Source organism: Phaethon aethereus (assembly GCF_964289735.1).
Source record: "Phaethon aethereus genome assembly, chromosome: 16".
Classification (NCBI taxonomy): domain Eukaryota; kingdom Metazoa; phylum Chordata; class Aves; order Phaethontiformes; family Phaethontidae; genus Phaethon; species Phaethon aethereus.
The window spans coordinates 8,832,560-8,976,738 of record NC_138592.1 but is presented as its reverse complement, the minus strand read 5'-3'; the positions used below and the strand labels follow the sequence as shown (position 1 = coordinate 8,976,738).

The 144,179-nt window shown below is 38.7% G+C and overlaps 2 protein-coding genes across 2 annotated transcripts; one reads left to right on the top strand and one right to left on the bottom strand.

Moving 5' to 3' along the window:
• The first annotated feature begins 43,658 nt into the window (after nt 1–43,658).
• Nucleotides 43,659–87,869, top strand: PTPN1 (protein tyrosine phosphatase non-receptor type 1). Its single transcript, XM_082007047.1, has 9 exons — nt 43,659–44,018; nt 73,038–73,128; nt 74,933–75,033; nt 77,044–77,142; nt 79,823–79,960; nt 81,675–81,884; nt 82,597–82,758; nt 83,389–83,624; nt 86,299–87,869. Exons 1-9 carry the CDS (start codon nt 43,956–43,958, stop codon nt 86,504–86,506), a joined length of 1,308 nt encoding a protein of 435 aa, XP_081863173.1. The 5' UTR covers nt 43,659–43,955; the 3' UTR covers nt 86,507–87,869.
• A 4,002-nt stretch (nt 87,870–91,871) lies between these two features.
• On the bottom strand, nt 91,872–124,168 carry RIPOR3 (RIPOR family member 3; the record flags this gene model as incomplete). Its single annotated transcript, XM_082007435.1, has 21 exons — nt 91,872–91,972; nt 93,078–93,168; nt 93,561–93,644; nt 93,904–94,106; nt 95,276–95,434; nt 95,605–95,766; nt 96,990–97,098; nt 97,856–97,988; nt 99,726–99,865; nt 101,014–101,598; nt 102,595–102,724; nt 109,688–109,833; nt 111,931–112,056; nt 112,732–112,775; nt 113,185–113,248; nt 113,873–114,022; nt 114,765–114,818; nt 114,950–114,973; nt 115,732–115,810; nt 119,992–120,138; nt 124,068–124,168. 21 exons carry the CDS (start codon nt 124,166–124,168, stop codon nt 91,872–91,874), a joined length of 2,832 nt encoding a protein of 943 aa, XP_081863561.1.
• Between the last annotated feature and the right edge of the window lie 20,011 nt (nt 124,169–144,179).

The following is a 144,179-nucleotide window of genomic DNA, read 5'->3' as shown; positions in this document are numbered from 1 at the left end:
ATACAAATAATATGGAATAGATAGATACATAAAGAAAACCGTAAGTCTCCATAGTTTCTACTTTCATTCCACTCTTCAAAGGTAAGTCATTTGTCAAACAGCTTCATAATGGTTATAGTCTATTTGAGGTTTTTTTGATCTGAATCAGCTGTAAGGTTCAGGCAAAACAGGTATAATGAATCTGTGGTTTCATTTGGTATTATCAACTGCTTGTCAGCACATAAAACTCACAAGCCAACAAATGTCATTTATTTACCTAAGAGGTGGCCTCCAGAGGGTGACATCAACACATTGTACACACTCAGGTAGCTACATTAAGGTGAAACTATGTCTTTGTGGTTATCTTTGGTGGAAGCTGACTCCTAGTATCACAAGCCTACATTGTCTCTCTCTAGTACGATGTTTCTGTGTTGATATTGATGATTTCAGATTTTATCCCATGTAAACATTTGGCTTCTGAACAGATGTAGCCTCAAGATTTACAATTTTACATCAAAACAATGCAAATTTGAAAGGTTTCTGCATTGGTTTTACATGGCTTCACCATTTTGTTTTATTTTCTTCAGGTTTTCATAAAGAATCCTTAACCCCAGTATATGAAAATGCAGCCAGATAAACAGCTGGAAGTCAGTATTAGCCATCACAAATTAAGGAAACAGAAATATTTGTAAACACATGTAAGCAGTCTTGAAAATCCATCTCAGATCATCTATATATCTCATATATCAGTCTATCCTGGATAATGAAATAAACACTTTACAAAAAGTCTGTTAGCCAATCTACCAACAAGAACAAACCAAACAAACATAAACGCACACATAGAAGGCAAAAGACAGCTAAAAGGTTTTAATTTGACAGGATTAGCAATTAATTTAAGTTGATTGTCTTTCTATGTGGAGCCACTTTTACCTTGATTCACCTTGCTTTGACATTTTTGGTTCCATCCCCAAATTGTTTCTAGACTTTGAAAACTTGTTTTGTAAGTAAAATATATTAATGTTAAATGACATTATGAGCTTCTAGCTGTTTGTGAAGTACTTGCAAACAAGCTTTTGATATTGAGTCTCCAAAACCAAGAATACTCATCTCTGAACCTTATTGAATTAATTTATAATTTATTCATTTATAACATCTGAAGAGTTTATATTTTCCCAGACCAAGTATCCTGGCTTGCTTTACTAACAGCTTGTGCTGCCCTTTGACTACTGAGTGTAATGCAATGCAGCTTCCCTGTATCTCTTTCTAAAGAAGAGAAAGTCCACATTCACCAAGACATTTTTGATGGCTATCTTTTTATCACTAATGATGAAGAGTAACCATGAAAACAGACTTAATTATTGGGAAGACTCATTTCCTGCAATAAGTTATCACAGAGCCTGTAAATGTGGTATACACTGTAGATGTAGTATTGTTGTCCTCTAAGACTGAAACAGCTGAGTATCACTCAAATCTGGAAGGTTATGCACATTACAGGATGAAAGATTCTTTCAGGATGCAGAAATAATCCATCAATTCAATATAGTTGCCAACTGAATCAGGTGACTAATGCTTGATTCATTGTGCATTTGATATGGATTAACACACACAAACAGAAAATGAGAGTTTGACTTCCTTGTCAGCTGTAACTGTCTTTATTTTTCAAGCTTGCCATAGCACTTGAAAAAGGTGCTAGGCAGATCAGAGCCTTCCACTCACTCTTGGCACAGGACAAGATGTAATACATTACATCAATCTGCACAACTGGACTGCAGTTAGAGGAACCTCTTCTAGATGTTTCTGAACGTACTAGCAGGTCAAAAGGGCATACTGAAGTTACTTAACCTGATCTACTAGATAAAATAATTTTTTTTATTTCTTTGAGTTAATTCCTTCATCAGTAACTGCAACTGAGATTGAATATATCTATTTTAGAAAAATATTTCTAGAACTGTGTAGGCAAAAAAATCTAATAAAATGCTTTGTAATTTTTTGAACTGTTAAAAATGTTTCTTATTCCTCATTGAATGTCTGACTTCAGATCCCGATATTGATTCAATATTTTGTATCATATCTTACAGTGAGGGGCCCTAAATCAGATTTGATCTGGTTTTGGAGATGTGAAATAAATAAAGCTCTCTGAATTTCTCCTTTAGGAAACTTTAGTCCTTTTCTTCGCTCTTTCTGAACTCTCTGATTTTTTTCAATCTAGAGCTAAAATAAGAATGCTGATTTTATAATACAAACACATTTAGCCTCTAGGAAAAGAAATGAGACCAACTGTTTCATTCCTGTAGGCTACAAAAGAGCTGTTCAATGAAGACTACCATTTAAGGAATAATTGCCAGTTGGATTAGAACTGATATGCTGTAGCTGTCTAGTCCATTATCAAGACTACTGAGTCTGTTCTGCAGCAGACATTTTACATTTACTCTGTGAAAATCTCTTCCCTCCTAAAACTCACTTTGGAAAATTCTTATTTATGAACTGAAACAACTGAAATTGGAATAGACAAGTTTGCAAGATGACCATAAAACTGCCTTTAATTAAGAAAATGGTTGAACACCAAATCAAGGGCATAATCTTTGCATCTGAAATAGACAAGCAAAACAATTTTAAAGCCACATGCCTCTTATGACAGATAAGCATTTCACTAGAAAGAGCAATCTAGTGTTTCCTTCCTTTGTTCTAATTTCAAACCAGAGCAACACTAAAAAAACCCACCTGACACAGCTCCTCCACTGAGGTCATTATCAGAGCCTGTACCTAGTTTCTGACTTGAAAGGATGTCACATATGTACTCCCTAGAGAACAGGAAACTGCGTGAATGCTTCTTGTGGTTTTGAGTTTCAGATCACATTATTGGTAATATAGCAAAGACATGTTGCCTTTACATTGTTTGTTTTTTTCCAGTCAATGTCCTATTTTCTACAACAGGGCAACTAAACAGTTTTATAGAATTTCTGCACTGCAGTCAGAGACACAATTACAACATGAATTAGCAATAGCAATGGGAAAGTAGAGGCATGAAATTCAACACAACTCATCATTTGCATACATCCACAAGGTTCCCAATGTGCTTAGACAATCTTTTGTAAAGTTCATGCTGCCATTCCATCGTTGCTATAGTTTGAAAGTAGCTTAACCATGCCTGTACATGTTGCATTCGTGCCTCTGATTTAGTGTAGACATACCCCTAGGGCTTGTTTGAATTAGGATCTCAGTTATTATAGCCGAGTAAAGTCCAAGCACCTAGTGTAGATGTCACCTAAAACCATGCCGTGCTGGCTTGAATTGCTGCAGTTATCCTGATACAACTCTACCTGCTTGTAAAATTGGGGTCCAGTAACAGACCATGTTGGACTTAGTGACTGCTAAAGCAGATTGCAGTGTGGTCTGAGCAGAGACCAAGATTAAGCCAGCAAAAGATAACTGGTTACAATGGGAGTTTGTTTGGAATGTGAACCATCGTCTCAATGCTGACAAACTGCTTGGATTTTTTTTTTGCTAGAAATAACTGCAGGCAATATATTTGGCACCAGATTACTACTCTGCATTTTCTCATTTTCAGAATAAAATTTCACAAGTACATCACCATCACATCCTTCCCTCTTTCCTCATAATTTAGTGAAAGAACCCTCACTAGTCCTGCCATGGTCATCTCATTAACTTTGTCATTTATGATGCCTTCATGAGCCATGGCACATGTTCAGATATCCTGCAACACATAAAGCAATTCTCCCTCTAGAGTGGCAGCCTCCAACAGAGAAGAAAATGCAGAGCATCAGAGTCTGGCAATGCTCCACATTGGAGACTGCACACAAATCAGTGAATAATGGACACTATTCAGAACCTGATCTGTAGACAGCAAACTTAGAACACATACCCTGCTTGAATAGGGGTGGGAATTCTTTGCAAATAACTAAGAAAAAGCCAAACCAGTTTAAAAGAAGACAGAAAATACAACAAGAAAAACACCAGTTAAGCACAGAGGTACTAACTTCCTAACTGTTGGAACCACATTCTAAAATTTTGATGGGGCTGAGAACTGCACACTTCTCTCGCCTCATAGTTACTCATTTCTCTACACTAAGACCCCACTCCTATATTATCCTTTATTGCTACCTCCCTAAATCACATATTCCTACCTTTTCAATTCCATACTCCCTATGTCTGAAGACAATTCCCTTCTCACAAAGAAAGTAGGAATTCTCAAGCTGTGAAGCACACAGTGTATCTGAAAGCCACCACTTCCGTTAGTGGTTTAGGAACTTCCTAGTTAATGTGCCTCAGCTAACATGCAGTTAAGCTTTTTCCCATGTCCGTAAATTCCATTTCACTATATATTGCTGCAGTTAGCTTATGAATTCTGGACAGGGTCTTTACATATCTAAGTGGAGCATGCAAGCTGAACATACCTCTAGTATTTAAGTCGTCATAGTCCTGACGCCACAATTGTCTGCACATTTAGGACAGCATATTCAGTGGGATATCCTGAATATCCCTTCACAGCTATGTTATCAAATGAAGCTCCCTTCCTCATCATATGAACTTACATACCACCATCACCCTGAAATAATCAAGGATTGAACCCCTACAGAAATTCACTCAATGTGGTGTTTGGACAAATGGTGGTTGGCCATGTTTAAGTACTAATAGCTCAGATAAAAGTACTGATCTTAGAGCTACCATGGGTTTGTCTTACTTGATTATCTTAGTTATTTCTATGTCAGGATAAACCAGAGTCTAAAGAAAAGGCATTGATTCATCTTTTCAATAAAAGGTAAGTTGATCTCAGATATAAGTCTTTTCAGTAGAATCTCACACTTGTATGAATTTTAGACACATCATCATTCACGCTGCGTAATCCTGCGTGCAGTAACTAGGAGGCTGCACTTCTGTGCACTAGCAGCCCTCATTTCTCTCCAGTCCTTGGCCACTCATTCTCCCACACACATTACATGTCTGAGAATGCAAACACCTGTTCGACTGTGCAGTGAACAGGAGCGGTAAAGTGATCTAACCTTAAAAAGTGGTTTTTTTCAGTATTTTATTTAAGCTGGATCACTTTCTCTGATCTTTCCAAAATTCAGCATCGTGTGCATCTGTGATGGCACGAGCAATTTTATCATGATCTGCACTGTGCAGGGGCAAAGGGAAGACTGTGGCTGAAGACAAATATCCAAAACTGCTGGCAAAGTCTCCATCTCATGAAACCACACCCTTGTTGTATTCACGGTCAGAAAATGTAGGATGAGTCCATGTTTTTCACCAACAGCCCTAGCTCAGTCCATGGTTAGCCCTTTGGCAGTAACGCTTCTTAAGAATTCGCCAGCCTTCCCGTCTTGTTCCCAGCTGCTTATCTCTATCTCCGTGCTGCCCCTGCCTTGTGCTGGCACAACTGCTGGTGCAGGCAAGAGAAGAAATGGGCAATGGAGCAGTTACTGATCAGGGGCACCATTCCCTGAAGTGACTCTTGCAGCGGCTGGGAACATCAGAAGGGTAGGAACAAGTGACCAGGGCAGGGAAAAGGAATAGAATACAGTGCTTTCTGAAGCTAACAGTGCTGCCAAAATGTTGTTCATGATCACTGTACCTCCAGAGTAATAAGAGAGCAAAAAGCAACTGAGGCCAAGTTTTCAGGAGCAGCTGAGGATCTATTCATTACAGAAATGTAATGAAATGTATTCTATTCATTACAGAAATGACTATTCACCACAGAAAGAACTCTGTTCAACAGACAGTATAGTTGATTTTTCATCACAGAGTTCTTGATCCTCCTTACAGGTGGCAAAGCAACAAAAGTACTGCCAGAGGTAAAATGAAGCATAAACCAGCTTCCTGGAACAAAACACTGTTTAATATACAATCCTTATGCAAAGGTCTCCAGCTAACTACACTGAGTTACATCCAGGACTGTTCTGGATTCTGTGTTTCAGGGAATTGAAATGGAGGTTAATTCTCCCCTACCTGCCAGCTGCAAATTCAGTGTAACTGAGGATATAGCCCCTTGACCTCTCTCTGGTTTAGTCCCAGAACACTGCCATTGCCAGCTAATGACCCTGAGCTATGTATTTAGAAGAGGAGCTGGAGCACTCTGTAGAACATTCCTATGAATCACATAACCCCAAAAGAATGTGGTTTTACAATCTTTTTTACCAGTGGGGGAAGAATTTACTGGCACCAAAACTTGAATCCAGATGTTTTCATCAGGCACAATTTTATTTTTCTTTGCATTCAGTCATGACATTGAATACTGCTTACAGTTGCATTAAATTAATGCAGAGGCAACATTCCTTACACATTTTCATTTACTTCGCAATATGCACTTACTTAGTTCCAGCAACACAACAATTCACTCTGGCACCATTTCAGCTTAATCGTTTAAAAAGACTAAAATTTAGCTAATGGTATATTTACAGGAAAGTAATTTTTCCGTCATTCTCCCTTTACGTAAGCCCCGCTGGTGACAACATACAGAGGCACATAAATGTGCCTACACACAGAGAGATTTATAAACTGAATAGCCATTTAAAACTCAACAAAAAAAGAATTCTTGTTCCAAAATCCAGCAGATTGCCAGACTTAAGCAGATCTGACATACCATAAAAAGTGACAGTCAGTGGGATTACCCCTACAAAGTTAAACACATAAACTGTGGCCTGCAAGTTCAGTCCTGAGAGAATAAACTTCAATTTTAATTTCCAAATGGATCTGGACTAGTAACATTCCATAGCAAATCTTCTCAGGAACCCTTACTGAATAGGCATAAAATGACCCACTGAAAGACATTTAATGACCAAAGCAAATTAATTCACAAGTGCTGGGAAAAATACATGCAAATATTTCGTAGTTTTGGTTCAGCTAATAAGAAGTCAGTTGATATCTAACTAAGCTTTTTCATTTGTTTTTCTCATAGAACAGCAGAAAATTGTGTTTCATTTCAAGTGCTTTTATGAAATGTAAACACAATGAAGACAGCCAACAACACAAAGCTACCTAACCTTCTGCAGAAAGCAGAGTTTACCCTCTCAAAACTGTATTTTAACCACAAGGTCATATTGTATGTTGGCACTGCAGTAAGACCTTTTGCTGCAGTTTTCCTGTACTATGCGAAATATTAAACTGGCACTCAGAGAGAGAAAAACTAAAAAATTATTTTTTATTGAAGAGCATGAATATTAATGGGAGTTGGATACATCATTCATTTATCCATCTCTCACTGTTTCTATATTGGCAAGTCATGTGGTGCAACAGAAGCAAGTCAGTTGAGTGGGACCATTTAACAGAAATTATTGGAATGGAGGACCCAGCAGTCACACTGCATGTGTGTCAGTTGACTTGGGACTAACTCTAGGGTCTTCTCATGAACAGAATTCCCATTTAGAGTTGGCGTTGCCCACAGTTCTGTTTCATCTGAAAGAAACCCAGTATATGCAGCGTAAGACCACCCCATAACAGCACCCAGGCTGCACGGGGAAACAGTTAGGAGACTCACTTTGAAAGCAGACTCCTCATCCTGTCCCAAATATCAATATACATGCATCCTTTTAATTTTACAGCATAAAGAAAAATCATACACCATGAAGAACATAAGATATCTAAGATCTGGAAGTAAAGCAACTGACCACGTATTACATATGGGAACAAAGAAACTTTGCAAGAAAGTCACCTATAATAAAAATTATGTGAATTGTAGCTGTTGTTTTTCATGGATTCTTGCCAATGTTTATTTTCTATGAAAAGGTGTTTTTTTCCAGTGGGTACTTATCCACAGATTAACTGCACCTTCTTGGACATTTTACGTAAGTTGTCACGCAGCAGGATAATAGCTGGAAGGTAAGCAGCATAACTGGAACAGATGGCAATGTGAGCCAATAAAGTGAAGAAACAGAGAATAAATTAAAAGCAACCTTCATTTTAGAAAGCTGATAACTTGTCCATCTCTCATTTGAATTACTGAGCTTGACTTTGAGTATAGTATGATCCCGATTTTAGATAAATGCTGAAGAAGGAAGTTACGGAGCCGGTAACTGCTGCACCAATATTTTGGGGCATTCTGTAGAAGATATAACTAGTATAAATGCAGTATTGTTTGTACAGTGATCTAAATCTACCTTCTTTTCTCAAAGATCCTGAGAACGTATAAATTGTTCTGATGGCTTCCAAACAAGTTGCAACTATTTTTTTATGAGACAGAAAAAATAGACCTTAATAAATCTAGTGTTTATGCAGAAAATAACTTCCCTGTATTTCAATCTGTACCCTGTCTGATTTCAGAACCAGTCTGTGCTTGTGCTAAATGCACTGAGTGCTAATAAAAACTGTCTTGGATTAGATATAGGACTCTTTATTCAGCATTCCAAATGGAAACATTCAGATGACTGAACAGTTCATGTAGCACTTTGATTTGATTCAGAAACATTGTTTCCATTGCAAGCATTTATGAACTGGCAAAAACCCTCCATCCCAGGACTGTACAATAATGTTTTTATTGCTGTTTCATCCATGCCAGCAAAAAATATCCCATAAACACAAATATTCACAATGTATAGTACAACTGGAAGCTTCGTTATTTGATATGTGCTCAGTTGCATCATGGTGTACTTTCCACCACATTAGGATGCCTAATGTATTTGCTGTATTTGCTGTAGTGGGCAGGGAGAGCTAAGTCAATTTTCTTGAATTTAGTCTAAAACTACCTTTGAATTTTGCATAAATGCAGACTTTCCGCACTATTTTTTTCTTTTTTGGTGCTTATTGTAGCATCACTTCTGCTTGCAGATTTTGAACACCTCTGTAGGCAATCTTAACATTTCATGGCAATTTTCCAAGCAATCTATAAGGCCCATTTGTCTCTCATTTATTATTAAATACGGGTGGCTTCAAATTAGCAATTGAAGCTATACATGTAGAAATCCAGTACAAGTGAAGAGAAAATAAGTCCTCAAATTTTTTAACTGTTTGTAAACTAAGGAATTTCTAAAACATGTAGTTTAGAGCAGAAATATTTGTGCAAATTAAAACTGTACTCTGGTGAGTTTGGAATGCGAAACCATCCCAGTTCATGGCTTAATGGGACAGGACAAGACAACAAAGTGTATACTAAAACAGACACTGCTCTGTACGTTAGGCATCTGATAGTCAGACATTAGTCTGCTTATATAGTAAACTAAAAGAGATTTTGAAGAGGACAGTATAGGCCATCTTCTTTTTCAAATGACTGTAAAGTTGACCTGGCTTCTAATTGTGTGTGTACAGAATGGATGCCCTCTATAGTATAGATTACACATCCATTAAGGATTTCAAATGTGAAGCAATGAGTGCAGAAAATGGAGAAAACAGTTGCCTAAAGATCAGATTTTGCTTTGTCTTGAATTTAGATGATCAATGCAGTCGGCACAAATAGCCTGCGGGAGATCAGGACTAGTTGAGTCCATGCACATAGAGGAGTAGAGTGGCAGTTTCCTCCACCGTCTTTCCAGAGAAGACAGGGACGAGGGCAATCATGGCATGACAATCCCTGCGTGCAGCCTACAGAACCACTTCTACAGAACAAGTCACATCACGAGGGCGGCAAACTGCATTCCCAGCAGGTCATGAGAAAAGGTGACAGAATTCTGCATTTTTCCAAAAGGCATCACACTGCTTACCTCCCTTGTATAGCCAAGCTTTTCCTCTTCTCTGAAACATCTTGCTATTAGTCTGGCAGCACTCAGCAACACTGGAACTGATCCTTCTTAATCTGATTTACATTTTCCTAATAATTCCTGGTCTTCAAGTACATCACTTCCTACATGCAATGACGAAATCACGCAATGTTATGCAATGCTATGGCCATGAATAGAGGCTCAGAATAATAATTATAAATTTCACTGTGTTAATCTGACCTACTATTTCCTCTTTGTTAGATTCTCTAGACCAGTTTAGTATAGAATACTACAACTGATAATGTCTACCAGGTCACAGCTGTAACAAATATTTCCATCAATTCTATATTGTTAGGAAATGAACATGTTTTTAGCTTGTAAAGATTTTTTGGTAAGGTAATGCATCTCCCTTTTCCTCTTCCAAAGTGTCTAAGAAAACTTCCTCATTTTCTACTTTGGTGATTTTGGAGGAAAACATCTTCCAGATCAATGTACTTAGCTAAGCATGTATCAAAGATTCTCTATGAGTTTTGTGTATGGGTGGCAGATCCAGCACCTTCCTAAGTATATAGAAAAATTTAACCACAACTTTTCCATCATCATATGAACACTTTATGTTCATATGTTTGTCAGCTACTGTGAGGTAGAAAAGCTAGAGATGGCTTTCTGCTCCTCAGAATAAGGGGAAGGTGGTAGTCTTGCATACATGTAAAAGAACCCTTGCAGTGGAAGCATGTGTTTTAGTGCCCTGAAATACCATTTCTGTTTATTGTTATTTGTGTATTTCAACATGCCACACAGCAAGCAGTCACAGCAAACTCGATTACGCAAAAACCTCCAAAGAAACATTACCATCAGAGACCGAACTTGAAAAGGAAGCAGTGCTGAAAATTGCTCAAAGAGCTCTTTAGCAGATGTGCTGTCAAGGCAGTAGTAACCTACATAGTGACTCAGTTGCTACGCTGCCATCAAAGCATATTACACTACTTAACAAGTTTTTGTCTGCAACCTCAAAAATATCATGGCCAGAAAGACTGGGAAATGGAGGCTCAGCCTCACAACAAGATTCATGAGGAATACACATCAGAGTTGACTTTAGATTTTGTAAACCACTAATTCTCAGTATTTCTTCCAAGCTCCAGTACAGGTCTGTGGTTCACCAATGCACACAAACCATCATCAAATGAACCACATCGGTGTATGCACTGGTAGCTAAGTATCATGGGCATTCAGGTTATGGAAGGACACTGTAACTATATTTCTGAGGAGTGAGGCTTTGAAGTTGGTATTCTTTTTAAAATAAATCTCAACTTGGTCCAAAAGAAGATATAATTTTGGCTGGCAGGAAAGAGGTAATATATTATCCCTGAGATATCTTTAAGAAAATTTGAGCATCTAAGCAAAAAAAGTACAGGCCAGATAAGACTTAGCTTTTAATGTGAAATCAGCTAAAAGGAAATGGTAGAGAAAAACAAAAAGAGAACTGCTGAACACTGTCAGTGAAGTCCCAAAATGATAGCAGGAAAATTAAAAAACTCTCCTCACCTTCCCTAGCTGGGTCACAGAAAGTGCAGCTGTCCCTGATACCTTGAAAATGGGCACACTAACTGGTACTGAACACTTGGTATAGGCAACATTGGACACAGGTACAAGGAAACAACCTTTTTTCACCAAGTGACTAACAGGCACCACAAACTGAAATAAACTTACCACTTCCCTAAGTTATCCTATGTTCTGAGAGTGCAGCACATATAAATAGTTATTAGTGACTTGTGCAATTATTTTTGATTAAATATATAGAGTATAGCAGTAACACAAACATCAGAAAATCATAGTTAACACCTCAATACCACTCTACAACCTTACAAAAACTCTTCTACAAATTAACTCTAAAATGCAAAATAGTGGGGATTGTTCACTTCAACACAGTGCTGTTCTCAGAAGAAAGTAGTGAATCATGTATTTACAAAGCAACTGCATCTGCTTTTGGAGTTAGAAAAAAAATGTTCAACATATAATATTAGAACACACTAGCTCCTCCTCTTTTCTTTGATGGAGAAATTTATCTTTGACATGTTCTGTGATGAAAGTACATTAGTATGATCAATATTCCTGAAATTACATTGTGGCTTTGCAACCATCCATTGGTACAAGATCAAGTAGGCAGCCAAAGTACTCTGATATATTCTGAGTAAAGTAGGTTTAGCTAAAATGCCTTAGGGAACGAGCTTCACACTGCTCCTTCTATAGGCTATTGAAAGAAGTAAACTACATTTCCCATAACCTCTGCTCACCCAATCCAGCCGGCCCCGCTGTTTTGGGATTGTGCAGTGAAACCCATATGCCTGCTGTTTGCCACAACAGCAAAATGTAAAAATACTTCTTCCAGAGTTCAGGTGTGTTCCTGCCCTTTTCATAGGTGTGAGGCAAGCCTCAGAGTTGCAGCAAGATTTCAAAATGCCACAAGTGGTTTAGTTCAGTCTCCTTTTTTATTGAAATCTTGACACTCCAAAGCAACTAAAAGTATCCCACAGCTTAGGCAGGAATATTCTGAATAGTTAAAGTTATGATGGCTCACTTTATCATGCATATCTATAACTACTACTACTGCTCTCATCCATTACTGTCAAATAGCTCAGCATTTTAGCAGTACACTGACTTCCTAAAGCTTTGAGTTACACAGTGCAGTGAACCAACTCATCCTGTTTCAAGCAAGAGGTTGAACAAGTTTAGAAAATAAAGGTCCCTTCCAACCAGTATCTTAGTTCCTTAAATAAACACAAGATTGATAACTTGAAGTCAAGACAAAAAAAATTCATGTATCAATAAAAAATAACATTGGTGTATCAATATAGGAAAACAAAATTGGGTGGGAAATAAGCATGCAGCCTTATTTTAGTAAAACCTGAACACAGTCTAAAAACACGTGGTCTAAAATATTGCCAAATGCCATCTGTCCTGAGATGGATCTGCATTTTTAACTATTTCAAGGCTAGCTAGGTTGCGAGTCCTATAAATATTACACAGATTACCATAATTATATGTTGGTATTTCAACACTGTCAGTGGATAAGCTTACACTTTGCACCAAACCGCAAAGAACCCAGCTGCTCTTCACTGCATTGAAAACCTTTACCATGCTTTTTAGAACCCTGTACTTGGGGCTCAGTCAAATCTTCTCAACATAGCACTATGCTCATTATCATCCTACTTCTTAAACACTCCCTCCCTCTCAACCCCCACCCTTTTTTTATCTTCCCACAAGCTACACACCTGTATAACTCTTTAAGATAGGAAAGCAAAGTAAACAACCTCATAGCATCGTGACTGAACTGTCAGGGTACAGTATGTACAGCACTTGCCAGATCTGACAGTTGACAGTACTTATTTTGGACACATTTGCTGATAAGGACGAATGAGTTTGTACATTTCCTCAAAAACTCCACGTTCCATTAATAAGCACCTGAGAGGAATGACTGGTCTAGCAATAACCATGACACCCCATTCCACTCCTCAACTTCTTGAAGTACATATTCTAGAGAAGGTACATATTCTAGAGAACCATCTAGATATCCCATCAAGATCACACGAATGCTTTGCTTGGATATCTTTGCCGCATTTTCTGGCTTAATGCAGTTGAGCTTTTCATCTTAAAGCAACGTCTGTCATCAGAAGGGGTTGAGAGGTTGTAGCACATTACAAGCATATGGTTTAAGCCTCATGTGTATATTAAGGTCTCATGCATATATAAAATTATTTCACATTTTTAACCACTTCAGGGGCAGATATTTTGTTTTCATGACATAATTAATATTAAAAGGTAGTAGTTTGAATTGCAATCCCTTCTTTTATGTCCTCTGTTTCTTCTTAGGCTTTCACAGTGCTACATGAAAGGAACTTTGATCTCAGACAAATCAGAAACTTCCAAAAGTGAGATGTAAGCAGAGTTTGAAAGTGGTATTCAACAATACCAGTATCAAAAATCTACATAGAAAAAAAAAACTTTTCCCATGTGACAGTTTTCCATTACAATTCCTATCTGTGGACAATGTTATTACATTGATGTGAACTTTGTATCACTGGAGATGTTTGTATTAAAAAAAATAAATAATAATGGAACAATTAAGAAACGGAGAGAAGGCAGTGGGTAATAATAAAGTACACCATTGGGTGGCAGAGTCAAACAGATGTGAAGTCTAGAAAATGTAATTTTTCTCTTTGATCTTCCTGTGTGTCCAATACAGACTGTAGAAATAACATAAATGGTGAAAAGATATGCCAAAGACTGTTAAGAGAAACATAAACAGCAATAGTTTATTCAAAATTATTCATTAATTCAGTGGTAGTCAGGAATAATCTTGAGATTTTTCACATCACAAGTTGGTGACATCCCTTCAACCAAACCTGGCTTCTCCAGACACATTTTTGGTTTGGACACATTTTTGTATTGAGGTAAGTTTTTGCATTGTCCTTGTCCACTTAAGTCCTGCTGATCCTCAGGGTCTCTTCAATGCAGTCAATCTTTACCCAAGGACATTTTTCTGACATAATTTTTTTAACAAATACATGTTTTATTACATCCAAAAAGTTACATACAAACACATACCTGTTTACAACACAAAACTTATAGGTACTAACCTATGAACTGACTTGCCTTGTTTGACAGGACAAAATCTCAAGAGTTTACCCTTGACTTCTGCAGCAGCAGGAGTGGGTATAAGACATACAGGCCTCAAAGATAGGAATTGTTCCTTATCTCATTTATCTTCTCATTATCCACAAAATTTACATTTTTCAGTAGAGATTGTTAAAGCAAGACACTGATAATTAAATGCTTCAGGTTTTCATAGGACCTGCCCGGTTAAGTTTTGTACAGTTTGTTTGAGCATGTAAGTATGTGAGGTTCATCTGGTGATAAGAAATGAATGTTAAACTGAACGATCAAGGAAGGAAAGAATTATAGTTTGGGCAAGAGAAGGTGAAACAAGGACGTGGTGACAGAATCCAGGGCAGAGAAACTAAATTGCTTCTGATGTTGCACTCCTTGGACTCTAACTGGGTCCTTGCAGAACATGGAGTCACTGGGATCTAGCTCATTTCACTGTACTGTTGTAGAATTCTAGCATCGCAGGGAGACTAAGAAATTATATCTAATCCTGACGTGAAGGTGTCTAAAGAGAATATTCTGACAAAAGGCACATATAGAGTAATCTATCAAACAGAACAAAACAAGAGTTCAGCCTCCTTTACGTTAAGGCCCCTTTATCCAATTTCATTTCTGTAGAACCTTGCCTTGGAATAGTATAAAAGAATTGCTTCTCTTTATGCTGTGTTGACACATGAAAGGAAACCTTTCTGGACAATGTTGTTGTAAGTAATTCAGCCCTCTTTGAAATTAGTGGTAAATGAAGTTTTATCTCTCTCCCTCCAGGAGCTTTCTCTAATGCTGATTAGCTTACCTGTTGCCCTATTTAAGATTCAGCTTGCTTATAAGTTATAACACAGAATATTCACCAAGCAGACATCAGTGAAGACAAAGGTAGGACACTCAATCTTTTGAAAATGCCAGCCTCAACTTCTATGGGGATTTTGCTACTTTTATAAGAGATATTTTGAAGTATCTCTTATAAAGAGATACTTTTGAAAAACAGAAATAATGGTACATATTCACACTTGTAAAGACTTGGTCAAACTGAAAGTGAGCAGCACAAGGATAAATAATATCATTATTATCTTTTACAAGTATAAATTATGAAACAATGTTGAGTTAACAAAGAAATCTCGATCAGCTACCTCTCTTAATACGTTTCAAACACTTGCATTTCTTCTTTTCCAAGCTCTGCATTCTCTGAAGGACATTATAATTTATTGTCTCAAACCATATTTGGTATTTAGTGCCTGCAGAAGCTTGTGAAAAAAAGATCTGTTTGTTACATGAAAATGAAAACATGTTGTGGTTTCACCTCAATTTTGTTCCTTCTCCCCCACTTCTGAAGAGAAGAGACAATTTTAAGAAGCAGGAAAAGTAAACAAATAAGATATACCAAAATATACAAACAAAAATACAAACAAAACCAACTCAAAAGTTAGGAAAAACCTGGAACATCTGCCTGGGGTGAAGTATGCAAAAAGTGGTGATTTGTTCAAGAGCAGAATTCTGGCATTTTTCTTTAGCTTCAAGTAAATAAATAAAAGAAAGAAAAGTCTTTTCATTTGATTGTTTTACAGGCCCTGGGGCTATGTACATTGGATACTGTTTGCAACTGTTTTCATTTAGGGATGAGTGAAGTGGTTCGGTTAAAACATGAGCAGTTCTGAACCTCTGCAGTGAATAAAACAGAATATTTCTGGGGAGGTTCAAGGAAGTCCACTTAACTGTCATTATTTACCTTTCTGTACTTATGTGTTGTGACACTGTCTGGATTCAACAGTGCCACCATATAAGCTAGTCTTATTATATTGTGCTTAATTCTGCTGATCAAAACAGTTTGAATTGGTTGGGCTAGCAGCATGGAAATTTTGGGGAACTAAACCGAAATAAAATGTGCAGTTTTGAGGCCCATCCATTACAAAGTTCCCACGCCCACTACTGTGCCCTTTACTTCTGTGGGAAAAAAGGAGCTGTTGCAATTTCTAAGAAAAAGAACACTGGAGCATTAAAGCTTCAGGCTAGGTCTACACTACAGACCTCTGGAGGCATATATCATGTAGGTGAGAGGTATGAAGTGGTGCATGACGTGCTACGAGAAACCCATAATGTAGAAACAAATCAGTAAAAAAGCACTTCACTGGTATGAGTCGTCTTTCTCTCAAGGATAGTTACATTATATTACGTTTCACTGCACTGCTTTAGTACAAAGTACCAGCGCTGCCACAATTACGGTAGAAGCACCTTTGGCTCTATGGTCGATCGGTATTTCTTCCCTGTTAAATGCCTCTTATTGGAGGCATAGGTAAGTGACATCTTACTGCTTTGAAGCCAGGTATCTCAGCAAGCTACAATCAGTGGAACATTCTCTCTGTTCTGTAATCCATCTGTGATAGCTGTTCCCCACATCATGATACAAGCTCATTGCATCCCTGTCCACTCAAAATGAGGTGCAAAAAAGGCCTCAAAGCTACAATGTCAAAACTCTTAGAAAATTACAGACACGCTAACAGACAGAACTGACTGCAAGCCCTCCTATGGATCCCAGCTTCACCAGCTCAACAAGTTCTTCTGGTTCCACTGAATTTGACCTGAGAGATTGGCTGACACCCCAAGTGCTGTTAAGGGCATGATGCCATAGATATCCCAGTCAGATTTGTCACTGATCTTATAAACTGGCATTTTTTCACTGACAATATCCTCAGAGAGGATATACTGACAAATTTTGCTTTGTTTGCTGCTGGTTTCTTCAGAAAAGGATGGAAGCCACTGCTACTGTTCACATTATTTCATATGCTGAGGTATGCATTGTCCTGGACTGTTTGCTACTCCAGCCTTTTATCTGTGTCCAATTCTGCACTAACTTTGCTTATTCGAAAGGTTAAAAGACTAATTCTCTTCAAACTGTATTGAACAGAATTGTCTCAGAGATTGTATCATACTGCATGTGAAGAGATTACTCACCTCTGAAAGAGCTCTCAGCCTCAGATATTTATGGTACACCTTTTATAGTACATACAATTATATCCAACAAAGCTGGAGGTTAATTGGTGATGGCAAAGTTATATGCAAGACTCAATGAAATAATCATGCTGGGTCAAGAAAGAAAAGCAATTTGTGCCAGTCCTACTTCATAATTTTCAAAACAAGATGCAGAAGAAAATAGTATCACCATCTGCTTGAGGGATTGTCAATAATTGTCATTATTGTCCTCTTCATTATGATGTTTTTATTACCCAAATTAGAAAAAAAGATCATCACAAAATGTATTCTTCCTCCATTGTCCAAACCAGACTAATCAGATGGATACTGTAGAGCATAACCATGGTTTTTAGATGCTTTCATTTAAACCCATAGTTTTTCAGCTCAATGCTGCAAATGCTTATGTATGTACTTAACTCTAATACGAATAATCCCACTGATTTCAAAAGCATAGTCAAAGTAATAATTGTAAGCACATACGTAAATACTTGCAGCATTAGGCCTGAACGAGTGAATTTAGTCATTTATGCGGAACAATGTTTTTTATGTATCTTTGGATTCATCTGACATGAAAAATGTATTTGTTGCTTTACACAATACTCAGGAAGTAATGCTTTCACTAAGATGCATGAATCCTTTCAAAGAAACAAGTAAACACATCCAAGAATCCAGGTATTTTTCTACAACAGGTTATTGTGCATCTTTTGCATGACAAAATAGTTATAACTGTTATAACTGTTTCCTACCAAGTGGAAGATTTAAAAGTGTGCCTTTATATTCATGCAAGAGTAGCAGCAATTAGCAAAATTAATTAAAAAATGTGAATTTCTTTTAATCTGTTTTACAATGTCTTTTAGTTATGAAACAGTAAAACATTTATTATCATAATATCATATGAGTGCACAGATTGGTTAATTTAAAGGTTGGGATGCTTAGTACTGTTCTTTACCATGTCTTATAAAAGAGCCCTGAGTACTATTAGACAGTTCTTAATTCATCAGTTACTGCCTTTATACATCAGAAGGCTGTTGTGGACCCCATCTGGTTTATCATGCCATTGTTCCCACTTTGGCAGCTCTTGGACCACTGATCCTTCACATAATTCATCAGTGTATCTTCCATATGTGTATCGGTTTATTCCTTATGAATTCAAGAGCATGCACTGTTGTGCTGCCAAATCTGTGCATTAGTTAACTTTTGTGGTTGCTCTAAACATTCAATTTATTCTTTCTGTACATCCAGTTGTTGAAGAATTCTGTGTAATTAAAATGAAGGTAAGTATGTACAGTATTGGCATAGAAAGGTTATTCTTAACATGTTAACTTGGTCATTAGAAAGGACATGGAAACTGACTACAATAACTAAAACTTCATACAATGACAGGTCCTGAAAGAAGCTGGCTGAAGTCACCTGTTCCATTTCAATATAGTTGCAAGAGGACTGAAATCCTCTAAATAAACACTTTCACATATTCTAGGACTCTGACTGAGTAAGCCTTCCCTAAATGTCCATAGTCCAACTGACCTCCACAGATGTTTTCTTCATATCTGATTCCATAACCTTATTATAAATTTCAAAATATTGTCTATTTTGTTGCTAGTTCTTTATCTTGGTGCTCATCATAACAAATAGATTACCCCACTTCATTACTGCTTCTTTATGCCATGCAGAGTGGGTAGAATTTTTTTAAGTATCCAAATAGTTTGAAGTTAAATTAAGTTTTATTTCTCTTAGAATTTTTTTTTTCATAATATTAACCATAATATTGGTTTGCTTCCTTTTTTCTGAACTAAGTAAAGGAAAAATTGAGTGTGCTTGTTTCTACAATGCTGCATAAACACTCCTAAGTGGAGAATACACTGTTAGTGCCACCAACACAGCCAGCAATCTGCAGCACCATGAAGAGGGAATCGACTCCAGCTTAGCCTAGACAAGAGGCAGCTTTGGGGGACTATCCAATAGCTGAGAAGAGATAATGGAGAATCCAGAGCAAGGCTCTTTATTGAGGTGCACAGTGGGAGGAGGCAGGGGTCGAAACTGAAACGGGAGCTTCTGAATGGATATACAGAAAACCTTTCCCACTGAAAGAGTAATTAAGCACTGGAACAGGTTGTTCAGAGAGGTTAGCAAACTGGTCTAAATTCAGTGCTGATTCTGCTTTGAGCAGGAACTGAGCTAGAGAATTCCCCAGGTCCCTTCCAACCTGAGCAATTCTATGATTCAATGACTGTCTGCATGATAGAGGGTGGGGTTAAGACTTCAGAGACCAAATAAAAATCCTTCAGCTGTCTCTCTATTGTAGCTCATAGTGCCTAAGAACTACATTGAACCAGGATCTGCACATGCTGCCATCAAGAAGGGAACTATTGTGACATGGGTTTAGCTACATTTCATTCTTTGGGACTAAGTGATACAAATAGATCATCTACCACTGAACAAATTATAAATGAGAAAAGAAATGCTACAAAGTTTCCTTATTATTCCTCCTCCTGGAAGGACTCAGACATCAGGAAATCATAAAAATGGACTGGCAGTAAATTGAACGTAAGCCTTCAGTTGAGAGAGACAATTTACAAGAGGATTTTCATAAAAATCAGCAAAAATTCGGCTAAATTTTATCAGCATTTTGGGATTACTGAATTTACAGCAGTGAATTCTGATTTGAATTGTAATTTTGATCCCTCAGTTTTGCAAATGTATAAATAAGTGTATTGACATGCAGAGTTAAGGATATGTTATTTTTCAAAGAAATATATACTACAGGAGCTCACAGAAATTTTTATAATTTGGAATTTGTCTTCTCTTTCAGTTTCTGAACACTAGATAGTAACTATTCCAGGCACAGGGTTCTTTCTCTTACTATATTTAGAATTTAGCATCCACTATGTATCGAATCACATCTTCCTTCCTTCATGGTTCTATTGATTATAACGGGTGCTGAACTTGAATTTTATCACAGTATTTTTCCTGAGTTGCTGTATGTATTGTGAACCCTCTTGTTCTGTTAAGAAACACTGATAAATTTTCATTAGCCAGTTGACTGAATATTACGTGAAGATTCCTGGCTCCGAAAGAGGCAACTACAATGCGAATTGAAAATCCCACTCATTCATTCACTCCTTCCCAGCAGCATTCCTTGGCCTGGAGCCAGATACCATTTGACGTCATGGCTCTAACCAGGAACATAATGTGCTGGCACAGGGACAAAAGTTTTACTATGGAAAAAACCAGCAACAAGTAGAAACCTATCACAGTAGCTGGGGAGAGTGAGTTAAAAGAATGAGAACAAATCAGCAGAAAATTAAATGAACTATGACAGGCCTAGTATTTTGCTTTTGTTTTTCTGCACAGCATCTTCTTAAGTTAATACTCAAAAGTACTAAACTTACTAACACAAACAGCACACACCATGAAGAGATGTCCTTAAATCCTTATTACTTTCCATTCTACTTTTTGTAGCACGTGCTGAAGCATTACAAAAGGTCCATTCTTTCATGTTTTTTACTTTAAATTATTTGAATCAAAATAAACCAAAGATTTTTTTTGGCCTGCAATAGCTAGTTTTGTATAAAGAAATCTCAGTTCTATTTGAGTTAAATATTAAACAGGTCTTTAAGTAGAGACTGAAAAAGTCTGCAGTGTTAATATGCAAAATCCAGAAAGCAGTTTAAGGACAGAAAAACAATCTTTCCAGTCTCTTCATAGCCACAATTAAGGTGCTGGGGAAAAACTGAAGGCTAAGAAGTTTCCAAAATATTGCAAAGCAGAGAAAAAAGTAAAAAAGATAATAAAATACAAAAAAAGACTATGACATAATTCGATAGCAACAAGTAAGATTGGTGTTGCTGATATGAATTTAGAATGCCAGACTGACAACCACCAAACCACAACTGCTGGGGAACAGTAAAGGTTTCCCACTCTGGCACTCCTGGATCTTGAGGGTCTGCTGAGAGAGTTCAGACCCAAGCTCACACTGGAGATTGGAAGAAGGTGCTCCAATTCAAAGTTCCTTTTTAAGAGCTGTGATCCCTGTGCGTCATGGTCATCTCACTGGAGTGAGATGCCCGTCACTTACACTCCATTGCTGAATAGCCACTGACAAGCAGCCTGATTTTTGGGAAGTACCTTTACATCCCTATAATTCAGATTAACTAAAAATGGGATTAATGTTACTGACTTCCCTTACAAAACACTTCAAGAGTTATTGCTAAAAATTCTCTGCAAGAACTAAAATAGTGCTTGTTGTAGTGCTAGATTGTTTTCATAACATTTCATGAAGGTAAAGAGAAACTAGACTGAGGCTTAACAAGCCTCACGCATTACACAGTAAATGTCACGTTAAAATTTCTGTCGCTACTAGATTTAAACCTGTGACCTACAGACAAGACTCTGATTCAGATCCTGTCATGTGACATTGTCTTTTGTGAAAAGTCCAACAAGAACACCATCAATCTGTGGCAAAACCGAGGATCTGTGCTGCTGAGGATGTCCCTCATAGAAAGTACCTCCCATCGGTTTCTCCTTATTGATTCTAGGTAGAGAAATTTCAGGGGTAAGACTGGCTGAAAAGTAGGGAGCAAAGAGATCTGATGTACTACAAAAATATTCAGTGGATATTAAAAACTTGTGAAACTAAACTGCACCAATAATCAAACTGACCAATGAAACCTAGCAGAATTTTATTCTAGAGAGAATTCACAGTCCCTGTTCCCGAGCTGTATGTTTTACACTCATTGCTGACTATGTTTTGTTTCCCTCACAACATTTAATTCCATACATTACAAAAACGCTTTCCAATCACTCCACACCATTAATTTTATTTAACAAAATTTAGTTTTGTTCATTTCTAACCCCATAGTTTATATGTGCAGATCTACTTTCTAAGTGCTTCTAACTTTATTAAGCAACTGATTTAAAATGTGTCTTCAGAAGGTTTCTGTGTAGAATATTTGTGCAGTTCAAAAGCAGGTATCTGATTCATCGAATTCACTGCTGTAGAAGAGAACATTTGGAAATAGGACCTAAATGTGCTAAGTATGTCTGATGTAGACTGCTATTAATTTACAATTTGTTTTAATAAATGTGTACCCGGAGAACTTCGAGGACATCAAGAATATAATGCAGGCTTGTACATTTTTTTAGAAAATTGAGTGCTCATTCTCAAAATCATTCTAAAAAGCACCTTAGAAAAAAATAAATTGGTGCTGTATTTAAATGAGTGTTCCAGAATCTTCCACAGAATTACACAGAATGGATAATTAGCTGAGCAGTCCCAAAGACTGATGAGCTGATGATATGGAACTAGGGCCTTCATGAAAACTTTAATAGCACCAAAGTCTTAAGTCCTCGATTCTTTTGAGAGTTCCAGTCACTGATATCCACAGTTGTATCATTCAAGCCGTTGACTTCTAGAAGTTTATAGGAGAAATTTCCTCAATTATCTATAAATCTTACAGTAGTCTAACATGGAATTAATTTTGGAAAACAGAATTTTTATTTGGCAGTTATTTAAAATTTAATCCTGAAGAAAATCTTCTTCTGAAGATGTCCATCACATTCCTGTTTGAGTTCTTGGGCTCTTCACAGAAAACACTGAGTTTCAATTACCTTGGAATTTGTGGCTGCCCAGCAAACACCACCAGACAGCTCTCTATATTTCAGTGCCTCTTCAAGGACTATATTCCTGTTCAATTCAAAACAGGAAGAACATCTTGGGAAACGAGCTATGTACATCCTTCAGCGGTTTGAAGCTAAACTAGAATCATGCACAGTACATTGCACATACATTCCAGAAGCGAATTTCACCAATTCCTTTTGGCCTAGGTCACGACCATCAGACTCACAGCATTAGTAAGAGGAGTATTCAAATCCCTGTTTAGCTGAATATACGCAGTCATTAGAGACATATGAAGTGGAAAAAGTTCACAAACATCGTGTTTTGTTGAAATCTGGAACTACTTAGGCTGAAATTAGACAAATATGGACAATAGCATACCCACTCTGCATGGAAAGAATGCCCTGCCCAAAGTATGGATATCTGTTCCATGGAGAGTTTCAACTGGGGTGCCAGCATCTAATAAATCTCTCATAAATCTTGGTTTTCTCATTATCTCTGTAACCTGCTAATTAGCAGTAGCAATATAGGCATATTTAACTATGCCAACTGATACAATTGAGTACTGTTAAAATACCATCCTATCTGGTCACGGGGACAGCCTCTCTGATGTGAGCTATAAGCTACACCTAGCCACTTCTATAAATATATTAATTAAAGTGAATTTTTGTCAAGTCATATTATCACTGAGCAATTAATTCTGGCTTCAGAAATGTCAGTTTGAGTTAAAAACCCACAAACCCACCTGGGCATTGTTTATGTACCTAAGTTTCAGTATGTGTTAGACTGCCCTAGAGGCACTCTGGAAATCTGCACCTTCTCTGACCATAGGCAAACAGATAGCCACACAGGATCACCCAGGGGTTAACTCTTCCAGTTGCTCAACTGTTAAGCACCACAGTGCTTCGCATCTTCAGTGTTCTCCCCCTAGTTACCAAAGAGCTGATCATGTTGCCTGACATGGAAAAAAATATTTCTTATCAATTTTACATTATTTCATGGAGACAAAATTAAAGGTAGTTGTGAAACACGAGCTTCCTAACCTAATGACATTTAAACCATAATCAAAACATTCTTTTTCCATCCCCTTTGTGATGGATGTTTTTCCATCCCCCTTCTTCTTAGTGACTGCTCTTAGTTTGAGCACTAAGACTGTGTTTTCAAAGTAGCCACAGATTAATCTCTTAATTTGTAATATTCTGCTAGCTTCACATCTCACTAGGCCACTTCTATTTGACCAAAGTTTCATTACTGAGCATTTACCATTGTTCGGGCAATAGTACTGTACTTCTCCCATGCCTGGCTTTACATTGATATAAGCTGCTTCACAGGAGTGAAAAAATAAAACTAATAATTTACAAAATTTATTCAACATTTTCCACAATCCTCTGGACTTTTAAGCTCTAGTGCAAAATTCGGACTTCGCCTCAGCTGGATTTTGCCTGACAACAGTCTGGATTTTCTCTAATCCCTAAAAAAATGCTCTATTGCAAAAACAATTGGTTGGATTCCGCTTATGAAATCATTATTTTGACAAGTTCTATGATATTTGGAATAACTTATTTAATGGATTTTCTCTTTTTCATTATTTACTTGGGATCAATGGCGTATGTGCAGAATGTGCAAACCTAAACAAAAACAAGCCCAAATCATCTTATTGTCCAAACACATATTTTCTGGTTTTGGGTGTACACAGCCCCATCTATTGTAACCAATGATACAGTGCCAGAATTTCAAGCCATTAGGTGGGTCACGCATCCCATGGCATTGTTCATCTAGGTAACAAATGTAAGACTAACCTGATATGTGCATATCCTGAAGAAGGAAGAGTGAAACCAAGAGGCATGGTAAGAAGCCACTGTATTTAAACTATTATTCAAACTACTTATGGCTGGACAGGAAAAAAATATCTGAGAAAAATCCTTAAGTATCAGTATTTAGCTGCATTCCGGACTGGAACAAACTGAAGACCTTCCAATTTTTTTCCAAGAGGATAACATAAGGACATAACCTTGTACACGCAGCCAAATTTCAAACAGCCATTTCGTTAAGGCAGTTCTCTGAGACATAGGAGACAAAAGTTAAAGTGCCTGTTGTGAGTGACAGCACTAACCACTGGACTTCTTGATTTTCCAAAATGAGAGAGTCTCTCACATTCTCTTACTGTGACTAGATATTCCATTCTGGACCTTAGAGGTTTTTTTTTTTAAAGTACAACATGTCCACAAGAGTTTTCTCTTCTAACAAAACAGCATTTTTAGACAGAGAACAACAATTTAGACAAAGAATGTTTTGCTAAAAAATTCTCAACCAGTACTCAATTTTTCCTCTTATAAGCTTAGTTATATATGTCTATTTCAGTTAAGGAAAATAAAACCTTCAACTACAGATTTTTGTGATTCACTGAAATATTGCACAGTGGAACTTATTTCATAGGTCTGCATGTTTCTTCACTCAAAAATAGTCCAATTTTCTGTGAAGACACTGCCTTTTCCAGCACTTAAAACTACACTCTGGCAGCAGAGATTTTTCATCTCATAAAACAAGATGTTCTAATATTTGAAAATGCTTTGCTGTAGCAAAAATGAAGTCCCTTGTTTCATCTTAAACATTCTTTGCAAAAAAAAAAAAGCTAAAATGACCTTGAAACCAACTGTAAAAGCTACCCTAAAATTTTATTTAAGAAATGAATATTTGATCTGATTTTGCTGACTCTGAAAGCCATGCACAGTCATACAAAGACATTTCAAAAGAAATTTTGTTTCTTTGCTTCCCTTCTGGAGTTCTTGGCAGTTTTATTAGAACAAATGAATAACTGGTGTAAGGAAATAATTGTCAAAGTCTCCTAACCTGTAATAAGAGCTGTTTCATTTTCATCAAAACCAGCAGCAAACTGCCAGAAATGGGAGTGCATTATGGGGGCAAAGAATAAGTAATTTTGAATTTATTGTCAAGAAGAAAGGTGGAAATTCATACTATTGACTTGTGCACAGTCAACTAGATAGCTAAATGGGAATTTAGCTGTCCTTACTTAATCCACTGTCCACACAAAGTGGCAGTATCCTTGCAACACAATCCAATGCACCTAGCTCTAAATCGCCATCATCTTCTATTTACTATACAGGTAGTTAAAAGCTGAGTATGTATTTGGAATGTAAGATATGCCTACAATTAGGGAATATGAATGCTATTCTAGTCCATCATGTAAAAGCACAGACTGATTAAAAAAAAAGCAAGCAAACTAGTTGCCTTTCTTAGTTAAGAAACTAAATACTAAAAAAACCTCTGTTATCAAAAAAGCAAGAACATTTATAAACAATAATGTGAACAAAAGACTTCATAGAGAGTTTATACTGAATACTTGTATCTTAGAAACAATTTCTCATTGTATTGAGAAATTACCACAGCTTCTATTTCATTAGTTCTTGATATTTGTCAATTTTCTTTTATGCTGGAAGAAATAAACATATTTGCAAGATCTTATGCACACATACACATATATATATAACAGAACCGACAACCAAATCTTCACCAAATTTAAACCTTTATCAATGGAGTTCTATAAATTGATCAAAACATAGTTTATAGGTAATAAATTTCTGCACTACATCATCTGAATTTCAATTTGTCAATAAACTAACTCTTTGCACAAAAACCAGACACAGGTGCTACATCAATCAAATGCTCACTATCTATAGGTGACAAAGAACATCTTCATTTTTTGTTTTGATCAACAAGTGGCCAGCTAACACCATCATTTGATTCTTCCTTGTTTGCTTGTTTGCTTAATGTAATCCACATGAGCCCAAACTTCTGTAGCAAAGTACACATTCAGTGGACCTAATTAAGTACTGTTCCCTTCTTCACCCTTTCATTCTCTTCCTTTGGGAAATTAGAATTCTTCTTTTCTTGCTGTTATTCTTTAACAGCTCAATTCTTACTACATACTTAAATCAGGATTAACACTACCGGAATTGATTTAGTTAGATAGCGTAAAAACCCTGTGAGAAAAACGCACAATGAACCCCTTTTTTTCTATCTTGTCAGGTGTGAACCAATATTGTGTAAATCACAACATTACAGCTGCTGGTATGGAATATGCAACAAGAAAACCCAGCAAATACTGCATAGCAGCTTAAGACATTGAAGTCTTTAAACAAGATCTAACATGAACAACCAACAACATACAATTTATTGATTATAACTCAGAACAGGACAGGCCCCAGTGGCAATTGCTTTCTATATTAAGCATTAGAAGGCAGCCCATGAGATACCTACTGCAGAGCTGAGAGTTTGCATCTCTGTCCCCATTGCCTAAAGGATCAACATCAGTTCTCCCAGTAATTTCCCTATGCGTAAAGCTTTGGAGAAAGAATTGGAATTGATCCAGCAAAATGTACTATACTATATACAAGCCCCACAAAATGTAAACCAGAAAATTGTAGCTCTGCAGTGATACCAGAGACTTCCAGATGGTAGGAAGCAGAAATGATGTCTGTATACACATACAGAAAATTTAAGACTTTAAAACTATCATAGTTTTGGTTAATCCTGGATCGTTTAATGTGCATTTCAAATTTCAAAGCGATAATAACCTGTGCTCCTCTGGAGTTCCTGTCTCAGTTGTTAGATTCCTGCAAATAATGCAACTAAAATAAACCTTGCAGCTGCATGCAGACGACTACTCCCTCCTTTCACTTAAGTAACCACAAGTAGTTCAGAAGTTCGTGTGGACTGCGACTATGCACTGTCTTTTATTAAGCTCCTTAATGGGTCCTGCCATTTAATTTCCTATTAAAGGTCTACTCCTTTAGTAGGAGTAAAGGATTGCATTCCTACAAGAATGCAATCAAGATGACTAAAAAGGACTAGACTCTAGACCTCCAAAATTTAACAGCAGGCCCTACCTTTAACCTTCACAGTGATTTAATCTAACACATTTTACTACAGAATTGGCACAGACTAAAAATGACTTCATGGTCAGTAACTACAGCTCAGCACACAGACAACAATTTATGAGACATGGTGATTCTTGACTGCTCTGGGTGATGTGGCTACATCTTAACTGTCATGTATTTTGTGCCTTTACAGCATCTGAAGTAAAAAGAGATGCCACAGAGAGCTGTGAGAAACATTCATTATCAAACGTTTAGGAATTTGAGGGTTGTTGGATAAGAAATACTTAAAAGAAACATTCACAACTATTCAGATTTATATTTGTGCCAGATTTTTGTCCCAGGTATTTCTGGGTTTTACTAAGTTAGTATTCATCATCAATAAAAGATTAGATTCAGAAGAATCTGATTAGAATTTTAACTGCTTGATTCTTTGGGTAGAGAACAGATAAATCTTCCCATCTTGTTTCTTATTTACTAAATACTTTATTAGCTGTGATGTTTAACAGTACTGTACAGTATCTTAATACGTAACAGAGGAACATGGCAGATGAGGAAAAAATTGGGGTATGTATTCCACATTACATTCTAAATAGACAAACTAATTTTCAGAATTTTGACTAATTTTGCAAACCTGCTAGGCACATCATTAAGTCTGAGTATATATCATACAGTCAAATATTTTGCTGAATCTGGTCTTGCATATGAAATTGAAATTAGTAGCAAATGAAAAATTTTCAGAAGGAAACAACTTAAAACCAGAAAACCCAAGTCTTTGCAATGTACTTAGTATTTGACTTCTTATATTTAAGTTTTCAAATAACATGCCAAAGAGTAGGATCTAAATTTAAATCCCAAGTAGCCATACTTCTTCTAATTCTGCTATTTAATTTCAGATTTTAAAATTAAAGCTCTCTTCAGTACATCAACCTTTTTTCCGGTTCCTGATTAAACTACAAGGGTGCTAAACACAAATCACAGGATACATGGAATCTGATCAACATTTCTGGACTATGCATCTAGGTAACAAGAATTATTTCAAAGACATCAAAACTGGATAATATTTTAAGGTCTTTTTACTTGTTTTACCATTTAGTTCCCAGCTGGAATCTTAATTTCAGATACACCACACAAGATCTGCAAAGACATTGTACATAGTTATGCTCTGATTTTCAAAAGCATTAATACTTATGAGCCTGAATCTTTAATTTGCAAACAAATTCCTGGTATGTTCATGTCACACAAAGGGTACGTACACTTCTATGCACTTGTGACAGGGCACTAGCACCTCAACCAGAAATGATATTGCTGAATCATGGCAGAGATGTGATGCAATCAGAAATGGGGCAGGAAGGCAGAGCTTATTGTAATTTTGCTACACCTAAGTTATATTATTTAGAGCTGTGAAATAACACATCTGCAGAAGTGTGCTGCACCATGTTCCTGTGTCAGTCTGTCATCTCTACCATTCATATCAGCACCTGGTACAGACATGTCTTTTAAACTTCTTCCTTAATAGCTTCTGAAAATGTTATCCCAAGCTAGAGATGTGCACAACTTACTGCGTATCACTACTGCAAACAGCAGTGATAATTACACACGCAATTTCAGAACTTTTCCTACATTTGTGCCTGTTAAAAATGTTTAAAAGTATCATAGTAAGACAGCCATTTGACAAAGAAGGAAAGTGAAACAACAAGCAATGCAGAATATATCCTTCTAGATTAAATATGCCTGTCTCTATTGATGGAAGTTTTACTTCTGCTACAATGCAAAGTTAAAAGAAGTCATCTTAATACAAGATCATTCAGACATATCTAATACATATTATCCTTTTGGGAGCAGATACTCCATGGATAAAGGTGGTTTGTGTTTTTTTTAAGAACCTTAGATACATATTAGTTTTGGTTGTCATGCAGACCTGCTCTCTTGAGAGGTTACTGTGACCCATTCATACTGATCTACATGCAGATAGGAGTGAAATGTTGACATTTTGTAAGCACTTCTGTGTTTTCACAGACAATATTTTTCACAGGAGCCAGAATAAATTGGTTTGGTTAAATTTCCTCCTATTTTATCAGTTACAGAAGAGAGATTCATCCCTGCTGGAAGGGTTTTCTTTATAAATACGGAGACCTTGTGATTTAATCCTTTAGCAAGGGCACTCAAAAATGATTCATATGTGGTATACTTGCTGCCTGATGCCACAGAGAAAGTAACTGATTTTTAAAGAATCCAAACACACAAATGTAAGCTCAAAATGCATATAAAACTGTTCCTTCATCATTCTGACTACACATGCAGCTGGCACAACTGTGCTCACATTCTACATCTACTGCAGGTATTTACTAATGTCCATATGTGCACATGGCAGATAATACAGTAACATTCAGCTTCCTAATGTGTTTTCAAACCAGTCTCATGGACATTTTACATAGGCATTTGGATACCCAAAGATTCTGCTCCAAAATGTGTAAAATGTAAAAGTAGCATATGAAAATAATTTTGGAATATCACTTAGCATTACTGGTATATAAAAATACATAATCCTTCAAGATATACAGGCTAATGCTTCCACTCACTTTAGCAATGGAAAAAAACTCTTTTGAAGATGTCTTCTGCAAGAATAGAGCTACAAGTAGAACTAGAAATAAAGACATAGGTTTGTCACTGGGTGAAAATATCTAATAATGAAGGTACTATAGCACTGGAATAGAATGTCTGACAATATTAGAGAAATCTTCATCCATTTAGGCCTATTTAGGTTTCTCTGAATGCTTTCACTCCCTGCTCCAACACATTTTGTGCCCTTAGTATTCTTCTTCCCAGCTGATTTCTCAGTGGCGCTCACATCAATGGGGAGAAAGAGATACCCCCATAACAGATATTATAACAGAAGATCAATGCTGTAAGGTCCTGAGCTGAGAATGAAAGATGTGCCTGGGAGATGGTAATGAGAGGCAAAAGAGTGGAAATTAATTGCTTAGTCCTACCTTTATCTCAAACTCCTTGATACAACCTGCACCCTGTTCCCAGCAACTCTGTCAATATATTCTCCTCCCCTCCACTCCCAATGTACTATGTAGAGTTCAGCTTGAGAATCTCATAGACAAATATTTGGCAGAAACAGCCTCATAGCTGATCCTTAATTTTACCTCTCAATACCTGTTCCAATCAAGCTTTAATACTATTCCTCTCTCATGAAGTATAAAGCCAAATTGTGGCTAGTCAGTTTGTATAGAATATATTGGAAAATTCACAAGCTGCAAGCTTTGCCCCAACCCTAGTTTTCACAGGATATGTGAAGAAGCAGAATGTGGGCAAGACACTGTCATAATTCTGCAATAAAAATGACATATGGATTATTTACACTCCTAAATAAGAACAGAAGCAGATCTGTCTGCTGCTAGACAGACCATAGGCAGAATATATAGCAACGTTTTAATTCTGTAACAGCACTTCAATTTCTCTCTCTTATATACTTGAAACAAATTCAAATACCAGATTAAAATTCCTTCTTGAATCCCCACTCATTCCATTGAAAACTTGTTCAAGAAAATGCATTTCTGTATGCTACCCAATACAATTCACACAACAGGGAAGTAGTAAAGCATAGACTTGCACCTTACCCTTTTTTCTTAATCACAGAGCAGATTACACATAACAAAAGGGACAGGGCTGCATCATAAAAGATGATGCCAAACAATTTATACTCTGCACCGATATTACAGAGTTAGGAGGAATTACATCGCAATTACATCTCAAGGCAGCAAGCTGTTCCAAGAGCATTAGCTCATGTAGCTTTTATAAGCTAGTAAATTCAATAAATAAGGTGTTAACAGACTGAAAGAGAATTTTACAGATTAAATACTACCATTTCCATTTAAATACAGGGTAAAGTTAGCTTGATGGTTGGGCTGAGAATACCTGATTCAAGTGGGGAGGGCTGAGGCACAGACCAGATACCTAATCTCTCAAGCATCAGACAGATCTGGATGAAAGCAACATCAGGTACCTCTTCTCAGACAGCAAGACAGGGGGGAAGTTCACAAAATGTTCCTGAAATACTAAGGATTTTGTTGTGTCTGGACCAGCATAACAGTGCATACTGTGAGGGTTCACAGGATTTCAGGCACTTTGGAGTACTGCACAGTCAGCAAAGCTTTTCTTTTTTTTTTTTTTTTCTTTTTAACATTTTAAAATATTAACAGACAAAGACCTGAAAATTCAGTTTCTGTTTTATACATTTCAGAAGGCATTTTTCAGCCTTTATAGAATCAGATAACTAGCATACAGTAATGACAAAGCAGTTCTCTAATTTATACCAACTATTGTTTCATTTACCTGTTCAGGTCAGATAGAATACTGGCCCCTGGACACAGGCCAGCAGCTCTTTAACACCACAATTATGTATTGTGCAATTTCATTGTCATTTGAGAAAACAGCATATACTTCCAAGAGGATTTCAGAAGAGTCAACGTAGGTTAAAACATTCCCTCCCCAATCCTACCACCTTGTCCATTCTCCACCCCAACACCTCCTCCTGCACACGCACAACTTCTCCCTTCTGTTTATTTTTGGTTTTAAACACTCTAAGCAAAAATTGACTTTGGCTGCTCTTCCTGAACTCTGAAGTGTTTGAACAGATAAGATTTAGGTAATATGTTAGAAGAAAGTTTCATAGGTCCCTTTTCTCCTGGCAGGTAGTCACCAAGGCCAACCATGCAGTGAGGTTTCTTTCCCCTGCAGCAGTACTTTTTTGACTTGTCTGCTTATCAAACTAGGCCAGATTTGAAATTTTGACTATATTTGACTTGGAAAAACTGTTTCAGCTGAAAGATACTTGTTTACATACAGGGCTGGGGAAATACAATGTGTAAATCCACCTACTGTCATCCCAAATGTGGTGTTAGTTACTCAAGCAGTTTTATTGAGCCCTTCTTGGACTAAGTGAAAAGCAGTTGATCTGAGCTCCTCTTCCTCTATCAGAAATAGATCAAGAGTGATAAAACTCACATACTACAAAAGAAATAAGATACGCCTCCAGAAATAACTGCTCTTTAGAGGACAATATGAAAATAGTCACACTCGTTTCAATGAAACGCTGGTTAAAATGGACATACTCTTATTTTCCTATCACTATTTTTTCTACTTAGAGGCTTACCTGAAACTAGAAGGCTCTCATTCTACCCCTTGGTAAAAAGAATTTCAAGGCACTCTTTCCACATAAGGTATTTTCTGTTACTACAGTGATCTTACTTGGGGGTGGGAGTGTTTGTCATAAATACTAAGCTGAACATTGAGCGGTGCTCAGAACTGTTTATCTGTGCTTTTCAGAGCCCATACTAAGTCTGTGTACCACCAGGAGATGGCATATGGAAGTAGCTCCAAACAATCATTTAAAATATGACCTTATCTTAATTTAAAATACAATTTATTCTGAATCACTGAAATCATAGATTTAGTTCTGGTGTCTCAAGATCAAGTCTTTAGTGGCAATATTGGCTTATGGTATTGATACCTGTCTTCTGTAATCTTCCTGCCTCAGCACCAATGTATTCCGTTGTTCTAGAAAAATCCTTTAATATAGCCATGTGGTTCATTATACTGGAGATCTAATCTTGCTTAAAACTAACCTAGAAGAAAACTCAGTTTGTTGTGTTTTTTTGAAGTAGATATGTTCCCAGCTCCATTTCCAAGTGCAGCTGCATAAATAGTTGGGCTGGCACAATTGAAGGGGTGGTATACCACAGAAACCAGCAGCAGGTGGCAAAGGAGGTGAGGCTAGGTCAATACTGCTGCCTAACACTTTGCCTTTGGGTACATAGCCTCAAGTCTAGTCAGCAGTTCCTGTATATAGTTCACTTAGCTTCAAACTAAGTGTGTGGGTAGCAAGGAACTCAGAATAGACTGCAAAACCCTACAGGAAACTCAAGTGAATTTGCAACAGGCTTGCTTGCACTGAATGCCATGCTATGGTCATTGCGATACCAATGACATAACTGTCTCAATATTAAACTAACGGTATATCAATAACTCAAATTTAAGTTACTGCGTCTTTGCATATGTAAAAACAGCAGCCACAACTTCGAATGAATTGCAGACATTCCCTTGAACCTGAGGTGAAAAATATTTATGCTTGCAAGACTACTGGTCTGCAGACTTAAGCACTCACCCATTCTGCAGCCCTAGGACACACAGGTGAAGGTGATTCCAAACTCAGGTATGCCATATCTGTTGTAAAGAAAAAGGATTATTTAAAGAAAGGGTTGCTGAAAACATTCTCTCATTAATATAAAACACTGCATAAAGCATGAAACAGTGAGTGAAAGCCTTGGGGTAAAATACACTATAATCACAAAACATACCCACAGAATCACAGAATCACAGAATCACTAGGTTGGAAAGGACCTTTAAGATCATCAAGTCCAACCATTAATCCAGAACCACCATGTCCCCTAAACCATGTCCTGAAGCGCCACATCCACACGTTTTTTGAACACTTCCAGGGATGGCGACTCCACCACCTCCCTGGGCAGCCTGTTGCAATGCCTGACCACCCTCTCACATTTTTTATGACAGTAGAGAACACACAGTACCTGAGTCCCATATGACAGAATCAACTGCATTTTGAAATCTTTAGAAAACTAAGCAACCTGGAAAGATTTCAACATAGACTTCCTAAAATCTAATGCTGCGAAACTAAAGCCAGCTCTGCAACTGTAATTTTATTTTATTAACATTACATTAGCCATAAAAAAGTCTTTCCAGTAACTATTTCCCTCTTAGTTGCTGCTTGACCTAAAATTCTTATGAGGAGTAAAATTATTCAGGGCTGTGATTACTATGAGCAGTAAGGACTACAGTGCCATCCAATGGCAAGATGGTCTTTAGCAGCTATGACTTACAAATTTCTACCTTTAGCTGCTTCTGCCACAGCATGACATTAACCTAAAACACATTCTACAAAACCCATGAAGGATGAAAAAGATCAGAAGCAGCAAAAGTTGCACATGCACGCATGTATGCTGTACACTTCCCCCATAGGCACATTTCGTCACACTATCACTGATGGCTGAAACTTCAATGTACAAATAATAGGTAGATATCCCTTCTTTCCTTTTCACACAGAATTCCGACAGATTAGAGGCTTGTTTAGTGTAAACTGATGTACTTGGCAAAAAAAAGTTATTCTTACTCTCTTTTAACAGAGGTAGTAAGCAGAGTTTTTGTTATCCTGGTCCTGCTATGAGGCTGACCTCCTGTTACAATGTACAGCAGGTCAGGTTATCCAATCCTAGAGGAGAACTTCTGTTTCCTAATAGCTAAAGAATAAGCCTGACAGCTAACATAGCAACTATGTCATGAGCAACATAGATTGCCATTTCATATAGCAGATATTGCTTATTTGCAACTTTCTTCATCAAGTTGCTTTGAACTATGGAGAATGAAGAGAAGGTATGAAATGGATGCTTAAATTTGGACAAGCACCTTCCTTGAAGGAAGTGGAATAAGCAACAAGATCCAACCCTTTCTTTTGGATTCTCACTTTTTTACAAGTGCCAGATTCTAATGGACAATTTACCAACTAAAAACTCTGGATCAGAGTATATTGGAATGAAAAAGCAATGTGCCTCAAGTTACACAGGCTGGAATTATTTTGGGGAGAGATTGCCTTCCTCCCTAAAGTGCAAGAAGGGTTATGTCCTGAGATCACAGAACATTTTCAGTTACCTAATCCTCCATTATTATAAGGATCTAAGTCACTAGTAATGATTTTAATGTCTTCTGTTTTTTTCCTGCAATGCTTTCCAGATTTTGCAACTTTCAGTATTTTGTAAGGTAGATCGCAAATTTCATACAGGCTGTTAGGAAATGTTTTGCTGCTCTGGATCTGTGTGGTGAGTACAATTTGTGGACTAAGTATCTATTAAATGGTTGCATACATTTGTAGGGCACAGGTCTCTATGATCAAAGCGGCCCTTTTCAGCCCATATTCTTGACTGGAATATATTTAAGACCTTCAGTTCTGCTGGGATACACATGCAAAAGCGTGGAGCCTGACAAGTCCATTTCAGCATTAGGGTAAACAGGCATTGTCCCCTTTGACTTCAACTGAAATTATAAATTCAGAGATTAATTTACCCTCTTTACATTGCAAGCCAGGACTGGCAACGTCATGAAAACAGACCTCGTCGTAAAAATTCTAATCCAGACATCCATATTACCTATTCTATCCCAATTATCAGTGGATTGTGATATAAGATTTTTTAAAAAATTTGTACTGCTTCCTATCAAGAAGGACGTAGTTCAGAAGCCACTGAAAAAAATCTTTCAAAACAAGCCAAACTATGCAAGGGTCAGTTTTCCCTGCAGAAGCATATTAGACTGAAATATTTTGCCAGCGGAAAAGTGCATCTTCACAATGAAGAATGGAAAGGAACTATGTAAAAAGTTAAATGACTCAACTCTTAATAACTCTCCATTGACACTCATAGCAAAGTTTTCAAAAATACACTAACAGTTTTAAGACCCCATACTGAAGGAAAATAAAACAGAACTTTAATTATTACTTGATCAAATGCGTCAAGGATGGTCTTTTAATCCTCTTTCATGCAGAGCCTAATTTAGAAAGGGCCAGTCTATGCATGAGACCCTGTAGCATTGCTGCAACAATAATTTTGTGCTAAATTTTATATTTTTCATTAAATGAAATATGATGGTCATATTTTCCATACAGAAGACAGCAATTGCTCTTGGACTTGTTTTGGAGCTGAGAAATCAGTAGTTACGACATGCAGCCTTCTGCAAGTACATCTGCCCAAAGTTTAGATGCCACATCTACTCAGATTCGAAATTTCAGCCTCGTCCTTGAAGAATCAGAGGCACTGCAACAAGTAATGCAGCATATTGATATAATTATCATTATAGAAACCAGTTCATTTCAAAGAGGAAGACATTTGTTTCATTACATGAGAAGCTCTGCTCCTACCCAACTGTCTACAGTAATGCTTCCAAAAGGAGATGTCAATGGCGTAAAAAGTATTTCTGTAACTTCATACAGTATTAACTACGGAAAAGAGTGACACCAAGCGGTTACTTTTAACGATGCAGACATTTCTTGCCACTTGTAATTTTCTCTCTCAACAGCCTCTTTATTAGAGATCATTTTGGAGCCCAGTTAAATTACTCAGGTTTGAGAAGCAATCAAAGTCAGTAACTAAGTCAGCCTAACTCAGCAGTGAGTTAGGCTGACGTAAGGTGCTACTGAGCTCCATGTCAGTCTGTGACTCATGTTACAACATGCTGAAGTTATCCCTCTGAAACTCAAGATGAGGCTGACCTCCTGTTACAATGTACAGACACCCTTGATGGCAAATTTAGCACAAACATGTGACATACGAGGTATAAACACAGTGACCGTCTTCAGCTCTGAAAACATAGGTGCGAGACGTTGCAGGTAAAGCACTTCAGCCGGTAGATGGCGCCATCCAAAACGTTACCACAACCGTGACGTCACTTCCCTGACCCGCCCTGTGAGAGGGTGACTCTCGCACCCCAGAAAATCGGCTTTGCTTTTAAATCCAGTTTTGATCTTGACTATGCCATCATAAATATATTTTTTCTATTTGCATCTCATTTTCATCACGATTAGCCATCCTCATTTTCCACTCTGCAGCTCCTTTTGTTCCTGATCCAGCTGAATTCTTATGTCAGGTTGAGCCCAATCATCATGTAACATCGTCGAGTTCCTGTAAAGCTCCCCATGAGGCCACCTCTACACACCAACTAAAGTGAAACCAACCCCGGGTGGCTGCTACTGCTCTCTAGCTGATTAGGCAACGAAGGGTCTAGCAAACCAGGCCACTTCCATGTTGGCCCCCCTTTCCTAGCCATCCATGGAGATGCTGATTCTCTCTGTAGGATTGGGCATCTGAAGGGCACCATTCTTCTCCATAGCTGTGCTCTTCTCCTTCCACTGAGGACTTTGTTTTGCATTGCACTGTATCTATCACCTAAGATGCTTCATTGCAGCAGAACTTCAGTGATGTGCAGCATTTAGGGTTTAAGGCCATCTCTCATAATCTTAATCCTGAAGTGCTTTGGAGCAAGGATTTTTGATATCAGTATATCACATGAAATTTTCTGTTGCACACTGACAAACTGCAGTTTGGTTTCTTGCACTCTTGTACTCCCACTATACTTCAGCACAAAGTCCAGCCCCTAGAGCATCATCTGTTCTCATGAGCAGACAAGGTGAAGTGGACCACTTACTTCACATAGATCAGAACTATCAGGAGGAATTACTCTGCAATAAAGTGATGTCACATCTCCTAACAAGTTTCAGAAAGAAGCTATCCTCGTTAAAAAGATGTCAAGCATTCTCCCCAAGAGTTTCAATGTTAGAGCCGTAATAAAGAATTCTTTCTTCCCTATAGTTTAACACACTTGTGTATGAATATTTTAATGTCTCTTTCTCTAGCTACAAATGAACACAGAAAGAACAAGCCAAGATCAGGAATCATTTTTCTGGAGTGCTGCAGATCCAAGGTGGATATATACAACTAGATCTCTCGTTAGATGTATAGACACATATCCTTAAAACCTTTTATACTCATATTCTCATCTCTTGATCTGAAGGAGCTGTTAGGAAATATAACTTGAAGCATCTTTGCTTCTAAATGCCAAAGATATTAGTCACTGCAGAAACAGATACTCATCCTGCTTCCTGTTCTTTCAGAAACAGCAAAATTCTAAGTAGTTCCCATATGAGTTACAGATCATGGGGAGCTTCACTGTCCATTAAGACAGATAACTTCAGGATCCTCCATCCTTTTCTTGTTGGGGACTGACTTAGTACTGCAGGGTAAGTACATCAGCAGGAATTCCAGAAGAAATACTGATCCTCTCCCTACCATCCTATTCTGTATGGTTTTCTGGGAATTTAGCACCAACCAAAAATGCAAAAACTTTTTAGCTTTTTTTTTTTTAACCTGAGATTCATTGATTAATTCAACTTTTCTATTGTCCCTCTCTGTGGTGTGATTTTGGTAAGAGTTTATTTCACTATACTCTTCCCAGCAAATGCTTGTTCTTTTATCTTGGCATGAAGAGACAGGCATCAGGAAAGCCAGATACAAGAAAAGGATTCCTTTGCTTTGAGAAGGATAGAGAGGATACAGGGTTACAAGCCAGACTGAAGCTCGACACTCTGATTCTACTGCTGTTCAAGTCACAATAGCCAAGTCATTTCATTGCATCTTCTCTAGTAAACTGTGAATGGTTTCTGACACCAGCATCCTGTTACAGTGTCCCTGTGCAGTGCCTAGTACAATATGAATCCTTTGCTAGATTGCAAGGGCTCTTAGGTCACCAGCCTAAAACTTGGAGTCTAAAATTCTCTACCTGAACTCTTAGCATGCACAAAATTTCCTCAGTTTTGACACAATTGTGTAAATCAGCATTTCTCTTTAGTCTCAGCCCCCAGCTCACAAATAGGTTCTCCACACTTACGTTCCTTGAGAAACCTGGTCCTGAAGACATACTCAAAGCACCAGTAGACCACATTCTGAAAACAAAGGAAGGAGCTGTGGATGGGAATCACCTTCCAACTAATACCTCAGTGGTTAAATCTTTTACTACACCAGGATGTGGCAGACCTGCATTCAGCTCTTGCCTCTGCCCTAGAGAAACACATCTTTCATATATTAGCAGTGCCCTAACCATGAGGTCATGGAGTCTAGTGTGGAGATCTTTCAGCCTCCCTTACATATGTGAAACTGTTTTGCATAGACACTCACCACCAGCAGGACTGGTGGTGAATCTGACTGTCCTTTCTGATGAGTTGCCTAAGACTTGGGCTATAGTAATTTTGTCCTTAACCCATATTCATTACATTTTCTCTCTTTCTATTAAAAAAAGCAATCTGGTTTGTGCATCTCATTCCCGAAGATGGCTCAGACCTGTGAATTCAGAGATACATACTCTCCTGAACCCTTGACTCAGATGCCTAAGCCTTTCAGAAATATATGAACCAAAATATTTAATAGTTTCCTATTTCTGCTACTTCTCATTGTAGTCTCTCATCCTGAGTCTCCACTAAGCATGCTATCTTTTTTAAGTTCCGTTCTTAACCACTTTCCTCTTCAGGGAGCTTTAAAGTTAGGTGAGCCTGAATATTAATTTATGTACGTAACCTTAGTATTAAAAAATTACAAGCCAATGTACATTTTTACCACAGAAATCATACCAAGTTAAGATATACCATGCTTGATCCTGATCTTGCATACAGTACTATAAATCAAGAATAATTTTATCACATTAAAACCGATGTTAACATCAGAACAAAATCAGAAGCAAAACTGTCTATTTACACTATAGGACAATGTCCAATTGCACTGGATTTTGCTCATGAACTTACATGTACTTCAAAGTAACCAAGGTATAACATGCAAATCATTAGGGCCTTGTGTGATATAGTATTAGTGAGAGGAAAATGAAAACAGAACTGAAGTTTACTCAGCAATAATCCTGAATGCTTAACTACAACAAAGGAGAAAACCAGAAGAAGGAATGGCTAAGATGTAACACCAAAAGGACATACTGAAGGATCCACGTCTGACCTCTGTTTCACATAGATTATATTTCTGCTAAATAGAGATACAAATATGTACAGTGCAATAGCATTGTGTAGAATGTGAATGACAAGCTTCCCAGTTGTAGACTGGACATGCAGCCTGCTAGAACTGGCTTAATGTAACTATAAAGTTGCATTCAAAAACCAAACAGTGAAGGAACAACATGTATCATATTTGCAGACACTTTAATGGAGATTTATGACATTGGCTGTTTTAAACTAGGTCATGTCAAAATGCTGAATATTGTTAGCAGAAAGGCAAATTAAATACTTTAACATGATTAGACTGCTTAAGTCATTTTATGGGTTTCAAATTAATTAAAAGTAATAGAGTTAGTTTCACTGTTCTGCTAATGTTATTTTTAAACTCAAGGCCAGGCTGTTGCATTGTTTTCTGGGTAGCTGGAGCCTAGTGTATATTAGAAGACAAAAATTACTACAGACCCCTACAACTGATACAAAGAAAAAGGTGGGGTGCTCTCTCCTACTTAGCAGGAGGAATTCCAGAACTCTCACTCCAGAATGCACTTGGTGGTTCCATATGCGCCCTTTACGTTGCTGTAGCACCACAAAGTGTCAAAGACATGAAGCTTATTATTTGACATAAACTAGTATCTAACTGCATATTGTAAGGGTCTCGGTTTTTTAGCTTTAGATGTCATTGCATTGCTGAAATTATACGTAAAAACAAAGCCAGAAGAATTCAATAGCATATGCACCAATTAGCTGTGCTTTTCTGAAACAGGAGTTGCAATGTGTATCACTGCTGCAAATTGCTTCTTACTTCTTTTATAAAGGCATATATAGGTAAAAGCAAATATTTCTAATTTAGTCTATCCCCTCCAAAATTTCCAGTTATTTAATAAAATCACTCGTTGAACCAGACCAACACATTTTAAAATGTTACTGGCCACACATATTGCAACTGTGATAGACAGAGATTTATGAAGAAATGTAAGATACACCTGCAATTTTTATAATCTCTTCTAGATTACACTGTGAAATCTTCAGCTGAATATCAATTTGTTCAGGGCAACATACGAGTTTTTGTCATTCAAGGCAATTATTTCTGTGACAACAGTTCACACTTAGCAGAATATATTGCTGATGAATCATTGACTGAAGGACTTTTACTGATTTTATTTATTACGCCCATTCAGGTGACATAAGCATAAAAGAGTGTATGCTATCTTCCTTTATAAAAATGCTTATGCACTGCAGTAATTCAGTTGCATTTAGCTGTAGCATCAGAAGCTTTGACCTCTCCTTGGTAAGATCAGGTTTATGCCTGCATAAAAAATGGCCATCCACAGGAACTGTGCTTTAGTGACATTATAAAGATTCATCTCTCAGTACAGAATCAATGAAACACAACAAGACTCCCCACATACGTTCATAATTCGTGACCCTGAAATAACAGGGAAAAGGAAAAGCAGCAAAGTTGTTAAATTTGTCTTTAAGTCCCCAGGTCCAGTAGGTTAAAAATTCACCACCTGGACTCAAGATAAGGATACCACCTCAGAGCAGCCAGATTGGGAGAGAAGATGCAGTCCCCCATCCACTGCTTTTAGGAATATGGAAACAGGTCTCAATAATGGAAACCCTTTCATTCCTGGTTCCAAAAATCAGGTGAAGAGAAAGCCCATGCTGTAAGAAAGGTAAAAAATCTTTTTAATACTATCTGCTAATGCCTCTTTGCTACATGCAGCAGCTGACTAAAGTTTGATTGTTTATCTAGGTTGTTGTTTATTCTATTGAGACACATTCCACAGCTTGCCTTTACTGTGAGTATTACTATTAACCCTCCCCCAAAATTCTGGGCCCCTCAGCTCACATCTCTGACTAGTCCTCTCAGAGAACATCCATTTGCACTTACGTAGCCTAATAAGCAAGTCTCAAACAGGGTGGCATTCTGGGGCTGAACACTGAACACTGAAAGGGAGCCTCTTCCAAAGACTGCACAGTAGAATGATTAGGAAAAGCAACGGAAAAGCATCCTCTAGCAGAACACCTAAGTGGTGCAAGGGCTGCAGCTAAAAGCATGAAATACTTCTGCCTTCCATGACATTGATACATCTTGCCTGTTGAGAACTCTACCACTCTTGCTGCCTTCAATCCATACTGTGCTTAGGGTATTTATAATCAAATTCACTCATGAAAAATGTTGATCCTACAAAAACACTCTCACAACCTTATTTTGGGTCAGTGTTTGTGCTCCAGGGATACCAGGCACACCAGGCCTGCACCAGCCCTCAGAAGCAGTAGTATGCTCTAAAAGCCCAAGAAACAGTAATCTAACGAACAGAAGCTAGCTGACAGGAGCAAAATTCCTCGCGTTGGGAAAAAAGTGTGCTCTAGTATTCTACATGGGATAACTACGTCCACGTTTGGAACGTCTGCTCTTGAAGCTCAGGAAGAAAGACACTGGCTCTCCAATACGACATATGTACGCTAAAACTTAATTTAGCATTGCTTTATGAGAAAGGCAGGATAGAATGACATATGTTTACCTCTTGGGATGGGACTATAGCACCTTGATAGTAACGGCCATTTCAGAGCAGTAGGCCAAGAGCCGAGGACAGATGATTAAACTCCATTTGGAGCTTGTCACACTACACATTCCTCTAAATCAAAGGGTATGGGACAACCAAGAGAAATAAATTTCCTTCAGGAGACTGTGTGAGAGTGAAAAATAAACCCTCCATCTTCTGACTACACTGAGAGAAAATACAGTTTTCTTCCCCACCTCTGAAGTGGGGATGCACATACATCCAAGTACTCTGCACTGCCACAGCAGGCACCTGCCGCCAGACTGCCGTTTGCCCTATAGCCCTTCCTCTGCAATCAGATGGCCGCTTGAGAATGTTTACAAAATTTCTGACCCTCTTGCCGCAGGCGAAGAGCGTGAAAACACGATTCAAGCACTCCCTCACAGCTCAGAAACCAGCAGACGCTAGCCTGGGGGCTGAAGAGCGACAACCAATGGCTCCGTCCGCCGTTTCCCCAGCCAGATCCCGCTGCCGAGCACAGGCCGGGACTCCCCGCTGCCACCTCCAACCTGCGGCCCCTCAGCCCTACCGGGGCCGCCCTACCTGTCACTGCGGCCCCGGGCGGGACGGCTGGGGTGGCGGCGCGGATGCTGAGGGGCAGAAGGCGCCCGAGCCCGCCCCGTTTGCCGCCGAGAGCAGCTCTCCGCCGGACCGTCGCCTCAGGAGCCCGAGGGGACGGCAGCACCCCGCGCCCGTGGCGGGGGGGCGAGGCGCTGCCTCCCCTGCCTGAGGTGGCCCCCACGCGCCCCTTCCTCCCCCCTCCCCGGACGCTCGCGCCCGCAGCGACCGTTACAGCCCGCCGGCGCCGCGCGCTACCCGCGCGCCCACTCTCCCACCGCCCCGGACGTCGCGTCGGCGGGGCGGGCTGCGTAGTTCCGGCGGGGAGAAGGGAGGGGTGACAGGCAGAGCAGGCAGCCGCGGCCTCGGGAGCAGCGGGAGCGGGAGCTGCCGGAGTGGCGGGCGGGAGCGGCGCCGGGGGGCCAGGCCTGGCGCGGTGCCCCCACCATGGAGATCGAGAAGGAGTTCCACCGGCTCGACCAGGCCGCCAGCTGGGCCGCCATCTACCAGGTGAGGGGCAGCCGCCGGCCCGACTCTGCCCGCAGCCCCGGCGCTGAAGGCGGGGAGCGCTCCTTCCCTCACCCTCTCTCTGCTGCCGCCTGGTTCTGCTTCCCCCCAGCCCCGCGGCGTGTGTGTGCCGCAGCTGCTGAGGGCCCAGCGCGGGTAGCGCTGGTGTCCGCCGCCCCTCTCTCTAGGTCGGAGCTTTCCCTTCCCCCTGCCCTCCCGCAGCAAGCCGCGGGCTGGCCCGCCGCTCCGCTGTGCCCCCCTTCCCCTTTCGCCCGGCGCTGACGGAGCAGAGGGAGGTCCCGCTCTCCCCCCGGAGCGCAAAGCCCCCTTCGGGTCCTTCTCCTCGGACTCGCCCGGGCTGGGGGAGCCGGGCGCCGCCACCCCCCGCGGCGGCACCGCCGTGCCCCGGGGACCCCGCTCCGCGGCGGGGCGGGGGCCTCCTGCGTGCCGCCCTGCCTTTGCGGGCCTACCCGGGGTAGCGGGGGCAGCACCTCGCTCTGCGCAGCCAGCCTGGAAGGAGCTTCCTCTGCGGGATCCCTCAGCCAGGCTCTTGTTCTCGATCCAGATTCCGCTTGGAGCTGAGCACGCACATGAAGTCTCAGTAACCTTTTAAAACTGCCCCTTTCCTAACCTTGAGGGATTAAGTCTGAGGATCGTATTTGTCTTTTTTTTTTTTTTTTTTTACAGAAAAACAATGATGGGCAGCATTGCATGCACCTAGCTTTTCAGCCACTTTAATAATAGAACAGAGCCTGAAAACAGCTTGTTAGTAATACTTGTACAGTTATCTGGTGCTATTTTTTATTATTTCTTTTACTGCATTTAAATTTTTTGTGACATTTTAAAAGCCTGGACGGCAAACGTGAATGCTTGTAAGAATATTTCCCAGCTGGATCCAGCTTCGCAGATACAAGCAACAGAAATTAGGGCTTTTCTCTTTAAAAAGTTATTTGTGCATTTATCCAAAATGAAATTTAGTAGAAGGTGAAGTACGTGAGCAGTTGGGCGGATGCATTCAGTCAGATCAGGAAGCATTACTGTAAAATCCATTTGAATGTTTAAGCTGGTATATTGCATAAACTGATGAGTTTTAAGTTCATATTTGCAACATAGAAGTTGGGCTTTGCTTCCCTTTCACTATGAATTTCTCTGGCAATAGCCATCTAAAAGAAGAAGGTGAGTTTTATAGAAGTGAAATAGATGAACTCCATTTTCAGAATCACAGCAGGCAAGTTTTAAAAGTGGTAGTTTGCAGGGTGAACATCTCCAGTTGTTTGGTAATTGGATTATAAGCATGAAATTTTCAGTGTGCTTTTCAGAAGGTCCATTTTTTGTTAGAGTATTTCATTTCCTGCACAGTTTCAGTGCTTGCTAACTCTATCAGTTGAAAGTCATGTGCGTATATGACGTTATGTTTTTGCTAAACTCTTCTTGATGATTTTGTATGTTGCAGGCTTAGTGCTCAGGAAATGATTTTAATATAGCTCTGTAATGGAGGTGGTATATTTCTACAGTTACATTTCACTTCTGTAATTAAATTGTATCAGGAGAATGAGGGACTGTGGCATATTTTCAATGTGGGATCAGCATTCAGTGATATTCTTGTCCTACATTCTGTGAATGATGTGACTCAGTGGCCTGCTCAGACTGTGGCACAGCGTGAGGTTTGATTGAGGACTAAAATTCAACTTAAAAAAAAAACACTAAAGTGATTCTTTGATTTGCATCCAACTATTGACAAGCACAAGAGGTGGGGTTTTTGCTTGTGTGTTTTTTTTTTCTTAGGATTGATTAGTAAGTATGTGCATCTATTTCATGTAACTCAGTTTCTCAACTTCGCCCTGCTTTTAAATGTCAGCTGTTGAAAGTGACGTCTTGGCAGATCACGTACATCTGGAAGAACAATGTACTTCATTATAATCCATGTTTTTGATGTCTGGGCTGTGGCATTAACAATGCAGTTTTACTACAAGTACTGAGCTTTGCCTGAAGAATGGAGTAAGTAGAATAATGAATGTTATTGGTGCAGAAAAAAGTGTTCCCTGAAATTAATTGTACCACAGGCTTCTACAATCTAGGTGTTACGATTGTAACTGCTAAAAATCCAAAACTGTTCACCACTATTCAGAGTGAAGCACAATGCAGTATACTAACAGTCACTTCCTCTTGTTTCTTGTCTAAATCTGTTATCTGGAGATACAGAACTTCACAGCATCTAGGGGAGGAATTATGAACACTACGGGGAGGTGAAGCTAATTGTAAGGATGGCTACAAGGAGAGTTGTCTGGGTGCCATGTGATTTTTGAAGGGTTAAAATTGTCACTTTTTTTTTTTTTTGGATGAGGGGAAGCTATGTTCAGCTATGATAATGGTACAGTTGTGAAAGAAGACAATTTAGATTTTTTTTTTTTAAGTATACATAATCACAGGATGGAGACAAAAACATCTTGGAATGAAGACCTTGTGTAGGTAGTGATTTTGTGACAGTCATGTCTTGGGCACTGCATCTGTAGTGGAACTATTCTCTGCTGTAGCTGGTCAAAACAAGGTGAACACTGATGAAGCTCTCCCTGTTTTGTAGGTTTTTGTTTTTTGGTTTTTGGGTTTTTTTCAATACCCAGTACTGTCCCTTACTTTCATCCTGATTTACTTGCTACAAGAGCTGTGAGCCATGAGATCCTGTAAAGGTTGTTCAGAGACCCAGTCGATAAAAGGGACTGGTCTGGTTCTGGCCTTTGCTTGTACTGCGGAGAAACATACTTTGAAGATAACTAGTAAAATGAGACCTGATCTAAGCTTAAGAAACGCCCATTCAAATGAAAGTCCTCTTCCATAAAACAGTAAGGTAAAGGAAAATGGACAGCAGATTAAATGTGAGCTTTGCAATGTGATACTGCAGTAAAGGTATGCAACAGAAAACAAATGCTTAAGGGTAAGTGAATGATACGCACCCTGCATAAATATCATTAGAAGTATCAATAGGAATGAAAAGCATTCACTCCAGAGATGTCACAACAAAAAAGCAATAGCCCAAAGCTAAGAAAAGCATGGTTTAGGCTTGCTGTTAAGAGCAGGGGAGAAAAAGATAATATGTCCAGAATATCAAAGGAACATTGAATTTTCATTTGTTCACAGGGAGTGCAATATCTGATTTTAAATAGTAATTTTATATGCAGAAGTCTTACAGAATTGTAGGGGGTATTTTAGTTCCTAACTTCTTGCACATGGTGATAGAATGAGATAGTATCTTAAAAACACAACCCTCAAATACAGGTAGAGTTGCTTCTTGTGTTTGTATAAACTAGATGTGTTGACTTTAGTATGTTGGCTAATGATATTAACTTTGATGTGCTTATCAGTAAGAGTAAAAATACTTCTGAATTATTTACTGATCTAGCATTCAACTAGAGATCCCATACAATATGGATGGAGGCAGAGCTGACACTTGGTTTTACAGAAACATCTGAGGGGACAGATGATACAGTTTTCCATGTGAAGGTAGCAAAATTAAACTAAAATGTGCACTCTTGTTCTAATTTTTATAGTCAGTAAAATATAAAGAAAGAAAGAACTTTTATAGTCAGTAAAATATAAAGTAAGAAAGAACTGGGTATAGTCTAGATTTTTAAACATGTTTGCAAGTAAGTGTACTGAAAACAGAACTAACTGTACTGCTGTGTGTGTTCTGGAATGCTGAAGTGTGGTTAGTTTGGTTTGAGGCCTGTAAGAGACACATAACTGTTCTCAGTTTCTTTATTAATTTTTCAGGGTATTTTAAACTAATATTAATGTCAATGTTACTGTTTTTTTTCCGGACCTCTCTAAGCGAAACTAAACTTAACTCTCTAAACTAAAATACTACAAATTACAAAAGTTAATAAGCTTTACTCAGATTATGGGAGGAAGATAGAAAGCTATCATGGACATTTTGGATACCTCTCTATCAAGACAGAAAAAACATGGGAAGCTTTTTATGTATTCACTATCTCTGGAAAAATATTTGTAGAATACGTAGATAGATTTTAATGTTGAAAGTAAACTGTGAAATGGTTGACCCTGTAGACTTGTAATAGTGTGGTTGTGTTGTGTATTTAAAGTAAATGAACAGGAAGTTCTACTGGTGTTTTTGATTTATAAGCTGCAGTGAGAGTTCAGACTCTATACTGCTGCAGTCTGTAGGCATTTGGGTTACTCTTTTGCTCTGGTGCTAAAAAACTTTAAACTTCTTTGCAGCACATAAATTGTGGCATGAGCATGACTTATTATAAATGCATCTTTGTGCTTTATTCTGCCAGTTCTTGCTACTTGAAAATGCAGGTCTCTGCATGCACTCCTTGCCACTTTTTAATTCACATTATGTTGATTCATTTGAGGCTTAGCTTAATTGGCTCTGGTTATGGAAAGCTAGTTTAGAACTGATAGTTGCAGGGAGTTTCTTTTTTCTTTCCTTCAGCACAGCTAAAGATACTCCATGTTTTCCAGGGCTGTACAGCCACTGAATCTTGCTACAAGTGTGGGAGAGGCTAACGATGATGAAGTAGCTAAGTCTCAGTGGCTTGCAAAGTCAGTATCCTCTCCATGAAAACCAGAGTTTACATTCAGTTGCAAGTGATAGTTATGTTTTGTGCTACTGAGAATGTTTCAGGGCACTCTGCTGCATTGGTTAGTTATACTACTAGCTTTTTCAAATCAAGACCAATTGTATCTACTGATGGCAAATCTGAGATTGTGCCAGTCTCATTGTATGGAGCTGCTGAGCCGGTTAGATTTGCTTGTTTTTCAGAGTTTAAAATCTAATTACTTGAATACAAATCTTCTGCTATAGCATTGCTGTAAGTAGAACATTGAAAAATGGAGCCTGTTAGGGCTTACTGTTAAGAGGATATAATTTGCTAAAAGTCTAGAAATCCTACAATGTGCAGACAGTGCTACACCTGCTTCTGAGCCCCTTCAGAAGGTTTTTATGGTTTTGGTGTGTTCTTCCACATGTTACTTATTCCTCTTTCTTTCTGTGTGCTGTAGGGGTACATATATAGAAGGAAACAGACAGTTAAGGAGAATGCCAAATGATGTAAAATTTAAAGTAGCAATAGCCCTTGTAAGTAGAGAATAAAATGTGGTAGTGGTAGACCAAGTATTCTTGAAACTAAAATAACTTACTAAATATTCTGGGTAGGTTTGAATTAACAGTTCATTCCATATAAACATTAAAATGAAATCTTTTCTTGTAATACTTGCTTTGCAGATGGACTTTTTCCAAGGGTTCTTTTTAGCTGAGACTTTCTAAGCTGTGGTTTACACTGAAATATCACTGCTACTTTTTTGTAAACATATGAATTCTCAGGTTTTAGATCAATGTCACTAGCATGACATAATAATCTATTTGGATTGTGAATTTAACCTTATTAAATGTCTGAGGATACTACCTGATTCCTTAAAATTCAGAATTCATGTATGATTCAAAGTGTACATCCTTTAATTAAAAGACAGTGGAGGAGGAAAGAGAGTTTACAAACAAAAGGAAAAAAGATCTATACAAAGGGGTAAAAGCTTGAAGTCATGCTATTGCTTGTACTCCAGTGAATGTGAGAATTGGGCGGGTTGTTTCAGTCACCAGATATGCCACTGAATTTGTTTTCCCATAGTCAAATAAACTAGTTTTTTCTTTAGTCTCACCATATGCAAAATGAGATTTATATTCAGTAAAGTGTTAGTGAACTTTTTTTTAAACACAAAATTACTTTTATGCCTTTTGTAACACAGAAGGGAAAGAACTAAAAACATGCATACAGTATCAGTATTCTGTTATTGATAATATATTAAGTAGTTTTCTAGGAGGGTTTTGGGTTTTGTGTGTTTGTGTTTTTTTTAAGTACCCGCAAATTAGGTTAGCACTGTGTGACAGAATGCTCAGCTCCTTTAAGGCTTCAGGCAATTCAACATCATGGGAGGATTTTCTCCTGTGACCATCGTCTTTCTTGCAATTTAGTTCTCTGTTAAAACAGAGACCTGCTGTCCAGCAGTGGAAGGGACAACTTCTCTGTATAGAGTGAAAGTTTTTCAAAATGTGAGTTGAGTGGAGGCTTACTGACAACAAATTGATAAAGTTTTGAAAATTTAGTATTGTGCCATAAAGCTAACAAATTAACAAAACAAACAAAAAAACCCCAACCACTTAGCTGGAGTGGCTAGTTCGAATGTTCCTGTGTGTAGGATTTTGTATTAAAGTTTACTTAATTTTGCTTATTTCTGGAATACTGATTTGGAAAAAGGTTAGTATGAACTGAGATACAAGACGAACATTAGAGAATTGCCTAAGGTTTTCTATCATCTTCGGTGCTGGTCTGAAGTACTGTCAGTGTGAAGACATTTTACAGAATTACATTAATTTAAAACGTTGTTATTTTTAAATATTCAACTAGACTAGAATGTTTGTATCTGCACCTCTGTAGAAGTGTGTATAATATCACTGTCAGAGGAAGGTGCAGCCCTAGTGAATGATGTGTGCATTTTTTCCAAAAAGAAGCTAGTTTATGAAAATGTAGAAACAGATTCTCTGCAATGTTCAGAATTAATAATATAAACTTGATCTGATCTGTAAGCTTGGATGTTTATAGCACTTGCCATTGAGGTTTGGTTTGTTGTGGTTTTTTTTTTTTTTTTTTAGTCGTTGGTCAACTTGTTTCATGTTGATTTGCACAAGAAACATTTTTTTGTTTATCTTTCTGGTGCCAGTAGACAAGCCCTTGCTGGTTTGGCTGGGAGAGGCACTATGACACTGCATCAAAATGCCTTTGTGTGTTCACTTTGTGGATCATGTAGTACAAATGCCAATTCATTTTCTACCAAACCCTGTGAATTTAGATGTGCTTTTTCTCTCACCCACGCAAAACACAGCTAAGATTCAACAACTTGCCTGTCATAGTATACTAAGAAAAAGTAAGAGAAGTGATTCTTGGAAATTCATATGATTCTGCTAATAGTGATAGCTGCTCTAATTTCAAATTGTGTTTGTGCTTTCTACATATAAGAAGAAAGGTTCATAGGACAGCAATGAAAAATCTGATGTCCTTCTTGGGAATGAAAATGAGCTAGTATAATACGAAACTTTTGGAAAGGTTTTTAATTTTTTTCTTATTTCTAATTCTGTAGGTTCTGTTTCCATATGCTTTCACCTTGCACAATACTTTATCCTAAAATATGGACTGATAAACACATTATTTCGATAAGTTACTGGTTTTGCATTCATAAGTAGTAGGGTAATGAGTTGGTAAAGGGCAACTACTTGTGGAAGCAACATAAATACAGCCAGCTTACTTGAGACATCTGTGTTTTTAACCATTGTAGCTAGAGTATTTGTATTTTTCAACTAAAAATATTTATCATCAACACTAAGTCAGATGTGATTCCTCCCAAATTGTGTGTGTATGTGGTTTTTGTTTTGGTTTGCTGTTTCTTTTCTGGTATCTTTTGTTTTTAACATCTGCTCTCTTTCTGTCTCCTACCTGTCCTTGTTGGCATGATAAATTATACTATACTTTTAAGCAGATTTTTTTTTGGTATCACTGATGTAGAACATGTACCTTATTTATTTGCAGATTTGTTAACCTCTGGAATGAAAAAATATTTGTACAGTCCTGCTTCCTAGTTGGGCATATGTTTCATGAAAGAAAGCAGAGAGATAAAAAAACCTTTCCACTGAATCCAGCATTAATCTCATATTGGATTTACTTAAGTAGCATACTGATACATTAAAGGCCTGTTTCAGAGGCCTGTTCCATTGTTAGGGACTGAAACTGGATTTCTACTTTGTATGTAGGCTCTCTGGTTTCCTTCTGTGTTAGGATCCAGGCCTTTAAGTAGTTCCATAGTTGTCTCAGCTCTTGGTTGTTGTGGATGCTTTGGGAACACATAGTTCAAGGGGTAAAAAGTCACATTTAGGACTGAGGGCGAAGAGATCAATGATGAGGAAGATTTACTTGTCTCACCAACTGTTAAGAGATTGTTGAATCAGATTTGAATCATATGGTACAATCTTTTTCCTGTACTTAGAAGAAGGTTAAAACAGTGTAGGAAATAAAACAACAACAGGCTTTGCATTCTGCTAGTATATGCAATTACAGAAAAACTTCCATGCTGTACCAGTGGCAAGTGTAGAGGTATGCAGATCTTGCTGCAAGCAGAGAGGAAACTGTCCTTTGTGGGAAGAAAGCTCACTATACTTTTGGACTAAAATAATTGCTTGTTAAAAATGCTACTAAATAGTAGTATTTTGAACTTAAAGTAGCTGTTCTATTTGTGATCTTTCAGGTGCTTTTTGTTGTATCTCAAGTTCCCAGAATTTTATGCTGCTTCTGTGAAGTGCTTGATTCATCAAGTACTTGATGCTGTGAGCTGTTCTACAAAAGACACTCTGTTTCTCAGATTCTTTATATTTATTTGGAAGAAGAACAAGTGTGCTACACATAAAGAGGAATGTTCTCATAACCTTCTTTCCTTGTGCACATTTGAATGAGAATTGCTTGTTTATATCATTTCTAATCCCACAGTAACAGGTTACAGTAGCATAAACAATGTGACCTTTTAATGTGATCGCAGGAAGTAAAATGTGAAATCTATTTTTAAAATGCATCTTTGACTAAGGAAGAGTATACTTCCTTTTTCTGACAGGAAAAATAACCCATACTAGTTCAGAAGATCTCAATTCCATTATACTGCCTGCTTTTTCCACTGTCTTCTGTACAGTCATTGCAGCTGCATGAAGCAGGACTAAAACTGCCATCCTTGTGTAGAATTGAATGTCCTTGCTCTGCATTGTGCAGGCATAAATGACTAAAGATGGGGGCTATTGGAAAAACAGAACTCTGACACGAGCAACAGGTTTTAGTAAGAGGAACTTCTTTTGGAAAGAAGGAGAGGGTGGGTCATTGGAGCAAGAACTGGAAAAATGCTATGTAGCTTATTAAACAGCCAAAATACATATACACGTATTTTAGAAATTTTCTGAATACTTCCAGAAATGGAAGAAAAATGGAGAGAGTTTTAACCAGCAAAGGATGGGGGAGTGGACAGCTACCCAACTCTAGAAAATGTTTTTGTTTATTCCCTTTACAGTTTAAATAAACTAGAAAGCAACATTGTCACTTGTTTCTTAAACTTCTGACAATGGAGAATTTTCACATTAAAACACAGTTGCTACCTAGAACTGTGCAGGGCCCAGCAAGAATCTTGTTTCAACTTGTACAGTGTTTTCATTCCCAGTAGTGATATCTTCTCAGGATTGTCCTGAAGTGTTTCACGACTTGTACTGTTTCAAAACTAATACAGTAAATATGTGAAGGACAATATGTTGTGAACCAACAAACCCATCCTTTTTATCCTTGCATATTACAACATTAGCTGTTGGTTGAATTGGTAGTGTACTGAAAAATGCAGTATCGAGTTGCGGGGGTTGGTTGTGTGCTTTGCCAGTGAGCAATATTACATGGCTGGCTCAGTAATAATTTCCCATTAGATAGCAATTGCTTTCAGTTCTTCTGCAATAATCACTCTGATAACTGACACCTATTAACAGGCAGATAAACTATGGAAGAGCGTGTCGCAGTCTGGCTCTGGTAGAGGCAAGCAGAGGCAGCGGCGGGTGGTGAGCACAGGTGGTTGCAGCTTGGGGAAAGGGAGGGTCTAAGCAACCTGAAGTTCAAAACCCCGAGGTGGTCAGCTGTCCTCTGGAGGCAGGCTCAGGAATAGGGTTGTTTTTGGGGGGTACCGCAAGGTTCTGGAGGTTATTTGTTCTGCCTCCATCAGGCTTGTCTTGTTTCCAGTAGAGGTGAAAGACTGGAACAGGAGGTTGAAAATATGTAAAATCTTTACAGCTGCTAAGTTACTGGATTTATTAGCTGACATGAGAGCATTAGTGGAGAGGTCTAATCTTACAAGCCTTTTTAAAGCTTGTCAAGACACAGGCAGAGGCAGAAAGACTTCATGGAAACTACTGACTTATGCCTTATTTGTCATTGATTTCTTGTTTATAATTTGTGTAAAGCTTACCATTCAGAACCTCCATTAGGAGCAAGTCTATTATGCTAGGCTTTGCTCGATTGCTTTATACAGACCAGTGTACAGGCTATTTTTCTGTGACTGACAGCAGGAAATTCCTTATTTGCTGTTGTGTCTGCTAAATTCTCTACCACATGAAGTGGGGATTGGGGATTTTGTGTGGTAAAACTGTTATGCGCTTATTATCTTTTTAAGAGTAGCTAAATAACTTAATATTGCTACCTAGTTAGGAGCGAGCACTCAGACATTTGTTGTTTTCATGTAATAATGTCTACATCTTTAGGGTTTTCTTGTACTAAAGTCTCTGCTAATAATGTGTTCTCCATATAAAACTATCTCTCTACATGCAAAATTCTATCTTGGAATACTTAGAGAAAAATAATCCGATATTCTAGTAAAAATGCTTTGCCCTCGGCACTATTGATGTAAGAGGAGGCATTTGTGTGTGATTCTCATAGCCAATAACCGTTATTTGTGGATCAGAGCTCAGAAGCCTTCAGTGTAACAGTCTTTCGGGGGGCAGGGGAGTAGAAAGGGATATGATAGAGGTGAAGGGGTTTTTAATGATGTTTGGAAGTTACTGCGTTTTATACTTTTTTTTTTTTCCCCTGTAAGTGTTCCAGATATGTGCTAAGACTGCAAATGAGGGTTTGAGGTAGCCACCAAATTATAAAGCATTTTTAGTCAAGACTGATAACTAGCTCCGGCTGGCAGGAAGTGGAACGTGATGAGCAAGAGCCCAGTGGAGCTGTGGGATGTGCTGCATTGGGTACAGCACTGTGTCTGGGCTGTGAAATAGGAGTATTGGGAAGTAACAGGAGTTGTGCATTTCCAGAGGGGATGCTGTCATTATAGATGTAGAAGTTATGATAGTTCCTTGGCTTTGCTAAATCACTTGGTGTTCTTGGAGCAAATTGCTTTAAACTAGCAGTACTAGTAGATGCATGAAGTGGCAAAACTGTTTATCACATCTGACCCATGCAACTTACTTTCACTCACAAATCTGTTTCATTAGCATAGGGAGGATTAGATGGTCCTTTGAAGGCCTAACTTTTTGAGTTTTGCAGTCTTTTTCATGTACTGGAGTACTGAGTGCTAATCTGTGCTGCGTTAGGATGTCTCTGAAAGCTTATCTTGGTTATGTGATGTGGCTGTTTAACACTGGCATTTGTTTGTTAAACTCTCAGTTGCTTTCAGATGGGGAGAAGATGACCTGCACAGCTGGAGGTGAAAGTGCTCTATCATTGCAATGATAGTTAAAACAATCTCTAGTAACACAGGATGGGTTTTGTCCGTGTCTTAAAGTATTGCTTTGCAACTTGGAGAAATAATAAAATATAGAATAAATTTTAGCATTTAAGGTATGGCTGCTTTTGGGTTAAGGGAATGGTTGTATCTTTCCACAGGAGGTTCTCAGGCTTGTTGGCCATAGGTAGATTTTCTTACATTGTCTCTTCTGAAGATACACTTTTATTCACCTTTGCTGTGTGAGAACTAAGTGCTAACACACACTAGAAACTATGCTTATTGCAAGTAACATGTAATATCAATATCCAGCGTGACTAAAGGCCTAATATGCACTATAAATACCAATAATTTGTGTGTGAAGGGCAGCTAGTAAAGCAAAGTGCTCAGAAACATACCTCGGATCTATGTAGCTTAACTTCTGTGAATGTCAGTTCAGTAAATGTTACAGCTCTGCTGTCAGCATTTAAGGGTTGGGTTTCTCTTTCCAAAAAACTATTGATTTTTCTCTTTTTTTTTCTTTTCTTAGAACAGTTTACTACTCTGGAAGTAGTTGCATAAACATCCAACTTTAAGTGCAGCTTCTTCTGTTAAACCTTGGTGTAGAGCAGAGCTGCCCAGCCATTCTGTCCTGGGACCATGTAAAGGCTGGACAATCTGTTCTGTCCCCGCATCAACCAACACGCTTGTGCATTTGTCATGTGGCCCATTCAGCCCGCACGTGACCTGACAGTCATATAGTCAGGTGAAGAAATGTGTAGGCTTGTGTTTGTGGGGGTGGGGGAAATGGCATCGGTGTTTGAGTTATCCCCAAAACCTTGGTGTATAGATTGTGAGCTGATCATCTCAGGTTTAGAAAGCTGTAAGCTTTAATATTAAACCAGCTTAGTTTAGGTTGGTTTCCTAAACACATATTAGACAGTCATGTGAGAAAGCAGGAGTATCCTAATTCTGCTTTATCTAACATCTGTTTTCAGCAGTACTGTTTGTTCTCAGCAGGTTTTTGTGTGCATTGCAGTAGCTTGGCAACCTGTAGGTTGCACCATTCAATTAATTCAGTATGCTTTTTATCATCACTAAAATTTTCCCTTCCAAATTTGAATATTGTAAGTACAGTGAAGTGGGCATTCTATAGCAGCAACAGCCATGTTAAACAGATCCTAACTGAAACAAACTGTTCATGCGAATCTGTAATCCAGTGTGTTTCTTCAAATTTCAGTCTTTAATGAAATTAATTTAAGAAAGGATACATGTAACTTCTTTCTGGGAATGGTAGTTAAGCAGTTACAGCTACTTAAAGTTTCCAAATACAGATTTGGGCAGTATGCTGAAGTGTGACTATTTCCTGATTCAGTTGTAGGTGCAAAGCTTGAGTTTGGCTTTTCTCTGCATGTAGAGGCATGAACATGGTTTGTGCAATCCTGTTAATTGTACATTCTCTTTAAACTTGAATCTCATTATGTTAGAAATGTTAAAAAGCTTTTGGTAATAGTGTAATGAGTATGCTTTGGCAGAATAAATCTTTAGTTCTGTTGCCTGTGTTCTTAGTAATGGCCAACAGAGTGAAGCATTCTTATGCCATAAATTAGAACTTGCTGGGATTTTGTTATACCCAAATTTGTAGGGAAGAAACAGAATACGAGAGGAAAATCCACTTACATTATGGAGCTGGTAGCTGTTTTAACATACGGTTCATCATGTTGAATGAACAGGGTTTCTTGATACTAAATAAATCTAGTAATCCCCCTCACACTCTTAACTTAAAAAGTACAACTCAGGAAAGCCAGTAAAACAATGTATGGTACAAACATCTTCAAAGAAATGAAGTTTACCACTAAAAAAGATGTAGATAACTTTTTTCTTTTTTCTTTTTTTAAATGGGTAATGCAAAGTTCACAACTTCCTATTTAACAATTCCTGCCACTTCCTTTCTTGTGTGTTTTAGTACTTCCTCTACATACAAGCTCATAACTTTGAGAATTTTGATGGAATTAGTAGAAAATTGGAAATATGGCTGTTGCCTGTCCCATAGTATTCTAAATAATACTGACATGGTCTGAATATGTGCTACATCATAGCCATGATGTGACTATTTCCTTAACATTTGCTAATATATTAGAAAGTTTTATTTAGCTTTTAGATTATTGAAGTACCCAATGCGAATGAAATAATTTATGCAGTGACACCTCTTCACAAAAAAAAAAAAAAAAATTGCTTTAAACTCTGCAGTTGCTCAGTGTTTCAAATTAATGAACAGTGTTTACTGCGTTAGAACTGAGTCCTTTCTTTTTCATATTAAACATTTACTGGTATTGCTTTGCTTGTTCTTTTAAAGGTTTTAACATGGATTTTTATGTTACGGTAGTTTTTCATAGCTGTCTCTAGAAAAAGTAGATTTAAAAATATGCTTTCACCAATAGAAATATACTACAAGAAATTATTCTCTTACCTTTCCTGTTTATAAAAATAAAAATAACTGACATAGGCCATCATGGTTTTGGTTTATATGTATTAAATATGACTTATTTTGTGAGTGTCCATTTTAAACACACTGTGATAATGCATGTTGCTCCTCATCTCTCATTCTTCATCACTGATATACCTGTTTCTTCAGAGCAAGAATCTAGTACAGGTAGAGCCACCTATGTTTTAATTTTAAAATCTGACCTTTAATTCATATTCAGGCATGCTCAACATTGGCTTACCGCTGTCTGCCATGTAAATTCAATGATATTTTGACTGTTGGTGGGACAGTCAGCATTTTGAAAGTCTCACCAATGTAACATATTCAGAAGATTATGTAGCAGAAACTTGGGCTGTGTGGCCAAGATATATTATGAAACGTACAGTTTGGCTAAAAACGCCCCCCCTTTAATTACTAATGCATTTCTTCCGTCATCTGAACAAAAATGGCTCCAAAATACCAAACCTCCACGCGACTCTTTCTAACACAGAGGGCTCACAAAAAACCTTCATGGCAGTTCCGGTGTGTTGTGTTTGAGAAGTGTGTTCAAGTCTGTGTCATGCTTCTGCTGCTGAACAGATACAGGAGCTGTGTGAACACTTTTGTGTATTGATCACTGAAACTAGAGTTCAGAGCTCTTTAAACAAGGAGTACATGTTCATAAGCAAGCAGCTATGAACTGGACCTTTTTTTTTTCCTTTCAAGACAGGCTCTTCTGAATGCTCCAGGTAGAGAGGAGATTGCCTTTACCTTATCAAATAGGAATATATGCCTTTATAAATGAAACATTACAGAAAAAATAGTGGTAAGTCTCTAAAGTCTGAATAATCTGTTGCTGTTGCATTTGATATGGTTACACTATTGTGCTGTGAAGGCTAATTTAGTGGGTTTCTGAGAGGGAAATAACCTTTGGAACTCTTATAATATGCAAACTAATTAGAGGTTACAGTGAACACAGCTGTTTCTGCCAAGCTGACTAAGCTAGGAATTCAAATTACTATTTTTAGCCAGCTTATAATGTCTCTAGTTCTCAATGGTACCCATATTATTACTTTTTAAAATTATATTAATGTGTATTTATCACACTGGCAAACTAGATACAATGAACGTTTTAGTGCAACCAATTTGTTACTTTTTAAAGCAAACTGTGAATATACAGACACAACAGAACACTTCAGGTGGCATGGGAGCTGTGTTACACTAAAATCATGAATTAAAACTGAAAGCTTCCTCAGAGGAAGGCGCATGAGCCCTGGAATGAAGTAATTGTTGTTTTCAGTAAGTGGTTTACGTATAGCCTGTCTAGCATACATATTCCCCCTTTTCTTACTCTCCAAGAAAGTTACCTTTCTCCGTTATACAAGAATTTCTTGCATGCTGCTATTTGCATTCAGAATGCTTTTCTATTGATCCTTGATATATGATCGTGGTACAGATCCTGTAAAAATTACTATAAATTCTATCCTGAAATCTAAAAATCATTGCAGTTAACTGTACTTCTGCAGACTATGACATAATTGCACTAATAAAAATTTGGAAAACAATGCTGGTGGAGCTTGTGTAAAGTGTTTGCAGTTCTATGAGATGTTGTCAAGATATTACATTCTGAACTAGTTTCTTTTTTCTAGTAAGCTTTATTTGGTACTTTCTTCAAAGATTACTGGATGAGCAAAAAGCATTCCTCAAAATCTGTGTGTACTGAATAGACATACTTCATGCATAAATTTGTTGCTTTAAAAAAAAAACAGTCTAATTTTAACATAACATATGGCAAGCTGGTGTCTAGAACTGCTTTGACTGTACTTTCTAAAGGCACGTATAACTAGTTTAACTTGAGATAAGAATTAGGTCTTAGAAAAACTATTTTAATTCCTATTTGTTTCTGTTAAAACCAATAGCTTGCTTACTCTGTTCTTTAAACTACAGTTGATAAGATCTGAGTTTAGGTTTAGCCAGCATTGGGTGTAGAAAATGATGCTTGCAAATCAATCCTGTTTTCACTTCTGTTATTCATGAGACTTTCAGACCAACTCAAATGAAGAAAATAAAAACTAGGCAAGCTCCAGAAGTTCTGATTCCTAAGTAATAATACTTTTGTTTCTGGGTTTGTGTCATCATGGAAAATAGGCCACTTACAATTAATCTAGAAGTGCTTTTGTATTTAGAAACACTTTCTCACCAAAAACATAAAGGAAATGCATGATTTCCAGGCCTGGCTCCCATGGTTCTGAATGATGTCCACTTCAAATGACAATTGTTTTTTCTATAGTGCTAATGATGGGGTAGGGGAGCTATCTAAAACTTTCTTCCCATGCCTCTAGGGACGAGGGAAGACAAAAGCATTCCTACAAGAGACTAAAAAAGTTGCTCAGAGAAATAGCCACCCTTCTGAAAGGAGAAATATATAGTTGTTCCAACACAGCTGTCAACCCAAGAGCATTACAGCGAAGTAGTTGGATTCCTAAAATGGTAGTGAGAAACATTGACTCCTAAGTTAGAAACCTAGTGAGTTTGAGCATTGCGGATGAAAACTAATCTGTTTGGAGAACACAAGTAGCATCCATAATAGCAAACAAGAGGTGTCTTCTGACTGTCTTCAGTGGATGACTTCCTTAACTGGTGCACTTGCACTACTCTTGAGGAAGGACACAACTGGCTATTGGGAACAAATAGGGTAGATCAAAATCCCTAGTCTAGCATAAGGTCAGTCTTTCTCATTGAAGCCCTTTAATGTTTTAGCTGCCCAAGTTGACATAAATGTTTATTTTTATGTGGAATAAAATCCCAGCTGGAATGTAATGCCAGCAACAACAACAAACTTGACATTAGGTCATCCAAAGGACAATAGCAGTAATGTGAAAAAATGTATGATATTTTCCTTTGTAAGTCCTAGAGGGATATTTTTTGTAGCTTTAAGTCTCTAATGAACTTGCAAAGGATTATGTGTGTGCGTATTCTTACATTACAGCCTATCTTTCCCTTTGCATGCAAATTCTAACGTTGTGTTAAAAGCGTAACAAAAATGAAATTATGATAAATCTTGGAGTGTATGAAGTCTCCTGCTTTCCCTATTACTTGTTGCATTGACTGTGGTTTCTAGGAGGTATTGTAAGGTGCCAAGTCAAGTTGCTGAATTTGTAAAGAGCTAGGTAAGTAAATATGAGAAGAACTCTGGAGCTCTTTAAAAACTCAGATTTCCTGTTTTCAGGCACATCTACTGCTGTGAGACCTCTTTGATGCTGGTGAATTTTTGCTTTTGATCAAATTGTGTCTGTGTAGCTGTCTCTCATTCCACGTAGTTTTTAATACTAATTTTGAGCACACACCAAAATTTCCTGAGGTCATCTTACTTCCTGTTCTCAAATAGTATTTTTAAGTTGTCTTTGGTCATCATTATTAATAACTGGGTGACCACCACTTTTAATGCAGATATGTCACCATTCAGGAAAGAGATATATGTTTTTTTCTGTTTGAACCTCATCATCCATTTCCAACAGAAACTAGTGCTGCAGAACAAGCTGAAAACTGTAAAAAGCATGTTCCAATCTGCTGAATCCAGGGTTAAAAATCCCTGTAATCTTATTCAGAGAACCAGATGCCTTCCAGGGAATTGTCCTTGTGCTAAATATATGGGTGTAAAATCAAATGGTCCAGAACACCCCCCCCCCAACTTTACCAGTAGGAGACTGTTCAATAAAAACTTTTCTTTCTCTGACTTCTTAGGATTAGAACTATAAAATACCCCAAAGCTTGGCAAATAAATTTTTTATCTCTACTGGATAGGCAAAATGATGGATTTAGGAGAAGTGATGACTTTGTAGTACATGGCAAATTTTACCCACATCACTAGTGTTGCTAAGATCTTGTGTATTTTGTAGATACTTTACATGTTCCGCAGAGTAATTTCATGGCCTTCCTCCTAACTAAAATCCCTGATGCTTCATGGATGCTACCTAATTAAGTTTCAATTAGGTAGATAAGGGAAAGCTAATTAGTTGGTGAGGTTGTGTTCCCAGCTTATTTGTAGTTGCTGTTTTGGGACTGCTTTATAAACACCTTGTCATTTTCATTAAGATCCTTTTCCAGGACAGGCCTCTGGTTTAGTACTGGGCTCATACTTCGTGCTGTCAACTTCTGCTCTCTGGCTTCATGGCAAAATTGCCTTTCTCTGGGGAAGGGAACATCATACCAATTGGAATGTCTGGGGAATCACCCTTTGGATACTGATTGTGTTATGCTTTCATGGATAATTTCATAAACACGTCAGGAAAGTGCTGTATGAGCTGCTTCTGTGGGCCATGTTCTGAAAATGTACCTTGTGGTGGAACTGCATCTTTTAAACTTAAAGCACTGGCTTGCTAAAATGTTGTTCTAACGCTGACTTTGTTTTTCTCTGGTAACTTCTAGTTGTGGTGTGTGCTAGACAATTAGATCTCTATTTCACATAGGTATCTTAATTTGAAAATGACCTTGACAAAATTAAGGTCCCTTGGGAATTGTAGCCTGTCCTTTTCTCTTTGACAATTCTGTTTTTTTAAGAAATTCTGCATATTATTGATGAACATATATTGCTGCAGATAGGGAGTACTGGACTTGACTAGTCTACTGTTAGTGTGACCAATATTTTTAAGATACCAGTTAGTAATCTAGATGTGTTTAACTCATGTCATCTACAAAAGGATTAAAAAATAATGCTATGATAATTCTGCAATTTTCTAAGTTTAAACTGCTGACAAGACAAATGCACAAATGTTGGTATTTCTTTAAAAAAAAAAAATAACATTTGTAATCTTATTTTGTTTCTTTAAAATATTTGTCCTGTGCAAAATGACTGCGGTGTTTGTCTACTAAGCAGCTAAAGTGCTGTGCTGTTTGTTTGGCTTTTAGTCAACATACTTTCCAGGAAAAGGTGAAAGGACACAAATACCACAGACAAGTTTCATTTGTAGTTCAGTGAATGTGAAGTATATGTTCTAATCTAAAATGAAGTCTCTTTTGGCAAAAAAAAAACCAAACAAGCAGCTTAAGGCTTAGTAGGAAGACTCAAACTTCAGCTCCTCAGATATGAGTGGCTGCTTGCTTTCAAACTTGGCAAGTGTTATATTACTTATTAAGACCACAGAACTTGTTCTGTGTTTGGATGTTTGGGTCTTCTGGTAATTGCAGTCATTCTGTTACAGTGCATTAGATGAGCATGTTAATAGTCTCTTCAGCTGATTTAAAGGGCCTTAAGCAGTGACAGTAGATCCAATACTAAGTAACTGCCTGGAATCTGTCCTTGGGCAGAAGATTATATTATCCTTCTATATTGGTATAATACCTAGTACCTTAGGAGCATCTCAGATTCCTTGTTAACAGTAGTAATAAAAATGCCAGACGTTCTGAAAATTTATATTCTTTTTAGTGGGCAGTATGCCAGCATGTCCAACTAAATAGAAGAACAGGATGTGTTCAGAACCAAAAGTCTTGGGGCAGACATATTCATTGGTGTCAAAAATGGGAGATAAGGAAAAAGAATCCATGAAGATCTCTTCAGCTTTTAACTGATAAGACCTTGAATCTGTTGCCTGATGAGGGAACTCAGGTGGTGGTAATGATGGAAGTGGGTCTAATTGCAGAATGCCAGTTGGATCCAAAATATTTCATTGCTGTCAATTCAGACGCCAGGCCAAGTTTAAATTCTGAAACAATGATTCAGTTAAAGGATCTCTTATGTATCTTTTTTTAAAACATGTAAGTCTCAAATACATGACAAGAAGCTAGCAACTGTAGTTTCATTAGGAAAGACATTTAAAAACACTCAAGCCACCCCACCAAACAAACAAAACTACAACCCATAAACCCACAGGTGCCTGTTGTATTTATCAAAGTTAAGGAGACAGTTTGCTAGAGTGGACACCTGGAGGAGGGAGGAAAAGACAACTTCTGATGGGATCTGGTAACGAATTTCATTGCTTACTACTGTTGTCATACAGCTGACAGGAATTAGGAGTATAATTATTACCAAGTTTTTGTCTCTGCTCCAGAGCATATGCTCTGATGCTCTCTACCTGTATGGATCAAATCACACATGCCTTCTGTGTGATGGGAGAGGATGGTAAGTTATTAAATGGAATATGTGCCTGTGTTCATTTACAGGAACATTCTTCTGCTTTGAGATTTTAAAAGTGCTTGTTTCAGTGTGCTGAAATCAATTTACAGGAAGTTGAGCTCGACTGATCCAATTTCTGCATATTGATTTTTGCCCAGAGTGAAACTTCTGATATTAACAAAGCATGAGTGATTTTTTTTTTTTTTTCTGTTCAGACATCACTTGATATGACTGAAAATAATAAAGCCTTTTTTCTTATTCTTGAAGGTTTTTTTTTTTTTTTAAAGGTGAGATTTAAATCTGTATAAGAACAATTCTGGGTAATTCCTGTAATGGTCATGAAGTTTACAACTGGTTTGTGCTTATCTAGAACAAGAATTCTCACTGTTTTCCTATCTTTATTTCAGTACCTTTTCTTCTGAAGATAAATTAGCCACTGCCTGGTAAAAAAATGTGTTTTCAGGGCTCCAAGAATAAGCTATCCATATGTCAGTCATTACAGGTAAAGAACCACCACCTGATGATAGGTCCTGAAACAGAGTGAAAAACTTAAAGGATAATGCTTCAGTTTATTCCTTCTGTCTGTTTGATTCTCTTCTGTTAAGACTTGGGGATTTCATCCATCAAATTACCTGATTAAATTCAGAGCAAAATCTAGATTTTAGTTTGCTGATTGTAACTAAAGATGAAGTGGGTTTTCATAGCTTGATCAAATGCCTGTTACATAAAAAATACCTTACCCTTCTATCAAAGGGTTTTTGGATAAAACTGTTACAGATTAAACCATGTCAACATGGCATTGCCTTCTATCTTTTAGTAAATAGGACTCTGGTTACTGAGAGATATAGTGTCAATTGGCTGCTGTTAGACAGCTGTTAGGAAGTTTTTAATCTCAGTTTTACTGTGGATTTTTACAAACGAAATTATAAGCCAGTTATTAAATTTTTTAAAAAGTTGGAAATTCGTACATGAGTACAAATGCTACTAGTGGTAACTAGTAACTAGCCAGCTGGTATTAACTGTGCAAGCCAGGCTAATTAGCTTTCATCTAAAGTCTTCTGCACTTGTTCTCGCACAATCCTTGAAATTGTTTAAACAAAAGATTGTCTAAAACCTTTTAAAAAGAATAGGTTTTCTTTTTCTGTGCAGAACACTGGACTCTATAAATGACTTGGGCTTTGTGGATTTGTACGTTGAACTTCTAATACAGAACTTCAGTGTTCAGTGTATGTTAATTGGTGTTAATACACTAGTGTTCAAATTGCAATGTTAACTGGAGCTGCTTTCTGAGACTCGTATAAATGAATTTACATATTTGAAAGTCTAGCACATGTTTGAAAATAGTTGCATAATTTTGAGGGAATTGAGGGGGGAAAATACATAGCTGTTTGATGATATAAAAAAAAAAAACCCCACAAAAAAACCCAAAATAAAAACCCAAACCAAACCCAACTGATTAAAAAAGCATTTTAAAATATTAATGACTAATGACAGTGAAAGTGAACAGTGTACCCCTACAAATGATGAAACAGTGAGTAAGGAGTGATGTTGATGCAGATAGCTTGAAATTCACTGTATCAATTTCCTTGCTGGAAAAGGAGCACTCAGAAGCAACAGAGTCTTACATTTTATCATCTAATTTCTATATTTAATTTTTAATCAAATGAGCTCATTTATCTTAACATTAAATTGTGATAATGGATTATGGAGGAATTTGGGGCAATAGTGCAGTCTTGCTTTCTTAACATAACTGAGGTTATCGACACTGTATGTAGTATTTCTGAAAGACAGTAGAGGATTCTGGGTGAGTATAAATAAAAAGTCATTCCATGGTTCCTATTTCATGAAGTCAGAGATCCCCTTGAGAAACTGTAAACTATCTACAGTGGTTCCAAGGGCATCTCATGTCCTTTTCTTTCCAGTTTGCAACTTGTGATTTGCAGCTTGTCTAAACTCTAGAAAATATCTTGTTTATGCACACGGTGATCTGGTTTTGCTGTGAAAAGGTGTGAGAAGAAACTTTTCTTATCCCTCCCTCACCACCTTCTAGTACTTAGAGATTTTATGTCTGTCTTCCTCCCCTCTCGCCCTCCCTGAAGCCTACAAAGTCTACATATATGGTCTTTACCTCACTGGGTTTTTCAGTTGCTTTTTGTGTGTTTGTGTGTGTGTTTTGTGGTGGTAGGTCTGTAAAAGCTATAATGCTATTAGGTGGCTTGTGGGATGTCAGAATGAAAATATTAGGTAACTAGGAAAGGAGGACTCTATATCCACAATTGTCAGTTTATGAAGCCTGGAATACCCTACAGGCCAGAAATTACACATTTTTAAACTCGGACAAAACCCATACTGCAAACAAATTAAGGTCTGGATTTGCCACACAGACTAAATTCCTTTACGAGTTTTGTAGATATCTGGGCTGTCAGATGCATCAGTCTATGTGAGATGAGGTTAAACCAAAGCTCTCTCTATCTGGACACCTCTAATGTTTGGGCAAATCAAGATCTGGATCTCATCTCCGTGATTATTTTTCTTGTAGGAGAAGAGTAACTGAGTTAGAACCTCTTGACACTTTAATGAGACTGTGGTTTATTTCCTGGCACTGACTTTGATGATACAGATAGCAAAGCTTTTCTTTTGCACAACAGCTGTCAAGAAAAAGCCATTTCATCTTCTCAAAAGTCTCTGTCCTTCCAATAATGTCTAAGATGCACTTCTGGAGCAGATTGAATATCTGTGAGGGGGGGAAAAAAAAAAAGGGATGGACGTGAAGAAGGGAACTTCAGTTGTTTCTTACACTGACCCTCCATTCAGTTGTTTCCTGTTTTGGCAGTGAGTACATGGCTACAAAACAGCAGAAGTAGAGTGTTCCTGCCAGCTACTCTGAACTTCTGCTGTTATTGGGTCATAAATTTCAAGGAAAAACTGTATTTTGAACTTACTGAAACTTGAGAAGTCTCATGTAATTCTCTAACCTAATATTAGAGTTTAGATCTTTGATCACCCTGGCTCTGTTGCAACTCAAAAACATCAGAATTGAAAAATCAGTTTTTACTCATTGCAGATAATTACGTTGAAACAATACGAGACTGTGAACAGCTGAGTTCTGCAGAATTGCAATGATTTATTCTACAGCAGTGTCTCCCTTTTGACAACATGCAAAATAAATATAATACTATTATTACTTGGAAATAACACAAGTCTATGACCTTGTCCCTTCTGAAAGTACCTACTCAAGTTGTCAGAACAGTTCAGGTGCAAGTGTTTAATTGAGCATTTACAGTGTTTGGTTATCTGCCATGGTGAAGTGGGTACAATAAAGTATTGTGGGGTTTACTTTCGTAATTCTTAAATTTCACAGTTAGACATGTTGAAAATGGTCGCTGGTGAGAAACAAACTATAATATTTGCTAGCTGCAATAAAAATGGGCCCAGAAGAAATAAGGATGCTTTCCCATGTGCTGATATGATTTAATAATACTATCATGCCCAGTTTACATTCTCCTGGGGGGTTATTTCCGTGCCTGCAACCAGCTGACTAGTGTCAGAAACACTGCTTATGCTGCATTGCTACAACCTGTTCCAGATTGCCCACATAGTGCTGAATTAGCAAGGGGCTTTCTAGGAAAACCATGTTGCAAGTATGTGATTTTTAATTTTTTTTACATTTTTTTTTAACCTTGCATAACAGTGTTGTTGAACTTTTAAACAAGCCTGTCCCTTTCTCTCTCTCTCTCTCTCCCCGACCCCCCTCCCCCCCCCCCCCCCCCGCCCCTTGCTGCTTGACCTCAGGAAGAAGGTGGATGTCAGTCTCTTCTCCCAAGTAACAAGCAATAGGACAAGAGGAAATGGCCTCAAGTTGCGCCAGGGGAGGTTTACATTGGATATTAGGAAAAATTTCTTCACTGAAAGGGTTGTCGAGCATTGGAACAGGCTGCCCAGGGAAGTGGTGGAGGTATTTAAAAGACATATAGATGTGGCGCTTAGGGACATGGTTTAGTGGTGGACTTGGCAGCATTAGGTTAATGGTTGGACTTGGTGATATTAAAGGTCTTTTCCAACCTAGATGATACTATGATTCTAAGAAAGTTGGCATACTAGCTGACTAGCTTTTTTTGAGGGAGATTAATAAGGAAATCAATACTACCATATTTTACTTGAAAGCAAAACTGAGACACTAGATAAAATGTTTTAAAGCGTATTAAAGTCTACCTTTATTTCATTTATCTGGCTAAAATTCTGCAGCTTATTGTTAAGATTAATGTTGTATGATGCAATTTTCTATTAATTTACCAGATCTTTAGATGACCTTATTGTTACCTAGAAGTTACATCCTCATTTCTTGTCCCTGTCCTAATATCCTGATACAAAGTTTAATGTAGGATAAGAAATCCAGTTGTCCTTGTCAAAGTGGGTTGAATGAACAGTTGATCTATGTATGTTTTATATCTTAGCAAGGTTCTTCTGTTGAGGAGTGAGTTCACTGCTTCTCAGTGCCTCCATTTGCTTCCTTACACACTGAATCTGAAGACCTTTTTCCCTTTGTGTAAAGTAGCTGTTTAATTGTGGATCCCTTAGTACTACCTGTTTTTCTTGTGGTCTTCTGTACAGGTCTTTGCCACGTCATGTAATTGTAGGGGTATTTTCATTCTGAAATCAGCCTGTGATGACATCTCAGAGAACAGCAGCTTTCACTTGACTGTATTATAATTTTTTTTTAACACCTTTTACAGCAGTGCCATAATGTCTTTCAGTGCTAGCTTTAAGAGGAAACATTCTTTTTTTTTTTTTTTAGCTCTTAAGCTAAAATTACTTTTTAATTTAAGTCTTTATATACTTCTTGTGAATTGCTTTCCTTAGTGTAACTGCCTCAGTAGATAGATTACTGTGCACTTCTGTAGCCCATGATAAGATCCTGGCAATTGCTGCTTCCCGTAGGAACTGAACTGTTAAAATGACAGTATATCATTATCTCTTAGGCTGAGCTACTCCAGAGTTTATGGTGTAATAAAATAGTGTGATCAAATTGAGGCCTGCTGCAAAGTTTCCCGGGAGCCTTTCTGTTGAATCTGAAGGCCTTTAGACTGGACATTTAGTTTCTCTTCTGGAAATACTGACATGCAAATCTATGCAATATTGCAATGTACTTGAATGACTGATGTTGTGAACACTTCTTCATGTGATCTTACCTGATATTTACTTGAAGATTTGGGGACGTATCTTCTCTTTCTTAATCTCACGTTGGTGTCTGAATAAGATGGGGAGAGTATAGTCAAATGTGCTGTTGTGCTAGGAGTTTACATATGGCAACTGTAGTGTAGTGCAGAGTACCAGCAGCTGGGACGAGTAGAACAGTTTGCAGAAAATACTTGTTGAGCAAAGGGGGTATTGACAGACCTAGAACTCCAGAGTAGTTACAGGTTAGGAGGCTGAATTGAGGGTAATTTTTTGAAGGCTGGGAGGAATGGAAAGAAAGTGCTGTGGGCTACAGAGTGAATGTTAGGTTTCTGGCAGGGGGAAAGGAGGAATGGGCAGGCATTCTGGTGCAGAAGGCTTTGGGACAAGGGGCTGAGAGCCACCATGACCACCTCTTCCTGATGAGCATCTCTAGGACTCTGGAACTAAGACTGTGTTCATGGAACTGATCACTATTGTCTGAACAACACAGCCATCTGCCCTTGCATTCTCTGTCCTTCGTGGCAGGAAATGTGATGCTGTCAGGCCAAGTGGAACCCATTCAAGCAACTGAGAGCAACCTTCTCCTGTAAAGACTAAAGAACTTCTTCCAGTCACTACTTACAAATTAACAGCTACAAGTACTTTCCATTTGAAGAACAGCGCTTCAGCAGACTTCCTCTTTCCACCCCTGAAGTTTTTTGGGGTATTTGCGCAGGGAACAGGACTTAAAACCAGGAGATGAGTGGCGTGGAATGACTCATGCTCAGAAACAGAAGCATTTGACTTTGGAATACTGACTGCAGTTCTAGCCTTTCCTCTTTAATGTTGCATGACCTTTTAAATGAAATGTTGAGCTTCGTTTTTAAATGACAGGATCTCTGCAGTGTGACTATGATTCAAAAAGGTGTTTTGTAACTTCATCAATCTCTCTGTTGATCCATTAACTTCAGTTCTTGTGACATCACTGGCTTCAAGTTCCTCATAGTATAGTAATTCCATGCTGTGAATGAGTCTGCTTTCTCCAGCATGGAGATCCTGTAGTGACTATGATTGACATATTCTGAAACTGTCCTGACACCAGTGAGCATCAGTAGTTATGTGACTCTGCAATAACCAGTAACAGAAGTTTTTGAGGAATGTACAAGAAAGCCTATAACATGGCCATTTTATGTAACTTGTCACTAGGTTGTTTCTCTCCAGTAACTTTCTCTATTGAAGGCTATCTGATTTCCACTAAAGTCAGCATCATATCCTGGAAGTGATCTTAGATTTTTAATATTTTTTTTTTTTTCACTTTAGATGTTATAGCAACTGCTGTAGCCAATAAAAAAAAAAAACACCCAACCCACCAAAACCAAAAAAAACCAACGAAACAGCACCAAGAAAACAACCAAAACTCCAAACCACTTTTATCCCATATTGCTGAGAAGAGTATGCCCCATCTTTTCAGGCATGGATTTGACTGCTGAGGTCAAGGCATGCATGCCCTCCAGTATTTTCTGTTTTACTGATGTTCATTACATTCAGAAATGAAGTCCTATATGCTAGTTGGATTTTCATGAGAGGCAGCAGCTTGCCTGTTGCCATATCTAGGTCCCTCATTTTATTACCACCCCACCCCATTTTTTTTTCCCTGTTTGTTGTAGTGTGCTTCAGAAATATATTACACTTTTTAAATTGTCTGTGTTTCTGGAATGTACATGGGTAACTTCTTTCTTTTCATTTTCTCTTTGCCTATCGGAGTTACGCATCTCCTAGAACGCCCTTATTCTTTCAGTACCTTTTGGCATCGTAGCATCTTTAAAAAGATCTAATATTTGATAGCGAGGTAGTAGCCAGCTGTCTATTCCCTGGACAATAAATTACTAGTTTCAGATCCTTAAATACGTGATGTTGGTATTTGAATCTGTGGAACTCTCTGAGGCTGGGAGTAGTGTGTATGTGCACATACACATGTTTGCTTAGGTATAATATTTTTATATTAGAATGCCTTTGTATCATTCCATTTCTGTAATGAAGTATTTAACCCGTTTCCTTTTTTAAAAGAGGGGACAGTTCTTTTCAGTTTTGTTAATGCCATGAAAGGAAACAGTGTAGATTAGTGCTGCTGCTAATTTAACCCAGTATTTACAGAAAAAATGCCTAAGGGTCTTTTGGTTCGGTTTGCATTTTGCTGGTTGTATAATATGAATCCTAAGTGGTGGGGTGGCTGTATTGTTTTTTGGTTTGGGTTTTTTTTAACACTTAAAATAACACATGTAGGCTCTGTGGGAAATGTGCTTAGAGATCTAGAAAGCCATTTTTCTGAGTTCCCTGGTTTTGTCTCTTGTTAATCCTGTACAGAAGAAAAATAAACCTCTGCAAAACACAAAGTCACCAACCTAGTGTCAGAGACAAATTTATGAAAACCACCATTTTAGCTGCCTCATGTTTGAGATATTAGACTGTGGCAGTCAAGATCATATTCTCCAGACTGCATTCTTCATAAGCAGAAATACTGGCAGCCATGTGTTAAGTTATAAGAAGGTAACAGCTGATGTCAGGGCTTATTTCAGTGAGGAGCCATTTCAGAATACTGTACTAATTTTGAGCAGGTATATGTAAAATAGAACTATTCCCTTGACATGTAGCATTCAGTGTATAAATTTATACATATCTGAATAGAAAAAGATGAACAAGTAATAAGCTGCAGTAGCTAGCCTTAAAGCCTTAAAGTAGAGAAAAACCTTCAGCATTGTACATGGTTCTTTATGAAAAACTGAGAGGAACAGAAAACCTGTTTAGGTTGGCCTGCATTTTAGGGAATAGATTTTTGAGCTGGAATAAAATCCTCCTCTGATGTTGGAAAGCTACCACAATCTGAGCCAGAGCCTGAGATAATTTGAACCTATTAATAGAGGAGTGCAACAGCACTTTTTGTGCAAGTGATCTATATATCACAAGCAGCCATCCAAATGCACTAACTTTATGTGTGCAGAAACGTGTTCTCTGGTCACACTGGGTGTGGATCAACACCATGCTTAAATATATCTGTATCTAGACAGATAATTTGTTTTTCATGATGATTTTTAGTGGCCTCTGGGCTAGGTTAATTTGTTCCTTTCATGTATGTGCACAATGTCTGTCTTAGGATTTCTTAAACTTACTATACTATTGAAATACCAGTTCTATAGTAAATACATTCCTTCCATTTTCATTAATTTCAGTTAAATCTAACAGCTTCACCCTGAAGTTCCTAGTACTATAATTTTTAAGAGTTGCATATTTATACGGTATTTATTTACAGTGTAAAGTTCTGTTTCTCCAAACTGGGACTAGTGTCCAAGGACAGTAGAATTCTTTTTATTACAAATTTTGAAATTGTCTCAGATAGCTGAGCTATTATATGCATCTGAAAACCAAAACTGATAGAAACTCTAATTATATAGGGGATTGTTGAGATTATATAGATGTTTTAATGGAGCATGTGAATTGCATACAAATAACTTTCACCATTTGCAGATCCGTGGCATCTTGCTGATAACTCAAGATAAAGATGTATCTTAGACAAGTCACCACTTCATGTGTGTGTTTGATGCCAAGGGGGGTAGGCAGGGGTTTTTTTCTTATCACAGTGAACGTTTTCTAATTGCTACTGAGTCAGAAGTACAATTGATATTTTCACTGATAGTGGAAACAATTGCTTAAAGCAGTTCATATGAAAGTGCTTTGGGGCAGAGACCCTGCTCTATCAGGATTGTAAAGGCATAATGTCTGGTAAATGTTCTGCTACTTTATTATGCAGCTAATAATATTTTAACACACAAATTATGTTAGTTTTGTTTTCTGATAAATTTAACCTACATTCTTAATTTGAAGCCCAAAGTGCTTTCTGTCCCGAACTCCCACACATGAAGATGTGAAGTGAAATGGCTATTTGTCTTAAAATAGCTAATGGTATGAAGATATTAAATGCATTCATGTCTAAGACTTTCTTTTTTTGTTTCAGGACATCAGGCATGAAGCCAGTGATTTTCCATGTAAAGTGGCCAAACATCCCAGAAACAAAAATAGAAATAGGTACAGAGATGTCAGCCCCTGTAAGTACAGTTTCTTTTCCATTGTTTGTAACAGACTGTTAACCTCTAATGACTTCTTCTATCAGCTACATGTTCTTTGTACGAACAAGATTTCTATTAGATGGATATGCATCCAAGACAATTCTTTTTGTTAATATATTTATTTATGAGATAGATGTCACAGGATGCCATTATATCCATAGGATTATACTAGAGCAGCATACAGTAGATTCCGTATTTGTGGGCAGAAATCTGAAGGAGGGAACTTGCTTTACCTTTGAATTCTTACATTAGAGAAGAATGGTGGCTGAAATAGCATTAATAAAATTGCAAGTATCCTTTCTATTGCAGTATACTTAGTAGAGCATTCTTCTAGTCAATATAGCATAACTGCCCCTGTTGGGAGATGGAGTAGAGTTTTGCATAGAACACATTACTGCTAGAAAAAAATCTAAGCTAATCAGCTAATTGAAACAGAGAAAAGGGGATGTTTGCAAAGGTGGTAATACTAGTATGAGACCTATGTTTCTGAAATTATCATCTTTACATATTCTGGTGAATTCTGGTGGGAAGTGCATCTTTAGGCACATGTCCTGTACAAGGCATGGCTCAGTTTGGTGTTGCAGCCTGTCTTTCCATGCACAATCCCATGTTCAAAGACAGTAACATTCAGACTTGTCTATGCCTGGCATGCTGTACTTTTGGGGTGCAAGAGAGACTGCAATGACAAAAACACACAGAGTGCAGAGAAGTACAGTACTGTAGTTAAATGGTCGGCAAATAATACTTGATGTATGAGACACTAAAGAAAGTTCACAGCTGGTTTGCTGAACTGCCTTCTGTGAGCTAAATGACAATGCCTGTTCTGGGACGACTTTCCCTCTTCCAGGGTGCAGCACTGCTGCCTGTTTGAAATGCAAAGTTTCGGTAGGCTCTGTCACTGGGCAAATGTCTATCTTTTGTTCAAAGACAAGAGTATTACTGTATATCGGAAAACTTTTATACTTGGTGCTTAAAAGTTCCTGAAGTCTTTGAGGCAATCGACTAGGAAGAGCAATGTTGCACATAGTTTGCTTTACTAAGCAGTTCTAATGTTTGGGGTTGTGAGTAACAAGTGGTTCCTTTTTGCCTTTAGATAATACTGCTTCCAATCTGTTTGGCTTTCTTGCAAAATGTGGGAACTCTTGTGTGTGGGTTTTTTTGTTGGTGGTTTGGTGGTTTTTTTTTAACCCTGAATAGACCAAGCTGAGACTAACAAAAGAGTAATGAAACTGCATGTGCTGTAATTCTTGAATTTTGATCATTCTTTCTGTAAATCAAGGTGTGGTTGGGTTGGGAACAGTAACTAAATGTCTAGAAGAAGAATAAGAAGCCGCTGTTCTGTTCATCCAATATATGTTTATGGAAACCTTTAACAACCTTGAACAAGATGGGTTTGAAAGTTTAAGCTGCAAAAGATAAGCAGTTATGTAATTAGATTTATTTAAAAACAGTAACTCGATAGCTGTACAAATATGTCAGTGTGATCTGGTTTGCAAATACTGTTGTGATTACTTCAAATGCAAATACTTCCATTCTTGCAGTGTATTCGTGGAAGATGGAGTGCAACTTATGTTCACTGCTCTGCTGTAGTGCTGTTCTTGTAGTACCTATATTGTATTTCCAGAGTTACAAGCACCAGTGAACACTTCTGTGCTACCTGTGATTAAGCTCTTTTCATTCTTCAGGACAACTCAGCTTTTTTGATCCTAACATCTGATGAGGTTGTGCATAGATTGTGCTGTGTTGTATATACATTAACCAGTGTTTTCTAATTATACTGCAGTTGATCACAGTCGAATTAAGCTAAACCAAGGTGACAATGACTATATCAATGCTAGTTTGATAAAAATGGAAGAGGCCCAAAGGAGCTACATCCTTACCCAGGTAATTGCTGTCAGTGTATAATAAAAATCATATGGTGATTGGAGTTGTTTTTCATAGGTTTTCTTTAGCTTATTATGTATGCTTTCTTCATTGTAAAGCTAGTTAAGTGTATATAAACATCTGTGTCTGTGTATAAACATATACATAGAACAATTTTATAGAAGTACTACATATTTCTTCCTGCTTCCTGTCAGCACTGACTGACTTTTTGTAGCGTAATTTGGACACTTTGTATATCTGACTTTAGACCCCTCTGGGCTAGAAGCTAACATTCTTCTAGCAAGCTGCTTGTTGGCTCGTGACAAGTAACATTTACATGTGGGTGAAATAAATCACACTTCTCCTATGTGGAAGGCCAGCACAAAGGCTTAAGACCATTGCAGTCTTCAGTTGCCTGATAAATTCTCTGAACAGAGGTGAACATCACTTAGTGGGAGGGCTTCACATTTACAGAACTATATGTATGAACTTCAGGATGTTCAAAACCTATTTGAAATAACATACTTAACACACAAATATCCATTATATTTAATGTTGAGTGGGGCAGATGTTAACTGAAACATATTAGGGAATTTCTTACACCTGACCTTCTGTTTCAAATAAGCAGTATGTTCCACCACGTATTTCTTGTTAAACATCCTTCTGAAAGTGGTGTTACTGTAGTATTTACAAATAATGTACCTTCTAATAACATGGCTTCCAAAAGGTCTAAATTGGGCAATGCTGATGCTTCCACCTTTAATGTGAGAGGAAAGCTATGAATACAGATTTTAGTGATGGGAATATGGGGGGCAGGAGGGAAGTGGCTGTTTTTCACTGAATCTGTGAATTCCACACCTAATTTAAATTTAAGAAATTTAAAAATACCCAGATACCTTGTTGTCTTATTCTAAGAGCTAGCAACTGTGCCAGAATTCTTGTTTGTCCTAAATGTTCAGTACCCTGGAGACTGTCCTGGTCTCTAATCTTGACTTTTTTTTTTACCCCTTCCTTCCACACTTTAGATAAAGGTAGACTGGGATTAATATTTTCAAGTGGCAGCTCTTCCTTCCTGTTTCTGGAGAATAAAGATACATATTCTAAACAAGAAGTGGACAGTACAGTGTTCAATATGAAAGTGATTCTGTCCACACAGCTCTTATTCCACTTATTCACAAGAGGTTGATCATAGGGCAGAACAGATAGACCTGTATGTGGAATAGTCAAATGTGCAGCTAACTGGTATTAGTTATCTATTCTGATCCAGAATCTAGTGGCTTTGAATGGCTTGCTTTAAATCCGGTAATTCTTTCTGAGAACCCTGGCTTGCTGTTTTGTTTGAGCAAAGTGATGGATAGAAAATACGAGAGGCACAATGATGCTGGTTTGTGTTGTGCAAAATTCAGAGCAATGGTTTGGGAGTATAAAATAGCAAAGAAACATAGCACCAGCAGTTGCAAGGAAACCTACTTTGTGAGTAGATAGTAGTCTTTAAAAGGAGTTACCATTTTGTTCAGTCCCAAAGCAGATCCATGAAGATTTTGGAAAACCATGTAATTTGTTACTGATCTCTCATTGTTTCAGTCCTTTGAATGTTCACGTCCATGCAGTCTAGTAATTTTGAAGTATTACATGTAACAATGATGTATTGCAGAATAGTTCAGCATAGGCGTTAATTCTGCTGTTAGTCAATGAGGTTTTATTTCTCCATTATATGTATACCTTTCCTAAGAAAATTTCTCAGCATTTTTCACTCTGAGTTCTTTTCTCACAAATGAGACTATTTCTCTCTTCCTGTTATGTATGGGGAGGGAAGATTAACCATGTTTTCATGGGTAAATTCATAGTGGGGAAAATGGAACTGTAAAAAAAAAAGCTGTATCACTGTGTGTTTTTTTTTTTTACAGTTTGAAATGAGAAGTTGCTTGTTACTTGTCTAATTTATTGCCTAGTGCAGTAACTTCTACTGGGGACCATTGCACTGACATTAACAGAAAATAATGCTTATTCCTGGGGATTCTGTCTCTGCAGGGACCTTTGCCAAATACTTGTGGTCACTTTTGGGAGATGGTTTGGGAACAGAAAAGCCGTGGTGTTGTCATGTTGAACAGGGTGATGGAAAAGGGATCCGTAAGTACTTAACTGGTTCTAGCTGTGTGTTCATTGCGTGTTTATGTTTTTTCTTAACAAGCAAGCAAAAACCCACAAAAACAAACAAACCCCACCCCCCTGAAGAACGGGGGTGGGAAGGTGGAGAGATGATGGCCATCAGTAATTTTATCTAAGAAATTATGCCTAGAATTGAGTACCCGTTGAACTGATCTTAGTGCAGTCAGAAAATTTTTCAGTTTGTAATTGTAATTTTTCATTTCTTCTGAACTTGGCTGAAATAAGGCATGAACACTTTCCACACAAGTGAATATTTGGTCTCTACTCCTTACCTAGGTATCTGAATGTAAATCTTTCCAGTGTACACAGATTGCACCTCTGAAAGGTCATTTACTCAAGTGTTCGTTCACAAGCATTATTGAAACCATTTTGTAGTAGTTAGAGGCACTTTGACTCCAAGTTTCCTTCATGCAGTAAGAGCTCTGATTATTAAATGTATCTTCTAGACATAGTGTTTCTCCACCAGTACTTCTCCTGATATCTCTCTCAAGCAATAGTCTTCTGGGTGATGTGGAACCAGCTGTTAAGCCAGTGCTTTACTTGCTAGAAGTGCAGTGGGCTAAGTTGTGCCCAGACCTTTTAAGGAGTTTACATTAGACAAGACAGGCAGAAAATGAAGGGAAACAATAGACAAACAATTGGGGTTATTTTAAGTTATTTCTTCTGACACATGGAGTAGCTGCTGTCTTGAGAAGAAAATGCCTCAGCCTTTCTGATGGTGGAGAAGACGGGAACCATCAGGCATGGTTTCCATGCATGGGTCAGACTTCTGCCTCTCTGCTAATTCCAGAGCTGCCATCTTTAAGGTGGACTTGGCAGCTGTGCAAATTTGAGACAAAAGCAATTTTAAAGACTGATAGAAATGCACAGTTTAAAGTTGAATGTTACAGTGTAGTCAGCATAAAGGCACTTTGGAGAAGGGATAGCGGGTATGTCGAGTATCCACCAGTGATAACTGCGTGGTACATTCTTTTGCACAGTCAGGAAATAATTCCCAATAATCAGGAAAATTCTTGTGCAGTGAGTTGTGTTTTAATAAACTGCAGTCTTGATTTTTGAGTTTTTGGCTTTTCTTGTAGTGCAAGTGAAATGTAATCTTCATAAGCGATGCAGTAGCCATATTTTTCAATAGTTTCTTCCTTTCCAACCTTTCCCGCTCATTTCTGCACTGCCTGTAGTTTTGAACAAAATGAATTGCTGTGATCCCTTAGGGCAGGCTGTTTAACACTTCTCAGCAAACAGCAGTGGGAGACCCAGAGTGGAGCACAAGAAAATACCGTTTGCAGACACATTTGGTGGCGAATTTGGACACAAAGCCAGTTGCTGTCAGAGAATTATAACTGCATTCTACACTCCGATAAGCTAGAGGATGTATTTTCAATAAAAAATAGAATTAGTTGGGGCAAAACTAGTGTTAGTCTACCTAGGAATAAAATACTGAAGGGTTTTCTTATTTATTAAAATTCTGTCGGAAATTGCCCTAGACTTGGGAATGCTGTTCTTTTTTTCATAGTTCTTCCACTTCAATTTTAAAGCTGTGTTATTTGCCCTTTAATAAAAGAGACATTAGACATGTTCAAGAATCCATTCTTATTGCATGTTTAGGTGTGGGCAAATCGTGGTCATAATCCCGTTACAGAGGAGGAGTGCTTAGTGGCAGAAGTAGCAGACCAGTTCTCCCAGTCACAATATCCTTAGGTTTAACTGTCAGAAACTTGGCTGCAGACTTTCCTATTTGTGTTGCTGATGAGTTTCTTTAGTTTCAGTTTTTTACTGCATGCTGCAAGATGTGCTACTTTTCTGTGTGGTTGACTCATTTAAGGTCCTAGCATGTAGCAGTCTCTGCAAAACTGAGCTCTTGGGGAAACTTTACTGAGAAAATTGAAGTTCAGTCAGAAGTAAGTAATGGGAATATTTCCTGAATGCAGGTTTTGTGTTTGGCACTTTACTTTTAAACTGTGCCATGTAAAATCAAAATGATCTCACTGCTATTTTTATTTTTGTGGTGAGTGAATGGAGTAACCCCAAATCCCATCTGATGTTACACTTCCAAATTAGCAATGTTGTAATTCTCTGTATGTAGTTTATTCCTGGAATTCATACTACTTCTTCACAGTATGTTCTGCTCTTGTTAACATCTATCTCTTCTTTTGCAATATAAATATTTGACATGAGGATAATAAATAAAATGCAGAGTAGACTAAAATTCAGATTTTGGCAGAGTGTTGTGAGAGCTTTTATACTTAGCCAGTTACTAGATTTTTTTTGTTGGTTTGTTCTGATACAAGCTAAAGTAAATAATGGCTTTGATTCTGATTAGATTCCATAGCTTCACACCCTTTCAGCTTACACGTAGAAGAACGAGAACTCTACCTAATTAAACCTTAGGTATTTTCATGAGTTCTGTTAGGGTCAAAACAATTTGATGTATTTTGATAGAAAAATGATAGAAAAGATTCAGTGAAGATGTGGTTCTGCAATATAAAGGAATACTGGTACTCTTCACACTAGAATTGGTCCTCCTTATAATAAAAGCAGATGGAGAAATGGTCTCCTAAGAAAATGTTGTATTTAAGGATGTCTATTCCTTCCCTTTTACACAAACTTGAATGACATATAAATGTCTCCTATTTGTTTTTAGGTAAAGTGTGCACAATACTGGCCACGGAAGGAGGAGAAAGAAATGTTTTTTGAAGATACAAACTTGAAACTAACATTGATATCTGAAGATATAAAATCATATTACACAGTACGACAGCTAGAATTGGAAAACCTTACAGTAAGTACAGAAACTAGTACCAATCAGATTCTTCAGTCTCTCTGAGGTGAGATTCACCTACTCAACAACAAGATCTTGAAAAAGATGGTCATGAGTTATAGCAGATTTTATTCTGGAATTGGTGATTATGCGTGAGATTGTCCTTCAGCCTCTAGTTTGTGTGTTGTGGAAATGAAACTCTTAAATATTCATGGAACATACCTGGGGAAACTACAGTCATTTTCATGTCTTGGCCATATACTGAGTGAGAAGGTGAGTTTGTCACTACCTTTCAGAGAACCCTTTATAAAATCACTTAGTGTTCCAGTGCTTTTGTGTTATAGTTGAAATAATTGCTCTTCCTGTCACTTAAGCTGCCTGTTTGCCTGTGTCTAAGGTTTATTTTTAGGTTTTGGCTTAAATCTTCAGGTTTTGCATTGATGGACTTCATCAGAAAGCAGGAACTGTGTTAGCCTCTGGTCCTGCGATGAGCTGTATGGAGCCCTGTACAAGGATCAGGCCACTAGCATTAAGAAAAATAACTCTTCTTTTTATTTTTTCTTTTTTCCTTTTTTCCTTTTGGACAATACCAAAATAAAAGTATACATGCTGTATCCCACCCTTCCTCTCCTCTTCAGCACTGCCCTGTATTAGAGCAGTGAGAGCTAATCTAAAGCTCCTTGGGGAGACTGGCTAAGGAAGAACACCATTAACTTTCACTGAATGCAGGTCACTGAAGATAATGTTGAGGTCCTCAATGGTGCTGAGCTAGGTGTGTATGTGCTAGCCTGAGTTCTGTTCTGTCCTCATACTGCTCACTACTGGAAGACACAGTTATTCTTTGCTCATCTGTTAGCATCTTGAATGCTTCATCCTGCCAGGAAACATGAGACAGCAGATAAGAATTTGACTAAAGTATGCCTGAGTAAGAATTTAGTTGATGTAGTTTGTGGTGTGTTTTAACTGTGCTAACTGCTGTAGACATGTTTGATGGTTGCAGTTCAGTATTCTAGCAGGATGTGAGCACCAGTAGTTTAGTAGTCTTGGAAGGAAGTTTTCAGTTTGGGAGCAAGCCTGTAAAGGAACAGCTGTGATAGTGTAAGAGCCTTGTCTGCAGAAAGTGTAAAGGGCTTCTGTAACTTGAGGTACTTCATTTTGAGACATCTTCAAATGATACTCTGCCATTAGACATTGGAATGCAGTAGCGCCAGCTATCTTGTGGCACTACAAGCATTTGAACTGTACTGAAAAAACTAAACCATGTTATGAATAAGTAAATTTACTTATCCAGTTTCCTTCACTCTAAACGGACACCTTCACAACAAGATATAATTATTTGTAATAAGTTTCTTAGCTGTGCAACTATAAAAGCTCCCTCAGACTGGTGGAACTCTGTCATTTGAATTTAAGTCAGCTGTTCTAAAGATGTAGTGGAAACGGTGTAGTCTGAGTAGCATACAAAGCTGAGCAGGCACATGCCTCCATTCCATTTAAGTCAGAGTTATTTTCAAAGGAAGTAGCTAAAATTTTTCCAAAGGCATAAATTTGAAATTGACCTAAAGGTAAAAATGTCTGATGTCTAAAGCTGTGTGTCTAAATATATAAGGGACTATTTGCTAGGAAAAGGAACATGGAATTATGTTTGCTGATGAGAACATGCTGTAGGCAACTGTGCTTTGAATACTTCTGACTCGTGTATCCAAACTAAAAGACCTCCTAAATATTGTTTTTACAGACACAGGAAACTAGAGAGATTCTTCACTTTCACTATACTACATGGCCTGACTTCGGCGTCCCAGAGTCACCTGCTTCATTTCTCAATTTCCTCTTCAAAGTGAGAGAGTCTGGCTCACTTAACCCTGAGCATGGACCTGTTGTGGTGCACTGCAGTGCGGGAATCGGGAGATCAGGAACTTTTTGTTTGGTTGATACGTGTCTTCTACTGGTAAGAACTACTTATTGTAGATGATACGCTATTTCTGTAGAGTTATTTTGAGGAATGATTTGGTGTAGGCTTACAAAGAGCTGTGCTATGTTCTGCAAAGTATTGTTCATGCTATTTCCTATTATCGTACTCATATTCTGGTTTGGGAGTGTATTCCAAGGCAGATCTCATTCTTAACTGGCCATTTTGAGTCTGGGGAGGAGAATTCTGTAGTTTTTAGAATGATTTTCAAAGATAGGCTTTGCCCTTGTGGTTAAGGAAAAAACCCACTAAATGTCTGCTAAGTAGTAGTGTGAACTATGCTGAAACAATGCAAAATAAATCTAGTGTCTTTCCTTTCATGGTGTCAACTTTGCCTGTAGGCAGGGGAAAATTATCCTAACTTTAAGATAAAACTGGAGTTCCTTTGGCTTTATTCTGTAACTGTGTGAGAGCAACTAATACACAGAAAGTCAGGCCTAGGTTAAAATGTCCTTTTTTTAAAATGTATTACATTTCCAAAACGAGAAAGATAAAAAAGGGAAAAACATAACACATTTTGGAGGCCCAGTGTGTTTTCCCCTCTCTTGTCTTTTTAGAGATCCAATAAATAACTGTTTATTAGTTTATTAATTCCGCAATATGCAGGGTAGTCTGAAGGCCCTCGTACAAAATGAGTCATCATAGTGAATCTCATCAGAGCATAAAGCATGTTTCAAATTTTTATTTTCAGATGGACAAACGGAAAGATCCTTCTTCTGTGGACGTTAAACAGGTTCTCCTAGAAATGAGGAAGTACAGAATGGGACTTATACAGACAGCAGATCAGCTCCGTTTCTCCTACCTAGCTGTTATTGAAGGGGCAAAATTCATTATGGGAGATGCTTCAGTGCAAGTGAGTACTACTGGCTGCACAGCCTAATGTAGTGAGCTGCAACTCTGTTTTAACTGTAGAAAATTTGTGGGATGAACAGAATAGAAACTTTAAATTTTGTGCTTGCGTCAGCTTCAAAAAATTTTTATATTATGAGGTTCTTAAATACAACATTTAAGGTTGTGACAGATCAGAAAGTGTTGTATTTAAGAACCTTCAAAAAAGTACCTGTAGTATAGCCAGTGGCCTTATGTACTTTTCAGTATTATAACTGGGGTGTAGATTGGCTGCATTGGCCTTGTCTTTCATTTTAGATAACAAAATTTTTCTAATATGCCAGAAGTTTGTTTTATGGTAAACAGAACTCTAGCAACACAGATTCTTTTGTGCTATTTAAATTTTCCAGAAGTAGATTAAAATTTCTTTTATTTATAGCTGATGTCTTCTGTGTACTGGATGTAGCTTAGGTGTGGAGTTCTTGTGTCTTTTTTTCTTTTTTTCTTTTCCTTTTTTTCAATGCAAATGAACAGTCATTCTAAGAATAAATGAAAAGGTAGATTATAAAGACCCTGACAGGTTGAAGTTAAAAGTTATAGCAGCTTACATAAAAGAAATAGAGAAAAACTTCACAGGGCTTCTCCTTCCCGAAAGGAACAGTGGAAAGAGCTTTCCAACGAAGACCTGGACCCACCACCTGAACATACCCCACCACCTCCCAGACCACCAAAGCGAACCTCAGAAATGCACAACGGAAGGATGCATGAACACCCAGAATTTTTTCCTAAACACCAAGTAGTAGAGGAAGAGATGAGATGTTCGGTCAGTGCTGTGGAAGAGATGGTTCCAGATGGCAGAGCTCGTTCATCTGTACCACTGATCACAGATGGGTAATTCATTTAGTTTCCTGCTTTTAACTGTCCCAAGAAGACTGTCCAGTTGGCTTACAGCATTGAGAGGTTGTAGGACATTTGCTCATAAATGGCATTTCATACAGAAGGGCCTGAACAGACCTTGATCAAGTTAGCCCAGAATCTTTTCAGTAAAGGTCTTATGCTCATGTTCATTTAATGTCATGCATAAGCTAGGGCCTCTTATGGGATCCTGCTAGAGTAAAAGAAAAAGTGACAGCATAATGAGGTGGTTTAGTCTTGATTTACATGCAGTGTATGTTAAGTTACAGAGGAGCTCTTTCACTACTTAGAGGCAGTATTAGTCATCTAGCTGAAAACTAGGCTGACTAGCTTTAGCCACACTTAGAAATGTGAAATTAATTGCAAGCAAAGCTACTTTTAATGAAAGGCTTATGAACAGAGGACTCTTCTGCCTGTCATTGTAACCTAAACTGTGAGGGCTAATAAATGTGCAGTGTATGCAAGCGGTAGGACAGCGGAGAGGCCAAGGTTCCTGCCTGCTTAACCGCTAGATGTCACCCCTGATTTATCCCAGCGGCATGGAACTGGTTGAAATCCGCAAGCCTTGGTGTTTCTGGCATCCTGTGTGTTAACTAGTTTTATCCAGAACAACCAAATGAATGCCACACAGAAGAAAAAAATTCAAAATTAAAAACAAACAAAAAAAACCAAAACAAAAAACCCCACACACATAAAACCCCCCTACAGCCACCAGACATAATCAAGAGAAAGTTTAATGTTCCCCCACTAGATGGTCTCCTAACAAGACATCTTCAGCTTCCTATAGGAATACTGGAATGAAATACCAAGTTTTAGTATTGTCCACAGAACTAGAGCCTTTTCAACAGATGCAGCTGGCAGGCCTGATGCATTTTATTTATCTGAACCAGTGGGGGAGTGTGTGACTGGGAACTGGAGATTAGTGAGATGTGTTTCCAATAGTCTTTCTTCAAAATGAAGCTCCTCTAATTTCACATAGCAAAGCAGCTGAGACCATGAGCTGAATCTGTTGTCTCCCTCAATTCTGCCGGGGACAAGGAGATAAAATGGAAGTGTTTCCCTGCTGGATGTAAAACAATGTTTTGGTCAGGATTTATCTCAATTAATCAGGGGAGATTCTGGAAGTGAGATACTCAAACATCTTTTCTAAAAAGAAAGAAAATCTTGGAAATAGGAATGGACACAAATGGAGGCTTAGCTACAAAGGAAGGAAACGTTGCAGTGATAGCACCTCCCTCTTTCTTCCCTCAGTGACAATATAGTTCTGATACCAGAATATTTGCCTGGGATGTGGTGATGCCAGCTAATGCTTTCCACACCTAATGAAGATTTAAAGCTGGTGTCTCGTTGTCTTCTCATTAGCTCTACAAATCTGAACTTCTCAGTGAAGAAACGATTTCCTGGAAATGCTTTACACGGTTCAGTGTAAATGAGCAGAAGACATGTCCAGCTCTAAAGAGCTCAGAGGCTCAGATTGATTACATTTATTATAGGCCCTTGTCTGAGGTTGGATTTGAGTCATCCTCTGGAACTGCCAGTCTTCACTGATAGTAGAGGCTGGCTTGGACTTGACATCTACCTTTTACCTTGCTAAAGTTAAATCCTACCTTATGTGATGTTTCAGGCATACTAGGAAAGGTCAGGATGAGGCAGCATCAGGCCTCCTTGGCGATCATCGCGCTTGTCCTCATATGTGTGACAGTGAGTCTAGAAAGGGGAAAAGTGCCACTTGCTAGGCAGGAGGGGGGAGGAATGGAGGGCCGAGGAGCAGTCTGATGTGAAAGGATGTGGGACAGTGTGAGGCTGGAGGAGATGGAGGGGTGGGAAATGGACGTTGTGCTGGCAGAGGTGAGGGGAGAAGCAGAAGTCTTAAGCATGTTTATTTTCCTGCCTAGATATTCTAGTGTCTGGAATGGAAGATTCCTGAGTTCTTCTGTACTTAAGCTGTCAGCAGATGTCTAGGACATCCCCTTGCAAAGCATCTCCCTGCTGGTTACTACCCTGCTGGTTCTCACAGCATAGTGATGCTCTGCTTTCTAAAGTCAGTGGGAAGAAGTTGTGCAGTAGACACAAAAGTTACTGCTCAGTTAAGAAGCCTCTTTGGGTGTCAATATACTGCCAACAGGATGGAGGTCTAGTATCTAGGAACAAAACCATGTTAAAAGAGTATTAAAGGAGAAGAATCATCATTTCCATCATTAAAAGCTATCGCGATGCATTTAGCCACTCCTCCTATTATCCTCTGAGTTTTTGGGCAGGTGCTTGATTTTTAGAACCTCAGTGTTCTCCTGACCTGGATGTGAGTTTGATTTGTGCTAGTTCACTACCTGTCTCAGTGCAGGTAGCAGATTCGTGATGAGCAATGGAAGTAGGTGGTGTTTAAAACTAAGTCAGCTTATTCTTTAAAGGGCACAAAATACTCCCAAGCATGGCTTTTGACAAGCACTGTTCTAAACCTGTAATTTAATAGCCAGAACTGTACTAATTAGTGATAGGCTTTGGTTTGTCATCCGCCGCAGCTCCTGATAGCGGGAGATTTCCAGCGTTGTCTGCGGTGTTCAGTGGATGAGACTGTGCTCTTGGAGAGTCTGCATGGCTTCTCTCCTAAATGGGGAATCCAGTACTGAGTATTTATTTTTTTGTCCTTAAGCACTAGTCAAGACACTGAAATTCGGAGGAGAACTGTTGGTGAAAATCTGCGTCTCTCACCCCACAAAGAAGAGTCGATGAAGTCAGAAAACTCGGAAGAGGATGATGAGAACATGATGACAACTTGGAAGCCATTTCTAGTGAATATATGCATGTTCACTTTCCTCACGGCAGGAGCTTATCTCTGTTACAGGGTGTGTTTTCATTGATGGACATGCCAGCAAGATCGACCCTGCAGAAAAAGCCAACGATTTGATCGGTTTGTAATAAGCTTCTCCGAAAGAAAGCTCATTGAGGCACGTGAGCCTTGTCTCGGTGGAGGTAGATCTTAGGTTGAAAGGCCGGAACTTTGGTTAGGGCTTAAAGAGAGAATTGATGCACTAGGGTTTTATCTAGCCCTGTGGTCCCAAGAACATAATATTCTAATCTCAGGGCCTTAAAATATTCAGGAGTAAGCAGAGAAAATGCCAAATAGTCTGTTTTGGATTTTTTTCTTTTTTTTTTTTTTTTAACTAAATAATAGAATTACAACACATTGTTGTTTTTAGCCTTTTTTAAAAAGCCAGTTCTTTTTCTTTTGTGTTTCAGAAAAACTAGGCACAAGTGAAACTTGCTTGTACTCTCCAAGTGTTGTAACCAAATACATGACTTATATTGATGAGTTCCCCAAAAAAAACAAAAAGAAACCCACATACATGAAGAATGTAAACTTTCTGGAAGGGGAGGGCATTGGGGGGAGGGGTGTTTGTGGTTGGTATTTTGTTTGTTTTTTTTTTTAACTTGCTTCATCATTAAAGACTGAGTTGTGGGCAGTGCCTGTGGTATTGATATATTTAATCTTGGCATAACTGTTCTTAAAGAGCTTATTGTTTTACATGTGTTTATAGAAACAGGCTTCTGCATTTGCTCAGGGTATCCCAAGTTGTCAAGCTCTTTTTCTTTTTTTTTTTTTTTTAATAAGTGTATCTCTTCATTGACTTTGTTGCACTCTACTTGCACATATGCCTATTTACATTGCACCATCCTTTGTAAAGCTGTTTTTACTTTTATATTCTGGGTTAGGAGAGGTGGAGGAAGGGAGAAGAACAAGAAGGGAAATTCAACCAAAACATGTCCACCAGCATTTTGCAGCTGTGCAGCTGGCATTCAGAAGGACCAGTTCTTAAACCTCATCATTTGGAATGTAAAATGCAGTTTCACTCCACATCTGCTCCATGAGGAAGAGCATGCTTCCTGCAAGGGCTGGAGAGGTAACGCGCTTGGAGGCATTGCAGGCAGTGGACAGGAAAGCATTTCAGTAAATCCAGAGCAATTAGTGCTGTGGCAGCTTCCTTCAGACATAAAAAGTTCAGCAGAAGACATGCTGGTCTGCGAACGTATCAGTTGGCTTATGATGCAAGCATTTGTGTGTTCTGCTTTTTTTAAAGCAAGGATTTAAAATACTGGCTTTAGTTTGGCTTGAAGATAATGCTCTTCAGTAATTATTGGACATAGCGGTGTAAGAGGGTAAGTCTCACACCTCTGCAGACAGGGTGGTTGCCATCCTGAGGTAAGCTAAGGGAGATGGGAGGGTTTGTCCTATGCCACGCTGTGTCTATGCTGTTTTGCTCAGTCAGAGGGCCTGTTCTGCAGGCCCAGGACTTGAGTAACATAAAGTGCTTGTAAATAAGGATTTGGGTGCATTGGTAGAACTGTGACTGGAATGCGGCAGCGCACTAAACAGTCTTAGGCAATGCCGCTCCTCTTGTTAGTACCAAACTAGTAATAAACAATAATAGCAAAGATTTCTTTGCTGGTGTCATGGGGCAGAGGATAGGAGTAGACTCACTACTGACAGTTGTAGTGATTGAAACTAAACCATGACAGCTGACTTGCAGCAGTGTTACTAATCGGTTCTTCTCATTTTTAAAGGCTTTCTAGATTTATAGCACTTAACCACCATTCTCAGTGCAAACTTCGCTATGGAGTATCTCATGTAAGTTTCTCTCCACTCCATATTTATTTTTGCAAAGCTGTCTGTAGGTGTAGCGCTCTTCCTTCAGTGAGTAAGTTGGTGAACAGGGGCGGGAGGGGTGGGAGTTATTTCTGGTTTGTGTTTTGTTAAGGTTGCATCAAGGGCTTCTCAAGTACAATAATAAATCCTCAGGTAGTACTGGGAATCAATACTTTACCTGTGAGACTGTTGGTCAGACCAGTACTTGAAAGGAGGAATGTTGTAATCAGTCAATATTTAGTTATATTATTGGAAACATGAAAAATGAGTATAGAAAAATGGTAATATATAATGGCTCATCTGTGTATTTAAGATACAGTATGTGATTGCTTCATCCCCACTATTCTCTCCATCATCAGGTAGAATATCGTTCTAAGGCAACATTTGTACCCCATTTGTATTAAAATGCATGTAAAGTCTTCAAGTGTCCTGATGAAATACCATGTGCTTGAAAGGTGAAAGAACTTATATTTCTGCTTACTGATGTGCCCAAATTATATTTGCATGAACTGATCATTAAGTGGCTGTGGTTCAAAGGGTGTTGCTGAAAGTATCTTCATTCAGCAATCGACTGATTTGGTGTTTATCAGATAACATGTAACTTGCCTAATACTTGGCATTGATTTCCTATTGAATTTCTGCGTACTCAGTGTAATCCGGTTGTTTAGCATGGTTCATTTCAGCTGAGTAAGTATAGTACAGACATTCCAGAGTGTTTAGTAAGCCATATTCACACCTCACCTCTGGCCACTTGAGGCAAGCAATAGCTCGGTGATTCCAGGGTATGACTTGCTGTGCTGCCTTCAGAGCCGCGCTGGAGCGGGGAGAGGAAAGCCTCTTGCAAGCTCTTTCTGTAGCACACTTTGATCTGCAGAAATACAGGCTCCTGAAGTGGTGGCCCATTTGGAAACAAATAAACAAGAAACACCTCTATGCTGATCCTGAGAGGGAATATTTTAAATTTTAGGCTTGACAGGAAAGCAAAGCATCCTTCCTTTGAATCCAGAATAATTCACTTGCAAATTATTCTAACGAGAAAGTTTCTGCAGATGGTAAAGTTTTGAACATCCCCCTTTCTGCCATTTCTGTCATCTGTTCTGAATTCAGAACTTACACTGTCCCGGGACAGATGCTGGAATATCCCACAAGCCCTGTGAGGTGTGTATAAGGCTTATAATACTGAACTGTAAACATTTTTGTTTTGATGTCCTGTATATGTATGTAGTAGTTTGGGTGTGTATATACAGTAGCGTTTCAAAGTGGGTGTATTGGTTAACCTATTCTTGGAAAATGGACAAATATCCATGTTAAACTTGTTAGAAAGTTAGTGAGCTGCTCTGCTATATGCCTTAAGCAAATATTTACTCATCAGGTCTTTCTTTTTTACAGATTGCCATAGAATAAACTTTTTTAAAAAAATAAAAAAACAAAAAAGCTAAATGTTTTGGTATAATACATTTTCAGGTATATTGTCTTTTGTGTAAGCCGCTGCAAAGACCTCACAGGTTATAGTAAAATTGTACAGTTTTTCAATTTCCCATACAAGTTTTCAGTTCTCATTTTTAGTTGTAACAATAAAATTTTTTTTAAAGAACGTACATGAGAGCCTCCTTGCTTCCTGTCTTCTCAGGGCTAGAGCCACTGGCTTCTCTTTTGAACCACTTGCAAATCTGGACTAGCGTGATACTTGGTGGGGGTTTTTTTGTACAGGAAAGTGGTTTAAGTGTTACTCTAAGAACTTACTTGTAGGTCAGAGCTCCAGTAAAAAAAGAGTAAGTAAGCAAAATGAGTATCCTGTGTCTCTCCGACACATACATCTCCCTCCTCTAGTCTTCCACTTTAAACAGTTAAAGTTTAACTATGTTGGATCAGGAATCAGTGGAATATATAAAAAAATGTAATAACCCTCCAGTGGGCAGGGACACAGTGGTGTACCTGTTTGTGTTACAAGAGCTGCAACCGTCAAGTTTCTGTGTTGTTTGGATTAAAGTATTTACCTTTTTGTTTCTATTTTTAAGGAAAGCTACAAAGGGAGGAGAGGTGCTTGAAAAGACAATTTTCAGTCATAAAGTGATATGAAAACAGCTGTGGTGAGTTTTCATGCACTGCCCCTCAGAAACTGTCAGCACCTTACTGTTAGGCTTTAAAGCCTAGCTCAGACTCAGGCAAAACTGGGCTGCCCCTCTCTCTTATGAGCCACCATCTGTTTCCCTTTCCCCCTTCTAGTGAAGAGGGGCCTGGGGAAGCAGAGAATTTACCAAAGTGTAGAACAACAACTTTCCCCTGCTTTGCAGCCCATTAAGTTTTACTTTGCTGTAGAATTAGCATGACTCCCAAACACCATGGGCCTGTTCTTCAGAGCTCATCAGTAAAGACTTCAACTGCATGAGCAAGCTGTGCATTTCCAAACTAAATACCAGTAGGAGAACAGGCGCTCAGCCTGTCTCAACGGTACAAGCCTGAACTTTTCACAGGTGGAATTCAGAAGTGGGCATGACACTCTGACCTCAAGCTAAGATGTGTCTTAAACCCCCACAGGGTATTAAGATACTTAATTATCACCTTATACCTGTCCACAGTGCTACAAGGACATCAATATGAAGCACTTACTTACAGGAACTTGTCTCAAATGTTTTATTAGAATTTTAGAAAACAGTATGAAATCCAACAATAAATACTGAATAGAAAAGTAATATATATAAAAAAATATATACATACGAGCCAAAAACTTTCAAGTATTTTACCTGCAGCCAGGCTTCTCTTTGTGGCTACCCTCCACTAAGTGTTGAGTAAAGAGCCCATACAATGGGTGTATGATTATGAGAAGTCTTGATCTATGACTAAATGAATAAATTTAAAAAAAAACCCTAACAACAACTTACACAGAGCTGTCCATATGTCAGTCAGATGTGCACATGGCAAATACAATACATACTTTCCTGTAGTAAACTGCTGAGGATACACACTCAGTGTATATCCTTGTCAGTCCTTGCTTGAACCTGTCCTAAGTTGCAATGATTACGAAGAAATTGGCTTTTGAAGTAACAGGCTTTCCTTCTGCAACTAAATCATACAAGAAAAGGTAACCACCAAGCACTGCTGATTGATAGATTTTTCTAATGTATGCAGCAGTTGATGTAAGTGATCTGTTGTCTGCTAGTTTCTAGATGGGCTGTTGGAGAGTGATCATTTCTCAAATCCTCTTTGAGAAATGCCAAATTAATAAAATACCTTGTGGGAAAATAGATCATATTTGATTTACAGTTTGAGCAAAGGCAGATAATTCCAGTGAGATGGGGAATTGAACTCAAGTGACAGCCTGAGAGATCCTAGTTTTCACTTGTCCAGCCCTTGGTATTTCCTCATGTGCCGGGACAGTGAGAAAATGTATTCCCACCTGCATGGTGTAGACTGCAACCTCTCCCGCCTTGGGAAGTAAGCCTGTATGTACTCTGTCAGCATGCAGCATATGTATAGCAGGGCACAAGTAAACCAGACACTGATAAACAACAAAACAAAAATCCTCAGGTACCCATATGTGGCTGTGAGGACAACATGATTCAGCTCCTCATATTCCACTACTAAAATACTGTGATCTCAATTTCAGCCTCTTGTTGTACAGTTTCTCTTAATTCACAGCAAATCCTGTCCATTTTCTCAAAGGCTTGTCGTCCCTTTTCACCTATGGAAAAAGAAAAAATACATCCCATGCTGAGGAAGAGAAAGCAGGTAGAAACACCCTGAGAAAAGTGATACTCTAGAAATACTCCTGTTGTGACCTTGTTCAGCACTAACAAGAACTCTCTTGTAAGGGAACGGTGCTCCCATAGTGACTTCTAGCAGTTTTTAAAAATCAGGCCTTCTGTAAACATTTCCACACGAGTTACAATTTGGAGCATCACAGTTGGAGAACTTGTGTTGTCAAACATAGGAATCTGAGTGTTTCTGTGAAGCAAGGCTGGAGAGCCCCAGAACTAAGCATGAATCTAAGTGGTTTTAGGACAAGGAAGTGGCTGTCTCCTAGATATTCTGGAGCTCCTCTCGAGCACCTGTGCTTTAAGTACAGTACTTGCCTAGGCAAGTCTCCTTTGCCCTCAGTGGAAGTATGACTACTAGACAGTAGCAAATTGGAAACACTGACATTTCATTAGCAGCTCAACTCCCCTGTAGATCTGCTGAACTCAGGTGGAGAGCGGCAGGTAGTGAACCAGCATAAAACCATTCTGTTTGTACTCTTTGCCCCTCCAGTATTCAGAGTGGAGCCATTTGAAGAACAGGAACATCAAAATTAGAAGTAACATGTCAGTTTGTAGGTGGCTAGAAAAGATTACCAGACACAAAGAATCTCTTGTTGTTCTGAGAGAAAGAAGAGCTTGAAATCAGTTTAGTGAATCTCAGAGCTAGAAGAGGCTTTATTGTGAGCTGGCAGGTTCAAATGTCCTTTTTGTAAAATCTAGCAGGAAGAAATTGCTCATGCCAGTTACTACTATTAAGAAGTACTCCAGCAGCACTGTCGGTACCTGTCTGCCACCTTTTTAAACAGTTTAATGGTTCTTAAAGCACTTTATCCTACAGAAATCTCCTTGGTCTGGTTCTACAAACTTTAATTGGAGCCTTTTGTTATTAAATGTGGTACAAAGTTTATCTTAAAGGTCTGCAATAGCCATTCATGAAACCGCTCCATTGTCCTAGATATCTTCAGGCTGAACATCAGGCCTGTTCTGGTTCTGCACTATTTCACATTACTTTTTCAGAATCTATGTTTTTAAGTTGTACAAAAGTCTTACCAAAGGATAGCGTTGTGTCCCTGGCTGCATTCCTAACTTCCTCTGTTCCAGATTGGCACAGGTGGGCAACCTGCTCAATACTCTCAACAGCCTGTTTTGTAACAGAAAAAAAGCTTTACAACTGACTCCATATATAGATGACTTGCTCATTTTTCTACATGCCCCCCAGTCAGACAGTGGCTGTTGTCCTTCAGCAGCAATAATATCGCAGAAGTTAGAAAATGTCCTTTCTGCCCTTGCCCTGTGCCTGTCAGATCCAACTGAGACACTCCCAGATGCCTGCAGCTCCCTCTGCCTGCTGCCTTCTGAATAATAGCATTAATAGCCTGGAACTTCGGCAGCCAAAGAATTCATTAATTCCAGACAGAAGGAAGCTGTAAAAATTAACACTATCAGCTTTAAAAAAAAAAAAGCTAGGTACACTTTTGCATCTAGCAATTTTGGCGAGACATGCACAGCAAAAGTACAGCTGTAAATACTTACTCTGAGGTTTTTAAGGGCCAAACATGCAGCTTGTTGAAGTCTTGCATCACTGTCAGCTAAAACATCAGTGTAAAAAAAGAGAGCCTAAATAAAAAAAAAAAAAAGGGGAAAAAATAGAAGTAAGTGTAATCAAGCACTCAAATTCAGACTGACATTGGCACCATTTCACCTTTCTTAAACTGAATAAAGGATATAGACCAATCACTTGAGCACTGATGTAGTTCAGGTTCTAGTTAACAGGATAATGAAGTACACCAGGGGCAACAGTGCTACTCTTGGATAAAACAAGCACCATGTGTTTCAGCACCTGTTTAGAAAAGCAGGTCAGAACTGCAGTCTTTACCTTTTCCCTAAAGTTCCTGTTCGCCGCGGCACGGGAGAGGCAGGATGTGGCTGCTTTGCTGACACGGTGGTTGTCGTCCAGCTGCAGAATCCCAAGTAGCCGTAAAGTCTGTGGTAGAGGTTGGAGTTTGTTCAGTCGCTTTCCTTTCAATTTTTTAAGAGTCTTCAGCCGTCCAGGGCATTGTAGCTCCTCAATTAGCATCACTGCAAGTGAAAGGACTCAACTTCACTGACAAATGAAGACATTATCAAGAGAAGACAAACTCCTCTCTAGTTCCATCTCTTTTAGCCACCTGTAGTTATTCACAAGGCTAATAAGTAGCCAAGTATGGCAGGAAGCAAATCGGGACGAATGCCCCTTGGACCATCCTGTCTTCTTGCCCTGTCCTTGTTTCATTTCCTCCTATGCCGAGACTCTCTGACAAAAGGAGCAGGGATTATTATTTCACAATGTTAGTTTACAGGATGCAGCGAAGCTCTGGTCCTTTTACGACCTGGATGCATACGTATCGTACGAGATACGATGCATACTTGCGTACGACATACAGTGCAAAAGAACCCCTGCACCTTTGGACATTAGGACAAGCAGAGTAGTCCTAAAATAAAGAAAACATGATCAAGCAAAATACTTTTAAACATCTCTGAAAGATCTTCCTGCACTGGTCAAAGAGAAACCCCTCTATGTTTAAAAAAATCAAAGAAAAAGAAAAAATAAAATGAAATCAGGCACTGGATTGACAGTTTCAATTTGAAGAATATTCCAGATCTTTTTCATTGACTAGCAATGCACAAGTTCGTAGTTCCCCATCAGACGAGCTGTCTGTACCAAAATAAGATTAAAGATGCAGCCAATATCAGGACTATTTTTAAAATAATTATTTTCTAATACAGAGTTAAGTTTTAAAGTACTTTCACATGTTGGACTAGGCTTCAGTAAGATGCTGGCTACCTTGTGCTAGAAAAAGCACATTAGTAACCTGAAATTTTATTGCTATTATCTGTGTCTGATTACAGCTGCAATAGTCACACAAGGCTACACCCATTTACTCAGTCCTTGAATCCAGCTGTAGATTGCTGCCCACTTTGTTTCTGCTTGAACTTCAGGGTATCACAGAACCCACTTTTTAGGGCACTTAACGATAAACCTATCCTTCACACCTCTGTTTTGTTTCTACCCGGTTAGACATGGGAGTCAAGCATATCTTTCCTGTTCTAATTAAAATTGCATGGTCATAAGGGGAATTAAGATGGCAACAAATTGGCAAGACTCTTTTCTGGTCTTCAGAGCAGCGTATCTTGAGTAGTAACCTGGAAGGCAACAGCCAGCTGCTGGGCTTGTGAGCTCCAGCCAAGGAGCCAAGCACCACCGTTACCTTCTTTAGCAAGTCTTCCCAAGTGTTTCTCCAGGCTGGTAATGTGGTGTTTCTCCAGGTAGCTATAAAACTGGAATAAAGTAACCGGTTCTGTCTGGAGGCACAGAGAGGGGAGCAACCCATCACAGGTGATGATCTGCTCTAGCAACCTCTGCAATACTGGAAGTAACACAGAAAACAACAAATGAGAAAATGAAAGGTTGGTTAGATTGAAGCTGCTTAAAACAAAGTGCAACTTTTAGTTTCTTTCTAAAATGCACAAGGACAATTTTTAGCTGTGCAATAAAATGAAAACAGAGCGGCCTTGTGTTCGAGGAACAGACTGGTACCTGCTTCTAATTGACCGGGGTACTTTTCCTTCACGTTGAGCGTCAATGTGTATTTTAGTGCATGACAGAATCTTTCTACTGAAGCAAACAAGATGGTGCCAGGCTCTGCAAGATCACTCCAGATTTTCAAATAGTGCTTCTTCTTTTTAGTCTTCTGAATAACTGGGGGGGGGTAAAAAAAAAAAAAAAAATCAAATCACATTTTAGAAAGTTCTTGAGCTTTAGCAGATTTTGGATTTTACATGAGAAATGAGGCACCAGATGGCATGTCTAGAGATGTGTCAGCATAACTTGTATTTGCATTAGATAGACGGTTTTGTTCAAACCTGGAGATTTGTTGCCAGTATTTTAACATCTGCAAGCATTGATTTCGCCAAGCTTGGGTTGAGTTCTTAAACTGTCATTATGAGACCTGAATGAGATGCCTAGCAGCTCTCCTGCCTCTCATTATTCATCTTATCCCAGCATCTGAGTCAAGTTTCCAAAGAACTTTCTGCGAGTTTAACGGTTTCCACTTCTACCAGCAAGAGCTCTGCCATTTCCCAGCGTTTTAGAGATGCTGTCTTGTGTACCTTTGCAAGTGGAGAACTCTGAACCTCAGTGCACAGGCTGAGGCAGGCTTTCTTTCATCAAATGCTTCAGAAGAGCACTTGAAGCAATGCCCTGCGGTTTCTCACTATCATTTAAACCCTATCATTTCTCACTCTTACCTATAGAGATGTTGAACTTGTGTTAGGCATTTAAGACTCCTACATTTCCCTCGTCATGTTGTGCCAAAGGCCCTTCAGAGCCTTGCTCCAGAGAACACTTTGTTCTTACATCCTTCAGGATAAAATCTGTCAGCAAATGCTTCCAAGTAAAATTTGCATTCTTGCCACTATATTTACCAAGATGAGAACAAAAGCCTTCAAAGTCTCCCATTGTGCCTTTATCACTTGGTCATACGCAGAAGTCCATGGAAGCATTTAGTAGGGGGAAGGCCTGAGATGGGAAAAATTGCACACCAAACTTTTCTTGCAAATATGTACAGAAGTCGGGCTGTTTGCTTACTACATAAAAGCATAGATGTAAAAGAGGATTTTATTAAGGCTATTCTACTGTTCTTTAACTGCAGACTCGGTCATCTATAACATCACTGTTTCTACGACATACCAGTTCAGCTACTATTTCTTTGAGCTAAACTTCTTCAAATCTTTTCCTTCCTTGCAGAGGAAAAAACCCAAACAAACCATGAGCCCTGTTTTTTCTAAGAATCTAGACAGAAGAGCTGTTTGAATTATGTGAATGTTTGTAAGGAATTTAGAATGAAACCCTGATGTGTCTGGGGAGGCTTAAGCAGTTACCTGTACCTCTCTGGTATGCCTTGGAATAATGCAGTTACTCACTTTCTTCAACAGACGTATCCAAGACTTCACCCAGGACTCGCGTCTGCTCTGATACTGCTTCCAAAATGCTCTCCTGGACAACCTGGGCTACATTTGGTGACCTCAGTTTCTGAAATGCAACATGCTTATCTTAGTAGCTGAAACAAAGGCAGTATCGAGCTCAAGATGAATGAGGATTTAGAATCAAACTTCTAAAATCCGTGGGAATACACCAGCTGCTTTCAAAAGGCCTCTTTTCCCATCACAGCAGGGACAGGTCACTTCTCAGTGCAAAGATGCTCAGCAGAACAGGATGAATAAATCACATTATGCTGGGACAGGCTGTCCAGCATTTGACATTCCTCTCTGCCCCTGTCCATTGACAACTGTGTAGCAGATCAATACTAACAGTTACACTGTCCTCTGCTGCCCATCTTCAGAGGTGATACTTTGAGGACAGTAATGTGCCTGAGAACTATCATCAAAATTAATTGAGGAATGAGGTCTCAAGGGGAGATAAGAGTTCTTTCTTGCCCTACATACTAGCAGTTTCTTTCCAATAGTAGCAGTTTTTTGTTCATTAAAAAAATTGATCACCTGTTGTTGATACACAATTCAACGCAAATCTATCCTACAGCATTAGCAGCCTGCTTTGGGCACAAAGGTATTACATAGAGCTTCAGCAAAACCCAGAAGCTGAAAAAAAGCAGCAGAGTTTTGTATGACATGTTCTGTGCATACACACATATATACTGCACTTTTTGGACTCAATTTCTATTCTGCATCTTTCTGCTTTTATAAAAGAACCAGCTACATATTCACTTTTGTCCATTATCAGAATCACCAATTACAGACAGTGCCCTGGAAGTCCATAGGCTGCTCCTTACCTGCAAAAGGCCTTTGCACAGCTTCAGATGAGTTACCAAAAGTGCGTCTAAGTTGTCATCACCAGTAGTTACATCTCTTGTTTCTGTTCCCATGTCACAGCTCAGGGACTGAAGCGTGTTGTCGTTGTATGTGCTGTTGAGATGAGGAAGAATGGAGTTAAAACATGACCTCATCACGAAATAAATATGAAGATGTGCAGTCTCAGCAGTAGCCTTCAAGCAAGCTGCAAAAGTACAAACCAGGGAGCGTTTAACAGGTGTCATCATTTTTTACTGCATTTAAAGCAGTTCTTAAAAACATGAAGACTTTATTTCTAAAACTCATTCCAGGACAGTAATACCAGATCAGTTGATCCCACCAAATCCCGTTTTGGGGAATCAGTACTAAGAAAGGATGATCTGGATAAGGGGATTGAGCGCTCCCTCAGTAAGTTTGCAGATGACCCCAAGCTGGGTGGGAGTGTTGATCTGCTTGAGGAAAAACTCTGCAGAGGGATCTGGACAGGCTGGATCGATGGGCTGAGGTCAGCTGTATTAGGTTTAATAAGGCCAAGTGCAGGGTCCTGCACTTCAGTTACAACCATGCCATGCAACCCTGCATCGGAAAAGGACCTGGGGGTGCTGGTTGACAGCCGGCTGAACATGAGCCGGCAGTGTGCCCAGGTGGCCAAGAAGGCCAACAGCGTCCTGGCCTGTATCAGGAATAGTGTGGCCAGCAGGAGTAGGGAAGTGTTTGTGCCCCTGTACTTGGTACTGGTGAGGCTGCACCTCAAATCCTGTGTTCAGTTTTAGGTCCCTCACTACAAGAAGGACATTGAGTTGCTGGAGCATGTCCAGAGAAGGGCAACAGAGCTGGTGAGGGGTCTAGAGAACAAGTCTGATGAGGAGCGGCTAGGGGAACTGGGGTTGTTTAGTCTGGAGAAGAGGAGGCTGAGGGGAGACCTTATCACTCTCTACAACTATCTGAAAGGGGGTTGTGGTGAGGTGGGTGTTCGTCTCTTCTCCCAAGTAACCAGCAATAGGACGAGAGGAAATAGCCTCAAGTTACGCCAGGGGAGGTTTAGATTGGAGATTAGGAAAAATTTCTTTACTGTAAGAGTGGTCAAACATTGGAACAGGCTGCCCAGGGAGTGGTGGAGTCACCATCACTGGAAGTGTTCAAAAAACGTGTAGATGTGGCACTTAGGGACACGGTTTAGTGGGCTTGGTGGTGTTGGGTTGATGGTTGGACTTGATGATCTTAGAGGTCTTTTCCAACCTTAATGATTCTGTGAAAAGATGCTTCCAGATAATGTGAATTAAGTTGCTGGCTCATTTGAGGAGGGTGAACTGCAAAAGCAGCACACATAACAGACAAATCCCTTCGTGTTCTCCCAACTCGATGACAGTGGGAGTGTGTTAAGTCTCACAGGATCAGGGTCAGCTCTGGAATGCAAGCTTCAGTGCTACCCAACTTGGAAAACGCAAAACTGAATTCAAAAGAAAGAACAGGTAGAGGAGCTCTAAGTTACTCGTAGCGCCCTCCCTCACTAGTGCATACTTGTGCAGCGTCCCCTGATAAGCCTGTTTCCTGCAGTCTGTTTCTAGCAGTCCTGCATCTTAGGCTTTCCATCGTATCCTACAGATATCATTTTGCAATGTTTTCCGTAAGTTCAGTTTAAGTTTCCTGACATTTCAATCTGGTAGGCATTCTGAATTATCAGTCTCAGAGTATTCAAAAAAACTTATTTCTACCCTGGATGTTCACACCAATAGCAGCTCTGCACAATTGTTACTCTGCCAAGTATAGTGTCTTGGTAAGTGTTCCTGGGATCAGCTCTCCTCACCCCTTTCCCTTGTCTCCTATTAATGAAGTGCTGCAGATACATACCTGATACTGGCTGTTCTTATGCTTCCAAATAACGATAGCTCATCAGCACTACAATCAGCGTTTAAAAAGTCAAAACTTTCCAGCACTGTCTCCACCATTAAACTTTCCATAGATGAATGTTTGTGATGAACTGTCTTTAGCTGTTGATGGAATGGAAGGAAAAATATTGTTATTTGTAGTTATCAAGCTGTTTCGTATGACTACTTTGCTGTTTTTCAAATCACTCTTAATAACAAATGAATTTGCTTTTCTGATTTCATTCTTAATGCATCAGAAAGGTTAGCTCTTGGTCCCAAAACGATGTTGCTAATTAAATTCAAAATATGCTCCCACATTTTAATGTCTGTATTCCTGTCTTGATTTCCGTGCCTGCTAAGGCTGGTATGAGAGCTAATTTTCTGTGCATCTTCTGCCATTAGTGCAATTTTTATTTATTCCCTGTCTCAGATCTAGAGGTAGCAATCTTAGGAGTCTGTTGCATTCTAGCATAATATCCAAGAATTTCGATATCAGTAGGGGATTTCATGGGGCCACTAACCTGGAAATTTGGAAAGGCTGCTTTGAGAGCACTTGGTTTGGTTTTTTTAATTTCTCTTTTTAAAGTGGTTGCACTGGAATAGGAAGTCAGTGCAGTTTTGTTAACATCATTTATTATTCCAGACCTTAGATGAAGTCTTACAGTATCTTATCTCCCAAGTCTGCACACTTTCCCCACATACTACAATGCTACCAAATTTGCAATATAACCCACTGCTTGCAGAAAGCTCTTCTCCAGGACCTTTCCTCTAAAGAAAGAAATGTTTTCAGCATCATATGACTTGTCAGACAGACTGAACTGCCTGCAAAAGCTAAGTGATCCTGGAGAAACATTAGGTTTGATGAACTGATATAGTCATCTCAAGATATACTAAATCTGAAAAACAGCAAGAAAACATTAGAAGCAAACCAAAATGCAGAGGCTCTGACATACAGTGCAGATTCTGCTTAGCCCAGACTAGTTTCCACTTTGCGTCCAGTTCCTTAATTTCTTTTTCCAGATTATTGATCTGCACACAGCACTTGGAGGCCATCCCTGAGAGGTGCTGTGCAACACGGTACTCCTGTGTGGTTAGCGCTCAAGGCTGCCTTTTCTGAGCAGTGTCTGACCTCTGGTGGCCAAACTTACTCTTTGGGAACATGCCATCGATCCATCACTAAGTCAAATCCACCCCGCCGTTATGGAACTTCTAACAGTTTTAGGAGTAACAGTGGAAGCTACACCTCTACCAAGAGTAAAACACCACCTTACCTTTAATTTATCCCTCAGAGATGAAACCTGGTATTCCAGTTTCTCCAGTTGGGCTTGCCTCACTTCATGTAATTTCAGCAAATTTAACACTTCTTCGAGAGTCTTATCAATTGACTTTGTACATCCATCTAGTTTTAGGTCATTTGCAGCGTTCAAGCTTTTCTGGCTAAAGTCTTCTTGCTCTGTCAGACGGCGACTTCTGGTCTGGTTGAAAGAATCTCTACCACCTTTGTGACGATTCAGAAAACTAGATGGGTTATTTGGAAATCCATCCACACATGGAGTCTTCTTCAGGATATCTAGAGTTGTATGATTTGGAAGAGGATGCTGTCTCTCTTCTGCACAAGTCTCTTGAATAATCACCAATGGCAATGTCCTGTGGTCTGGAGCTGGAGTTGTATTTCTGGATTCCGTCCCTTTCTGATCCTCAGAACTGAATGAGTCTGCCTCGCTTGTCTCTGCAGGGTTGTGAGGCTTGCTCGTCCCATGTACATCAAAATCACAGGCAGCCAAGTAGCTCAATATGCTGGGAGGCTGAGCTTCATCACCTACATCCCCTTGGTTCTGCCTTTGCTGTAAAAGAGACTGCAGTAAACAGATTCATAAGTGAGCACATATACAATTGAAAAGCATAAGATGCTGCGTAAGGTGGAGAACTGTGGTTTCCTGTTCTTATAAACGTACGCACCCAAACTGATGATAACCACAGGGCTCCTCTGCACAAGGGAGCTAGGCCAGCATAGACGAGACAAAAGAAACTATTGAAACAAAGGACTAAGGGCCTCCTGGATGAGCTAAGTGGAGCAGTAGTGACTGCGCTTTTAGATCTTTCAGGCAAAAGTTACCGAGATAGCTAAAAAATTATTTCTGGAAAAAGAATCTTGCCAAGCACCTTTCCTGTCACATCAGCTCAGGACAGGATGTGAATGTACTGGTTAGAGGAAATGTTCATTTTCAAGAGTCCAACATACCCTCTATAAATAATAAACCTTTCTGAAGAAAGCATATTCTGCTGCCTTGGCGAGGCAACTCCAAACCTGACTCAGACTTGTTGCTGGGGCACATATATATGATGTTATCAGTACTTGAGATGTATGGCAGAATTAACAGGATCATATAAAACAACCATGAAAACAGAACCCTCTTAAATGAATGAGGAGGAGGACAGAGTTTTCTATTTTCCTGGGTTACACTTGGCAAAAAGTGGGGACGAGGAATAGGAAGGCTTATTTCACAGAGCACCTCTAAGACTCCATTCTGCTCCATGGCTACTGAGACAGATTGGTTCCTAGCTTGATTCCCACTATAGACTATTTGAGCAGATGCCCACACCCCTACCATTCTGTCTGCCGAGAGGAATATTTGGCAGGGTTGTTTTGAGTTTTTTTCCTTTTACAAAATCTAAAATGGAAGTCTAAAGAATAGGGGTTAAAAGATAAAAATAAAGCCACAAAATAAACTGCAAAGGCCCTGAAGTACTACATTTTCACATTTCTGAATGTGTTCTTCAATAGCCTAATCTAATCCAAAAATTGAGTCCTAGGTCTGTGCTTTGCATTTCGCTTTCCTCGACATACTTACCAGGTAGTATTTCTCTCTGAAGCTGGGAGTATTTGGTGGGGTCCAGTTGTACAACGAGCTCTTCCTGCTACCCACAGAAAACTTGGCAGTGGTTCCAGGTGACAAAAACAGGTTCTCTGTGTCAAAGGGGCTGTAGCAGAAGACACAAAGGCCTAGGTGTCAGTAAGACCAGAAAGCACTGAAATGTTTAGCAGCAGGAACAGCCACTAGGGTTTGAACTGTGACATTTAGTAAACAACACAGAATAAAATGAAGGAGAGACTGCCTCTCTGATCACTATCTTTGATGGCACCGCAGAGAGAGAGGTAGGCGAACAGGTTGCATATTTTACACAGAATTCTCAACACCCTTTAGACGGGGGCCTGTGCCGCAGTCTTTGGAAGAAGACACCAGCAGGCCAAAAGTCTGAAGTGCTCCCCGTCCTTCTGCAGCGTCCTACACAGACACTGTGCTGGCAAGCACCGAATAGGCTGCTTGCTGACAGCCACTGGGCAGCTAGCAGGACACGCACCATACCAGATAGGAAGGAAGTATAACACAAGTTAATAAGGGAAACCTGTCATTAATTTCCCTCCTGCAGAGCACACACCACCTGGAAAAGCCGCTAAAAAAACCTTCATTATCCTTCAAATATTAACAAACAACTCCTTTGGCTGGCAGAGGAAGCTTATGCAGTGGTATATGGCAAGTTATGTGGTGCATACAGTCATGGATGAGTCCAGTTATAGCCCCAGAGGACACTGGCTATGGTCTACAAGAGTTTGTCAAGCCCTGCTCTAAAGACTTCCTAAGGACCTACTACATCACAGCCATTAATTTCCCAACTCCTTTACAAAGCAGCCTAAGGAAACTTGGATGAACTGTCTACCAAAGTGCAACTCAGCTAACCAGGAGACAGAAAACATATTTAAAATTAAGTAAAGCAAGCTTGTTTTTCCTGCATGTTACTTTTGTTCCCCACTGATATACCTTGTGGCACCAAAAGAAAGTTTGTTTTTCCACTTAAGCATTGGCGTTTTGATAAAAGTGAATTGTTTATAACAAGCATGTGATCTCATAGATATGAATATAACAACCAAACAGTAGGATAAAGCCAGCTGCATTTAGCTGTACAGTATAGAACCCCTAGAAGTCTGAAAAGATCCAAACAGTAATTAGGACTAAGCACTTACAGGGAAATTATGTTCTGCTCTCTGGCAAAAGTTAAAAAACAGAGCTCCAATTCTCTCTAGATTCTCATGTTGCACAGGAATTCTCAACAGCATCCTGCAGTGCAACACACCACTGTCTTCCTCAGCATGGCTGTAACACTCTGTGAGCTCACCTAATACAGGTTAATTGGCTAAATTAACCAGTGGCACCCAGCTAGGGTTCATCAAACAGGCCAATTCCATGGAGTCACATGAACAACGATCTGCATTGTCTCACTATTGGAAAAAATATATCAGGTTTCTGCCAGTAAGGGCCTTTTAGCCAAAGCCTGCTATGTTTACTGATGGAAGCAAATTACTCCCATCCATGGCATTTCTTAAGAAAAGTCGCAGGGATCCATTCCTCAGATTTTTCATTTTTAGCTTTTAATATAGCAATGCAGTAATGCAAAATGACACTTTGGAGGAAAGGGACAGGAATAACAAGCTAAATCTGTTTTGCCTCTTTGACAATTACTAAAACCCTCTAGCAAAACACAGCAATTCAGCTGCCCTCCAAACAAGCAGACGCTCCCTGTCACTGCACGATAACAAGTTAAGAGAGGACAGCAAAGCAAAGGGTGAAGGAAAGAATGAAGTCTGCTCTAAAGCATATATTATCTCTTGATTGTAAGCTCTTTGGGCATGATCTGTCATCTTGTTCCACATTTGTACAGCAAACAAAACATCATACTGGGACAGATCTATGAACTCATCTCTCCAGCACCTTGACATTGACAGAACCCAGTAGAGGGTATTCACGGAAAAGCCTAAGAAATAAGTCAAATATAACAGGTTTTGCCTAGTCACATGTTCAAATTTGAGGCAATCCATAGCTTAACATCTGTCATGCACCAGACACTGCAAGAAGACTATTGCCTTTAATTGTCACATGCTTTTCCTTAGTTTGTCTAGTCATTTCCTAAAATAATACACACAAAATCCCCGTGTAGGTCAAAAGTATGCAGAAGTTTCGTTATTTAACTTTACATTGTGGAACAAGTACCTTGACTTGAAGCAGGGGGGTTGTCTCTGTGGCTGTACCAAGAGAAACGGTGGCTAATCATTTCCTCTCCACATTCCCCACAGCAAATGTCTATAAGCCTGTACACTATTATCCGTCAACACCTTTTCAAGACTGAAAAATTCTATTAAAAAAAATAGACGTGGCCCCACTTCTCTGAACATCTTTGTTGTCTCCATTCTATCTCTATATTGCCAAACACGTTGGCCTTTGGTTGTGACTAATTACAATTTTGGCATTAAATGCACAACACTACAATGCCATCATTAAGGCAAATGTAAACGTGGCACATCACTCTCCTTTAGCTTGCCTGAGCACCGTTGCAGGACTTCAGTGTTCAGGTCCAAAACACACATGCCCAGCCTGACCTTGAGGGGGTTTATAATTCATCAGAGCTCATGTTTCCTAGATTGAACGTCCCATGACATCAGAAGCTTTTCATCCACACACATTCAGAGATGCCTCAGCCTTGAGAGCACTGGGTGGATTCTCAGCAAGATATTATTTTGTCATAACCACCAAACCTGTGGAGGGATGAAATACTTGAGATTTCTACCATCTTCCTCACCCTGCTGCATTTTTCTGTTGGGTATGTAAGGAGGACACTTCCTGGTTTATGTCCTCAGAGAAGCATAAGTTATCAGGCAGAGCACGTAAGAGTTGAACTCAATTCAGTCTTCAGCCCCAGAGGATCTGTATCCCTTTCTCCCACTGCCAATACTGTGCCCTAATTACTCCCCTTCTGTCCAGTCGCTCCATGTATCAAATACCACCAGGCCAGAAGGGCTCTTGGTGGATAGACCTGTCTGAATCCCACTACTAAGCCTGTGAATCCAGAGTTGCATTAACACAAAAAAAACCCCAATTCTGGTCAACTGGATTGGACTCACTGTTAATCATAAGATTTCCTTTGTTTCCCCTATTGAACACAGGTGAAGATGCCCATGCAATCTTAAGTGTGATTGTTGTCAGGTTTCTCCTACCCACTGAAGCATAATAAGCACCAGTTCCAAGCTTAGCTTAGTCTTGTGATAAGCTGTACTATGAAACATCACTTCCACCAAAAGCACAGCGATGCACTGATGGACTACTGCCTAAAGCTACCTGCATGAGTAACTATCTATTCATGTAAGTTTTCATTTGCAAGAGCAGGCCTGTCAATAGGTATGTATCAAAAAAAAAAACCCCAGAGGCTTCCCTTTTTTATTGTCCATTAAGGTTTTTTTTTCCTCCTACTCCACAAACCCTGGCAAGCCAGGCCAGCACATGCTCAAAGCAGGCAGAAATTACAAGAGTGGTTCTGGATGGCTGGTACCCTTAGAACCCCGTACGGGGTGCTAACTGAAGTTCTCAAAAGAGAATACAGGCTTTTTCTTTGTCCTTCATGTGAGACAGAATTCAAACTGCTGTTTAGGTTGGCAAAAAAAACAAAGTCTTCTGCCAAACTGGCCAACAAAGCCGTTCTGCAACAGGCCCAAGCTCATTCACACTCATGGCATAATCTATAAAGGCGGTGAAGGAACTTTTGTTAGAGTCCAGAAGACTAGTGGCCCGTTTAAAGAAAATATACATTTAGAAGTGGAAGAGTGATCTACATTTGGATTTTGCACAAAGCAGATCTAGATTGAAAGCTTGCCTCTCAGGGAAGTTTGGGCAAACCAGCTACATTTGTTTAGTTATCCTTAAATCAAAGAAAAAAGCAGCTGTTGAGTGCTCTATCCTTGAAAATAGAAAGACCCTGAGTTATCACCACACAACTTCTCTTTTCTATAAACAACTTCAGTAAACAGGCTGTCAGAGGATGAGCCTGCTAGTTCTGTGCAGAAGTGCTCTGAAGAATCCACTTGGTAGGATACCAGCACATTTCACAAAACTTAAAGACAGCAAAGACACACAGCTGGAGTTTTCTCATACACTGAAAAATTCCAAATGAGGATTAACTCCCAAAGAAAATGCATCACCGCCAACCCTGCTCCCCTGTTGCCACCTCTAAAAGCTGGGTGGTGGTTGTCCCAAATGCCATAGAAGTTCTCCTCTTGCCAGTCAAAAGCTGCACTCCAAGCTGTGAGCTACTGCAATAATCAAGCATCAACATAATTTGAATTGTATTTTTCTAGAAAATTTAGTCACAAATATAATTTGCATTGGAGATTTAGGCTATTATCTGAGAAACTATGCAATATCCTGGAATAGGAAGGTGTTTTCCTCATACAGTCCTTTTAGAAGAACAAGTTATGCGCATAATTATTTATGCAAGTTATTTACAGTGAGGAAAGGCAAACAAGTAGATCCAGCAAAAGTAAATGAAGTGAATCTGTTAGATCCATTTGTGTGGGTTAATAAGAGAGTAGAAGTGATTTCTTCCAGACTCCACTATGAATGTGTCATCTCTCAATACAGCACTTCCCATATTAGGGCAAAAACAGATTTTATACCCACTTCAGTAAAGAAAGTATGTCTCCTTCACTGCACAAGCAAAGCTTCTTAAAATGTTAGGCTTGAAGTCAGGGAAAAGGGAATTCCCTTATAAGAAAAGCATCTCCACGAGCAGAGTTCTGCCTCCAGTCCTTTCTGCTCTGAAACTGTGTCTAGAGCTTTTGACCATTTTACATCCAGATTAAAGCCAATGCAAGTTCTGGCGGCATGTGTTGCAGGGTGAGAGATGACAAATAAAGGCATCGGACTTTGCTGGGGATCTGTAAGAGTTCGTATATCCTTCTACTCCCCTCTTCTCTCCTTCCTTCCCCAATACTAAGGCAAGCATGTCAAAACAATAGAATATTTCAATTGGCCTTCACTTAAAAGACTGTCATTTTAAGAGCTACTTTTAAAAAAATATATACAATGCAACTTGCACTATCCCCACAGTTTTCAATAACTGCCATGAATGTCTCTGCTTTCAGATTCAAATGGGAATACATACATAACTAGGCATGAGTAAGAGGAAGTTTCATAGGGCATATAATGCAAGATCACAGCAAGCTTGTGGAATGAGGCTTTGTTACGCAACTAATTAGTGGCTCAGCTTCTCAAATAAGAAACAGAGGCCTCAAAATTCTCAGAGCAACTGCAGCACCTCACCAAAACAAAACATATACTGATGCCCATTGTTAGATCCCAGGAGGAAAAAGTGTCATAAACAGGTGCAGGCAAAACTCTGCTGTGTGAGTTTATTTCTCATTGACTTGGAGCAACGTGTATGTTTGAAAATACTTTTCAGATGCTGTTGCCAAGACCCATGTTTTGGCACAACTGCGTGTACAATGCAACACTAAATTTCAAGAACCACAGCATACACAAAAGACATTCAGAAAATAGCATGTTGATCAATAAAGCTTTTTTTTCCCCAACCCCAGAAATGCAACCTGAAAACTGTTTATCAACACTCGAACAGGAATTGCAACAGAAAACCTTTGTGGCATTTCTCCTGTTGGTGGCTTAAAAGACTGTGGCAAGGTTTAAGTCAAACGATGCTTCCAAAGGTAATTAAAAGTATAAACAGAGTATTAAGACCTGAAAAAGCAAGTCTGATCGTAAAATTCATTTGGTTACTTTACCCTAAGGGCAGGGAAACTTCTCTTTTACTGAAAGATCTGTTTGGCTCTTGGGCACATTTGGCAGACCACACATTCACCACATACAAGCGTTTTTTATTTTGGGTTAATTTTAAAGAAAATAAGAAACCAGCATGGCCGAGAAGAAGAGTTGTATAAGGCTGAGTTATAGGTGAGTCTGGCCTGCAAGGCACAGCTCCCTGCCCTTCCTGATCTAAACATTGTTCAGCTTCTGTTTTTCCTGGAGAGAGCCTAGATCTACAAGTCATCACAGAGTGGCCTTTCAAGAAGGTTCTTATCATGGAGGTGAGTTCAAATGCTTCTTTGCCATGTTGGGGTGGGAAGAACCGAGGACTGCAGTAAGCCATATACAAAAGTAGAAGTGAAGAGTGCCTGTTGTTTAATTGGGCACTTCACTAAGATGGCTAGATTTAACCCCTGGACAGTAGTAAATGGAAACAGGTTTACAAGTTTTGATTTGTTGCAGGCAAAACTCTCAGTATGGACCAACAGTCCCATATAGCAGAAATAACAGTACTATCTCAAAAATCTATGGTGTTATGTCTAGAGTGAGGAAGAAGTTCCAGCGCAGCATCCACAAAAGTGAGCATTTGCTTTTAATAACATTAGTAAGCCACTACAAAAAAAAAATCAATTAACAAATATAAAATATAAAACAATTTAACAAATCACAAGCACCATGAATATACTCAGTTATTTTAAAAGTGCATCTGTAACCAAGCTTCCCTGTAGTGCACAAACAGGCCTTCTATAGATACTTGTAATCAAAGTGCAAATACGAAGGTGCTAAGTCTTTGGGAAAGCTTCATTTTTAACAAACTGTGGCCTGGTAATTGTCCTAAAATTTCAACTATATATTTTTTCATTGTGCCTAGAAGCTGCTGTTTTCAGTTTCATTTCATTATCTTTAAGATTATTGTTCATGCTTTGTAGATGTAAATACATTGCTTGGAGTTAGACTTGAATAGTCATTCTGAAGAGTAGTAAGCTAAGTAAGAGCCCACTAGTCAGATCATGCTGCTAGCCATGGCTCTGGTAACATCAACACAAAGAACTGAAGGGTCACAGAAATAGCTTCTGCCCCTTTCCCCCACCCCTTCCTGAGGACTGGTCCCACAGAGTCACAGATCAGGCACAGTAGCTGGGGTTGCTGTGAGGAAGCATGTGGCTGCTATCTATCCTGCACCTGCTCTGCAAATAGAAAGAGGACTATGACATTGAATGCTACTAAGTGATATACTTAGGAGCCTTTAATTTATTTCAAACGTTTAGCTCCAGCTTTTTTCATCTGAAGCTGTACTTACTTCCAGAGGACCTCCAACTGTAGCTTGATGGTGCCCAGTTCAGTTATATCCACAATAATTGCCTGAGGCTTGGTTGTAAAGAAGTTTATGCTGTCGCATGTCACGACACCAACTAGAATAGTGGCCAGTCCTCGCAGCTCTGTCACCTGCAGGGACAAACATATCCATTTTCATCTTACCAGACAATCCTAAGTCATGTGCCTGGCAAGGAGAACACCTCAAGCTCAGGTCTGCTCCGAGACCCTCAATTCTGGGCTCCTAAGTTGTTGTAAGCCAACATCCCCACACGGAATATACCATGGACGGCTAGCAAAGAGAAAAGGAGTTCTGTGAGTTGGGGAGGGACAGAGCTGTACGGCACTTCTGACAACAGAATTTGGTGGACTATGATTTTAAGAAAAATTAGTGTGAAATTTGGAAATTCTAGCTCTGGTACGCATACAAGTAGTTGTCATTTATTGTACAGAGTCTAGCTTGTCTACATATTAGAACAACACTGTTATAAAAATATGTATTACAGAGAAGTACGTTAGCCTACCTACACTAGACTCTTTCAGCTCTCAGTTGCCTAAAGGATCTGGAAGCACAACTGTCTGTATCCACTGTGACCTTTCTTACTGTCCTGCACTCAGCTGTAGACTAAAATCAGAACTTGTAAGTGCCAGTTCTTTCCTCTAGCTCTGCAGGTGGCTCCAAGTTTGTTATCAATGCAGTTACAGGCCTGTGTTTGAACCAGGCTGGCACTTTGCTTCTTCAGCTACTTAAAAAAAAAAAAAATCTAATCAAGTCCTTGCTATAAAAAAATACTTCCAATTGAAGATCAAATTGTTCTAGAAGTGCATAAAGCATCAGTTTAGCACAAGTGCTTAAAGTCTGCTTCAGGAATTAGTTACATGCCTACATCTCCTTTAAGAGCTAGCAAAAGTTATGTTGCTAGGCTCTTCTTGGAACACTCTTTGGCACTTCTCAATTTATTTTTTTTAAACCTGCTATGTATTTGTACTGGGCAAAGTACAAAGTGGAAAGAGGGTGTGGAGAACATTAGTCAGTAGACTTTCATAAACTGACAGAAAGAGTAAAACTACCATTGTCATACAAAGCAATACAAGTTTTTACAGCTATTATGGGAAAAGAGGGATCTGAATTAGCATCTCACCTGATCTTCATTGTGCAGTGGCAGCAAAAAAAATGTATTATAAGCACATTTTCACAGGCTGTGCTGGCAAGATGCCAAAGAGCCTCTCTACGTAACCCAGCTCTTGCTGCCAGACAGGAGGGGAACATTGCAATAGCTGCTTTAAGACAGCTGCCAAAACTTGAAACCCTGCACTGGCACAGTTTCCTAGTAGAATAGGATCCAGCACAGCCTTCGATCTCAGCTCCTTTTAGGCTGACAGCAGTCATGCTGCAGAGTCCAGCCCACAAAAGATGCCAGACTACAGTGGAAATGCTGTTTAAGGATTAGCCCCACCTGCTAGGTAAGTGGCAGAACCAATGCCAGTGGCAGCTGCACAAGGGACAGTGAAGACTACAAACTTCCCCCAAGGGGTACCCACAATGTGTCATCTACATGTCACAGGCCGCTAGCACTGGTCCCTTACAGTTAAACATAGGGCCTCTTCCAAGGCACTTAAAAAAAGGCAGAACTCTAAATAAATACAGACAGTTTGTACCAGCATATAAATGCCATTGGTTTATCGCAGATATGGAGCATCTCTGGAGTAAAACACGACAAAAAAATCTGCAGTGCACCCAGATAAGGGACATTTGAACTACACATTCAAAACATACACATGTGCAATAATATGTTTTCCATATGCATACTTCTCTCTTTCAATAGAGAACAGAACTCCAGGTACTTAATATTCCACATGGGTGATATAAATAATATATACATACACACCTTTTTGCCTCCACATCTAGAATTTACCCTAGAAAATCCCAGATATTGATCTAGGATTTTTTAAAAAACAAACCAAAAAACCCAAAACAACCACATACACCAGACTCCAGAACATGGGAAAGCAGATGCACTAAATACAGTATGACTGCCAGGAGCAAAGGAAAAACAGAAGTAGACGTCTGCTCAGTAGGCAGAATACTGATTAACTGCCATTTTTACATGGCTAGGAAAAAGAAAGCTACTTGAATATTTTGACAAACACTTGGTAGCTTAAGAAGTAAGCAGTATGGCAGAAGTTCTGTTAACCCACTGATTCCAATCCAACCATTATACACCACACCTTGATTTCAAACTTCTCATGGAGATTCGGTATAAAAATCTTTTCTTCCTCATCCCACGTTTGGCTGTCATCACTCTCAATCTTGCCTTTCAACCTCCATTTTTGGCGCCCCAGTCGCACAAACACCTAAAAACCACCAAAAAAAAGGGGTCAACATATCCCAGAATGTTCCCTTCAGTCCGTAGACCTCACACTGTTCAGTAGTGCAGAGGCAAAGCCATTCCTTTGATGACAATACATTTAGGAACTTGGATAAAGCTACAAGATTGGAGGCAGGAATTCAGGTTGCAGGTTTTAACATCTTAACTCAGTATCAAATGACACATCCCATCCATTCTCGAAGAACTGCAAAACTACGTTGTATAGCAAGTGTAGTGGTACTGAAATACGAGGCACACTGGAATTAATTTGGAACTGTTAGAAGTAGGACAGCAACCTTGTAAGATGCCAAGATGCATTCAAATCATGCCAAGGGCAATCTTCCAAGAAACAGGCAGCAACTGATACTTGATTCCAGGGCAACTTTGAAGACAAAGACCTGACATGTTGGTTTTGATAGCAAATCACTGCCATGTTTTAAACCCTCCCATGACACTTTAATCACATCTTTCCCTCTTCAGTCTTGGAGGGCAGAGTAACTAGTGAATGTGCCAAAGCACTGTTCTTATCAGAGCAGTGCACAGTTTTATCATAGGCTGTTTCCCACTTGCCTTCTACATGTTGCACCCTTGCTCTCCTGGTCCTCTACTGCAAACTCACAGCAGTAAAACAAAGGACAAAATGAACTGCTGTATACTGTACCTCATACTGGTCCCCTGGACAGAGACGTGCAAAGCCCACCAACCCTGAAAAGAGAATGAAAACTCCGAATACTTGTAAAGTTTTAATGTCCCCCAAAGCCTCAGCTTGCAATAAATAAAGTGACTATCTAGCTAACAACTCTTTGTGCTCAACTCTGTGCAGAAGGTATGCCACCAGCCCAAAACACTCTTAGAAGGACAAACTCGAATTGAGCTGAGGAAAGAAAGCTTGTCAGCTTTTGTACTCAAATATAAAATATCATTGCAGATCTGTTTTATAGCACTGAAGCAAACAGAAGTTTGCCAAAATTCTGTTCAGGGTCTCATCCAGAAAGACAGTGGAAGCAACTGACATTGAATAAATAAATCTGATCCATTCCCAGTGGATCAGATTGCTACATAGGAAACCCAAAATCAACTGATGAGTCTTGAAGGAAACAAGCAAACAACATACCTTTCATCTTCAAATGAAACTCTCCCAAATGGACCTCCAGTGCCCCTTCTATAAAGCACATGTCCTAGAAGACAGACCGAACAATCACTGTGACTGAAAAGCAGCACAGAGTAGCTACCTTCCCTTACATGCCATTTTATTTAAAGGACTTTGGCTCTTGTTGTTTGTGGGGTTTTTTTGTTTTGTTTTTTATGGGACACACACTAACATTTTCCCTAGGGGAGACTGATACAGAGTCCATTCATACTACTTTTAAGACAGAAAATTGTGATGAAGTTCCACAGAAGAGTGGAGCTGCTCGAGCAGTTCACTGTCAGCTACCTTCCACTGCTTGTTTTGTAAAACTAGCATCGCTTATTCATTATTCAATTCTCATCCCACTACTACCTGTAGAAGTTATAACGGACCCCAGTATTAAAGCAGAAATGCAAAGGATTTTTCACATGAATGCATGAGACCAAGTTGAGTAGGGCATAGAATTCAAGAGCTTTGCCTGTAAGGTATTTATCTCACAAGCTTCAGTTCACATTATGTACCTGTATTTCATTTACAGGTTAAGTTGTTAACCCGTACCATTAAAACACAAACAAACAAAAAAAACAAACAAACCAAACCAGCAGCAAGTCCTGATACATTTTTTTGCTAAGGGACAGTCAGGTCTTCATTATATGTGTACAATATTTCCTACCTCTGTGCACTCTTGTACATTCTTGTAAAGCTCCACTAGGCTCTCTCGGGAGGCTTTGGTAGAAGGAGACAAGGAAAAGGCATGTTTCATGTTAGCAGCCCCATCTCGTAGTCTGCACTGGATACAGTAAGCTTCATAGAGTTCTTCTACCTTTAAGATTTGGGAGGTGGGGGAAGAATGAACAAGAATTACCCTGGCATAGTTTTAATAAGTTCTGGAAAGAAACATCAGCAGTCTTTCCTGGCAAAAAACCAAACCCCAAACAAATTCCACTATCATAGTGTTGCAGAATGCTGCAACTCCTGCAATTTATAGGCTGATTAGAGTGCAACAGTTTGTAGACATTCCTGCAAGAAAGAATGGGATATTGAGAAACAATTCACTCTGCTATTGTCAGACTAGAAGACAAGGAGTAGACTAAAACTTTGTTCAGGGAAAAATCACTTGGGGAGCCGGAAATTTATTCCCTCAATAGAGATTAAAACACCTACACCTTCAGCTTTGTCAGAGGAGAGATTTCATTTTTTTGTAAGCAGACAGCAGACATGCATCTACGGAACTGCCCGTTTGGCCCCTTGTGGGAAGGAAGGGGGAGAACACGTAAGTCTTCCCACAGCAGAATTTTCTGAATAAACTGGCAGAGTATGCAAACTGGTTTCACAGGCAAACTCAGATTGGGTTGCACCCAACATTCAGCCTGAATAGAACCATTCAGGAAAATAAATAAATAAATAAATAAAAACCCCCTCCTGTAAAGAGAGTGATTACAGCTTTCAGAAAGTACCCAGCATTATTCCCCTTCAGATGAATCATAATCAAAGTATTTTCTATTTAGATAGTTTGCTTATTTAGCAGTGTAAGCCTTACACATACAAAATATAAAACTCCTTACCTTACTTATGTGAAACTCCAGTTTTCTGATGTATCTCTCCACAGAGCGGATTTGCTTTTGAAGAGAAGAAAGACAGGGGGGGCACTTGAGAAATTATTTCCTAAACATGCCTTTACGTAAGACAGTAGACATATCGTCAATTTTTCTCTATCTGCAACATTTCTTCTCATCCTGACAGCTCTTACCTTATCCAGGTCATAGTAGAAAGCCTAAAAGAGAAATAGCACAGGCTGAACAGCAGAGCTTGTATTTGCACACATTAACAATACTTTCATATTTACTGCAAGACTCACTAGGCATATCTTAAGTCACACTAAATTAAGATGCACTGTTTACTACAAGGAGACAGTCCAACATTTTTAGAAATAGTTTCATTTTCTGTGCATGGCTGGTTGGTTTGTTTTCACAGATGCTTGAACTAAGACAGTAAAAGTCTCACCACCAGCTATAAAAAGGACTTGGACATTGGTCGTAGTACGTGGAAGTTTCTGATTTTAATTTTTTTTTTAGTCTAGCTATTATTTCCCAAATGAAAGTCAAAGTTGTATCTGTGAGTTGTCTTTTCATTAGCACTGTTGCTGAAGGTACTTCTAGGGAGTTGTGAACACAATAGAATCTAGGTTAGAAGAACACATTCACCAACTACAGAAAACAAAGCCCAATCTTTACCACCATTTCTGTCCAGTCAGGTACAAACACTGATTGCTAAACAAGACACAAGGAGATAACATCCCAGTAAAGGAACGCTATCTGAAGAACACTACTGGATATTTAAAATGAGAAATCCCAACTTTAATTCTCAGATCTAGAGCTAACTTGCTTGGTAAATTTCTGATTGCGATCACTTTCTGGATACCACCTCAGTGCCTTAACTGGAAAACCCTGAGAGACCCAGATGTTACAGTGCATCTACTTTGTAGCTTTAGAAACAAAGTGATTTAAGCATTTAACATTAAAAGCATTTTACCAATCTGGAGTTCCTTTTTGTATCTTTGTGTCTACCAGAGAGATAATCCAATTCAGCCTGATGTGCTTCCAAGTATTCACTGGAGAGGAAGAAAACTCAGTGTTACATTCTTATGATACATTCATTATAACACCTCCCCAAAGAATTTTTCATCAGAATGTTACAAAGCAACTGCCTTCTCTAGAAGGCTTCTCTTATTTTACTCTGAAGAGATGTGAATGGCTTCACAGAGGTACATGGGTCAACAGATGAGAAAGGGTGGTTTCCATAGACAAATATTTGTCCTAAATGCAAAGTCACTCCTAGAGGAGCCTCCATACACGATGAGCGCCAGAACATGCTGGTTACTGTTACCTAATATTATAAGATGCTGCACATTAGGAATCCTCCTGAACCCTTTTTACCCCTCCAAGATGTGGAGTGGTACAGTGCAATTCAAGAAGGCCACCACTGTGGCATAAGGTAGGTACATATACACATGCACACACTGCACTCAGACATTTGCTATTTCTTGTTTCCCTTCATCTAAAACAGATCATTCAAGTGAAAGATAGGCTTTTATGGGAATGTGAGGCAAAACAAAACAAGGCAGCAGAGCTGGAAGCACTAATAAAGGCAAGAGGAAAGGAGGTATGTAGGAGAATAGCAAGTTCTAACACACACATAACCGAACTCACAGATCTCCTTTTCAGATTTCTCTATTCCTGTTTGGCATTCTGAAACCTTTTCTGTATGGTAGAAGATCAGCTCATTTATTGAGCAAGTCTCTTCTTACAGTTACTGAGGACTAAGAATTCAAACAGCTCCATCTTATAAAGTCAAAGAATTGCAACATGAAACACTTGCACTACAAAACCAAGCTCATAGTACGTCATTCAGTGTTTTAGCAAACAGAGCTGAATACCACCTTTTAGTATGCTAGACAATTTCTTAATGTAGCCATTACTTTTTCCAGAATGGGAACTATTTCGCAAGGTGTGAAGCACTTGGTGCCATTTGCTTTCTATAGAGTTGGTTGCATGCAAGGGTTGTCCCTTAGGAGTTCCCCCAGGGCCTTAAACTATTTCTGTTGAGACCATTTTCTTCCAACTTTGCTTTTAGTACAGAGCAGACTTAGTTAACTTGTTCCTCTTATGGTTAAAAGGGATCAAGAGTCACCTGGTAAACACTACATTATAAGACACAGTCTCTGAGCAGTCAAAATAACTTCTTTTTAGACAGCTGCACTTCTTCACATCTGCTTTGATGTATTTAATTTTCTTAGTATTACAAAACCAGTTCCTCCAAGACAGCCAGTGGCTCCAGCATTCATCTGTCTGCTCTTTACACCTGCCTATTAACAGCTCAGTGCAGAAGTAGCCAAGGCCAGTGGCAGAAAAGAGTTCACTTTCCTTTTAGAAGGGCTTCACCACTTTTAGTCTTAAGCATGTTAGAATTGCCAGCTTGGTGGAATGGTACCCAGATGGTTAACAGAATAAAGTTATTTGCTACAGCTATAATGAAACAGGCACGTAAAACATGTTCTGTACTAAAAATTCAAGTCACTCCAGCACCAAGTAGACTTAGTCTGCATCTACTTAAAATTTGGACTTTGCATTGCTATTTGATACAGTTGTTTTCTGCAGGCTACTTTAGTCAATTAGTTAGCTACTCAGTTTTGGCAGGAGTCTGATCACATGGCATTCCCTGCAGAACTGGGAACAAATTCTGATCCACTTCATGGTTTCTCCTCCCTAAGCTCTGATAAATTTTAAACTCTGCAAAAACATTTGGTTTCATTATTTGTTTTAAATCTAAATCCACTAATAAGACATTGACTGATATTTTTAGGGCTAAGGCTTTATAGTCTTTTATTGGAGTAAAAATGTGACACATCTGAGTTTACAGTGTATTATTACAGTGCTTTTCATGTTCTTTGCTTAAGAAAACAAACTATGATCAGAATTAATACAGTGGCAAAATTCTGAGGACAGCAGCAACATACGTGAAAGAACTGTTAGTAGGATGCCAGCAGAAAGAGTTACGGGGTTTACAAATCGAAGGAAAAGTATTTTCTCTTCCAAAAGTAGCTTCAGGGTTTAAATGAAGTTCCTATGATATTAGGCTAGACCCATCAACATCAACTGCAATAATTTAAGATGCGTATTTTTATATAAAAAGATTTGAGAACTCAGCTAAAGGTTGATTAGTTTCGATCACCGATGGAGGCAAACTTACCACCACTTCCTTTCTCCTCTATACTACCAAGAAAGCCAGCTCATCCATGTTTAGTTTGCCATTTCAGCATTGAGTAGTATCAGTGTTTCTATGAGCTGACAGCTTCCTCAAAAGCCAGAACACCATAAATTCAGATTGCCAGCCCATCCTTTGATCTCTTATTATGTCTGCTGCATACACCCCACATCTGCTAGATGGAAACAATGGACTAAAGTGGTCTCTAGCCTTTTCACAGAATCACTAGGTTGGAAAGGACCTTCAAGATCATCAAGTCCAACCATTAATCCAGCGCCACCATGTCCCCTCAACCATGTCCTGAAGCGCCACATCCACACGTTTTTTGAACACTTCCAGAGATGGCAACTCCACCACCTCCCTGGGCAGCCTGTTCCCATGCCTGACCACCCTCTCAGTGAAGAAATTTTTCCTAATATCCAATCTAAACCTCCCCTGGTGCAACTTGAGGCCATTTCCTCTTGTCCTATCACTAGTTACTTGGGAGAAGAGACCAACACCCTCGTCGCCACAACCCCCTTTCAGGTAGTTGTAGAGAGCGATAAGGTCTCCTCTCAGTGTCCTCTTCTCCAGACTGAACAACCCCAGTTCCCTCAGCCGCTCCCCATAAGACTTGTGCTCCAGACCCCTCACCAGCTTCGTTGCCCTTCTCTGGACACGCTCCAGCACCTCAACGTCCTTCTTGTAGTGAGGGGCCCAAAACTGAACACAGTATTCAAGGTGTGGCCTCACCAGTGCCGAGTACAGGGGCACAATCACTTCCCTACTCCTGCTGGCCACACTATTCCTGATACAGGCCAGGACGCTGTTGGCCTTGGCCACCTGGGCACACTGCTGGCTCATATTCAGCCGGCTGTCAACCAGCACCCCCAGGTCTCTTTCCGCCGGGCTGCTCTCCAGCCACTCCTCCCCAAGCCTGTAGCGTTGCATGGGGTTGTTGTGGCTGAAGTGCAGGACCCTGCACTTGGCCTTATTAAACATCATACAGTTGGCCTCTGCCCATCGATCCAGCCTGTCCAGATCCCTCTGCAGAGCCCTCCTACCCTCCAGCAGAACAACACTCCCACCCAGCTTGGTGTCATCTGCAAACTTACTGAGGGAGCACTCAATTCCCTCATCCAGATCATCAATAAAGATATTGAACAAGACCGGCCCCAGAACTGAGCCCTGGGGAACACTCAAGTCTGTACTGATGCAACATTGACTATGCAGTCGACCATAATAAAGACTCTGAAATAGTGCTACGTTTAAAGCAAGATAATATTATTTACATTGCCATAAGAAGATAGAGTTATACTACAGATCTGTTTCATCACCTCAACTCAGCGGAATTTTCAGGTGGATCTGCTTAGACCTTTCCCTTACAAGTAGCCACCCAGAGATGAAAGACTACTTTTAAACTCCAGAGTTTAATTCTATTAAAATGAAACAACAACAACAAAACCCAAACAAATCCCACTAGAGTATCTAACTCTTTAAGTGTTCTCTAATTAGCATAGAGAGAATAGAAATGGTTTATGAACCAGCCTCCCCACTGTGGATTTGCAGGGCACACCCTCGCTTTCAGACTTGGTTTTAAGTCAGCCTTTTAAGTCAAAGCAAACTCCACACAGCTCCTTCCCCAGAAACCTTCTGACAATCACCCCCCAGGTCTGGCTGTCCCATCCCTATCCAAGTCTGTCCTTGATCTGCGGACTTCCTGTCTGCCACCCTGCACACTCTGAAAGCCTTCCTTCCTCCAGGGAGCTTAGCTGCTCCCCAAGGGATGAAGAATCTCTCAGCAGAGTTCTACCTGTCACTGACTTTAGAGAAGCATACAAACTAGGAATAAACAAAACTATCAGAGCACTTTGTTTGCAAGCAGACTGTCTGAGAGTGAATGAAACTTGTTTTACAAGGTCCCAAGCCAGTGTCTGGGAAAGTCACTACACATGCTTAGAGATGCCAAGTGGAGACAGAGAACAGTGATATACAGACTTAAGCAGCATGACTAGGCAAGGCAAATTACAATATTTTAAAAGTCCTTACTTAAGTCCTTTCTTCAAAGCTTCAAAAATTTTCTTCACCTGCAGTGGCTTTGGATCCCAGATGACTGCCCCCTTCTGCAGGGAATTATAAGCCTTGGGGGATTTCAGTGACATTCTTGATCTCACTGAACTTCTGCTGAGAGACTTTCTGTAGAAAGAGAAAAGAAATATAGGAAAGATGCAAAACCCATCACTTGGGAGAAGAGAGATGCCTCACCCACAACACTTGCATGCTACAAGTTATATGTCCAATCCCATATACCTTTACTCAGAAGAGCAGAGCTCTTGGACACACTGAGAATACTTTCACAGACAACATTAGAAAGCTAAGGCCCAGGACTAAATACCTAGTGCAGAAAAGCTGCAAATTTTTTGTGACTTCAACAATAAGAATTTCAATAAGAAACATCTCCTTCTCCAAGCCTGACACAGACTCCAAGAAGACTCATGGTTCTCTTTTACCCTTTTTAAATAAAGAAAAATTGTGCAGGTCCCCATTTCTTTTGGAAGGGCAGGGGAGGAACTGAGAAAAAGAAAGGAAAAGCTCATTTTTATAACAGGTTAATAACAAGTTAATGTTCATAGTGCTAGCAATTATCTTAACAGACATGCATGGCAGCTAGCTGAGGCCTTGTTTCTCTGTGCATATCAGTTGTTGGGTCAACTACAGAACTAGTCAAGTAAGCCATGCTGCAGGACAAGGACATAATACAGGAAAACAAGGCAACAAACTTTTGATCTGCTTAAGGTCTAACTGATGAAACTAACATAAAAAGCCTTTAGAAATAGCTATTTCTTTGCCTGCATTCACCATTTAAATGATCACTTACAGCCATACCACATTTCAGAAAAGCAAATGACCAAGCCCAGATTGCACACAAGATATTGTTATCAAAGTGTTTTTTTCAGTATCTAACATCTCTCTTAGTTGTTTTTAAAAGCAACTGCAAAAACAAAATTAAATATTGTTTCTAACAGAAGTTCTCCACACAGGATTTTTCTGTGCTAACCTAAAAAGTTAGAACACCACTAGCTATTAGTTATAGATCTATGACATTTAAACCAGAAAATAAACTCTCTGCAAATGGTTCTTTCACATTGTCAGATTTTCACCTGGCTTACCTCTATCTATATACTCCTCTAAGTCTTAGTTGTTTTTATATAGTTTTGTTAAAACTCCCCATAAGTCAAGCCTCTAAAATAACATTACCTAAAGAAGTTTCCTATTCCACCAAGTCAAACCAACTGGTTGCTTGCAGAGAAGCTTTCTGCCTTCTCTACAATCCCTGTCCTAAATTCAGCTCACCTGGAGAAATGATGAACTTCAATAGGCTTAACATTTAGCCACTGGCTGTTTTAAGTTCTAGGCATGTGACTGAAGGCTTAAGGAGATTATTGAGCTTGGTGATTACATCCTAGGCCCTGCACACCTGAGAGCTGTTCCCAGTCCTATTATAGAAACCTTTGAGTAATTCCTTTAATTATCCTGGTGCTAGATTTCCACTTAACTCCATTTTTTAACATAAAATCTGCAAAAAAATCTGATAAAATTGGGTGTTGCCAAACATTACTGGATATTTAGTTTCTTCACCCTAATGATTATCTTAGTTTTTTATGATGGTTTAATGTAAAGTATTAATTAACAAAACCATCTGGAGTTCAGGCTACCTATAATGAGGAACATAACTGTTAAATTAGAAACTTACATTAATATTGTTTTCTTTCTTCAGATAATTAATATTTCAGTATTCCATGCAAAGTGAGAGGGTTTCAACAGGAATTACACTGGAAGGGACAGTCTAGCCAATAACAGCAGTTGAAAGAGTCTCTTAGAAGGACCATCACTTAAAATTCTTTCATGCAAAGAAGGAAATAGCATCCAGTTCCATGCTTTAGATGAGTACTCTAATTAGCAAGATACCATAAGGAAGACAGAATTATCTCATATCTTTTGAAATTAAAAAGCCCAAATTACTCCTGGGTTTTATTTTTGGAAAGGACTTTGATATTTACCTTCAGAGTTTTGGACAGCAAACCCTAAATTCAGGAAATCATTTCCCTTCAGTTGAATGAATGCATTGCACTGCATACAAATAGGTTGGGATTTAAAACTCACTATTTTCCTCAATGTCTCCTACTGACTGATGCAGCCCATACTTACTCAGTGCACTGATATTAAGAATCCCATTTTCATACATTTCATAGAAAAGTTAAGTGGCTGACATGGGCCTTTAGGGACAGTAGCTAAAAGCTAGATGCTATGTTGCTGCTTTCGCTTGTGAACCTAATAATTTAAGTATCAGATTTCTCACTTTATAGATAACAGTAATAATATTTACTTCCTGTGGAGACCATTGTGAGGAAACATGAAATAGTGTGTCTGACTGAGAGCCTCAAAAGGAAGTTGCTAAAGAAATGCAAAAATATATTTAGCATCTGCTTAAGAATCTCCATGTGGACCTGATTTGTGTGTCATCCTTTGGATAGACCTTGCATGTGGCCCCTGCAATCTCCTGCTGTGTTTTGCAACAGTGCCTGAGGGAGAGATAAGTTAGGAAAGGGTGATTAAAACATTTCTTCACTATACTGGGGAAGGATCTTGGGTGTTCACTGGGCTGTGACTGAGTATCCAGTACACAAATTTTCCTTATTGTGGTGATTCCTGAACAAAACTGTCTGTCTAAACTCTTAAGTAATGAAAAGCAGCATCATAAAAAAATGCATAGAGAGAGGCATTTGGTTAGAAAACCTTTGCACCTAAAAGTAACAGAATAATCTGAAGAGATATATGAACTCTTCTGTTTGGAGCATTCTTACCCTGCGGGACTGTGCCTTTGTTGGAGAAACAGCTGTTCAACACTTTTCCTAGCAGATCTTTTCCCTGCTAGAACTCCTACCAGGTACTTGAGCTCAAGTCTGTTTACATAATTCATTGACAGTGTTTTTCTCAAGAACTTAGCAATATCTGATCTTTGCTAGGTGTAATACTATTTTTCAGCTTCCACAACAAATTAATTTATTCAAATGTGAAGATTTCCTGATTACATCACAATCATGCTGGGATTTCGTTTTTGCTCATTTTGCTTCATTTTTCTAACCATGCTGTGTTTAACTAAAAGGTTAATTCAGTCATTTGGTTCTTTGAAAAGGTGTTTTATGACATGAGTCATGTATTTTACTGATACACAATAGGATTTTTTTGAGTACAATACTTCTAGAGGCATACTTTCCAATACTTCTATATGATACTGCTAAATCATTCACTTTGTTATTATTCTAGCATGCATTGGCAGTCAGGGATCATATTAATTTTCCATTTATATATCATATCTTCTAAAAGCACTCGACAGGCTATACAGGGATCACTAAATTCAGAAAAACAACAAGAGCACTTCTAGTGAAAAATCTGCACAGTTATCTACATAGAGCAGTGCTACACAACAGTGTATGATAAGCAAAAAGTGCTGGATGGTTTAGTAATTATGGAGCTCTACTGAAGACTGGACTGCAACCTTGGCTATACTATAGACCTGTTACTGATAGCAGTGAATTTGCAGTGGCCTTCTTGGCTTGTTTGTATTCCTCCTTTCCTCTCATTTGTGGCATTGCCAGAAAGCAGCCCTTGCTCTCATGTAATGCTGCTCTGCTTAAGTAACTCCGGGAGAGCTTGAGTTGGGTTCATTTACATATTGAGCCAGGATTCATGATTAACATCCCCATCTTTTTAAAGGTCTATGAGATTTTTAATAACCATAATTATTCAAAAGGTTTTAGTCAGAAAACATCAGTTACTACTAGGCTGCAACCCTTCACTTTTCTAGAAGAAATGGGCACTATTAACAGTCTGATACATAACCTCTGAAATCCAGCAATCTCTGAAGTACAGTGTGGATAGCAGTAAGATAGTGTGGTTTGAAGTATAGCTATTTATCAGTGAACCATGACAACACTCAATAGTTTTAAGATAAAAACTAGGAACAACCTCTACACATAGATGCCTTAGGTTAAAAAATACATTCACAGTACCTAATGTCTCTTGCTCAAATGATCGAGTGCTTTACTTTTTGTGTTACTTACGCTAATCTTCTGCTTTGCACAGTGCTGAATCCAGTGAAGGAACAACTCCTGCTGATACCACCCCCATCACCAGGCGAGACAAATGTGAGTTTGACCGACATGATTGCCAGTCAGTAAGTCTATCGGCTTCTGAAATAAATAGAAAAACAGGTGAGTCAAAACCTTCTTGGCAGTTTAGGCCTGTGCTGCTGCAAGTGCTGAGCTGCATGGAAGTAGAATGTCAGAACAACAAACAGTAGATTAAATAGGAAAAAAAGACTTGTCTGCTATACACGTTTCCTCTGTTGCCCTCCACAATACAATTAATAAGGGACTGAATAGTCTAAAACAAAATGCCCTCTTCAATTTGTGATTGATTTTACAAACACAATATGTAAAAGCCAGAATGGCCTCAATTCACAGGCTCTCTATATTTCTTATTTTTTAAAAACCCTGTAATTGTCCCGCTGCTTAAGGAGTTCAAGCCAACCGGTGTATTTCCAAATCACTATGGATGCCAGAATAATACTTAAGCTCCAGACTTAGTCAAGTCCAAAAAGCAGTTCCTTGCATCGGTGCAGAGCCACACTTAAGTCAATGGTAGAATTGGCTAAGTGTGGTACTTAAGCCCAAGGCAGAAGTCTGATTTCAACAGTAAATTTGAGGTTCATGCTCCTCCTCTGGCAGGATTTTTTTTGGATTGCTCTCTTCTGTTTTCCATCAGTGAAACTCTTTTGCTTTCTGGAGAATTGTGTTCTCTGCCATATGTCTACAGAATCCAAGTTACAATGTAAGTAACAGACATATCCTTCAAAGCAGCTGTAGAAAATCACCCAGACAGTTAATATACAGAAAAATTCCCTTCTTTCCCCGCTCAAGCTGGTGTAATGTAAACACCACAACTGAGTAAAACAAAAAGCTGGAGTATCTATTTGTAGAGAGAAGTATAAAATCCAATAAAGAGCTCTACATGCTCCATGCAAAAGTCTGTCCTACATTACAGAACATAGTCTGAAGAACAGTGAGCTCTTAATCTATCAGAGTAGACACTGGAAAGAAACATCCACACTCAACCCCTATGCCTCACATTATCCCATCAGCATGGCTACAATTAGTCAGACTAGAAGCCTAGAAATGTCAGGATAAGACTCTTTTCCTGGCTCTGCCACTAACTTGGAGAGCAATCTAACTCAATGCTCTTCCAGACTGCATATGAAGAACTGAACGACTGAACTATACTTCCCGAGAGGGGTGAGATTTGAGAGTGTTTTGCTAATTCTGGACTAGTCTACAAGTACAGGGAATTACTGTAAGTGACTATGCTTTAGCTATCATTATCTACCAAAGCAGTAACAAAAGATGTCATAGATCTCCACAAGCAGAGATCCTGCAATGAGACCTGACTATTTCATTAGAAGCCACTCAGGTAGTTCTTTGGGCTGAAGTCTAAGAATCCCATTTCTTTGCCTGGTCTGCAGGCGGTGCCAAGCTCACGAATACATCTGTGAAAAACAGGCAAAAAATGTTAGAACAAGATGCGAAAAAGATAAATTTGAGCCAAAAAGCTACCTGCTTTGCAAGCTACTCAGTTTGTCGAACAAGGTGTGGGGCATGGCTAGGTATTTTGCATCTCAGTGCACTGAAGTCCACATGACTCCATAGCTTCAGTAGTACCAGCAGAAATCTGTTGCATGGAAAAACTTAGGTACATCTTAATCACCTTTTAAACAAATTGTACAGCACTTACGTTCTCTTGCTTTGAAAGGATGCCTCCTTAACACCCTTAATCAGAGATTGTACTTGCATCACAGCTGAAGTTTCAAAATATTTTCCATTCTTTCCTCTAGTTTTCAGATGCTTGTAAGTCTGTGAACAGTCACGCCATCAAAAGGATCATTAGAGGGGAAAAAAACCATGCAAGTTACTGAAAAATGTCATTGCATAACAAGCTCTTAAAGGAAGAAATAAAAGGAATAGCCTCATGGTTATTGACCACATCCCTCATCAAGGTTAAGCCAGATTCCCAGGATCTATTCTTCAGCTCTCTAACCTGGGAAAGTTAGTTCATGCGTAAAAGGGAAGAAGAAAGTGCAGGAAAAACCTTATCTAATTTTATAGGGCTCCTAAAGCCTGCATGGCATGACACTGAAAGCCTTTGAAGCATATAGATAGGAAACAGAGGCAAACCCTTGACAGGGAACAGAAAGTGGAAAATGATGAGAAGACTCCTGAAGTAAAAATCTGTGGTACTGAACTCTAGATGTGAAGACTTCAGTTGGAAATGTACAGACCTCCAAAACTCAGTTGGTGAACAAAATAAATTGCTTAAATTGCCTAGACTGGATTCTGTTGCCACATGTGTTTTTATAAATTGAATATAATTATGCACTTCAAGAAGGTACACTGTTGCAAATTAGTAGAAATGAGAGATGAATTGGACCTCACTTGCGCATAGCCATAAGCATTTAAAAATTCTCTTGGGTTGTTTGTTTTTTTTAACTGCACAAAGCTCAGTCCTCAAGGCCACTGACCGTGTCATGTTCTGCTGTAATGCGTAGCTACATTCAAAAGCAATTCACAAGCACATTTTCACAGTTCCTCCTTATAAGAATGAAAAGAATCTAAATACTGTTAGGAAAGCACCATTAAAAGGGTTATCTTTCTTACTTTGAAATAATGTCAACAAAGTCAAATACCTCTTGGTACACACCTGCAGATGTATTTTTTGTAGCAACCTGGAAATCTTACAGCTCATTTCACACTTCTGAGTAGAAGACCAGAAGTAGGATGTCAAGACAACATTTTATTTGCAGTTGTTTATACAGAGGGTTTTGCTAGCCAGAGTGTCTGTATAAAAGTGCTGAGCTACATTACAGCTGCCCCTGAGAAAAAACATCTGGACACATCTCAAATTCAACTCTCCCTTTAGGCTAGAAATAAATCAGATAAAGACTCCCAACAAAGCTGAGTTCAAAACTGTCTTCCAACCTGTAACCTCTGCTGTGTAGGCCAGTGACTCCAAATCTCATAAATACAAGGATTATACCCTGGGAAGCAGAGATACTTCCTTACTTTTAATCTTCCCAAAAAGCACCGAATGTGAATATGGTAGCTAGCTGGGGGCTGGCGTACGTACAGCGCAAAAATATCAGTCCAAGCTGAAGAATTCTATTGCCAGGGACGTTAGAAACACCAAACTACTGGAAAAGACAAGGAGTCTTGAAAAATTCTTATAAAGCTTATAAGTCTTAAACAGTCTCCAAGCTGCCAGCTACTAATCTACTCAAACATTTTAATACGTGCAATTTTTTGTAAGAGTGAGAATTCAGGTCTCAAAAATCTATTTTTAATATAAATCAAAAGGGTTTTTTTTCAAATTAAAGGAGTATGTTTGTCCCTATTTCAATGATGAGCCAATGATTTGCTATAATAAACTATTAGCATTTAACCTTCAGCGTTACCAAGTACCCAGGCATGTAGGGCCAAACAGTGGAGCTTCTATACAGCAATGAGTAGACTGAAACTGCATGTTCTGCTTTGTCTCTTTTAGTTCTAGGATATTCCTCAAGCCAAATGACCTTCATCCTCTACAAACAAAAAGCTGGTGTCTGTTTGTGTTTACGGCTAAACTTTTCCAGCCTTAGTCACATATTTGATTGTTTCTGGGCACAATGGTTTCAACAATTTTATGAGGAAAATATGACTCACTTCTTGCAAAATATTTCTGCTTGTGTTTTGTACTTTAAATTAGTAGCCATGTTTTTCTTTTAATGTCTGCAAGAGGTTCACTTGAACTTGGTGAATTATTGCTCGAGTAAGGTATTCACGTTTCCTTAAAATTTATGGTATTCCAATTGTGAATGACCAGTTTGTTAAGAGACACCCACTTCCTTATAGCTGTGTGTCTGCAAAAACAGTACCAGACTTCTGTTTCCCTCAGCTAATTGTGGACACACCATTGAGTTGATAACTTAGGCAACAAGCGACTACACGTCTCACCAGTATGGCAGTACCCGCGGTTCACTAGCTTCAGCAAGCAGCAGCTGCCTAACGAAATAAAAGCCAGCTTGAAACCAAGTAAATTATTAGTCACTATAGTAAATAAACACAATGACTGAACACAAACTAACAAATGTCAATCACTTCAATGTCTTAGGATCGTGTTTGTGATTCTGGATACATTACATGATCATGACAATTTGTCTTACACTACTTGATGCTAACTTTCTCCTTACATTTTTATATTACTGTTGTTATTTTTATACATAATTTTATTTTTAAATACTACATTTGCTTTACTTGGAAGGACAATAAAGCCATTCTATCTTCTAGTTATGGAAACCAACCAGAGTTGATTTCAGTTGGTATTATCACAACATAATCCTTTTCTCAGTATCAGATGTGCGCAACATTTCATTGGAGGGACCGCAGCCTTGGTCCTAAGATGTGGCTTATATTTGTGCCTATACAGTGAATCCTCTTAGTAAGTGGATTTCTGCATAGCATAGCACACAGATTTTATTGTAGAGTTGCCACCTAGAATCTATGTCTTTTTAGAGCATGCTTTTATAAAATTCAATTCAGCTCCATGACATCCAAACAAATTTGCCATTAATGTGTGTTGGCTCGATACCATCTGGACTAAAACTCCATTTTCACTGTACGTAACCAAAATCAGTAGTGATTGAGTAGATGAACATTTAGGGACTTTAGAGACATTCTCTGTACATACTCTAGAAATGATCTGTGATTCCAACTAATCAGCTGCTGTTTCAAAAAAATCTTCAGTCAAAAGTGCTAAGTTACTCATTGCACTTCCCTGAATTTATTATGAACTCCACTACAATAACTGTTTTGCTGCTATAATTGCATCTTTATTAGGGTTTTAGCTGACAGAAATATATACTGTAAACATTTGGTAGGTGAAAAGACAAGCCTAACATAATTACACCAGAAAATTTCTAGCATAAGTCAAATTTAAGACCGATTTTGCAAACTGGGCAACATTTGTGTACCATCACATTGATGTAATCACAATTATTTTTCTTCCTCTCACTTCAAAACTCAGGAACAATGGAATTAACTAGCACTTCTGGATGCTTATGATGGGTGGTATCCATTTCAAAACACTTGCAGCAGACAATGGCATTTGAGTCTTTCATGACACTGATAAAGAAAAAAAAAATCAGATTGCCACAATGTATTACAATACTGTCAAACTTTTTTGCATAAAGTCTTAGGGCTGATCTGGACCTGAATCACTGAAGCTTTTTGTGATTTCAATGTAGCATGGAACAGGCTGGAAATTTCTAGACCTTGGCACTTACTTTGCAGTGCTGGACATCTAAAGAATTCAGACCATTAAAATTAATGAAACTCTTGAGATGTGATAACATCATGACTCAGACCTAATTACTCTAAAGGTAGATGTAATGAAGGCTGACTGAACAAAGAATGAAGTGTCCATCTTGTGTACAGCACAGTGCTGAATCCACTGGGAAAATACACACTATATTTAATCTTTGCTCTCGAGCATTCTTTTGAAAACCCACTGACCTCAGTAGCAATGTCTACTTTGCTAGATAAACATTCCAAATTTATTATTAAAACCCTTTAACTTTTAAGCATTTTTGGTCAATTGTTAGACAAGCATTCTATTTATACTGTTATTGGCAGAACTAAGAAAAATTTCTTTGGTTATTTTCCTAGAGATGAAAAGTCATTTGAATTAGGGAGAAAGTGCCCCTGATGCTACATCTCAATATAACTATTTTAACACAGCATTACACTCAAACAGGGATCCTTTCTTCAGATACATCCTTCTGTGAAAGAATTCACAGCACAATCTGAAAAGGTTATATGTAATTCACATAACACAGGATTTCTGACTTGTGGATATCATCTATCTAGAACTGGTGTCTCACACTGTAACTAGTCCACCACACAGAGAGGGGAAGAGCCACTGCAATTACAGAGATGGAAAATGTATGTTTGGTATTTTGTTTATCATATTTGTATGGTAAAACAGATTTGCAAAAATGGAGTAATGGAGACAAATAGCTGCCTGTGAAGTACTTCTGAAAATTTTCCCCTTAGTACTTTCATCATCCACCTATGAAGCACTAAGAGGTAAATTTTGCTTCTCCCGTGCACTTTTCTTGCTCTCCTATCTCACGCCTACTCGTCTCTTCCCCCCCCACTCCCCCAGTTCCTAGAATGAGAATAAAACAAGTAGACAGTTGAACTTACTCAGCCTCCTTTGCAGAAAAATGCAATCCATGCAGGAAACCATCTTTTACCAAGGAGGTATGTTTAGCTACAGTGCTGTAAAGTCCACTGGATATAGCTGTACAGAGCCATGAACAATCATTCTTCCAATCATATTCACCAGACATTTCTGCTGTTTTAAGACTGATCAATGTGAACAATTACACAGCAATTTTGCTGCAAGTGGAAGATTTTGCTTCTCTACAAACCTGCACATGTGTTCCACAGAACTTCTTGGCTTAAACCTGTTTAACTCAGATTACTAGACAGGCTCTTTACTTTGCAACAAACTTATATCTGTCAGGCTGTATTTTCAAAATCTCAAATTATTTTGGGATATAATCCCATTCTCAAAAGTAATTTAGGCTCTTAAGAGTTAATTACATTGATTTTTAATAAAAATTACATTCATAGCCCACATTGTTTAGAAAGATGAGGCTTCAGTGTGTAACCCCTTTGGGTACTTTTGAAAGTACTTTTATCTAGGCAGATTCAACTCTTAAATATATATTTAAATACTACATATCTGACATACTTTCCTCCTAGCCATATTCAAGTCGTAAAAAGAAAATCAGATAAACGGCTTTGATCCAACTTATTGCTTTAGTCATTAGACCCTTCTACAGCTTTATGCCAGCTTCTGGAAATTAAGTTCTGGAGTCCAGGTTTCCTATGCAGCAGTAAATTTAAATACCATAAGCAGTCCCCTCAGTCAGCTTCTCCTTTGCTGGAGGTAGTGTCTCTGATGTAACTATTTCTAGTGCAGTTCTTTGAACACAGGACTCAATTTTCAAGTCCAAGATGACCTGTTTTTCAAGCCTGAGATTCAAAATGTTACTGTATTTCTAATTAGCTCTCATCTAAGCATAGAGGTCCAACTTCTATTCTCAGTGACACTGGTGCCCATCCAGAGAAAATTAATCACTCATTTATTCCAGATTTCCAGTAGAATCCCAGCAGCAAATGTTGGCCCGTACCTAGTTAATGACCTGGAAATTATTTTTCAAGACATAATTTTGTGGTCAACTTTGTACCTCCCTCTAGTGGCAGCAGATATCAAACAAATGAAGCACAAAGGAGACCTTGTCATGGATCACAGACTGATCTATTGTGCCTATTTCTTTTATGGAAATTTGTTACTCAGAATCAAGGTTTGCTGTAAATCCCACTGTAACTTTTCGGTAATGTTGTAATAAGAAAAGAATTGGTGATTGCATATAACCAAAATCCCCGTTTATTTCCTTTGCCAGTATGTGGCATATTCCTATAGCCACACGTAGTTTCTCCATGCTTGCCTAGATCGCAGCTCTTCTAGTTGCTGTAAATACTTTTGCATTGAGTTTTCCTTCCCTCTTCAGGGGAAGGCACAGAACAATTCACCCATTATCAGCTGATTTATGAGCACAGGGCTTGCTGCTAGCTCCTCTGGTTTCAATTTCAAACTTGATGACAAACTTGCAAGCCTGAATCAGAGATTCAGGAATGTGGCAGGCTCCACACGCTAGCCTGACTTGCAGCTTTTTCAGCTTTGGCTGAATTTGAGTCTGCAGTTAGCTACATTATAATGAATACTCAAAAACAAATTCCTAACAAGAGAAGAAGCAGATGGCGCTGAGGGAGAGCTATTTACAGGGGATGAACAGGCTCTTCCATTTCTGACAAAGGAAAACTTGCCTAGCAGCAGGCACGGAATCCTACCAATTGTGTCCTTCAGAGGTTTCTCCTTCTTAGTTAGGAACCCCAAGGAACATTCTTCTGTAAGACATATCTCATCCTCTTTGTTTTCGCCAACCTATGCCTGAACGTATGTTACATCTAGACTTAGCAGGTGTGATCATGTTTCCATCCATCAGCTAATGCAGAAGCCTCCTAAAAGCCTATTTACAGGTCAATTATGAAAAAAGGAAGGACCTTTATCCCAGCTCTAGGGTTGTGAAAGTCCCAAGTCTAAGCTTCAAGAGAAACCACCATAATGGATAGATATATGTTTTGATTATTTGATTGAGAAGGATATATTAATCAAAACAGATGACAAACTTCCAGTAATAGTGAAATTTGATGTTCAACAGTATGTGGGATGTCTTTTGATATCTTCAAAACCTGAAGTCTGTGAATCACAATATCCACGTGTGTCCTGGGGCATGCTTCTGAAGAGTCATTTAGCTGTCTGATCAAGAAAATTGTCCCTTTATTAAGAATTAAACCATTAAGTCAACTTCCTACAGCAACCATGTTTTATTCCCATAAATGTTACCAAGACAATCTTGTGCCACAGAAATAATGAAGTTGCTAAGTTAGGATCAGTATCCCAAAGAACACTGGAAAAAGAGGAAAAGTATACAAATTGTCAAATAAGAGAGAAATAGGAGAGAGAAAAGGTTTATGTTTTAAAGCAAAGTATTTTCTTTAATGCTGAGTAGACATAGACTTCGTTTTTTCGAAGTCAGTATTTCCACTGCTGATCAGTGAATCTCAGTACCTATCTTAAGATAATGAAAAAGGATGTATTTTTTAGGAAGAGATATCAAAATCAAGACAACTTAGAATGTTTGTCATTGGCCAGCTAGCAGCTGAAGCATCAAAAAATTATCTCTGTGTGTTTGAACATTTTATCTAGGCTCAATTTATTCAGTATCTTCTAACACAGGTTTGAACTTATTATATTTTCTAACAAATTAGGGTTGCTGTCACAGCAGTCTTAACACTGTTCTGTACTAATGTTCCCTTTCTGTAGGCACTCCACAAGCATGTAAACTTTACTTGTGGAAAAAAACAAGAACCTTTGAATATATGTGAATATATCTGTAGTTTCCCCTTCGTTTCTTACCAATTCCTAATACATATGCTCTGACATTCATGGCCCACATTTTTTACAATGTTATTCTCTGCTTTTATTTGGTTTGGGTTTGTTTTTAATGAGGTGAACTTTGCACAGCCCAACTCTAGCTCCTATAAAATCTGTGTCTTAAACGGCCAGATTTAGTGATTTTTGAATGGAAAAAAAAAGCCTACATACTAACCACACAGCTGTACTTGGAAACAGATGTTTTACCCCCTTTAAACTAAACTAATGAGGACAGGAATATGGAACAGATAGGTCAGGAAAACTTCTGGCTAGATTTTGAATTTTGGATTATGGAAAGAGTACAGAAAAGATTGGTGCTTCCACATAAGGGGAGGGAGAAGGATGGTAATTCCACTGATGATGAGAATTTGCACTGCTGTGTTAACTTCAAGGCACTTCCATTTCACAGCCCTGTTCATCCCAATGTCAGTTCTATTCACTTAACTCACACAAGTATTCCATAGAGAGCAGGCCAGATCCTCGGTTTATATGAACTGCTGTAACTCTATTCAAATCAATCTAATTACAGAAGTCCAGGATTTGGCTCTGTATCTCCTTTGCATTTAGTAGGTGTAAAAGGACTCTAAAACACTTCTTTCAAGACTTCTGTAAAACATCAAGTAGACCAATTATTTAGGATCCGATGCTGTGAAAACCGTAACTTCTGACAGAAATCTAACTAAACATGAAAATTTTTTAACTAACTTTCCCATCAGTGTGTTCTTAAAATATAAAGTGTCTTCTGCTGCTAGTTCAGAAATAGATAAGGTTTTTAGGACCACTGCTTCTCTGCCCAATCTTGCCCCCATCAAAGTCACTGGGACCATTGCCATAACCTCAGAGAGAGGACGAACAAGACCTTTGTAGTCATGATTTGGCACTCACACCAGAAAAATGCATTAGTGATGGCTTTTTATAGAAAAGATGATCAGGTTTTCCCTCTGGCTCCTATCTTAAGCTTCTTAAAAAAATTATTCTTGATTTGTCTTCATATGTTCTTCATCGGTATGCTCCCTTGCACTAAGCCACAGCAGCCAAAAAGAATCTTCTGCTGTATAAGGCTTTGTGAGACACAGTCATTACATGCAGAGGAAACTGGGTTTAGTGGGGCCCTAGTTCCCCTGGGGACTACCATAATATAAATTATTAATAACAAAAATAAACACTGGCTAGCTTGAACTTCTCTTCATTCCCTCAGAGCTCATTTTTTGACGGAATTAGCTACATAAAGCCCACTTGAAAGAATGCTTAATTGCAAACTATCCAAACAAAACAAAATGGAACTAATTGGTTCTTAAATATTAAACATTCAAAAGGAGATGGCTTTGGAAACAGCTGAAAGACTAATGTATATTAGGATACATATGGTGCAGTGAGCAGTCAAGCAAAATGCAGTCTAAACCAGACTAACATTTACTTTTAAATCAGATATTCAAGTTTTGTCAGTCTGGTTCTGCCTAGAAGACAGTTTAGGATTATTTCAAGCCTAAATAGCATTACAACAATACTGTTTTAAAAATTATAAAATCCGAAGAGTCAAGCTTGCGTACTGACTTCCGGACATAGTTTGCCCAGGAAAAACTACAAAATCTATAATGACCATTACTCCATGGAGTGCCCCTTAAGCCTATTTCAGCCTAAAAAAGATAGCTTAGCAAAGACTACTGTTTCAAGTGTTTTTTCTAAAGCAGTTTTTTCCTGGAATTGGGTAGGGAGAGCTCACATAAACAGTTCTGACGACACATCTTGAAAGGAGATTGGTGATGCCTTCCATCAGAATAACTGATTGCAGATCTGCCTTGGCCTTTATAAACTTCCTTTCTGTGTTTTTGTTACTGCTATTTAATTAAAATATTTCATAGTCAGCAAATAGAAAGAATCTGTTTGGGCATGTGAAAACTCTCTTTTGGTATTCATGAAAGGTTAATACAGTTGCCACACTTATTTCTTAAATCAGAAATACTTCTAGCAAGACTAGAAACTGATACGTCTAATGTGACTGAAAATTGTAAACAAGAAAAAAAATGTACACATTACAAAGAAGCAAAAATTAGAGAAGTTATAACCAAATTCATACAGTAAAAATAATTTAAAAAAATCAATTAGTGGTAGAAGAATTTTTCTTTGGAGGACCACTGTGTGCTGTGGCATGAAATCAGACTAGTGGTAAGCCACAGAAAGTGCACTGCGTAATCAGCCACATGTTTACTTTCCCACTTATCAATAAATGACATTAACAAGACTTCTGCCAGAGATAATAAATTCCTGGAAATGTCAGGCTCTTCTGCATCACCCAGCCCAAGCACAAGAGAGCTAGTCACTGGAAAAAAAAAAAGGCAGACATAACTGGAAGTACTAAGCAGAAGTTGCTCAGTAGCAGGATCAGTTGAGATCAAACCAATTCAACATTTAGGCCAAAAGCTAAAATAATTTTAAGGTCCCTTGAAATGTTATGAATATCATGAACAAACACGGCAGGAGTCACTCACGAAAATGTGTTTCAGTTTTGTGCACAGAAAAATCAATCAGCTCTCTGTCTCAAACTTCTTCAAAGACTGTGAACCCAATTGTTTGTTCCCTGAGGACTCAAAGCTTTTACTGCAACTAGCAGTCACATCTGCTTAGTGTTTCATATTTTTCAGCATCACAAGGAGTTTTTCTTAGACCTTGGACTGGTTCAGTCAGCATCTATGTGTAAGTACAAAAACAAAACTCCAACAGAAGAAGTAACGGAGGTCTATTGCCTGTTTGTTTCTACTTCTCTCCTCAAAAGACACAGGCAATCCTGGCAAAAGGAGTATTCTATATGAGTATTTTGCCAGCATAGCTAAATCTTTATGGGTTCCATTTTTCAACATTCCTCTTAACGCTCACAGCCATGACAGAAACTTTGTAATATAGATCTATAGAGCTATATCAGAAATCTTTGTTGTTTTAATATATTTAGTATAATTTTGAAAAGTATTAGTAGTCTGCAGATAATGTAAAAAAATCCTCTGATGTGAACACGTTCTGTGCATCTATACTACCAGCACTTCACTGCTATCAGACTGTCGGTATTATTCACTACAAGTCTTCTAGAATGAATAGAGCCTCAGCAAGCCTGTGCTTTCTATCAGCATAGTTAAAAATATCCCTCAGACTTAAGAAAACTAGTAAAGCATGCACAAGTTTACTGTGCACTATAACCGCTTCTATACTTGCATCTTTTGATAATTTAGCCGCGTTGGTAAAAGAAACCATTTCTCACAGTCCTTATCCAATTTAGCTGAGGGCAGGAATCTGTAACATAGATAGGGACTTAGCAGCTGTAGAGAGGGGCTTATTACTTGTGTGTCTTGAGATAATACAAGGACTTTGCTAGTACAGATGTGCTGCTACAAAGCATCAGGGAAAAGAAGAAATTGTATTAGCATACAACACTGCCATATCAATATAGCTGCAGAAGCTTTTAATGTCATATGGCTATGTCATTAAAAGAAAACCTCAACTGAGGCAAAATTATACAAGTACTACATTTAAGTGCAGAACGAAGCTTAGTATGGCTACGTGGCAAGTGTGGAACAACCACAATTCTCAGTTTATAAAAAAATCTGTGGGTATGTCCTTCAGGCCTCATAAAACAAGACTTATTTTTGTGATGCAAATTGACTTAGTCTATGTTACCCAGACTCTATGACTTATCTATGAGCCAATTATAATTGAGATCGCTCCTGCAGAATAGGATTGTGCCACTTGACAAAACTGGGCCCCCTGTAAGAAAGTTCTCTTAGTTCCCTTCCAACATGGATGGAGTGAATTGTAATGCTAACACGCACGCTGGCTCAAAAGTGTGAAGAGCTCTTACCCAAGACTCAAGGTATCAATCAGTTCACTGATCCTTAGTTCATCAGCTCCTACTGTTGTAATAGAATGAGGACAAACAACAGTCACCTTCAGAATGTGGTATGTAGGGAAATAAGAGTCAGGTTTGCATTAAGTTATAGTTATTAGAGCTGCACAGAGATCTAACACAAAAATGGATGGCCAAATGCATAATCCATATTCACATAGCTGTTGCTGGATTGGTAATTTAAGGAGTCCTGGTGATGGATGAGATCACCAGCAAAGAACTTTAAATTTCAGGACAACACATAGGCAAAACAGTTAAATATCACAGTATTGTGATGACTCCAGTGATAACAAAGGCACTATGTGTGCACTGATCTGCTTTTTTGGCATCAGACAGGCATGACTTGTGAAAGATATCATCACACATCTTGCCAGATGAGCCTGAGATGATGGCAGCAGTGTCCAGAATGCTGAAAGGTGGTATAAGCACAACAGCGATACGCCTTCCCATTAATGAGGAACCATGCCTGGCTGGAGAGGCAGTAGATAGAACAGTATGTCCCTGTGATGTTCTATGTTCCCTGGCAGTTCTCCCACACTTGCAATATGACCCTCCAACCATCAGTGCATGGATCATTGATCTTACGAACTCACATTTGTGATCCTCTACAGAATCATCATTTAGAATGTACAGCCCAGAGAACTTACTGGCAGAAAATCACTCTTGGGTGATCTTCAAAATTCAGAAATGGTCATTCAGATACAACATATATATGTTGACAAGTGATTCCAACAATATACTAATTCAGATCCAGAATTAAATCCAGATCCTGACACCGTTACAGCAGCAATGGCACACAGTGCATTCAATTTTATAATAGAAAAATGGTGTTTTGCTCCATATGACTTGGCTTACTCAAGAGAGATATTTTACAATAAGATACAGTTTTACTGTATTGTAAAGATAATCTGACAATTACAGGTCAAAGTATACTTGCTTATTGCTTTAAATTAAAGCAGTCAAATTCATACACATACAGGGGAAAGATTCATCATGTATCACTACAGCTCTGGAGAAAACAAGCTAGGCTGGGCAGACACGGAAATTATGTCTGGACTGGAGATCTTACCAGAAGATGCAGTATATGTTCTCATCCAAAGCCTTCTCCTGCAGAGCACATACTCCTTAGACTTGTGGTTTTGTTCTCGAAGAATCCAAGCTCAAGCAATTTTTAGATACTTTGCACTGCTACTTATTTGTTTTGCACTTCTGATGTTTGTTTGCAGGCAGCTGGGATGCCTGCACTGATTTTCTAAGGTTATTTAAATTCTTCTTTATTTGTTAACAAATTATGTTGGTTGCACAACACATTGGCATGTGGACACTTCAGAAAAAGGGAGGGGCACAACTCAGCCTCAGTGGAATTATGAACAAGATCCAATGACTTCAGCAGAGTTACACAAAGGATAGCTCTATTGTTTCAGTGGGAGTTGTGGTTAATTAAAGTAGTATTTCCCGTCAGCCTTCTACACGCAGGACTCTTCAAAGGTAGCATTACCTTCAAGATCACTGTGTGGGCTTCCATTTCAGACAATGAGTAACAAACGCCTAATGACAGATTTTCATAAAGTCTGGGCATATACCATTGTAGTGAAAGCATGAAAAAAGGCACACAGTGATGTGCAGTTATATATATCTATACAACAAACATACAGTGACGCTGAAGCTGTGATGTTACAGATGGAATTAAACCAATGCATTTTTAGACATGATCCATCCATTCTAACTGCAGTTCTGGTTTATCTTCCGCTGTAAAAAACACGTAGTTAACTTGCTACAAATCAGTTATCTTCAAAATGGTAGAAAAGCCTGTGAACTTTCTGTATAGATCAAGTATTGGCCATATTTTCACACACAGTTACTCAATATGTACACTCTATTGTAGTAATTGCTCAAGCAGCTGCATATGCATTTGGAATAACTGTGTGTCAAATCTTTTTGAAAACTCTGGACCTACTATTTTAACTTTACAGATCTCATCAAACAAAATCCTTCCTTATAACCCGGAGGAACCTTCTAAACTCTTTCTGTAAAATTTCAATTACATAATGTAAAAATTGCAGAAATTCAGTGCACAGATAACTGAAGGTTATTTAGACTGTATTTTGTCTGCACTAGTAGAAATATAAACCTATTCATGCTAACACTAAAGCAGTAAACACTGGGATTTTAAAGCACACCGAGGTCTGTTTGTTTATCTGTTGCGTCCCAGTATTGGAGAATGATTTTTCCTTTTTCAAGCCTGTGGCAATTTAAATAATAAAACAGAGGTTATGTAAGTGCAGAGAATTATGGAAAAAATGTAAGTGGAAAGTACATATTTTTAAAATGCACTTGAATAACTCAAATGCAGCTGAACTGACATTATTCAGACTTTCCAGTCTTATTCAATACTGGACAGAAACCAAGCACAAGAGATTTCAGGCCCAAAGGACATTTTTAAGAAAATTGTAAGTACCTATATTTCTAGTTTACAATGTCTGTTTGGGAAAGCTCTACCACCTAAAGAAAGACTAACCTGTCTTCTCATGGGATCAAACAAAAGGGATGTGAACTAATTAAGGGGATGTTTGGATGAGCTTGCAAACTTAAGGACCGATTCAGCCCCAAAGAGCACCCAAACCAGAAACGTGGATTCAAATATCTATGGTCTTCTAGCAATATATGAATGCAGATTCAGATACAGATTTTACACTGAAAGATCATTTCTAACCTGTGCAGACACAAGCTCTAGGCCCAGCTCTACATTCCTTCCACACCCAGAATTGGAGTTCTGCCTGAATAAGGAATGCAAGAGAGAAATGAATTTATCTTTATGGCAGATCTTGTTTGGTGATGTACATGCCTGTGAACCTGCCAAAACTCAAGGATGTGACATGGTATGCAATCTAATTCCAAAACTGATAGAGTTCAAAAGATTACTCTTGTAGGACACTTAAAATAAGGTCAAACTACTTTCATATGCATAAGTAACTGTTCCTAAATCTAATATACCTGGATATATTCCAATTCTTCTGCCATAAACAATTTTTATCAATGGAAAAGTGAAGATCCCAGATTTAAATAAAAGATGAGTAGCAAAGGGAATAAATTATATATTTCCAAACTGAGGGGCATTAAGAATTATGGCTATATGAAAAAAGATTTTTTAAAAGTAAATCTCATTGAAGGAAAATACTAAGCAAACAATAAAAGAAGACTTCTCTGCATAACATTGTATGTTCATTATCCTCCAAAATCACAAGGTAGCATTATGCATATAGATGCATATGGTAAAATTTTTCCATCACTCCAAAGAGACACGAACTTTACCCTAGCTTTTGATAAAGATAACTGCAATTATGTTTCCTTCACCTACCCAGCCAGCAGTATTTCAAAATTTGCAGAGAGAAAGACCTTCCAAATACATGAATGACAAAGAACTGTGGAAACAAGTCTCTTTAAGTGTCCACCCTGGCCTTTTTAAAATTTTCCCAGATTTTTCAGTCAATTTTATACAAGAAATGCCAACCAATGTTAGTTACAGATGCTGTATTTATAATATGTCTACGATAAAATTGAAATCCTAGTGCAGACACCATTCCTTCAGCATTTTTCTTAAGATAAATTGATTTGGTAAAAAACCAGCATAAATTCTACAAGAAGAATTTATTTTTGCAAGTATTAGTTGTGTCCACATCTGGAGAGTTTGTGACACAATTATGGCATGTGCCAACCTGTTCTGCGGCAGTTGTGGCCTTCCTGGATGTTTTTCTCATTATTCTACCCCAAACAATATGAAAAACTGTAGGATAAAGATGCCCTTCTGTGGTCAAAAGGGGATATTAAGGTAGTTCATGTTGCACTTTGTTCAGAGAAATATTTTCATAATAGTTGAGAAAAGGATATGTTGAATAGAGTATCCTGTGGCAACTATTCTGAGAAAAAGAAATGCCAGCTGAAATCAAGGGCTTTGGCTGCTTTTAGGCTTCCTAGGCAAGATTAAATCAAAGTACTACCTATATACAATACTTCTTTTCATCAGCATGTCAATTGGAGTAAGTAAGAGTGTGCTACTAATTCTCAGCATCAAAATCTGGGATAATTTAAATAGTCAACTGCTTCCTTACTTTCACAGAAACAACTATTACTGGAAAAATTTTCCAAGCATGTTGCAAGTGGAGCTAAGTCAGTCAGCTAGCACACTGCACACTTTTCAAGGAAAAAGTTTCTAAAAATGAGTCAGGATTTAATAAAAAAAGTCTCTGAGGTACGTTACTCATGCCCATAATAGAATATTTTTCAATTTTCAACCCTGTGTAGAGAATTTTAAAACACTAACAGATGTATGAAACAAAAAAGCAAAATTCTCTCTTATTCTCTCCTGTGAGCATGTATAACACACCAACGAGAGGCTCTAAAACACGAATACTGCTTTTACATTTTCCACTAGAAAGACAATTTGCTTGCAGTTCTTTCTCCCTTTAAATTGTTTCTGTGGCAACACATCTGGTGCTATAATTCTGGGCCAGAACATTAACTATCCTGAAAGAAGAAAGTTATGTTGTTCTGGTCTGCAAGAATGTGAAGCAGAGAGAGATCTGCAAATACATGTAATCACATAACCTTTTTCGCCTTCATAGGCACACAGAATATTAGCTAACGATACTTATGCACAGGCTTAAAATTACAAGTTAAAAAACGTTTATACAATGGTTACAGAAAATTCTTGTGGTAAGCACACATTCTATAAGCCAACTTTTTTTAAACAAAATGACAAGTGCTTTGTTACCACTGTTCCTACCATGAGGAAAATATTCAGCTGAGAGGAACAAGGTTCATTCCATAATCATAGATATAACACTTCCTACGGAATGGAGAAAGCTTGATATTGATTTCTTATCGTCTCCCCAGTACTATGTAAACATTACTGTATTATCACCATTTTACAGATGAGATATGTCAGGAGCATGTAAGGCCAAAATGTCTGAGGTGTCTGTTAAATTCACATGCCCCTACTATTAGTTACCCATACTGAAACATGCAGCCCTTGGCTCTCTAAGCTCTTGAGGACCAACAGGTTTTACTGGTCTTACTTTACATTATAGGAACCTATTGATGCTTACTCTAAGTCTTGGACATCCCAGCTTGAGCATGCCAGCATTCTCACAATTTGGAGTCTGAACAATTTAGTTGTAGAGAAAGGAAAGAAAAACAAGAATAAAAGCTTACAGCCCCAATTCAGTTTGCTAAGTCAACAAGTGAACATTTTTTTAAATCACTAATAAATCTGAGAAGTCAGTCTGAAATCTTAAAAGTCATACTGATGACAATAATCCAAAGCAAGTTATTACAGGTATTTTACAGTGCAACTGAGATTGGCACCTCAAGATATAAAGCCTATTGTGGATCTTAGTTCATGATACAGGGGCCAGAGCAATTTGCAAGGGCTACTGCATTCACTTAACTCAGCCTGGAGTAGCAAGAGTTAAAAAAATAATGAAAGTGGATTTTTGCTACTCCATCAAGCAGATCAGAGATGAGTTCTTGGAAAGAAAATATCTGATGAATAACAAAATATCACTGACACAGTTACTTTTCCAATAATAATTGCATTTTAAGTTCTCCATGAAGCAGATTTTATTATTTAATTTGCAACAGCTAAATTCAAATCTAAATCAGTTACATTATCGGTTTGATAACTACACATACAGTATTTTCTGTATTAGTGACAAAGAAGCCAAGATCGTCTTAGAGTTCTGATCCTCTAAATCACTAATGATTATATGCACTGATTGGCTGAAAACCAATTTTTTTCCCTAAAAAGTCGAACTGAATAAAAGTTATGGTTTTCAGGCATTCTGTCTTTGAAGACATACTGGTTTAAAGCAATCTGTGCTCAGGGAGAAGAACCTGGCAGCAGAAATGGAAAAGTTTAAAAAAGTGGATAAAAACTGGTATTTTATAAATATGTATGTCCCTCTTGTACTACTGGAGGTGCCATCTAATGATGAGAATTAAATCCAGGACACTGAGCACCTGTAGTCAGTAAAGGCCGGCTAACATCCCTTGCAAGACTTGCTGTCTGTATAATTTTGGATTGTCACCAGCCAATCACCTTCTAAAATCCAGTTCTCGCCAATAACAGCCTGAATAATTCAAGTCTGTCTGTCCCCTTTTTCTCAGCCTTTTGGCTAACGTCGAGTGTGTATATTTAACTAATAATAAACCTAAAATTTTACATAAAGTATCTTCTTCACTTCCAATCTAGCCTTTCTATTTATTCCATCCAAATGGCTTCTGAGCCAGTTCTCACTCCCTTGCTTTATCTTGTATAACTTCCTATACACAGAACTTCCATTTTGTCCTGGTGCACTGTAACTCCACGTTATCACACCTCAAACCCCTGAGAAAGAGACACATTAAAATCATAACCTTCCTCTCCCCGTAGGCTGAGTCTGGTTTCTCTTTCTAGCCATAACAGCTCTATTCCACTTCTCAGGTTCTTAACAAGAACATTGCAAAGGAATATTTGCGAAGGAATTAGCTGTGGAAGGGAATAAAGTGATATTGGTGAATCTGCTGTACAGGGTCCCAACTCCCTGCCTGGATTGCTCCTAAGGAACCCAGGGATAAAGTGAATATCGTAGAGCAACTGTATGGTTGCTCTTTGCCTTGACAGAAGGAAATCATCTCATCTTTATACTACGCCTTAGGGAATACCATTACATAACTCACTGTTTGGCCTATATTTCCCTGTTCTTGGCTCCATGCTGTTAACAGAAATACCATTGCTTCACTGCAGTTACTGACTGACTCGAGAATTGAGCACCAGATAGTGATGCAGGACCTGTCATCTCAGAGAAGCCCTTTAATTCCTCTAAACAATATCCAGACTCTAATCAGAGGTTGATTTTACCGAGATAGTTGTTCACTACTGTATTGCATGTATTGTATCGCATACAAGTTTCTTTTTATAGACCTGGGGCATAAAGTGGGCTTGGCCTGCCATGCAGCAACAGCTCCGTCCCATTTTGGCAGGTTTTGTGCAGCTTTTCCTGCACTGCTACATGTGGTGCTTACGTCATCCCCTCAGCAGAATTCAGAGCAGCAGCATGTAAGTGATCAACTGCACAAGAAACGAATACAA

Coding starts and splice junctions, on each gene's coding strand:
- PTPN1 (XM_082007047.1), top strand. CDS start 43,956: ATGGAGATCGAGAAGGAGTTCCACCGGCTCGACCAGGCCGCCAGCTGG. Junction 73,129..74,932: donor GTACAGAGATGTCAGCCCCT/GTAAGTACAGTT, acceptor ATTATACTGCAG/TTGATCACAGTCGAATTAAG. Junction 81,885..82,596: donor TTGATACGTGTCTTCTACTG/GTAAGAACTACT, acceptor TTTTATTTTCAG/ATGGACAAACGGAAAGATCC.